Source organism: Anopheles merus, unplaced genomic scaffold, assembly GCF_017562075.2.
Source record: "Anopheles merus strain MAF unplaced genomic scaffold, AmerM5.1 LNR4000011, whole genome shotgun sequence".
In the NCBI taxonomy this organism is placed as follows: Eukaryota; Metazoa; Arthropoda; class Insecta; order Diptera; family Culicidae; genus Anopheles; species Anopheles merus.
Window position 1 is genome coordinate 300003 of NW_024427591.1, and position 123693 is coordinate 423695.

The 123693-nt window shown below is 42.6% G+C and overlaps 4 protein-coding genes, 1 long non-coding RNA gene and 1 pseudogene across 8 annotated transcripts; 4 read left to right on the plus strand and 2 right to left on the minus strand.

Annotated features, from left to right (window-relative positions):
• Window positions 1-11196: 11196 nt before the first annotated feature.
• LOC121600924 lies at window positions 11197-12835 on the minus strand. Its single transcript, XR_006005918.1, has 3 exons — window positions 12365-12835; window positions 11883-12246; window positions 11197-11817 (listed from the first exon to the last, which is right to left on the minus strand). It is a non-coding gene; the product is annotated as an uncharacterized LOC121600924 (long non-coding RNA).
• A 9894-nt stretch (window positions 12836-22729) lies between these two features.
• Window positions 22730-26950, minus strand: LOC121600923 (ER degradation-enhancing alpha-mannosidase-like protein 2). The gene is made up of 3 exons (XM_041929694.1): window positions 26833-26950; window positions 26568-26774; window positions 22730-26492 (listed from the first exon to the last, which is right to left on the minus strand). The coding sequence occupies exons 2-3, from the start codon at window positions 26735-26737 to the stop codon at window positions 24260-24262; spliced, it is 2403 nt and encodes an 800-aa protein (XP_041785628.1). The 5' UTR covers window positions 26738-26774; window positions 26833-26950; the 3' UTR covers window positions 22730-24259.
• A 7772-nt stretch (window positions 26951-34722) lies between these two features.
• On the plus strand, window positions 34723-117187 carry LOC121600920 (protein Malvolio-like). 4 transcript variants are annotated; one of them, XM_041929688.1, is made up of 12 exons: window positions 34724-35355; window positions 60258-60442; window positions 61238-61402; window positions 105866-106004; window positions 106083-106238; window positions 106311-106469; window positions 106600-106812; window positions 106869-107064; window positions 107559-107589; window positions 107661-107776; window positions 107855-107946; window positions 108030-108339. In XM_041929688.1, the coding sequence occupies exons 1-12, from the start codon at window positions 35158-35160 to the stop codon at window positions 108093-108095; spliced, it is 1716 nt and encodes a 571-aa protein (XP_041785622.1). In that variant the 5' UTR covers window positions 34724-35157; the 3' UTR covers window positions 108096-108339. The 4 variants fall into 4 exon arrangements, 3 of the variants coding, with proteins under 3 accessions (XP_041785624.1, XP_041785623.1, XP_041785622.1); XR_006005917.1 differs by lacking the exons at window positions 107559-107589; window positions 107661-107776; window positions 107855-107946; window positions 108030-108339 and adding exons at window positions 116878-117016; window positions 117095-117187 and having other exon boundaries at window positions 34723-35355; window positions 106869-107060; XM_041929690.1 differs by lacking the exons at window positions 107855-107946; window positions 108030-108339 and having other exon boundaries at window positions 34723-35355; window positions 106869-107060; window positions 107661-107732.
• LOC121600918 lies at window positions 76062-79460 on the plus strand (annotated as a pseudogene).
• LOC121600921 lies at window positions 79907-82990 on the plus strand. The gene is made up of 2 exons (XM_041929691.1): window positions 79907-81561; window positions 81657-82990. The coding sequence occupies exons 1-2, from the start codon at window positions 80280-80282 to the stop codon at window positions 81761-81763; spliced, it is 1389 nt and encodes a 462-aa protein (XP_041785625.1). The 5' UTR covers window positions 79907-80279; the 3' UTR covers window positions 81764-82990.
• Window positions 117188-117388: 201 nt separating the features above from the next.
• On the plus strand, window positions 117389-119348 carry LOC121600922 (protein Malvolio-like). The gene is made up of 7 exons (XM_041929693.1): window positions 117389-117480; window positions 117666-117823; window positions 117880-118075; window positions 118570-118600; window positions 118672-118787; window positions 118866-118957; window positions 119040-119348. The coding sequence occupies exons 2-7, from the start codon at window positions 117740-117742 to the stop codon at window positions 119103-119105; spliced, it is 585 nt and encodes a 194-aa protein (XP_041785627.1). The 5' UTR covers window positions 117389-117480; window positions 117666-117739; the 3' UTR covers window positions 119106-119348.
• Window positions 119349-123693: the final 4345 nt, after the last annotated feature.

A 123693-nucleotide genomic window follows, 5' to 3' on the forward strand; every position in this document is an offset into this window, starting at 1 on the left:
TTGTACTTTCGACGAGTGATGACAGTTTCGTCGATTTCCACCGTCATGCCAGGGCACCCTATCTTCTCTCGTGTACGATCGAATGTTTCCCAAAGAAAACTTCGGATCGTATCGTACCACGAGAGAACCGTGTTGTGGGAGAGGTCAGTCTCCAACGCACATCGAGTTGAGTTGGCACCATTGGCCCACTCGTAACAACAACGCACAAGGCTCTTAAGCGAAGCCTTGTGGTTGGCAAATATGGACCTGGCCCGGATGCTGCTGGTCCCGCCGCATTTGTAGTCGGGACATACATAGCTGTAGCCGTCGATGCTTTTGTAGGGAGTTAGCTTCATACCCTTTGGACATCTCGGGCACAATTGAACCGGCTGCAGAAGAGCCCGCTTTTGCATCCAGTCGATCGCTTGTTTACGGTCCTGAAAAATATCAGAAACATATCAGTATTGTAAGCCATTTTTAATTGCCTCTTTGCGCTTTGAAAAATATGCACAAGTGGCGCCAAATATTGTGTATGTGTGCGGTATATCGATGGGGATACAAATCAGGGTTAAGATATGGGTGAACAACGGTAGCACTGCTTAAATTTGCAAATGTATGAGCTGGTTTAAAATAAAATATTTATTGCGGATACACATAGAAAGGGATTAATAATTAATGCAGGAAATAAATTTGTTTACTAAAATATACTTTCGTTATATTTTTATTTATGAGTTTTCAAATATTATCATTTCATGAACACTGTCCGTCCCACAGTTACCTTTGCAATTACCGTTATTTTTAAAAATTCACATACGCACGCAGGCAATCAATGATATCGTAGTGTACGTGGTTAGCTCTCATACTGAAAAGGTAAACAAACCATTTCAGTTTGTTTACCACTAGCAAAAAGGTGTTTTGTGGGATTTGTGCTTTATTTTATTACAATAATCGTTTGGTTTTTTACTATCTCTTGGTATTTTATTACTTGAATCTACTATGACAGTGTGTCCTGTGTGGAATTGAATCGCGTCGACAGTTGTTTGACCTTTTTCCGTTTCGCTTTCCTTGCGTTATCGGAAGAATTAGATTATTACCTTCCGTGTGCCATTAATATAACTTTGGTTTCGTTAAGCTTGCTGAAAATTTATGCGTTCATGTACAATTTCCTATACATTGCGGGTGCATTTTGCGTTTATCCTAAGGATCGCACTATAGCTATAACTTTCGTTTACTTTTCATTTTTAATTTATGTGCACTACGAAGGAGTGCTTTACTGATGAGTGGTACAACTGATCAGATTTGATATGGTTCGTTTTATCTATTTATTTCTTAATTAAGATGATGATAATAATGAGCAGCTGGTGCTTTGCGTACAATGTTGCGGTCTTATTTCTTATTTTCGAAAGATACCTGAGTTTGTTTAAAAAAGTCATTGTTTACATTTATAGTTCATGGCTATTTAAATCGAATCTAATTCATTTTTATCCAATACTACGTAACACTCTTGCTAATAAGATATGTAATAATATACGTAAATATCATGTTATTTACAATGGACTGTGCCCCCATATTTAGGACTGACTATCATGCTATGTGTAATCAGTAAAGCCAGAGTGAACTGGTACGAAGCGGAGTAGTGGATCTTTGTCATCTGAATGTCCAGGCAATCACGAACACCCGGGGGTACATTTGGAACCGTTTGAGCTTAGAAGCCTTACCTAGGGTAGGGGGACGAAACTAAGGTCATGAAATAAGTTGGTTGACAAAGTTTTAGGAAGTTTAACGACCTATGTTGGCAGTTCGAATGAATCTAAATTGCTATGATCGGTGGTGGTTTATTTATACTACGAAAAGTTATTGATTTGGTACAATATTTTGTGGCGTTCTAATTATAATACGTGGTGATTAATTTTCCTATTGATCCGTGTCCTGCAACTGACAGCATCTGAGATCGTGGAAGGCCTTTAAGGGTTTCGGGAGCGATCGGGCTACCGAGAAGGGCACTCGATCATAGACTACGACCCGATACACACAACAGTCCCGATCACGTTTATCTTATTGTATTAGAATATAAGTGTTTGATCCGCGAGTGTCCCTAATCCCTCAATTTTGCACCTTGTCCGAAACACAAAAATAAAAACTCTGGTTTTTGTCAACTAAGTTGTTTTGGGTGCTGGAGTACTAAGTATGTGGTAAAGTGTGAGTTTTGTGTGTGTGGAGACTTACAGAAATATCGCTTTGAGTGTGTTGTGTTATAATGCGTATGCTGTTTCTGCCTAGGCTTAAAGTGTGTCTTTCCTTTCCTTACGCTGCGCTATTGGCTATACGATGTGATGCGTTCTTGGTCTACCTTACTCAATTGCAGTAACGCCTGTTTTGCTTGTATTGTGTGTTTTTGGTTGTTTTTGTATGAACGGTGTGACCTGAACTAGTTTGCTAAAATTATTAAAATGTGTTGCTAAGAGTCTATATTTGGTAGTGTGGTTTATAATGTGTTCTGCATAGCAGATATGCTATGACGTGTACATAGCAGATGGTACATGGTGGTTTCAATCACAGGCAGGTGGGCAATCAAGTGTATACCTTCCTGAAACGCCTACACTCCAAGTATGTCCTTCGTAAACTCCTTAGCAACAGAGCAGCTCTGCTGTGACGTCGGGTGCATAGACGTCGGCATGTTGTTTGGCATGGTGACAACGTGTAACGGCAGCGCAGGAAAGTTCGCCTGAACATTTGACGGTACATCGCGGAAAATGAGCAGCCATAGCTCTTGTGCAGAAGGTCTCAAAGATCTGAAAAGGACCAAACAAAAGCGAGAGAAGCATATTATTAGTAGATAAATGGAATAAATAATGTCAATGTCAAAACGATAACCTTTCCTTTTAGTGATAGTATAAACAATTGTAAATTACGGATTTTAAATTGCTAGAATAGTACTAGCATTTCACTTTCCTTCGAATCAGCACTTCCTTTTCACAGTCCTGCCAGTGTTATAGGTTGCCAAATTTTTCGGATCCTGGCTGCAGCTCCAGCGAAGTATGCATCGTCAAGTTATGCATAACGCAGACAAGTTATGCTACACTTCATCCAGCTAACGTCGTGTCGCACTGATAAATATTGTGGTAACCTTTCTTGCTGGGATATAAGGCCAGCATGCTGTTAATAAGCTAAAGTAATCGTATTCTATTACGACAGCAATCAACAGTCCTCTGTAATCCTCAGCAAGCCATCACACCGCCAAAGATGGTCCGGAGGATCTGCCGGTCGGATACAGCTAAGGCGATTGCAACCGTCGCTGGGATGATCGTGTTCAGGGAAAGAGGTTAACGCTATTAGAAATGGTATTCACACACAACATATATCTGGCTACATACCTCAAGGTAACCGTGTTACGGTGATTGAAAGTTGGCTCATTTTCGGGTTAAGTTCCGGCAGCATCGAACCCCGATATCGAGATCGAGATGAAACGCTGTTTGTGTCTCCTGGGACTTGTAAAGGTTTACGCGAGCAGGATCTAAATGTAGATTTAGCTTTTAAGGGTAATAATACCTAATAACTAGCGATTTGTGGTTTGGACTTTCAACAAAATAATTTAAAAAAATACAAATTACCAAACTACAACATTTTAACCAAGTACGACCGGTCCTATGACAGGTAAAGTGGCTTGCGTACTTATTACTTTGATTAGAGTAATTTCTAAAAGGTAAAGTGGCTTGCGTACTTATTACTTTGATTAGAGTTATTTCTAAGGTTACCACCGTTGCTGATTAGTAAATACAGCTATTGATGCTTATTATAAGAGTGTATAATAATACAATGGAATAGCTTAATTATAACAAATCCCACAAAACACCTTTTTACTAGTGGTAAACAAACTGAAATGGTTTGTTTACCTTTTCAGTATGAGAGCTAACCACGTACACTACGATATCATTGATTGCCTGCGTGCGTATGTGAATTTTTAAAAATAACGGTAATTGCAAAGGTAACTGTGGGACGGACAGTGTTCATGAAATGATAATATTTGAAAACTCATAAATAAAAATATAACGAAAGTATATTTTAGTAAATAAATTTATTTCCTGCATTAATTATTAATCCCTTTCTATGTGTATCCGCAATAAATATTTTATTTTAAACCAGCTCATACATTTGCAAATTTAAGCAGTGCTACCGTTGTTCTTCTTCTTCTTCTTTGGCTCAACAACCGAGATGTCCCGAGATGTCCAAAGGAAATGAAGCTAACTCCCTACAAAAGCATCGACGGCTACAGCTATGTATGTCCCGACTACAAATGCGGCGGGCCAGGTCCATATTTGCCAACCACAAGGCTTCGCTTAAGAGCCTTGTGCGTTGTTGTTACGAGTGGGCCAATGGTGCCAACTCAACTCGTTGTGCGTTGGAGACTGACCTCTCCCACAACACGGTTCTCTCGTGGTACGATACGATCCGAAGTTTTCTTTGGGAAACATTCGATCGTACACGAGAGAAGATAGGGGGCCCTGGCATGACGGTGGAAATCGACGAAACTGTCATCACTCGTCGAAAGTACAACGTCGGCCGGGTCGGTAGTTCCCCAAATAGCCATAATTGCTTAAGCAGCTTATTTTGGCACGCTAAAGATCGCTGCTCTAATTCGCCTTTTGCAGTAGATAAACAGCATCAAAGTTCTATGTGGGTCTTTCAAACAGCGCCTAAGCAGCTTCCTTATGCCACGATGCCAGTGATTATTTTTCTTTGTGGTTTATTTTCAAGCAAGCGTCATCGATGAAATAAACAACAAGATTTGTTTCGTTTAAACACATATGTATATTTTTAAATCCTTTGTATTGATGAATTACACAAATTTTTACACAATTTACTGATAATTCACAATCACTTCACTCAATATTCATTCTTCAATTAACGAATCTAACTTGTGCAGCAGCAATGAGATTATTGCCGGCGTACGTCTTTGACACTTTGACAAGAGCCACCTTGTACCGATGTCATGCATTAAAAAGCTATAAAGTTCAGTACCCTTTCTTAACAAGCCTTAAAGTTACATCATGAACCCTACACATAGTGCTAATCAGCCGCAAAGTTCCAAAGAGTACCATGTGCCTGTTAAAAAGCTCCATAGTTCCGCAAAGTACCGTCTATCTCTTAATAAGCCACAAAGTACGACATCGGAATGATTTTTGGTTAAACAGCCCTAAATCAGCTGTAATGTACGAGCTGGCTATTTGGATCCGGTCCTCAGTGGCTTGTGGGTGGGAAACTAAGGCCATTTTCCTGGAGCGTGTCCCGAAACGCTCGCATGTCGTTTTGAGCGATCTGGTGATACGGCATGTTTAAACCGAAACGAAAATTATGATCGATCTCCGGAAAGGTTATAATGGGCTGGAGGAGCTTGGATATCCCCACGAGTGTGTCAACCACTCCAGAAATGTCCTCAATCCAGATGATAACAATATCAACACACAACGGATTGAGAATGTTTGGAGACGGTTGAAGGCATTTTTGAGAAAACCAGGCACTAATATTAAAAGCAACATGGACAAATATTTTGCTGAGCATATCTTCCGGCAATGCAATGATGATGTGTTTGTCGCCTTGATAGATGCCTTGGGGAACCAAATCGAACATTTTTAATAATTAGTTTTCTTTTTTTTCAGCAGGTACACTCAAAGCAGATTCTCATTTGGTCTAGAGAAGCTTAGCTGCGAAACGGACCCAAGGAGGAGGTTTTGATGGCACCTTGCTAAGGTGCATTCTACATTTCCCCTCCTTGTAAAAAAAGGAATTAAATTTTAAAACAAATCCCTTTCTAAGATTTTGTTTTTTAGGCAGCGCAGTTGAAAACATCGTTTTTTTTTATCGGGGGTTTTCCCCTGCGGTAAGTATTGATACATCATAGCGATCGGTTTGCACGAGACAATGTAGGCAGTTTATTAATTTTTTTTTCTTCCTATTTGCATGCCTCCTGCCGCACGAGCTCGCCGACCTACGCTTCTATCTGGTTTTAAGTGGCAAGCGGGATAAGGGATATATCTAGTAAACCGCATACCATCCGACCAATTTCCCGAAGCGGTAGCACACCTCACTAGTCGAGGGGGTTTCCCCTGCGGTAAGTATTGATACATCATAGCGATCGGTTTGCACAAGACAATGTAGGCAGTTTACTAATATTTTTAATTTTTTATTTTTCTTACTACTTGCATGCCTCTTGCCGCACGAGCTCGCCGACCTACGCGTCGATCCGGATTTAAGTGGCAGCGGGAAAAGGAATCTACAACGCCAACCATCCGACAGTGTTCACGATAAGAAAGGAAACGTCTCTTATCGTGGGCTTTCCCCTGCGGTAAGTTATTTCACATCACCAGTACAAGACGGTAACAAAATTTGTAAACTTAAATGTTTCTTTATTTTATTTTTTGCATGTTCCCTACCGCATGAGTTCGTGCTACATGTTGGAATTGCACGCGAAATGATAGCGAATCGTTTTTCAGTACACATGCCACAACACACTATCGGTGAGTAACCACATGCTCATTTACTTTTTACTGTATCTCTTATGTTTTTTTAAACGTTATATTGTTTATTTTACATTCTATTTCATTTTCTAAGGTATTCGTTTTCCTTCATCTAACTGTAAGAAACAGTCACTGCGCAACATCCTACGATAGCCAAGCATATAGACGAAACATTAATGTTGTATCATGCTAACCCGTGACAGGCAAGTGCTCAGTAAATCACGCACGTCCTTCAACGCACACATCATGAAACATCTGGTGAATGAGATTGCTGAGCAAAACACTCACCAAACGGAATAGAATGGATGAGTTTATTTTATGCATCATGTACCTCCCTTTTCGCCTTATAATGTGACCAGTGCCTTATTTTTTTCTTTTGTTTTACGTTAGCATAGGATTAGTATTAGTATTAGTTTGGTTTAATTAGATATAAGATTTTATTGTGCTTAATATACGCATGGACTATTGAAGCATATAATTATGTGTTTGATGAGCAACACCATTTGGGTAAAAAAAATAATTTACGTATACTCGTGAGGAAGCACACACTTTGAGTAATAATTAACATCAGATTCGCTAATCATAAAACCAAACGTTGTGTTAGAGCGTATGTGAGGCCGTTGTTTGTTACGCTCGTTGTGTTGGCTGCGGTTATCGGGTCGAACAAAATGCTGACAAGACAATTGGTTATAGACAATCGATCCTAGCACTTGCCGCAGGTGCGTAATCCATAGAACAGTATTTCTTCTTGGTCGCGATCGTCCGATGTTCTCCGCTGGTTCAGCGGATCAATGGTCAATTCAAGCGGTGAGGTGAGCCTTGCGTGTCACTATGGTGCACGTAACTATATATTAACAACATCTTGGAACATTATTAACGGTCATGGTTCCGTTATAGTTAAAACCACGCAACAAGCATAAGGAAACTGTAATTGAAATTTGAATCAGTTAACAAATTATCTAATGGAACAGATAATGAAGCTGATTTGAAAATGTGTACACAATCATGCACACCATCGTGACACTATCGCAAGTGTATATTGCACTATAACGTGATTTACATGTTGACAAACACATATATAATTATTGCATCAAATATACTACTGATTTTTTTAAACTGAAATTGTATAAATATATCGCATTACTCACCAATTGATAGCCTATTTGTTTTTCTTTCGTTTGGCATTGGGGTGTAGTAACCACATTTGGGATATGTAATATAATCATATTTTTTATTCTACTGGGTTCGGTCGGTTCGATCGGTAACAAGATAGGAAAAATAAAATAGATGCACATAATAATATGCACGCACCACTAACAAATACTTTTACTAGACCCGTTCCAAACAGAGTCCAGTGTATGTTTAGTACACCTTGTATATTGTTCATTTGAATCTGAAAATTTGAATAAGAAATGTTGTGGGCAGCCGTGCCGACCCCTGGACTTGCCGTGGCAGTTGCGCTGCCACCGGTCAACGTCCAGGAGGACGACAGTGTGTCACACACACTGTCGCACACACTAAGCAGCGCAAGGCTTAGTGTGTGCCGAGCGCACAGTTAGATTGTGTTAGCGAGCCGATCGAGCAGGAGCTCTCGGCAGGGGCGCTCGGTGCGGCTGGTGCGCGGCCACCGTACTATTATATTTTAAAGTGTATTGGTTGTTTCGTTTATGTTTTATTTATTATGTACGTTATAAGTGTTTTAATAAAAGTAAAAGTGCAAAACACAACAAGAAACAAAGATATTAGCATTCTTTATACTTATTAAGCGTGCTGAAACTATATGTATACTTGCCTTGCGTTATACTGCCGTCAAGATATACCGAGCGGGAGACCGTCACTATCCAACCCGAGCAGGATGACGTTGTAAATATTCACGGCTGCGCCATTATGATTTGGTGTGGTATGGATGATACGTGCCTCGCCTCCTCCTGATAAGCTTTAGCGTATTAGCTCCTTGGTGATGTCATCATCTGGTTCCTGCGGACAGTATAATCATTCCTTACAATCCAATATCCCCAGCGACTCGGCACACGTTGCGACCGAAAGAGCAAAATCTTCTAAACATGTTCGTAGATTTGCACTTGAAGAGGCAACCAGATCAACCAAAAGAGAACATGCATGAAAATTATTTAAAATGTGTGAACGATAAAGAGCCTCCACCTAGTCAACAAATAGCCACATGCGGGTCGCGAGCCGTACTATGCCGATCGCTGTCCTAACCAATCCGATCTGTGTCCTGCCAGCCGATTGGAACGCACCTTCCCCTGCGCTAGAGCCACCGACCGTGAGCCGATAGTCATGCCAGTTGTTGATGAAAAGGTGTCTGTGAACAAGAAAGAAACAAACATGAAACTCAATCACACACCCGGAACATACAGCGCATCGCACCACAATAGACGACGCAACGTAGCTTCCGCTATGCTTCTAGTCTCGATGGCCGGACACACTCGGTATCGCTACACAGTTTGATCGTGTGCGTAACGAATATCGAACGAATCGAACGTATGCAGCCAGCTCTTGGCCACCCTCATTCGGCGTAAATGGCTCACCGAGAAACGGCTTCGCTGCCAGCTCGGCCACGTCGATTGCATCCTGCTACTGCCGCTTGTCAATGCGGTGCATCTCGAGTTCATCGACGACCGGTCCGTGTAACAAGGCATTCAAAGACGATCCAGGAAAACCAGCTGAATCCCATCAGCCGGAAACCAGCGACCTAAAAAAGCTGGACAAAAACCTTACCATTTTTTCGATCCTAAAAAAAAGCCCAACAACCGGAATGATATTATCCGCATCCTCACCGTCGATCTCACAGAACGAACGGGACGAGTGCTTTCCTTTGCTTCGGATAGTTGTGAATGTTTTCCACGTACCACTGGTAGGTGATTTTCAGCTTGCTCGAGAACACCTGCACGAACCAGGTCTCGTAGAACCGGCGCAAACACTGCAGCGTGATCAGCGTCATGGCAACCATCGTCTCGGTAGGCGTGGTGCGCACCATACGATTGTTGGTTGCCAACGTATCGAGGAAGGCGATTACGTAGTCCCGCGCTGGCTACATCATGACGGCAAATCCGGCCACCGACCAGAGGGCAGCAAAGACGTAGAAATGTATGAACCACACCTTCAGGATCTCCAACAGGGACACCAAACGGTCCGATGATCCCTTCAGTGCATGCTTGTCCTACCGGAACGTCTGCCGGATGGCAGTGGGCAGATGCTTTTCGATCGTTGCCAACAGTCCACCGAGCACCACGATCGTCACGATGAGGTTGACGAAAAGAAAGCTCGACCGAATATCGAACCACGGGAGTTTATTTTATGCATCATGTACCTCCCTTTTCGCCTTATAATGTGACCAGTGCCTTATTTTTTTCTTTTGTTTTACGTTAGCATAGGATTAGTATTAGTATTAGTTTGGTTTAATTAGATATAAGATTTTATTGTGCTTAATATACGCATGGACTATTGAAGCATATAATTATGTGTTTGATGAGCAACACCATTTGGGTAAAAAAAATAATTTACGTATACTCGTGAGGAAGCACACACTTTGAGTAATAATTAACATCAGATTCGCTAATCATAAAACCAAACGTTGTGTTAGAGCGTATGTGAGGCCGTTGTTTGTTACGCTCGTTGTGTTGGCTGCGGTTATCGGGTCGAACAAAATGCTGACAAGACAATTGGTTATAGACAATCGATCCTAGCACTTGCCGCAGGTGCGTAATCCATAGAACAGTATTTCTTCTTGGTCGCGATCGTCCGATGTTCTCCGCTGGTTCAGCGGATCAATGGTCAATTCAAGCGGTGAGGTGAGCCTTGCGTGTCACTATGGTGCACGTAACTATATATTAACAACATCTTGGAACATTATTAACGGTCATGGTTCCGTTATAGTTAAAACCACGCAACAAGCATAAGGAAACTGTAATTGAAATTTGAATCAGTTAACAAATTATCTAATGGAACAGATAATGAAGCTGATTTGAAAATGTGTACACAATCATGCACACCATCGTGACACTATCGCAAGTGTATATTGCACTATAACGTGATTTACATGTTGACAAACACATATATAATTATTGCATCAAATATACTACTGATTTTTTTAAACTGAAATTGTATAAATATATCGCATTACTCACCAATTGATAGCCTATTTGTTTTTCTTTCGTTTGGCATTGGGGTGTAGTAACCACATTTGGGATATGTAATATAATCATATTTTTTATTCTACTGGGTTCGGTCGGTTCGATCGGTAACAAGATAGGAAAAATAAAATAGATGCACATAATAATATGCACGCACCACTAACAAATACTTTTACTAGACCCGTTCCAAACAGAGTCCAGTGTATGTTTAGTACACCTTGTATATTGTTCATTTGAATCTGAAAATTTGAATAAGAAATGTTGTGGGCAGCCGTGCCGACCCCTGGACTTGCCGTGGCAGTTGCGCTGCCACCGGTCAACGTCCAGGAGGACGACAGTGTGTCACACACACTGTCGCACACACTAAGCAGCGCAAGGCTTAGTGTGTGCCGAGCGCACAGTTAGATTGTGTTAGCGAGCCGATCGAGCAGGAGCTCTCGGCAGGGGCGCTCGGTGCGGCTGGTGCGCGGCCACCGTACTATTATATTTTAAAGTGTATTGGTTGTTTCGTTTATGTTTTATTTATTATGTACGTTATAAGTGTTTTAATAAAAGTAAAAGTGCAAAACACAACAAGAAACAAAGATATTAGCATTCTTTATACTTATTAAGCGTGCTGAAACTATATGTATACTTGCCTTGCGTTATACTGCCGTCAAGATATACCGAGCGGGAGACCGTCACTATCCAACCCGAGCAGGATGACGTTGTAAATATTCACGGCTGCGCCATTATGATTTGGTGTGGTATGGATGATACGTGCCTCGCCTCCTCCTGATAAGCTTTAGCGTATTAGCTCCTTGGTGATGTCATCATCTGGTTCCTGCGGACAGTATAATCATTCCTTACAATCCAATATCCCCAGCGACTCGGCACACGTTGCGACCGAAAGAGCAAAATCTTCTAAACATGTTCGTAGATTTGCACTTGAAGAGGCAACCAGATCAACCAAAAGAGAACATGCATGAAAATTATTTAAAATGTGTGAACGATAAAGAGCCTCCACCTAGTCAACAAATAGCCACATGCGGGTCGCGAGCCGTACTATGCCGATCGCTGTCCTAACCAATCCGATCTGTGTCCTGCCAGCCGATTGGAACGCACCTTCCCCTGCGCTAGAGCCACCGACCGTGAGCCGATAGTCATGCCAGTTGTTGATGAAAAGGTGTCTGTGAACAAGAAAGAAACAAACATGAAACTCAATCACACACCCGGAACATACAGCGCATCGCACCACAATAGACGACGCAACGTAGCTTCCGCTATGCTTCTAGTCTCGATGGCCGGACACACTCGGTATCGCTACACAGTTTGATCGTGTGCGTAACGAATATCGAACGAATCGAACGTATGCAGCCAGCTCTTGGCCACCCTCATTCGGCGTAAATGGCTCACCGAGAAACGGCTTCGCTGCCAGCTCGGCCACGTCGATTGCATCCTGCTACTGCCGCTTGTCAATGCGGTGCATCTCGAGTTCATCGACGACCGGTCCGTGTAACAAGGCATTCAAAGACGATCCAGGAAAACCAGCTGAATCCCATCAGCCGGAAACCAGCGACCTAAAAAAGCTGGACAAAAACCTTACCATTTTTTCGATCCTAAAAAAAAGCCCAACAACCGGAATGATATTATCCGCATCCTCACCGTCGATCTCACAGAACGAACGGGACGAGTGCTTTCCTTTGCTTCGGATAGTTGTGAATGTTTTCCACGTACCACTGGTAGGTGATTTTCAGCTTGCTCGAGAACACCTGCACGAACCAGGTCTCGTAGAACCGGCGCAAACACTGCAGCGTGATCAGCGTCATGGCAACCATCGTCTCGGTAGGCGTGGTGCGCACCATACGATTGTTGGTTGCCAACGTATCGAGGAAGGCGATTACGTAGTCCCGCGCTGGCTACATCATGACGGCAAATCCGGCCACCGACCAGAGGGCAGCAAAGACGTAGAAATGTATGAACCACACCTTCAGGATCTCCAACAGGGACACCAAACGGTCCGATGATCCCTTCAGTGCATGCTTGTCCTACCGGAACGTCTGCCGGATGGCAGTGGGCAGATGCTTTTCGATCGTTGCCAACAGTCCACCGAGCACCACGATCGTCACGATGAGGTTGACGAAAAGAAAGCTCGACCGAATATCGAACCACGGGAACCTGATGATAACCGCCCCGCTGCGCAAAGCGACGGAAGAAATCATGCCGTTCTGAGAATTTTATCATGCCATCTCTTTCCCTCCAACGGCAAATTTGTCAAGCAGCTCGTCGAGCTACCCGTCCCTGGCTCCGCCTCGTACCTCTCGCCTGAGCGCGCTGCCGAGGGTTTGGATGTGTTGGTGCGTCAGACGGCCAATCGCTGTCAGCCGTCGTCCGTGCTTTTTCCCTCCATAGCGCCATCTCTTTCTCGCGTGTGGTCAATGCTCGCGAGCTGTTGTGGCGCCTAAAAATGCCATTAACAAACATTGCGGCGATGAAGTTGCATTTTTACAAATCAAACCAAAAAATCGCAATGAGTTCAAACACTGCAATATAAAAATGACTAAGGAATCGCTAGTTTACGCAGGAGGATTTGCTGTGCAACGTGCAGAACCCTTATTCGCATTAACACGTTCAGCCCGGCGCTGATTTTCATCAACTTTCCTTTCCGCCGGCATCTAGAACGCAAGCTGATTGTGAAACCGGCATACTGGAAAGTCCACTGGCAGTCCCTGGGGCCTGCCATCGAACTGAACGTGCAAAGCATTAAGCGTAACTTTGTTACACTAAGCTTTTGCTTTCGTATGGTTTAGATTACACAGATATGCTGAGCCGTCAGCGCATGGGTGTGTACGTGCGTGTGTATGCACTTTCGCCAAATGTGTTTTCTTCCGGAATATTATGATCCATCGGTCAAAACAGGAAGGTGTTTATGACAGTGGCGAAAGGACGAGTTGAGGTCCATGTAAATGGTAACTGATGACCGGGAGGAGGGGGTACTGGAACACAGCTGTTGGGAGATTGAACAGTATAATTAAATCGGTGGCGCGGGGGGGGGGGTGGCCAAGGGACCCCTACGATCATCGGTCACAGGCCTTAAAATTGTTGCCGGCATGGGGGAGGGGGAGGGCTGTGCAAATGGTTCTCCAGCCACGGGGCCCCAACGACCATCTTTTCGGGGGCCTTGTCGCTAATACTCTGTCCACTTGTAAACATACGGCAAACTACAGACTAGAAATCTTCGGTGACCGCCTAGTCCGTCTACCGTTAGATCCGCCGCTGGTTTATGACGGTGTTTTTTTTTTATCGTGGAGGTGCATCCGCATGCTGCGTATGCACCGGGCAGGAGACAGTGTGGCAGCATGCAAGTTGCACACTGGATAGGAGCGGGCCCGCGGCACCGCCATCATTCCGCACATCTGCATGCACGTCGTGGGTTCTAATCGCGTATGTACCGTCCGCCGTAGCAAGGGGTTAGTCACCGGCTCCGACTACGTGGTACTCAAGTCCTGAAAAGGCCGGCATGATCGCGTTGGCTATTACGCCAATACTAATAATAATAATAATAATAATAATAATAATAATAATAAAAAGAACTTAGCATAGCAGTGCACACTCGGGTAAGAGTTTGTCTTGACTTTGTTGCTGCCGGGCTACCGCTGTGACACGACAAATACACGGAATGCACTCGATCAAAACATGAACCTACCGATCCGAACCCATTCCAAGGCATTGCCGGTCAATCGGCGTCATGATAACTACTCCAAACCAACAAGCCACCAAATTCTGGACGGACAGGTGCAGCACCATACACGCACCGTAATAAACAAATCCAGAATCCTCTTTTGTATGAATTCAATTCAAAATGTTGTTTCCACTTGCGTCCGCTAGCTGAATTAGAAATAAATGTGCAACATATCACACGCACGTTTGCTTAGATCGTGTGTCTTTTTAATACCCCCAACAGCAGAGCCGATCGCAAAGATGCCAATGCCAATGGTTGTATTGTCTCTCAACATCGAAAATGCGTGGTACTTTGTAGCCGCAGCGGATGAAAATGTACACATCAGAATCAAATAATTTTGGGGTTTCCAAACGCACGCACACACACAATGACAAAAACACGCGCGCGCAAACTCACACACAAACACGCACGTGCAAACTCTCTCTCTCTCTCACACACACACACACACACACACACACACACGCGCGCGCGCACACATGCATGAAAGCGCGCACGCCAGCACGCACGCACGCACACACACACGCACGTACGCGCGCCCGCGAGCATGAAAGCGCGCACGCCAGCACGCACCCACGAAAGCGCGCTCGCGAGCACGCACCCCCGAAGTCGCGCAAGCACGCACCCCCCCCCCCCCGCATGATCGATTACGGCTACCTTATCGGTAGAACGGTTGGTTCAGCTTTCTTGTAGCATCCTCAACCCTAGCGCCGGGCGGGGAGGGGGATCGCGACATGATAGAGTGAACGGTCACTTTCCCCGCGCTGTGTGTGTGTGTGTCGTGGCCCCAAAACTCGAGACAGATTTAGGCATATTTTTAAAAAAATATTTTATAGCCACTATACACTGTGCTACATGATGCATAGAAGGTCGTTGAAGCATCAAACATGTTCAAATTAAAAAATATTAGATTAGTGTTAGACGTTCTCCTACGCTTGTTTTAAGTAGGCTTCTTCACCCTCAATTGGCACGGGCATCGAATGGTCTAATCAGCAGCGGCACGAAATAAAATAAACCATCAATACACCGATAACACTTTGAATCCCAATCCAGCTTCTCCCACAGCGTCTCAAGGTCACACACAAATTAATAAATGCTAACACCACCCACCAATAACAATACACAACCGCAATGCTCACATATATGAATCAACGCATACACCACAAACACCCAATCAGCTGGCGGCGGAAGGCACGGGCAGAAGCGCAAGTAAGGCAAGGCAGGGTGGGGGAGGGAGAAGAAGCGGACGAAAAAATGGGCACCAATATTTTTAAATTTTTTCACCGTTTTTTTTTTTTGCTCCGCCGCCATAAATAGTTCGTCCATTTCGCCAACAGATGGCGCTAAACTTGCTCGACCCAGCGCAGGAATCGCTGAAGTCCAGCGCGGGAGACCAGCCAATATCTGCGCTGGCCAGTGCAGATTTTGGTCCTTACTTGCGCTTCTGCCCGTGCCTTCCGCCGCCAGCTGATTGGCTGTTGCGGTGTATGCGTTGATACTCATATGTGCATTGCGGTTGTGTATTGTTATTGGTGGGTGTTAGCATTTACTTATTTGTGTGTGACCTTGAGACGCTGTGGGAGAAGCTGGATTGGGATTCAAAGTGTTATCGGTGTATTGATTGTACATTTTATTTCGCGCCGCTGCTGATGAGACCATTCGATGCCCGTGCCAATTGAGGGTGAAGAAGCCTATTTAAAACAAGCGTAGGAGAACGTCTAACACTAATCTAATATGTTTTTTAATTTGAACATGTTTGATGCTTCAACGATCTTCTAAGCATCATGTAGCACAGTGTATAATGGAAATAAAATAACTTTTTTTAAATGTGCAGAAATCTGTCTCGAGTTTTCGGGTCGCGACACACACACACACAGCGCGGGGAAAGTGACCGTTAACTCTATCATGTCGCGATCCCCCACCCTGCCCGCCCGGCGCTTTGGATGAGGATGCGATACAAGAAAGCTGAACCAGCCGTTCTACTGATACGGTAGCCGTAATCGATCATGCATGAAGGGGGGGCGGTGGTCTGGTGGGGAGGGGGGCGGCGGTGTGCGTGCTTGCGTTCGCGCTTTCGTGGGTGCGTGCTTGCGTTCGCGCTTTCGCGGGTGCGTGCCCGCGTACGTGCATGTGTGCATGTGTGCGTGTGTGTGTGCGTGCATGTGTGCGTGCGTACGTGTGTGCTCGTGTGTGTGTGTGTGTGTGTGTGTGTGTGTGTGTGTGTGTGTGTGTGTGTGTGTGTGTGTGTGTGTGTGTGTGTGTGTGCGTGTGTTTTTGTGTGTGTGTGTGTGCGTGTGGAAACCCCAAAACTATTTGATTCTGATGCGTACATTTTCATCCACTGCGGCTACAAAGTCCATGCATTTTCGATTTCGCTACCTGAGAGACAACACAACTATCGGATTGGCACCACGATCTTTGCGATCGGTTCAGCTGTTGGGGGTGTTAAAAAGACACACGATCGAAGCAATCGTGCATGTGATATGTAGCACATTTCTTTCCAATTCAGCTAGCGGACGCAAGTGGAATCAACACTTGAATTGAACTCATACAAAAGAGGATTATGGATTGGTTTATTACGGTGCGCGTATGGTGCTGCACCTGTCCGTCCAGAATCTCGCGGCTTGTTGACTTAGAGTCGGTATCATGACGCCGTGCGACCGGCACTGCCTTGGAATGGGTAACGCTCGGTAGGTTCATGTCCTTTGTTCAAGTGTATTCCGTGCATTTGTCGCGCCACGGCGGTAGACCCGGCAGCAACAAAGTCATAACAAACTCTTTCCCGGTACGGATGGCGCTTCAAAGTTCTTTTTCTTGTTATTATTCTTGTCATTACGGCCTACGCGATCATGTTGGCCTTTTCAGGACTTGACGTACACGTAGCCGGATAGTTAGTTCTTGCTACGGCGGACGGTTCATACGCGGTTAGAACCCACGACGAGCATGCAGATGTGAGGAATGACGGCGGTGCTGCGGGACCGCTCCTATCCAGCGTGCAACTTGCATACTGCCACACTGTCTCCTGCCCGGTGCATACGCAGCAGGCAGGAGGAAGGATGCACCTCCTCAACAAAAAAACACCGTCATGAACCAGCGGCGGATCTAACAGTAGACGGACTAGGCGGTCGCCGAAGATCTCTAGTCTGTAGTATGGCGTATGTTTACAAGTGGACAGAGTATTAGCGACAAGGGCCCGCGGAAAGATGGTCGTTGGGGCCCTGTGGCTGGAGAACCATTTGCCCTCCCCCCTCGCCCATCATGCCGGCAATAATTGTAGGATCTGTGACTGATGATCGTAAAGGTCCCATGGCCTAAGCCCCATCCCCCCCCCCTCCCTCCGCTGTCAATTTAGATATACAGTTAAATCTCCCAACAGCTGTGTGCTAGTACCCCCTCCCCCGGTCATCAGTTTACATGGGCTTCAACTCGTCTTTCAGCCTTTCTTGAACACCTTCCTTTCCGATGGATCATAACATTCCGGAAGAGCATACATTCCGCGACAGTTTTGCACACACACGCACACTCACACCCTTGCGCAGACGGCTCAGCATATCTGTGTAATCTACACCATACGAAAGCAAAAGCTTATGGTAACAAAGTTATGCTTAATGCTTAACACGTTCAGTTCGATGGCAGGCCCCAGGGCAGTGCCAGTGAACTTTCCAGTATACCGGTTTCACAATCAGCTTGCGTTCTTGAAGCCGGCGGAACAGAATGTTGATGAAAATCAGCGCCGGGTTGAATGTGTTAATGCGAATAAGGGTTCTGCACGTTTCACAGCAAACCCTCCAGCGTGAGCTAGCGATTCCTTAGTCATTTTTACTTGACAGCGTTTGAACTCATTGCGCTTTTTTGGTTTGATTTGTGAAAATTAAACTTCATCGTCGCAATGTTTGTTAACGGCTTTTTTAAGCGCCACAGCAACTCATGACCATTAACCATACGGGAGAAAGAGATAGCGCTATGGAGGGAAAAAGCACGGACGACGGCTGACAGCGATTGGCCGTCTGACGCACCAACACAACCAAACCTTCGACAGCGCGTTCAGGCGAGGGGTATGAGGCGGAGCCAGGGACGGGTAGCTCGACAAGCTGCTTGACAAATTTGCCGTTGGAGGGAAAAAGATGGCATGATAAAATTCTCCGAACGGCATGATTTCTTGCGTCGCTTTGCGCAGCGGGTTGAAACTGACACAAAGAGTTTGGAGCGGCCCACAGTGCCCAGGTCGCATGTTCGAACTGTCACTGGTTTATTTACAGCGCGGAATTGGGTTTTTACCTAATTTTATATGAATTTGACATTTGTTGGCCGATTATCCGTGCAAATCGATTAACCGGCAACCGTCCGGTCCCGAGCTGCCCGGATAATCGACGTTCTACTGTATCCTTCAAACAGGGTTTCACCAAGGACCGTAAAGATATCAGGTCAAGTTATGAGCCCGTTTTGACAGCTAGGTGGAAGAAGAATCGACGAAGAAAACTGACATTTAATTTTCCGCGTTTGGCGAACGCTTCAAGTCCCGAAGGAAAATCTCCATTTTAAATCATGGGCAATTGACATATTCGAGCACGAATAACCGGGAATTCGAGCAAAATTCCTTAAACTGGAGCCTTAAACTTCCTTTAAACTGCACCAGTTAAAGGGAACTTAGAAAAAGGCCTCTAAAATCAACTGTGGAGCGACTTTTTCGTCGATTTCTTGTAGATTCGCCTAGAAATGACGTTTCTTATCGTTGTAAATGTTCATGTAGCCATTTTAGACTATAAAAATACCCATTTTTATAGAATAGCGTCACACAAAATTTTATGTTCTTAAACGCATAAATAAATAAGTCCGAACACCAGGATAAAATACTTAAAACCCTATATTACAATAACGGTTTAACCACGCATTAAAACTTTACAATATAAAACCGATACGCCCGCTAGTCCCTAACGCTCGCGCTCGCACCTGTTAACGCTGATGGCCTGTAGTGAAGTGTCCGTGAACGTTCACCCCAAGGTCGTCGTCCCGACCTCGGTCCTCGGAAAGATCGCGATGGCTGCGCCCTTTAGCTGCACGTGGATGTTGACAGTTTAGCGTCTGGAAGCCATCGCACGTAGCGAGCGGCCCAGAGCACAATGTCGCGCAACGTTGATTCCGTCCACAACACAAAATTAGCTTCTGTGATTCATCAAAAACCATAGCTGTGAATGAAAAATGAGCTCGACGCCATCGTCCATCGATAGAAGAAAGTCTAATTTACGAACATACCAAATCTTAGCGCTTTCAACACACTTGATCACACACAAATCAGTCTTCACCTAACCACCGACGCGTTCGGATGTGTTTCGTTATCAAGTGAAGAGATAAAAAAAGCAAAAAAAATTAAGAAGAAAAGGTTGTCGGCCTTAGCCACTCGGGCTCCAGCAATGGGCCGAGTAAAAACCGGTACGTCCAAACGGACAAGAAGTATTACCATCCCTCTTGAGGAATTCCAACGCTTAAGAGAGTCAGCATCGTCCAATATTCGTACTAACAACGAATTTGATCTCCTTACGGACAACGACGCAGAAATGGATGCTGTATATCCTAAACCGCAACGCAATGCACGATCTACACACACGAGCGAGAACGTTCAGCAAAAGAATACTCGCATACCGCCAATCATCGTAACGGGTACTAGTGTTAGTGATGTACACCGACGTATTGTAGCAGCACATGTAGTAAACTACACAACGAGCCAAACCAGAAAAGGAATTGTGGTAACATTTTCATCAGTCGACGACTTTCGCAAAATAAAAAGTCTATGTGAGGATCAGAAAGTATCCTTCTACACGCATCAACTCACGGATGATAGGACGACAAAAGTCGTAGTATTTGGCCTACCCGTTATGGACTTGCACGATATCAAAAGTGCTCTAGAAGAAAATAACGTCAATCCAATTGCAGTGAAGAGCTTGGCAATCAAAAACAAAAGGTACAGTGACCAAGCAATGTACCTCTTACATTTCACTAAAGGTTCGATAACATTAGCCGAACTAAAAAATGTACGAGCGATAAACCATCATCGTGTTTACTTCGAATACTACAACCAAAAAAACGGGCCAATCCAGTGTTCAAACTGCCAAAAATTTGGCCATGGTAGTGCAAACTGCTTTCTCCCGTCCATATGTGTGAAATGCGCTGGCACGCACACTTCAAAAACCTGCCCTCTATCACAGAGCACATTAAATGCTGATGGCAAAATCGCCACAAATAAACTCTGCTGTGCAAATTGCAACGAACACCACACTGCGAATTACCGTGGTTGCAAATCCCGTCCATCTACCAACACACGGAACAAGAAGCAAAGCGCCCCGACGTTCGCCTTACGACACGAGATGTTCCCACCGCTACATCGACAAAACGCTCCCACCCCAACGATCGCTACACCGAGTAGCAGAACGCCTACCTACGCCGGCTTGTTTAGCGAGCGAAATAGAACACATACACCCGAAGCGGACATGTTAGCGATAGACGAAATAGGCGAAATCATCGAAGATGTGTTCGCTCGCATGAGCTCAGTCCGCTCAAAACAAGATCTCATCACCGTTATCATCAAGGTAACTGCAAAGTATTGCTTCTCCCATGTCTGAATCTCCTAGGACACTTAAAATCATATCATGGAATGCAAATGGTATTCATACAAAAAAAGATGAATTTTTCAATACCTTAATAGAGAGAAAGATAGATATAGCTACAATTAGTGAAACCTTCCTGAAACCCCAAACTCGTTTCTCACACCCAAACTTTATTGTACATAGACTAGATAGAACTACCGGTGAAAAAGGCGGAGTGGCTATTGTTGTAGCAAAAGAAGTACCGCATGAAGTTTTACATGCACTGGATCCCAAAGTTATTGAATGCATAGGAATTAATGTTAAATTAGTATCCGGTCCTTTAGCTATATTATCAATTTATAACCCTGGTTCATATTCCGACCATGTTAGTTTCCATAACGATTTAAGAAAAATAAGTAAGCTTAAAGGAAAATCACTAATTTGCGGAGATTTTAACGCCCGGCACCGCTTGTGGAATTGCATCAAAGGCAATAGTATGGGTACAATCCTATTTGATGTAATTCAAACAGGAACCTTTTCCCTTCATAGCTTCAACGAGCCCACTTATATTCCAAGCTGTCACAGACGATCACCTTCTACACTTGACCTAATTCTTGCAAATGGCCGAATCGATATAACTCCCCCTTGTACACTAAAAATATTTTCATCAGATCACTTACCCATCCTTTTCGAAACTATCGACAGTAAAATTATCAGCAAATCCCCTTATGGGATGCCAAATTATGCCGCAGCAAATTGGCTTCTATTTAAAAACATCATTAACAGCCGTATTAATCTCGCCTCACTAAACCTCCATAACATAATTAACACCTTCCAGATCGATACAATGGTAACGTACTTAACCAAAACAATCACTTTGGCACAAAATAATGCTATACCAGTATTCTACCCAGTAAGATTCACTTTAGTGTTACCTGAAAACATTAAATCCAAAATCAAATTACGAGACTCAGTAAGACGTAGATGGCAAAGAAATAGAAGAAACTTGACACTTAAAGATCAATACAACGAACTAGCAAATCAAATTAAAAATGATATATCTCAATACCGAAATATGTCATGGTATCGAAATTTTACAAAAATTAATACTTCTAAAAACATAAACAATAGTAAACTATGGACATCTATAAAAATAATCAAAGGCTGCTCTACCTCCATTCCTCACCTCAAAACAGACGATAGAATACTTCTCACACCAAAGGAAAAAAGTGAAGTATTAAAATCTCATTTTGCGAATGCCAATAACACCACTTTAAACAGTCCAAGTCCATTAACTGCACAAATTGACCCCTTAATAACCCAGTTTCTTAACTATCATACAGAAAGAGGAAATATAAATCCACCTCATCTTGTGAAGCCAAAGGAAATTTATAAAATTATAAAAACTTTAAAAACGAAAAAGTCGATTGGTACTGACCTTATAAGTAACAACGCACTAAAACATTTACCAAGAAAAGGAATCATTTTGTTATGCTTTATCTTAAATAGCTGCTTAAAATTAAACTACTATCCCGAAAATTGGAAAATAGCGAAAATCATTCCCATAGCAAAACCAAAAAAGGACCCCAAGATTCCGGCAAATTACAGACCGATAAGCATACTAAGCTGCATGGGTAAAATCTTCGAAAAGATCATATTAAAAAAGCTAGATTCTCATACCAAGTCTCATAACGTCATCCCTTCTTTCCAATTTGGATTTCAAGCCTACGCTAACACTATAACATTGAATCGAAATATTAAAAAATACAGGACTAGTTACACTTGATCTCGAAAAGGCATTTGACACAGTATGGCACGATGGACTAATATTCAAATTGATCAGCAACAATTTTCCCCCCAAATTAATTCTGCTCATTAAATCCTTCTTGTCGAATCGATCTGGCTCCGTTCATCTTCATTCTTATCATTCTGAACCCTTTAAACCACTTGCCGGCCTGCCCCAAGGCAGTGTGCTGTCCCCAATACTTTTTAATATATTTACAAGCGATATACCTAAAATGAAAGGAGTTAAGAAATACGTTTTTGCTGATGATTTTGCTATCAGTTCATCTAGTTCCAACCCCGATAGCATATTGTGTAGCCTCAACAAAGGCATACGAAAATATGTGACCTTCTGTGAGCAGTGGAAACTAAAAATTAAATGTGGAAAAACGGAAGCAATATATTTCACGAGGTGCCGAAGCGCAAGAAATCTCCCAAATAGTTCACTTTTGATAAATAATAACGAAATTCCTTGGAATAACACCGTAAAATATTTAGGAGTAGTATTAGATAAAAAGCTTACATTTCAAAAACACATTGAAGAAAAATTAGTTAGCGGCACAAATGCGATTAGAATTCTTTACCCATTTATTAATAGAAACGCTAAATTGAATTAACGAAACAAACTACTTATGTACAAATCGTTAGTAAGACCTATAATTACCTATGCATCACCAATATGGAGAAACAGTGCAAAAACACATATTAAGAAAATGCAGATATTTCAAAACAAATTCTTAAAACGAATACTAAATCTCCCGCCTTGGTACAGTACAAGCATTATCCATAGAAAAGCTAAAATTGACAGGGTTAGCGAGTTTATAGAAAAAATCAATATTAAATATCGATCTAAATGCACAAATAGTGGCATACATACACTACAAAACCTCATCTAAAACGATATTTCTATTTGTAAATATTACCTTTTTTCTCTTTCTCCCTAATTGCAAATCCCAATATGAATTAGTTCCCCTAGTATAGTTTATAAAGAATAAGTTAGTACATAGTTTAGAAAATATAGCCAAATTAAGAGGTTTTTTGTAATTTTTCCTCCATCAATACGTCAAATTCATTTAACATCAGGAATAGTGTCCACAATGCCAAGTGCAAAAAAATCAACGAAATATCGCGTTATGGAAACTCCGGTACCGATGTAAAATACTAAATTGTAATTCAGGATTAATGTACATCTAAGAAATAAATACCAATGAATGAATGATCACACACAAATCAATAATTTTAGGTTTATCGAGTACTTATCGAGCAGATATGGAAAAACTGTTTCGAGCAAATGTGACTTGGAAATACATAAAATACAAAAAATTAATTAGGTGGCTAAGACTACCCGCTACTATGAAATTATACGAAAATTAGTGATATTTTGGCTGGCAATCACAAGATTCGACTTAAGCGTAAATTCGAGATACACGTTATTTTGCGGCCATTTTCGGTCCCCGTTAACCGTTCTTCTCGGGTACCACTCTCATCACTTTATTTCATATCTTAGCTTCGCCTGGTGTGCAATACCCTTCAATAGAATTCTCCGATGAGAGTGAGCCTTTGTAGAAAGGATTGTGATCGACATGTGAGTAATCCGTTAGGTATTTTCTCTTTGTTATAAGATGGTAAAGACATCCCCGAAATGTTAAAATTTCCACATTCTTCATTCAATAAGCGGTTATTCATTACGTGTTGATAGAAATTTTCAAGGTCGAAAACAGATTGTTTTTTGGCATGGTTGGCAGTGCTATGAAACATGCTTTGCACAAGTTTCAGCATCGTTGCCATCGGTGTGTCCTCCTCGTTTCCATTCTTGGCTTTAGTTGAAGCGGAGTATCCTGTGGTACTATAAGATTGTACTGTTACAGTTGTAAATTCTTCCTCAGATTTTTTTATCAACAATATTTCTGACACTTTTTTTGTACTGCTGCTCTTCGCTTTATTCGAACAGGCAGTGTCTACAGGCAAAAACGAAAAGGCGGTTGCATGATTGATTTCGTCTTTGAATGACTGTGAAAATTGTTCTTTGATTGACTTTATATGGTTCGTTTTTGATATAGGTTCGCTTGAGTACATTGTTTTTTTTTTAATTCCTCTCGTAATGCTCTCTATTTTTTCTACTTCTCGATTTATCGTGTTTATAGGTAATTTTGTGGTAGCCATCTTTTCTCCGCCTTTTAATTCAACCTCAACATCAGTTATTTTAGTTGGCTCTTTAGGTTCTGTAATCATCCATTCATTTTTTTTATCTTCTCTTTTCTTTGTGTTGGGCAAGTATTGTTGACCTTTTGCGAAAAGAAGTTTTCCTTTACGCTCTTTTTTATTCATTTGATTTTCGACAAGCGCGTTAGCAAAAATATTGATATGTCTTGCTTCACAACAGCGAAGGGCAGTAGGATCCATTGGATGGGCTTCTGTGTTGAAAATGTATCCCCCGGCACCTACCACACATTTGTGTTCCTTTGTGACGCCATCGTTCAATATTGTTTTTACGACATTACCAATGCTTCCATCATTATGCAAAAAATTATTCGGATCAAATAGTAGGTAAAGATATTTTGTGGTTTCTGCTAAAAAGAATGATTCCATTCGATCCTCCTGTTGATGAGTCAGAACGTTCCGTATAGTCGCATAGCCGCATGGCGTCTTCGCACTATGCTCTATACTTTCCAGTATATTTTCACCTACCTGTAGCAAAAATGGATCGCTAGTTGCGCGATAAAGATACATAACAGATTCGATTAACTCTGGTCTCAAAGGATAATTTTCACGATTTGCACCTGCTTCTCCTGTAGGAATATTGTAAAACTCTGGAAGAAACCCATACTGCCGCCACACAGTTTGGTAGTTGTGTAGTACCTTTAGGGCTTCCTTAGTATTGCCATACAAAGTCAATAACCCTGGCCAGTATGCCTCTAGCGATTGAAACACAGGCAAGGTGAGTTGACCTTTGCTCATACTCACCCAAACATACCAATCCTCTCGTTTAAGGTAACGATCAATCGATGCCTTACTTTCGAAAAAAGTCGCCATCAATGCAGGGTTTTCCAATAAAATTGAGCCTTTTACCAAATATTCGAAATAAGAGTCCACTCCAGCTCCAATACCTGCATCCTGTGCTATCCACCGACCTGTTTGTACATCGATATGATTTCCGTATAGTCCTATCGGTGATCGGTGTTTGTACAATGCAGATAAAGCATTCATAGCCACGTCTTCATAGACAGGATTCCCCGTAAGTCTGCTGAGGGTTCCAAATTCCAGTATAAATGTTCCGATGCCGGCGGTGCATGTAACGGTTGTTTCTCCATACGGTACACCGTGTCGTAGATTTACTGTCCCATACGGCATACCAGTAGCTGTATCAAATGCAGGAAGCAAACGTTGTGCAACTTCCTCAGCGATGTCTAGGAGAGGTCCTTGGCAAGGCCATCCAGGTTCTACGAGCCCCATTGATATTAAATCAGCGTGATAAGAAAGCAGGTGGGCAGAAAGCAGACCTCCAATAATACGAATATTGGTCTCGAACACCGAAACGTTAATATCCGCATCAAATGATCGACCTTGCAGCATCTGTACCACGCGTCCAAATTCAGTGTAATTACCCATGACTGCTAATGTATCCAGAGCATCAATCAATGTCAATGAATAACTACCCCAAGTGTCGATACCATCGCATGATAACGGACGCAATTCGTCGAAAGGGGCAGCGTATTGTAGGTAGCCGTCGTAGGCATGTTGAAACATTTGGCGAACCTTTTCTCTGGAAGAGGATGTAATCATTTCGAGTTTTTTCTCCCAGTAAATTATCCACTTTTTATGACAAGAAAAATCTTACCGCATACGATACATATCCGATGATGAAAACATTCGTAATCCATGTGCTTCGGAGACAAATAGGAAAATTAACCCAGTTGTACAACACCACACTAAAACCACCTGTGCCCACGGAGGACGCTTAGAACAATTTATTTTTCGAGCAAAATGTTTTTCTTCTGGTAGTTGCATTTCATTAAATAATGAGGAAGAACCAATTTACAAGAAGCTGTAAATAAGGTCTAGAATAAAGATCAGCCAATTTAGAAAGCTACCTCCTTGTTTACTTTAATCAGGGCCCTTAGACAGCCTGGTTATACGGATCAAAATATATGGATATTAGGGCGGTAGCAACGCTCATCGGAAGCGATTTTATCGGACGAAATTTATATGGGATTTGACAGATAACGTCGGACGTGCTATTTCGTCGTCCGACGTTATCTGTCAAATCCCATATAAAAATTTGACACCCCGTCCGATAAAATCGCTTCCGATGAGCGTTGCCACCGCCCTTAAGAGGTGAAGTGCTTCAGAGCAAATTGACATTTCGCGACTTGACACAACAATACTGGAAGCGACGCAAGGTGGATTTAAAAATATCGGGTGGTGGAATCTAGTGCATTTTGACAATTCGTCACTTGACGTAAGGTCCCTAGGATTCAAACATTGGGGTCCTTTCCGTTTTAAGTTCGTAGGCTGAAATTTCAGCCTGCCAGCTGTTTGCATTGTATAGCAGTTTTCGAGCAGCTATCTAAGTGAGTATAATATACAGGTGGGCTTATCCCAAGGTGTATGAATTTAGAAAGCAGACTTTTATCGTTTATGTTTCTGAATAAAGATTTTAAGAGTGTTTTGAATATTCGTCAAGCCTCCAGAAAGCTCGTTGGAGCAAAAGTTTTCACTCGTTCTGTCAAAAAGTGATGTTCAAAATTGGTTATGAAAAAAATGCTATGAGACCACCTGGACTACATACACTTTGATTCTAGATTCCACCACGTGATCTCTTTAATGCACCATGGGCTAAATGTAAACAACACCGTGTTTTCGAGCAGGTACTCGAATCTAATTCTAGCTTTGAGCCTAGAATAATCTAGACTGAAAATTGCAGGCTAGTTTTTTGTGTGGTTTTGTATGGAGTGTTTACATGTTTTCAGTCTCCAACTGTCAAACTCCATACAAAAAACTGACTAGAATCGTGAAGGGCGCTTCACACTCTGTATTGTTACCGTAGCAATAGACGATGCGCAATCTCAGATTGCGCATATATTTATCTGTCAAACGGGTCGGTTTGATATATTTATCTGTCAAAAAAAAATTATATAGTTCGGACATATAATCTTGAAAATTTATGCGCAATCTTGGCGCAATCTAAATGTATGGAAATGACGTTTATAGCTCAGAGTTGGCTACGCGAAATGACATATATTTTGATAAAACGAATATATGCGCAATCTGAGATTGCGCATCGTGTATTAATACGTTTATGTCCAGTCGTGAAATGTCAATTTGCTCTGAAGCACTTCACCTACTAATATCCAAACACCTTGCTTTACATAACAAAACCCCCTGTGAAAAGCGACGGAAGAAATCAAGGTGTATTTAATGAGAAGGTGAATTATTAGCGCGTTTGCCGGGTGCCATCATTGAGAATTGTTATGTCAAATCCAAGGTGGATTAAAAATATCGGGTGGTGGATAAGGGCCTTTGGGGGGTCGCCATAGTTGAGGGACTTTACGTCATTTTAAAACCGTTAACCAATGGTTTCAGCACACAAAGCATAGCAAATACAAAAGATTTCTTTGTTACTACGTGCAATTTTGTGTTTCTATTGATTTTATTGAAAAATAGATATATTATTTACAAAAGATTTGATGATTTTTTATGCACGAAATGTAAAATCATGTGAGTAAGAGTTCGAATCTCACGTAAATTGTCCTGGCTGCTCGTATATAATGAGTAATTAACGTGATTATTGCAAAAAAAAATCTTAGTTTTTATCTACAAAAATGTAGAAAAAAACAATAAATTATAGAATAAATTTACGGAATAACAAGGAAGAACACACTTAAATATATGTTTTAATGTTAAATACGAACTCACACAGCCCACAATATATATTAAAACAATATTTAATCGATAAAATGTGGTAGATAAATTAAATGAACCATTTTAAAAAATGTAAACAATGTTTGAATCCTGGGGACGAATTGTCAAAATGCTCTAGATTCCACCACCTGATATTTTTAAATCCACCTTGCTGGGGGCTCCGAAATTAAAATCGGAAAGGGCTGGAGGGGGGTATAGAAAATTGTATGCGATTTGACATAACAATACTCAATGATGGCCCCCGGCAAACGCGCTAATAATTCACCTCCTCAATAAATACACCTTGATGTAAAGTCCTGAAATGTCAATTTGCTATGAAGCACTTCACCTCCTAACCGTATTAACCTTTAAGTTGGCAACCGGACACGCGGGTATTTTTTTCAACTTCGAACTGCAATAACTTTTGATTCATTGCTTTTATTGACCTGAAATTTTCCGTAGCCTCCCAACTTTTAATTTATGATATTTTGGTGCATAAGTTGTAATTTTAAACAGCCTGTAAGTATTTTATTTTGATTTTTTTTAACTTTACCACGTAAGTTGGCAACCAGCATACCCGGGTATTCCATACATTTTGTATGGAGAATGACGTTTCTCATCTTCCTCTTTTCGTATTGTACTTATTTTCGAGTCAAATTCAAGCGATTCCAAATTTAAATTTGACCGTTATTTTTATAATAAAATGAAAAAACTCAATGAATAAATGAAATAGACGAGAATATATGGTCGGCATTACTTGCTTACAGCATAAAAATATAGAAAGCATTGTTAACCAATGAAAATCGTTAATTTTTTGCATCAAAACGTGTGGAATACCCGGGTATGCCGGTTGCCAACTTACGTGTGTAAATCTGGTTGCCAACTCTACGGTTAATACACGATGCGAAAGCTCAGATTGCGCATATATTCGTTTTATCCAAGGACCGTAAAGATATCAGGTCAAGTGATAAGCCCGTTTGGACAGCTTGGTGGAAGAAGAATCGACGAAGAAAACTGACAGTTAGTTTTCCGCGTTTGGCGAACGTTTCAAGTTCTCGAAGGAAAATTTCCATTTTAAATCACGGGCTGTGTTCTAATAAACTAAAATATTCACCCAAATTGATCTCCACCAAATATTCCCAAATAACCAACTCGTCCGTAACCCACTGTAAAACCACTTCAAACCTACGTGGGTTTGTGGTGGTCGATTCAGTCGTCAACCCACTAAATTTTAGAACAATCGGAGCTGCCAGTTCCGACCCGATGTATTTATCTTGCCCACTCTTATCCCACCTTTTCCAAAAATGCTTTGAGGAAAAGTTTGGTAAAGGGTTGGCTAAGGTCAATATGCTGGACAGGATTTTAACTCCTCGGTTGATTAAATTTATTCACTAACATCACTGCACTTCAACTTCAGCAATATTATTAGTCTATAAACTATGCACTGACCAGCGAAATGACAGAGTTCATTCGCAAGTAAACAAACACACATATACACATATTACAAATTATTGTTTTACAATAAACCAACTTAAACACACATGTTTGATTGCTTCCTTTGCACAATTAAATAACATTTTAACACAGGTGAAACATGTTGAGCAAATAAATTGCCCGTGCATAAAAATCTGACTTCAACAACATTGAAGTGGCTGCTTCTGTGGCCGTGTGGCGTAACCCACCAAACTGATAGATTTTTAGCTTTGTTTGATGGAACTGGATTTTTAGTACAAGAAATTGGTGGCGTTTTCGGTATCTTGGTTATATGGGTTGACTATGCAAAACGTAAACAATCCATCAATACATATACAAGCGGAAAACCATCTGTCAAAATCGGAGCCCAAGAGGATGATCGCCAAAAGCGCTATAACTACACCTCATTATACATTCCACCTTGCGTAAGTCGAAAAAGACGTATGTTGAATATTTATGAATAAAAAGTTTATAACCGAAGTTGAAGAATTGGAATCTATGATATCGTGTAATTTATTCAAAATAATGTTCGATGTTGTAATAATTATATTTTAGAAGCCGTACACTATACATATATTCAAGATCGGGTAGTTGTGGAATCTTTGGAAATGTGTGTATAACGTTTATCAGCCCAGAAATTCAAAAAAAAAATACATCAATTTCATGTCAATGTCAACTTGTAACTGCCAAAAACAAAACCGTCGTATCAGCGAATCGTCGCAACCAAGGATAATGTATTTAGAAGGTTGATTTTTATCGCTTTTGCTGGGCGACATTGTGGGGGACATCTGTCACTCTCTGCATACAAATTTCATTACCCCGCACCAGCCCTCCACGATTTTTATACCGGAGCCCCCGGAAGAGAAATGTCAAGTCGAGAAATGTCATTTTGCTTTGAACAACTTCACCTTGTCATTTATAACACCTTGGTCGTAACTCGAGGGGGCCGTAAGGCGGCGCTCTAGCAGCAATCGAATACGACATCCGACACGAACAAACCCATATAATCATATGGAGGTGCACTGTCAGACACAAACAAACAAACAAGACAAACATCGAGTCGAACATGTCAGTTGATTCTGTCTTTGATGTTCGATACCCACCTGTGCTTTGAATACCTTGGCTGTCAAACGCTTCTCAGCTACAGTAGATAGAATTCAATTCGGGACAATTTCAAGTTTGTTTTCGTATTTTGTCTCGTTTTCTTCTTAAAATTCGCCTGCAAAATATTTTAAATATCTATCAATAATATTTGCAATGCTTCACAATAAATTTTAACATCGAATATACAGGTTTGAAACGTATTAAACTATTGCATGTACATAATGCATGTGTATGCACTGTATGTGTTTCGCATGGACGTTTGTTTACATTTTTCAATATTAAATTTGAATGATTTTTATGTAATGATTGATGTGAATAACTAGTAAATTATTTGTTGAATCTTCCCCCTGCAGATGGATATTCATTTTAACTATGAAAATGCTTCATTTTCGAGATAAAAAGATAGGCGTATTGCAGTGCATCATGACAGGTCTGTAAGACATCGAACAGCTGACAGAGTACCTATCGAACATAGTCGTGTTTGTTTGTTTCGTTCGATTGGTCCCAGAGCGCCGCCTAACTCGGGGGACGCCTGTATGTCAATTCGCGTAGCCAACCCTAAGCTATCAACGTCATTTCCCTACAATTTTAGATTGCGCCAAGATTGCTCATAAATTTTCAAGATTACAGGTGGTCCCCGAGATACACGGATAATGCGGACCAAAAACTGCCAGAAAATACCGCGTATCTAAACTAATCTTCGTCTAACATTGCAAGTACGGGGTGGTTTTATCCACCAATTTAGTTATTTGATACGTATCTACTCTATGTTACCATTTTAAACCTTTTGAAATGGTATTTTACACTCGTTTAATACGAAAAATATTTGGTCCCTTCACAATGAATGTATCAAATCAGTACAATTTGCTCTAAGAACTGTCAAATTCGGAAAACCGCGTATCTCACCGTATCAATAAACGATGCGCAATCTCAGATTGCGCATATATTTATCAGTCAATCGGATCGGTTGGATATATTTATCTGTCAACAAAAAAAAAATATAAATCTCGGACATATAATCTTGAAAATTTATGCGCAATCTTGGCACAATCTGAGATTGTATGGAAATGACGTTTATAGCTCAGGGTTGGCTACGCGAAATGCCATGTGTTTTGATAAAACGAATATATGCGCAATCTGAGATTGCGCATCGTGTATTAATACGGTCATATCGCGTATTGTGCATATATTTATCTATCAAACGGATCGGTTTGATATATTTATATGTAAAAATATACAGTAGATGACCGTCAACTGGATGTGCTTTACTGGAGTTTTTTTTAACAGGACGTTCGTTAAATAGAGTGATTCTCAGTAAAAAATCACATAAAGATCGAAATATGAAACATCTGGAATCTTACGAAAGTAAATTCATAGCAAATATGCATTTTTCTCACAAATTTAAACTCTCAGTTAGCGGTATATATATATATCTCGGACATATAACCTTGAAAATTTATGCGCAATCTTGGCGCAATCTGAAATTGTATGGAAATGACGTATATAGCGAATAATCTGAGATTGCGCATCGTCTATTGCTACGGTAAGCCCGTGTCTGTGCTCCATCGGATGCGATTTTATCGGAAGGCCTGTCAAAATTTTATATGGAATTTGACAGATAACGTCGGACGTGCGATTATGCACCAAAAAATCATAAATTAAAAGTTGGGAGGCTACAGAAAATTTCAGGTAAATAAAAGCAATGAATCAAAAGTTATTGCAGTTCGAAGTTGAAAAAAATACAGGCGGTCCCCGAGTAGTGATGGGTCAAGTAGCACAGTGCTACCACGCACGCACAGCACATCAATATGTGCGAGCACACTTGCACACTAATCAAAATTGTGGTACCACTTTTGTGCAACCGCACAATTTTGTGCAACCGCACAATTTTGTGCAACAGCACGATTTTGTGCAACCGCACGATTTTGTGCAACCGCACGATTTTGTGCAACCGCACAATTTTGTGCTATAGCACAATTTTGTGGAACTGCACAATTTTGTGCTGTAGCACAATTTTGTGCTATAGCACAATTTTGTGCTATAGCATAATTTTGTGTGCGCACTATTTTGTACTCTAGCACAATTTTATGCGCGAACTATTTTGTGCTATAGCATAATTTTGTGCGGAAGCAATTTTGCGGTAGAGCACAATTTTGTGGTTGAGCACAATTTTATGATAGAGCACAATTTTGTGGAGGAGGACAATGTTGTGGTAGAGCACAGTTTTGAGCTATAGCACAATTTTTTGTGTGCACAGTTTTGCGCAACTGTAGTAAGTGTGTTACCACATTGAATGTGAGGTTCTACATTCTCGTGCTACGTCGGTTTGGTTCTGCAGACAGTTTTTGTGATGCTCTTTTTTCAATTGAACCCAATTGTTGGGCTAGGTACGAAAAATGTGCTGCACATAAACAGTATACTACGCACAGTTTTGGTTTCTTCTGTTGTTTAGAATTGTTAAAATATTAAGAATTTGAATATAAAATACAACATTTTATGCACTTTGGCTAAATGAAATCACCTCCATCAAATCGATGACATCAAACATCATGTTACTGCTGTTGTTGTATGTTTTATTCTTCTTCTTCTTCTATTTGGCGTAGCGTCCTACGCGGACTTTCCGGCTTATACAGGCTTTCGAGACTTTATTCATTATCACGCAGCTGGATAGTCAGTCCTTGCTACGGGGTAACGGTTCATTTGAAGCTTGAACCCATGACAGGCATTTTATTAAGTCATTCGAGTGAACTACGGGAGCGCCCCTAAGTGATAATCATTTCACTTAGCTATAGCACAAAATAGTGCGCGCACAAAATTATGCTATAGCACAAAATTGTGCTATAGCACAAAATTGTGCTATAGTACAAAATTGTGCTATAGTACAAAATTGTGCGGTACCACAAAATTGTACGGTTGCACAAAATCGTTCGGTTGCACAAAATCGTGCGGTTGCACAAAATTGTGCGGTTGCTCAAAATTGTGCGGTTGCACAAAATTGTGCGATTGCACAAAATCGTGCGGTTGCACAAAATCGAGCGGTTGCACAAAATTGTGCGGTTGCACAAAATTGTGCGGATACACAAAAGTGGTACCACCAAAACACCGCACACTTAATTGTGTGTGGTAGCACCGCACCACACAGTAAAAAGTGATACTTGACCCATCACTATCTCCGAGATACACGGTTAATGGGGACCGAAAACGGCAGCAAAATACCGCGTATCTCGAATTTCCGCGTAAGTCGAATCTCGTGATTTCCAGCCAAAATATCACTAATTTTCGTGCAATTTTGCACGTAGGGGGTGGTTTTCGCCACTAAATTAATTATCTGATATGTTTCTACTTAATTAATCCTTTTTAAATAGTATTTCACATTCGTTTCGGAAATTCGGACATTATTTGGTATTTCACAATGGATGTGTCAATTCAATACAATTTGCTCAAAGAACTGTCAAATTTGGAAAACCGCGTATCTCCGAATCCGCGTATAAGTGGTACCGTGTATCTCGGGGACCGCCTGTACCCGGGTATCCGGTTGCCAACTTAAAGGTTAAGAGCGTCTGTCGGGGAATACCTGTACAGCCGGCCGTTTACGGTCCCCATTAACTGTGTTTCTCGGGGATCGTCTGTATATGTATTTGCCGATCAGCTGTCGTTGGTATTTTGTTTGTTATTAAGTGTTGATAAGTTTAGCGTGTGATTTTTGGATTTTTAATTCGTAGAATATTTCCATTGCTTTGAAGAATAATATAATCGTAAAGCATCAACAAGTGCTCGAAAAATAGCAACTTAGCACGGTATTTAAGTTTGTTTGCTAATGTTATAACAAGTGATAACACTGTGGTGGTTTTCGTTATTGCCGTCGTTGCGTGAATAGTATTTTGCTGATATCAGGGTAGTATAGATAAGGGTAGGATTTCTGTGGTTTGCCGTAGTAGTTGTTTAAAATAATGAGCCTCAACGAGCCCTCTTCGTTTGAATCTGCACGAAATGCTGAAGCAGTGAATAAATCAGCAAGCCAAGCATCCTCGGCAACTACAACTCCGAATTCAAGCAACAGTTTAATAGAACCATCAGAAGATTCTTCCCTGAACAACGCCTCAAATTTATTATACGGAGAAGAGCGTGTTACACTTACAACTGAAACGGTAAGCAGTATGCGAATCGAAATTTACTGTCATAATTTATTATCGTTATGTATCCTCAATTTCAACAAAAATAAAATGTTGGGCAAGAAACAATAATAAATAGACTAACATTTTAGAGTGCGTCCGGAACCCATGCGGAAATTTTAGGATGATAACTCACCTACTTTCTTAGTTTCAAAAGCAGTAATAAATGTATGTTTGTTTCTTTTATTTGCCAATGCGCTCTGCAAGCCCAGAGAATTATTCATTCTTCTTCGTTTCTTAAGGGGGTTGTATCGGGGTTCGTCTTCAGAATCTAGCTTCATGGGCACTCTAAAACTACCCGCTGTGTAAAGCGATGGAAGAAATCATGCCGTTCGGAGAATTTTATCATGCCTTCTTTTTCTCTCCAACGGCAAATTTGTCAAGCAGCTCGTCGAGCTACCCGTCCCTGGCTCCGCCTCGTACCCCTCGCCTGAGCGCGCTGTTGAAGGTTTGGATGTGTTAGTGCGTCAGACGGCCAATCGCTGTCAGCCGTCGTCCGTGCTTTTCCCCTCCATAGCGCCATCTCTTTCTCGCGTGTGGTCAATGCTCGCGAGCTGTTGTGGCGCCTAAAAATGCCGTTAACAAACATTGCGGCGATGAAGTTGCATTTTCACAAATCAAACAAAAAAAGCGCAATAAGTTCAATTGCTGCAATGTAAAAATGACTAAGGAATCGCTAGCTAACGCTGGAGGGTTTGCTGTGAAACGCGCTGAATCCTAATTCGCATTAACACGTTCATCCCGGCGCTGATTTTCATCAACTTTCCTTTCCACCAGCACCTAGAACGCAGGCTGGAAAGTTCACTGGCAGGCAGTGGGGCCTGCCATCGATCTGAACGAGTTAAGCATTAAGCATAACTTTGTTACACTAAGCTTTTGCTTTCGTATGTTGCATATTACACAGATATGCTGAGCCGTCTGCGCAAGGGTATGAGCGTGCGTGTGTGTGCCAAAACTGTCGTCAAATGTGTTTTTTTCCGAAATGTTATGATCCTTCGGTCAAAGAAAGGAAGGTGTTCATGAAAGGCGGAAAGACGAATTGAGGCCCCTGTAAATGGTAACTGATGACAGGGAGGAGGGGGTAGTGGCACACAGCTGTTGGGAGATTGAACAGTATACTTAAATTGCCGCCGGGAAGGCCATGGGACCCCTACGATCATCGGTCACAGGCCCTAAAATTGTAGTCGCCATGGGGGGAAGGGGGGAAAATGGTTCTCCAGCCACGGGGCCCTAACGATCATCTTTCCGGGGGCCCTTGTCGCTAATAATCTGTCCACTTGTAGACATACGGCATACTACAGACTAGAGATCTTCGGCGACCGCCTAGTCCGCCTATCGTTAGGTCCACCGCTGGTACATGGCCGTGTTTTTTTATCGTGGAGGTGCATCCTTCCCCCTGCCTGCAGCGTATGCATCGAGCAGGAGACAGTGTGGCAGTATGCAAGTTGCACGCTGGATAGGAGCGGGCCCGCGACACCGCCATCATTCCGCACATCTGCATGCCCGTCGTGGGTTCTAACCGCGTATGAACCGTCCGCCGTAGCAAGGGCCGACTATCCGGCTACGTGGTACTCAAGTCCTGAAAAGGCCGGCATGATCGCGTAGACTATTACGCCAATAATAATAATAATAAGAACAAGAAGAAGAACTTAGCATAGCAGTCCACACTGGGGGAAGGTTTTTGATTTGACTTTGGTGCTGCCGGGTCTACCGCTGTGGCGCGACAAATGCACGGAATTCACTCGACTAAAACATGAACCTACCGATCCGAACCCATTCCAAGGCAATGCCGGTCAATCGGCGTCATGATAACTTCTCCAAACCAACAAGCCGCCAGATTCTGGACGGGCAGGTGCAGCACCATATGCGCGAAAGAAATGTGCTACATATCACATGCACGTTTGCTTCGATCGTGTGCCTTTTTAACACCCCCAACTGCAGAACCGATCGCAAAGATCGTGGTGCCAATCCGATAGTTGTGTTGTCTCTCAGGTAGCGAAATCGAAAATGCATGGACTTTGTAGCCGCAGCGGATGAAAATGTACGCATCAGAATCAAATAGTTTTGGGGTTTCCACACGCACGCACACACACACACACACAAAATACACACACACGCACGCACGCACACACACACACGCACACATGCACGTACGCGTGTACGCGGGCAGGCACCCGCGAAAGCGCAAACGCAAGCACGCACCCACGAAAGCGCGAACGCAAGCACGCACTCCCCCCCCCACCAGACCCCCCCCCCCCCATCCTTGAATGATCGATTACGGCTACCGTATCGGTAGAACGGCTGGTTCAGCTTTCTTGTATCGCATCCTCATCCAAAGCGGCGGGGTGGGGGATCGCGGCATGATAGAGTGAACGGTCACTTTCCCCGCGCTGTGTGCGTGTGTGTGTGTGTCGAGACCCAAAAACTGGAGACAGATTTCGGCAAATAAAAAAATTATTACCACTATACACTGTGCTACATGATGCATAGAAGGTCGTTGAAGCATCAAACATGTTCTAATAAAAAAATATTAGTTTAGTGTTAGACGTTCTCCTACGCTTGTTTTAAATAGGCTTCTTCACCCTCAATTGCCACGGGCATCGAATGGTCCCGCTGCGCAAATTCGAGCAGTTTCCAGCGCAGGAAATATACCAAAATCTGCGCTGGCCAGCGCAGATTTTGGCTGGTCTCCCGCGCTGGACTTCAGCGATTCCTGCGCTGGGTCGAGCTAGTTTAGCGCCATCTGTTGGCGAAATGGACGAACTATTTGTGGCGGTGGAGCAAAAAAAAACGGTCAAAAAATTTAAAAATATTGGCGCCCATTTTTTCGTCCGCTGCTTCTACCTCCCTCACCCTGCCTTGCCTTACTTGCGCTTCTGCCCGTGCCTTCCTGCCGCCAGCTGATTGGGTGTTTGTGGTGTATGCGTTGATTCTCATATGTGCATTGCGGTTGTGTATTGTTATTGGTGGGTGTTAGCATTTATTAATTTGTGTGTGGCCTTGAGACGCTGTGGGAGAAGCTGGATTGGGATTCAAAGTGTTATCGGTGTATTGATGGTTTATTTTATTTCGTGCCGTTGCTGATGAGACCATTCGATGCCCGTGGCAATCGAGGGTGACGAAGCCTATTTAAAACAAGTATAGGAGAACGTCTAACACTAATCTAATATATTTTTAATTTGAACATGTTTGATGCTTCAACGACCTTCTAAGCATCATGTAGCACAATATATAGTGGCAAAAAAATATTTTTTTTTAAATGTGCCGAAATTTGTCACAAGTTTTCGGGTCTTGACACACACATGCACACAGCGCGGGGAAAGTGACCGTTCACTCTATCATGTCGCGATCCCCCAACCCGCCCGGCGCTTTGAATGAGGATGCGCTACAAGATAGCTGAACCAGCCGTTCTACCGATAAGGTAGCCGTACTCGCTCGTGCGGGAGGGGGGGGGGGGGAGGGTTTGGTGGAGGGTGCGTGATCGCGTGCGCGACTTCGGGGGCGCGTGCTCGTGCGCGAGCTTTCGTGGGTGCGTGCTGGCGTGCGCGCGTACGTGCATGTGTGCGTGCGTGCGTGCGTGTGTGTGTGCGTGCGTGAGTGCGTGCGTGCTGGCGTCCGCGCGTTCATGCATGTGTGCGTGTGTGTGTGTGTGTGTGAGTTTGCGCGCGCATGTTTGTGTGTTTGTGTGTGTGCGTGCGTTTGGATACCCCAAAACTATTTGATTCTTATGGGTACATATTCATCCGCTGCGGCTACAAAGTCCATGCATTTTCGATCTCGCTACCTGAGAGACAACACAACCATTGGCATTGGCATCTTTGTGATCGGCTCTGCTATTGGGGGTATTAAAAAGACACATGATTTAAGCAAACGTGCGTGTCATTTGTTGCACATTTATTTCTAATTCAGCTAGCGGACGCAAGTGGAAACAACATTTTGAATTGAATCCATAGAGGATTCTGGATTTGTTTATTACGGTGCGCGTATGGTGCTGCACCTGTCCGTCCAGAATCTGGTGGCTTGTTGGTTTGGAGTAGTTATCATGACGCCGGTTGACCGGCAATGCCTTGGAATGGGTTCGGATCGGTAGGTTCATGTTTTGGTCGAGTGCATTCCGTGTATTTGTCTCGTCACAGCGGTAGCCCGGCAGCAACAAAGTCAAGACAAACTCTTACCCGAGTGTGGACTGCTATGCTTAGTTCTTTTTATTCTTATTATTATTATTATTATTATTATTATTATTGGCGTAATAGCCAACGCCCGGTCGTCGTAGAGCCGGTCTGGTGGTGCAGTCGTCAACTCGTACGACGTAACAACATGCCCGTCATGGGTTCAAGTCCCGAATAGACCGTGCTCCCATACGCAGAACTGACTATCCTGCTATGGTAACAATAAGTCACTGAAAGCCAAGCTCACTTTACTATTGGGTACTGGCAGGCCTTGACCGACAGCGGTTGTTGCGCCAAAGAAGAAGAAGAAGAATAGCCAACGCGATCATGCCGGCCTTTTCAGGACTTGAGTACCACGTAGCCGGAGCCGGTGACTAATCCCTTGCTATGACGGACGGTTCATACGCGATTAGAACCCACGACGGGCATGCAGATGTGCGGAATGATGGCGGTGCTGCGGGCCCGCTCCTATCCGGTGTGCAACTTTCATACTGCCACACTGTCTCCTGCCCGGTGCATACGCAGCAGGCAGGGGGAAGGATGCACCTCCACAGTAAAAAAAAAACACCGTCATGAACCAGCGGCGGATCTAACGGTAGGCGGACTAGGCGGTCACCGAAGATCTCTAGTCTGTAGTATGCCGTATGTCTACAAGTGGACAGAGTGTTAGCGACAAGGGCCCCCGGAAAGATGGTCATTGGGGCTCCGTGGCAGGAGAACCATTTGCACCCCCCCCCCCCCCCCCCATGGCGACTACAATTTTAGGGCCTGTGACCGATGATCGTAGGGGTTCCATCGCCAATCCCCCCCCCCCCCCACCACGCCAGCAATTTAAGTATAATGTTCAATCTCTTAACAGCTGTATGCCAGTACCCCCTCCTCCCGGTCATCAGCCATCATTTACAGGGGTCTCAATTTGTCTTTCCGCCTTTCATGAACACCTTCCTTTCCGATGGATCATAACATTCCGGAAAAGCATACATTCGGCGACAGTTTTGCACACACACGCACACTCACACCCTTGCGCAGACGGCTCAGCATATCTGTGTAATCTACACCATACGAAAGCAAAAAAGCTTAGTGTAGCAAAGTTATGCTTAATGCTTAACACGTTAAGTTCGATGGCAGGCCCCAGGGACTGCCAGTGAACTTTCCAGTATACCGGTTTCACAATCAGCTTGCGTTCTAGATGCCGGGGAACGGTAAGCTCATGAAATTCAGCGCCGGGCTGAATGTGTTAATGCGAATTAGGGTTCTGCGCGTTGCACAGCAAACCCTCTATCGTGCTAGCGATTCCTTAGTCATTTTTATATTGCAGCAATTGAACTCATTGCGCTTTTTTTGTTTGATTTGTGAAAATGCAACTTCATCGCCGCAATGTTTGTTAACGGCATTTTTAGGCGCCACAACAACTCGCAAGCATTGACCACACGCGAGAAAGAGATGGCGCTATGGAGGGAAAAAGCACGGACGACGGCTGACAGCGATTGGCCGTCTGACGCACCAACACATCCAAACCTTCGGCAGCGTGCTCAGGCGAGGGGTATGAGGCGGAGCCAGGGACGGGTAGCTCGACGAGCTGCTCGACAAATTTGCCGTTGGAGAGAAAAGGAAGGCATGATAAAATTCTCAGAACGCCATAACGCCTTCCGTCGCTTTGCACAGCGGGGTCTCATCAACAGCGGCACGAAATAAAATAATCCATCAATACACCGATAACACTTTAAATCCCAATCCAGCTTCTCCCGCATCGTCCCAAGGTCACACACTAATTAATAAATGCTAACACCCACCAATAACAATACATAACCGCAATGCACATATAAGTATCAACGCATACACCACAACACCCAATCAGCTGGCGGCGGAAGGCACGGGCTGAAGCTCAAGTAAGGCAAGCCAGGGTGAAGGAGGGAGAGGAGAGGAAGAAGCGGACGAAAAAATGGGCGCCATTATTTTTTTTTTAATTTTTTGACCGTTTTTTTTTGCTCCGCCGCCGCCCGAACTTGGCCCGAACTGCCCGAATTGCGCGACCCAGCGCAGGAATCGCTGAAGTCCAGCGCGTGAGACCTGCCAAAATCTGCGCTGGCCAGCGCAGATTTTGGTACATTTTCTGCGCTGGAAACTGCTCGAATTTGCGCAGCGGGAAGGCTCAGCCCTCTACCCCGCTGCGCAAATTCGAGCAGTTTCCAGCGCAGAAAATGTACCAAAATCTGCGCTGGCCAGCGCAGATTTTGGCAGGTCTCACGCGCTGGACTTCAGCGATTCCTGCGCTGGGTCGCGCAATTCGGGCAGTTCGGGCAGTTCGGGCGGCGGCGGAGCAAAAAAAAAAAACGGTCAAAAAATTAAAAAAAAAATAATGGCGCCCATTTTTTCGTCCGCTTCTTCCTCTCCTCTCCCTCCTTCACCCTGGCTTGCCTTACTTGAGCTTCAGCCCGTGCCTTCCGCCGCCAGCTGATTGGGTGTTTGTGGTGTATGCGTTGGTTCATATATGTGCATTGCGGTTGTGTATTGTAATTGGTGGGTGTTAGCATTTATTAATTTGTGTGTGACCTTGAGACTCTGTGGGAGAAGCTGGATTGGGATTTAAAGTGTTATCGGTGTATTGATGGATTATTTTATTTCGTGCCGCTGCTGATGAGACCATTCGATGCCCGTGGCAATTGAGGGTGAAGAAGCCTATTTAAAACAAGCGTAGGAGAACGTCTAACACTAAACTAATATTTTTTTATTAGAACATGTTTGATGCTTCAATGACCTTCTAAGCATCATGTAGCACGGCGTATAGTGGCAATAATTTTTTTTTTTTAATGTGCAGAAATCTGTCTCGAGTTTTGGGTCTCGACACACACATACACGCACACACACAGCGCGGGGAAATTGACCGTCCACTCTATCATGTCGCGATCCCCCACCCCACCCGGCGCTAGGGATGAGGATGCGCTACAAGATAGCTGAACCAGCCTTTCTTCCGAAAAGGTAGCCGTACTCGCTCGTGCGGGAGGGGGGGAGGATTGGTGGTGGGTGCGCGCTCGCCTGCGCGCTTTCGTGGGTGCGTGCTCGCGTGCGCGCATTCGTGGGTGCGCGCGTTCGTGCATGTGTGCGTGCATGCGTGTGTGTGTGTGCGTACGTGCGGAAACCCCACAACTGCTTCATTCTGATGCGTAAATTTTCATCCACTGCGGCAACAGAGTCCGTGCATTTTTGATCTCGCTACCTGAGAGACAATACAACCATTGGATTGACACCACCATCTTTGCGATCGGCTCTGCTGTTGGGGGTATTAAAAAGACACACGATCGAAGCAAACGTGCATGTGATATGTAGCACATTTCTTTCCAAATCAGCTAGCAGATCCAAGTGGAAACAAAATTTGAATTGAATTCATACAAAAGAGGATTCTGGATTTGTTTATTACGGTGCGCGTATGGTGCTGCACCTGTCCGTCCAGAATCTGGTGGCTTGTTGGTTTGTAGTCGTTATCATGACGCCGATTCCCGGCAATGCCTTGGAATGAGTTCGGATCGGTAGGTTCATGTTTTGGTCGAGTGCATTCCGTGTATTTGTCTCGTTACAGCGGTAGCCCGGCAGCAACAAAGTCAAGACAAACTCTTACCCGAGTGTGGACTGCTATGCTAAGTTCTTCTTCTTATTATTATTATTATTGGCGTAATAGTCTACGCGATGCCGGCCTTTTCAGGACTTGAGTACCACGTAGCCGGATAGTCGGCCCTTGCTACGGCGGACGGTTCATACGCGGTTAGAACCCACGACGGGCATGCAGATGTGCGGAATGATGGCGGTGCCGCGGGCCCGCTCCTATCCAGTGTGCAACCTGCATACTGCCACACTGTCTCCTGTCCGGTGCATACGCAGCAGGCAGGGGGAAGGATGCACCTCCACGATAAAAAAAAACACGGCCATGAACCAGCGGCAGACCTAACGATAGGTGGACTAGGCGATCGCCGAAGATCTCTAGTCTGTAGTATGTCGTATGTCTACAAGTGGACAGAGTATTAGCGACAAGGGCTCCCGGAAAGATGGTCGTTGGTGCCCCGTGGCTGGAGAACCATCTGCACTCTCACACCCCCCCCACCCCCACCCCACCCCTCATGCCGGCAACAATTTTAGGGCCTGTGACCGATGATCGTTGGGGTTCCATGGCCACCCCCCCTCCATCCGCCTGCAATTTAAGTATAATGTTCAATCTATCTCCCAACAGCTGTGTGCCAGTACCCCCTCCTCCCGGTAATCAGTTACCATTGACAGGGGCCTCAATTCGTCTTTCCGCCTTTCATTAACACCTTCCTTTCTTTGACCGATGGATCATAACATTTCGGAAGAAAACACATTTGGCGACAGTTTTGCACACACACGCACGCTTATACCCTTGCGCAGACGGCTCAGCATATCTGTGTAATCTACAACATACGAAAGCAAAAGCTTAGTGTAACATAGTTATTCTTAATGCTTAACACGTTCAGATCGAGGGCAGGCCCCACTGCTTGCCAGTGAACTTTCCAGCCTGCGTTCTAGGTGCTGGTGGAAAGGAAAGTTGATGAAAATCAGCGCCGGGATGAACGTGTTAATGCGAATTAGGATTCTGCACGTTGCACAGCAAACCCTCCATCGTGAGCTAGCGTTTCCTTAGTCATTTTTACATTGCAGCGTTTGAACTCATTGCACTTTTTTAGCTTGATTTGTGAAAATGCAACTACATTGCCGCAATGTTTGTTAACAGCTGTTTTAAGCGCCACAGCAACTCATGAGCATTGACCACAAGCGAGAATGAGATAGCGCTATGGAGGGAATGAGCACGGACGACGGCTGACAGCGATTGGCCGTCTGACGCACCAACACATCCAAACCATCGGCAGCGCGCTCAGGCGAGGGGAATGAGGCGGAGCCAGGGACGGGTAGCTCGACGAGCTGCTTGACAAATTTGCTGTTGGAGAGAAAAGGAGGCATGATAAAATTCTCAGAACGCCATAACGCCTTCCGTCGCTTTGCACAGCGGGACGTTACGCTAGCGTTACGCATAACGCCTGTTTATCTCAAACCCAAGCAGCATTTTTTGAACGCCTGTTTTAACCGTCGTGGATGAGCAAATAGATTGATAATCATATCTTAATGTTGATTATGTTTATGTGATGATTAAAAAAGCAACAATTTTTTAATAAATATAAAAGGATACAAGAATCGCTATTAATTTTAAAATTCATTGATAATTCAAGAGTATAACAAAGTTATAATATTATCATTACGCTTTTATTTTTAACAGCAACCAGAGTTGTAACAACTTTCAGAATTACAATCATAACAATTTTAAACATGGAAAAGGGTAAATAATAAAAAAAAATGATTATTTGTTAATGTACCCAGTTGTGGATAAAGCAGGATAATGAAATACATACAAGTATTTATTAACTTCATTAACCTCATTTTAAAAAAGAGCCCTCGCACCTAAAGTAATTGTTATTCAAATTGGCCTGACACATAGATTTAATAGGTAATAATTATATTCAATATATTTTATTTATTCATAAATATTTTTAATATTTTATATTTTATTCTCATAGGAAATGTTACTTCAATTGAAAGCTTTTGGGGTGTTTATGAACTTCATTGTTTCAGACTATCTTTCGTAAACCATAGTGCAAAAATGAAAAATATTAGACCTGTTATTGACTTGTCATTTTAAAATTTAATCTCGTAGAAATCTATTCATCTTAAAGTAATTAACTCTCTTTTCAGCGCAATTTAGAATATTTTTTATTCAAATAATGTACATAGTACAATTGGCCGTTATTAGCATGTATGAGGCTAACATAATTTAATATCAGTACCCAATTGACATTATTGAGCACGAATAATCGGGAATTCGAGCGAATTGCCATAAACTGGAGCCTTAAACTTCTCTTAAACTGCACCAGTTTAAGGGAATTCAGAAAAAGTCCTTTAACATTTTTTATGGGAGTGTTGTAGATGTTGTGGTTTCACGTTATACTTCATTGTTAAGACCACAATTGTCGAGAACTACCGCCAACGGTATCTGAACGCCTGTAGTTGCTATTTTCTCTCGCTGCGAAACCTCTGCTTCATGTCGACTTCGTAGCTGATTACAATGCGATCGAATGAGCTTTCTCGTCGATGGCAACCATACATTGTACACTACCAATTTGCTCAATAACTTGCTCATGAGTCCAATTCTATTTGTTATAGTACACTTTAGCCCACATTAAGTCCTAAGGGGAGTAATGCCGCTTCTTTGCTCCGTGTTTGAGATTGAACTGCTTTTCTTGATGGTTGTCATAGACTTTGTGCGATGAAGAGGGTGGAAGTAATAATTCGAGAGCTGTTAGTACTGGTATTTTATAAATGTGCTCAGCTGGTGATTTTCCTTCAGATGCAATACGACATGTTGTTGAACGATAGCACAGTAGAAAGGTGTCGATTGCTTCTTCTAACGTTCCTCCCCATGCTGTATTTTTTTAAAGGCTCTCTTGAATGTGACCAATGTTTCAGGTTGTCCGTGTCTTGTGAAAATATTGCGGAGCATGCGCAATGTTGCTGTTGTGGTGATGTCTTTAGTGCGCATTACTTCTGGCCACTTAGAGTATGCGTCTACCAGAATCAGAAAGTAGTAACCGTCAACAGGTCTTGCATAATCGATATGTAGCCTTTGCAATGCTTTTTCCGGAACTGGCCAGGATAAAAGATTCGTTTTTCTATCTGTTTTCGCAACATCAGAACATTCGATGCACGATTGTACGATATGTGCAACGTCTTCATCGATGTTTGGCCAGTACACATACTGCCGTGCAATTGATCGCATGCGTTCGATATCAGGGTGTTACTTGTGTAACTACATGAGGACACTTTCCCTGGAACGGGGAGGCACGTTCAATCTCTCTTCATACACAATACAAACTGTTACGACAGACAGTCCATCTCGTCAATTATAGAATTGTAGGATTTTAGGATCGTCTATGATTATTTTAGGTGGCCAACCTTCCTTAATGAACTTGATGATTTTTTGTAAGGTATCATCATTTTTGGTTGGAATGGAATTGTCTTGAACGACTGGTGGAACTTGGAACTGCTTGCGAGTGATTCGTTGAAGATACTACGAATACTTTTTTCAGAAGTGAGATGAACTATGACCATCTCTTCATCTGGCCGCACGTGTCTATTGATAAGGCGTGATAATACGTCGGCGTGACCAAAACTATCTGTAGAGAAATAGTTTATCGGAAAATCGTAGAGATGAAGAGTTAATGCCCATCGTTGTAAACGATGTGCCGTATACGTTGGTATACCCTTCTTTGCAGCAGAAATAGCCAATAAAGGTCGCACGATCTGTTTCCAGAATAAATTGAAGACCATACATCATTCTATGAAAGCGTGTAACAGCAAATATCAAAACCAACGCCTCCTTTTCAATTTGGTTATAGTTAGTTTCAGCTGATGTTAAGCTACGCGACACATGGTAAATGGCTTCAACAGATCCATAAGGAAATTTGTGAGCAATGCGAGCACCTAATCCTACGTTTGAAGCATCTGCAGAGACTATGATCTCCATTTTTGGATTGTAATGCGTTAGCAGTAATGGAGATAGTAAAATTTCTCGAAAACGTTCGAATGATTTCTGGCATGCTATGGACGAATGAAATTTCATACCTGTCTTCAAAAGTTCATCCATGGGCTGACGGAGTGTACGCATTTGTTGGACATATTTGCCATAATAATTTATGGCTCCAAGGTATGATCGCAGCGTTGGAATGTCGTACGGCGGTGGCATGCTCACAATTGGTACTATTTTATCTGGATCTGTCTGGATGCCTTCCCTACAGGTAAAGAGTGGGTAATTTTTAACATAGTGTGCGTAAAAACCTAGAGTTAAGCCGATGGAAGATTTCCTAGGCTTAAAAAAAGGGGAGGGAACGAGCACCACGGTTCTCTCCCACTTCCATACAAAATATACGGTGCGCTCTCTCAATGCTCGCGCCCATGCGCGAGCATCCTTTCGTGTGCTTGAGTTAGTTTCTTTCGTGTTACGCTGTGTGCGTTTTTTTCGTTCAGCGATCGCTCACACTCGCTGCGTATTTTTTTGTTATCTAAAGCTAAACAAAAAAACAAACACTCGTAGATCTTTTTTCATCACTTTATTGAAACATTTACATAACTTTACACGATTTCACAGATTTACATAACTTTATACACAATATTTAACTAAAATAAAATCGATCGCTCCATAAACGCAAATGTTGAAGTGGCCGAATATCTACGTAGATCCTTTTGTACACGTTGATTACTGTAAAAACGGTACGAAATGAAGCTGCGCGATGTACATAACATGCATTACGAATCATTCGCGCAGTTTTATTTGAAGCTGCACAACACTTGAACACTTTACAAAATCATAACACCTAGCATCCAGGACTTAGGCTGACACACGTGCGGCTGCTCGCTGCGGATCCTTGAGCTGTACTGACGATTTCGTGTGGTAGCAAGAACGTGAGCACACAGAGGAACTTTCGGTGCAGCAGTGCAAGCGAGACGCCGATATCAGCACAGCGCTGCGAGCAGATCAAACTGAGCGCACTGGCGGAAAGTAAACGTACACATTTACACATTTGTAACAGTGTTAGTGTCAAAAATGTGTACAAACCAAAACGCGCTCTAGCATCCTTGTATTTCACACCGTTTCTCCGCTTACTTTAGGTTTTTACACACACCATGATAAAATATCCCGCTCTTTATTTGTAGGGTTGTGCATCAAGGATTTGTCCCAGATATTTGACTTGGCGAATATTGAAATTACATTTTTCAATGCGTACAGTGAACCCTTAATCTCGTTAACGGTTTAGCACAAGATGTAACTTTGACTGATGCTCGTCTTCGTTTCGTCTGCCAACTTATATGTCGTCCAGGTACCCTGTGGTACTATTGAGCCCAGTGAACATCGTCTTCATCAACTTTTAAAATGCCCCTGCAGCTGATTTAATGCCGGGTGACAAACGTGTGAATTGAAACAGTCCCTTCCGGGTGTTGATGGTTAGGAATGGTTAGCTTGCTTCGTCTACGGGTACTTGTAGGTAGGTGTCAGACAAATCAATATGGATGAAAATGACGCAGTTAGCCATTTTTACGAAGATATTCTCTGGCAGTGGTAAAGGATAATTATTTAACTCCAGCACGTTGTTCAACCCCGTCGAGAAATCCGCAAAAATACGAACGGTGACGTTCGGTTTTCGTACCACGACGATGTGTGCCGCCCAGTCAGAAAAATCTACTTTTTGATGATGCCAAGACTTCCTTGACAGTGCAGCTCACCTTCAACAACAGTTTCCATCATGTACGCAACGGTTTTCTTTGAACGAAATAGTGGTGTGGGCGTGCCCTTCAACGTAAGTTGTACTGCTGACTTGTTGTACAACCCCATTTTGTCCTTGAATAAGTCTGGATAACGAGGCCGTAGTTCTGCTATGTTTGTCGTCTTCGGAATGCAGATCTGGTTGCAGAAAGCTGTGATTGGCTCGTTCCACAGTCCAAAACGGTCCATCATATCAATCCATAAACGTTAAGATTGACGTTCGAATCAGTTACAAAACACTTACGCTGTTTCGTGATGGTGATGCTGCGCTCCAGCTCCGCCGCTAATTGGAACGGGTCGCCCGACGCTGTGATAGCATTGCAATTGGCTAGTTTTACTGCTTCCTTGCCTGATGTGAGATGATGATGATGTCCGATCCGGTGTCAATTTGCAGTCATTGGGGGACGTTGTTCAGATGAACGGAGACGAACGTCCTTTCTTGAGTGACATGGTTGACTGTCACTATCTTCGAAGTCTGTCCTTGCAGTTGCTTCTGTTTATACTGCTTCTTCCACGGTGCCTTATGCGCTGGAGCACTGGTGGTTGCCTTTGATGTGAAACAGGCGCAGTATCCCTCGGAATATCCAATTTTACTACAATCTTTCCATTTTTGGTTTCTAATCGGACAATCTTTGTGGAAGTTCATTGCACCAAAAGACCAGCAAGGAGTACGAGGATGGTCCTGCTGTTTGTTTCCTCCGCTGGAATCGCGTGGTGGCTGTGATGAACCTTTGTTAGCAACGTACTACACTGACGATGGTCGCTCTACAAGCACAGTGTCCTGCTTGAGGTTTACGAGACTGTTGCACTGTTCGACGATTTTTGGAGCGTGATGTCCTGTGCTTCGTTCTGTTTGTTGATCAGCCTCATACGAATATCTACATCGCTGCTTCACTAAAGTCCACGTAGATCAAGAATTTAAACTATTCCTCTGTTAGCTCGGAAAGTTTAAAATCAACACACAATTTGTTCACCTTACAGTAATATGCCAGATAATCATTTACGTCATCTTTTATTTTATTTTTATTTTATTTTATTTTATTAGTTGCTCGACCACGTTGGGTTACAGCAATAGTGCTTACTGACTATAGTATACAATTATTCGCGAAGGAGTTTATGGTACGGAAAAGGAGCGAAGACGGGATCGGTAGACAGGATAGGATAGGTTGAAATCGAACAGATCTGAAGTACTATTAAAAGACGACATAGCTCTTACAAAAGGCTCATTGCGAGCAAAACGTGTACGACATATAGGTAACTGGAGACGAAAACGATAACGTAAGGTGCGACAAGGTGCATACAAATGTAAGCGCGATAGAAGGGAAGGAGTATCAATCGTATGGAGCAAAATGCCAGCAACGAAAGAAGCCTGAGCAACCGAGAGGTGGTGCTCCAACTTGGTAAGGCCTAATAGGGTGCATCTATCGTCATACGAAGGAAGCGGAATAGAGTGATGACCCAGCGACCTACGAAATACGATCCTTGTAAAACGTCTCTGGATCCTCTCAATCCTTTGGAGCAGAGATAGTTGGACAGGAGATCAGATGACACAGGCATATTCTAGTACGGAACGGACCCAACAACAAAAAGGACTTAAGACAAAAAGGATCACGAATTTCAGTGGACATGCGACAAATATAACCAAGACTTTTGTTGGGCTTGTTGATGACATAGTCCGTGTGCTCTTTGAAAGAGAGACTCGGGTCAAAGAAGACGCCAAGATCCATTAGACAAGGACACACGGGGAATAGGGGCATCACAGACACTTTAAGCATGAGTTATACTTGTAGAGGATCGGAAGAAAGAGAAGACAGAACATTTTTCAGGACACAGAACTAAACCGTTAGAAGCACACCATGTATAGAATTTACAGAGCCAGGATTGAAGGACTAGACAATTTTCTCTAGAAGATACAGGAAGAAAATTTTTAACGTCATCCGCATCTAGCAAGAAGCCGAAAGGAGGAAGGATCGAAGTACAGTCATTGAGGAAGAGAATGAACAGTAAGGGACTAAGGATACTACCTTGTGGGACACCCGAAGAACTAAGAAAACATTCAGAGAAAGAGCCACAGATTTTAACTACATATGAACGATTCTCAAGAACGGAGTTGAACCACGGCAATATAGAGCCACCGAAATCAAGTCTTCGAAGCTTAGCAACAAGTAATGATAGAGGTATACTGCCAAATGCTGCTTTGAAATCGATATAGACAGTGTCTACTTGCTTACCAGTAGACACGTTGTGATATAGAGAAGACAAAAAACACATTAGGTTGGAGGACACTGAGCGATGGGGCATAAAGCCGTGTTGTTCCGTAGAAATATATTTTTTTACACAAGGCATTATAGATAAATGGACAATTGACTCGAGGATTTTAGAACACGCACAAATAATAGAAATGCCTCTGTAGTTAGATGCTAGTGTGCGATCACCTTTCTCATAAATGGGAATAAGCCAAGCTAGTTTCCATTGACTAGGAAAAATCCCGGCACTAAGCGAGCGAGAAAAAAGACGAGTAAAAATAGGAGTGAGGGTATTGCCACATTTTTTCAAAACACAGGCAGGGATGCCATCGGGGCTTGGTGAAAACGAAGTTTTAAGTTTGGATAAAGCGGATTTTACTAGACTTTCGCTTACAACGACTGAATTACATGATATCACATCCGAGGGCGTGTATGACAAGCCTACGTCCAAAGGAACCTTAAAAGAACTGGGATCGACAAATACACTAGAGAAATGTTTGGCAAACAGGTTACATAGATCAGGATTGGACGTAGCAGAGGACAGATCAAGAAACAGGGTGGATGGAAGGCTAGCAGAGCCTCGCCGAGAGTTCGCAAAACGAAAGAATGACCCAGGATCAATAGTGAGGCGCATTTGAAGACGCCGGACGTAGCGACGATACAGATGGCGATTAAGAAGACGATAAGCCTTAGCCGCATATTTATATACACAAAGATTGTGTAAAGTATTATTTAAACGGTAGGCGCGTTGAGCGCGGTTTTTGTCGGATTTTATTAAACGTAAAGCTCTGTTCGACCACTTAGGATTAGGAGCGGGTTTAAGGAGAGGACAGCAGGAAGGGAAGGCGGAAGTGATTACATTAGTAAACGCAGTTACAGCTTGATTTATGTTACAGTCAACATCAATAAAGGACCAATCGGTATCAGCTAAAATACGATGAACCTTTTGGTAGTCCAGCTTCCTAAAATTGAACATACGAGCCGTAAGTATTCGTTGAGAGGATGCAGGGCGAGAGTGCGCAAGGAGCACACTTGTCTCAAGAGCAGGATGATGATTGTCTAGCGCGACGAGTGGAACAGGTGAAACTATGACGGGGGAGCAGCGCTCCAAGAAGGCAGCATTGGCTAATAGAAGGTCCAATTGTCTTCCGCGTATATTTTTTATGCCAGATAATTGCAGCAAACCGTTTACCGACATTCCATCAAGCAGAGAAACATTTTCACGAGATACGCCAGTAGGAATGAAGTGATTAACGCACGATGCCGACGGTGATGGTGAATTAAATTCACCAAGTAACACCATAAGATCATTTGGTTTAAGTTTGCCAGCAACGAAACTAACACTCTCATGCAAATCGTCAAGGACTTTTTCGGAAGAACGCAGATCGGGTGGGATGTAAACGGCGGCGATATAGATTGCAAGGTTTTGAAGCTTAACAATTGTTTAAACAGACTCCAGCGAGTCGAACGGCAGTGTTAAAGTTGACGTGTTCAGCACGGAAGAGCAGGCAATGAGTACACCAACACCACGACAGCGGTTACTGTTGAGAGAATTTCGGTCGCAACGATAGATGACATACGCATCCTCCGAGATAAGAGAGGACGGAATTGAGCCATCGAGCCATGTTTCAGTTAACACCAACACATCCATATCAACCTCAGATGGTGAGAGGCGTAACTCGTCTAGTTTCGTGCGCAATCCTCTTACGTTTTGATAGTAGATGTTAAGTCGATCGATCGAAGGGATGAGAGAGCGAGATGCGCCAAGAGTGCTCTCGCTGCAAGATATTAACGGCGGAAGAGAGTCGGACGGATTGTGTGTAATGGATCAGGGTTAGCTTCCATCAATTCGGGTAAAGTCGGTAGTTCATGAGAATCTTCAGCCGGATCAGCCGGTTTACGCTTGCTGAGAGTACTGCGTATAAGGCAAGCTCATAGGACCATGATCGGGCGAAATAGTGAAATCAGCGTTTCGCAGTTGTGTCGTGTGGTTGATAGAAGGTGGCGATGAAGGATGATCTGATTCACGAGTAATAGGCGCAGAAGGTGCATGGGATGCTGCAGTAGTGGGTCGCCAAACATTGACGGAGCGAGGATTAAGGTCGATGAACTCCTTAAAAGAGATCCCGCGAGGCCAGGTTGAAGCAGCCAAAGCAATAACCCGGTGCTAACCCAGTACACCAATTTTAAAAGATACGTAGGAGAGCGTAGAAATATTCCGGTCTCATCCCGGTATCATTTGAAGCCAATTGTACATGCGGCGAAACGTAGAAATGGTAGCGCCAAACAGGGATTTCACCTTTTGTATTGTTTGTTCTAATGTGAAGTGTAGCTAGTTTTGTTGATATGAAACTATTGTACCGCTCGTGATCTTGTGGGCTCAGTTTGTGCAAATATAACCTCACTTTTCCCGCGTTGTCAAGGTTGCAAGCATCCCGATCGAAAAGTTCGCTGTAACGGGAGTACCAGGCGTCGAGAGTTTATCCGTTTTCCTTGTAGTAAACAAACTTTGACATGTTACTTGATTATGAGTCAAGTGCAACCTCAACATTTGTGAATTTTTATATGGATTGATTCGTCAATTGAAGCTGTTGTGCCATAGAGGATATAATGCTCTGATGGTTGGCGAGAATTATTTGATGGTTCTCCTCCGCCTGCTGCAGAATTGTTTTCTTGAGCACCTTCCATTGTAGATTATAAAACACGGTTCAGGGAAAAATTTCACTGGTTTTGCAAACTTCTACGGGCTCGTCGCCACTGTTAAGTTTTCTTGTACAAAAGACACTAGAGAAACAGTAATATTACAGTAATATAACAGTAACAGTATATGGGTTTGTTCGAGTCGGATGTCGTGTTCGATTGGTGCTAGAGTGCCGGGTAAGACATTTTGTCATAAGCGCCCATAACTTTGTAGATGCCCTAACAAGGCCAACGGTTTTAAACATGAATATTCCTTCTGGATTGTATCAGCCTGCACGACATTTTCGTAATAAAATATAAGATTTTAAGGTTTCCTTAACCTTTGCCTTAACCTTTGAACAAAATGCCAATTCCTAACTGGCGTAAAACCTATCGTTATAAATTTATTACAACCGGTAGCTTTGACGCGGTCTTCTACCATCCCGTTTTGTTGTCTTATCCATTGATTTTGTTCACGTAGTCTTAAGCTCGTTGTCTAAAACATGAATTTTTATGTTGTGTTAACCAACCGCAAAAACGGATGCTTTTGAAGACTTCTCCTCATAGTTGTATCCAAATTTTTCCTTGATATTCATTTGTTTCTCGTCTATCACTTTTATTAATTAAGATATTACGTAGAAAAACTGACAAAATGTTCTCTATAAATTCATTCCTAATACTTTTGAATGATTTCGTTACTTTAAAATTCTGAAAAACAATAGTATCCTCTCCAAATTTATTTGATGTTTAAATTGGATAAGCCGGACCGTAGAGCGCTTGGCCTAGATTATGTAATACTAATATGTAATATTAATTTATGCATGGCGTTAAGAGATTGTAAAAGATATCGATTTGATTTTTTGCTGGGACATAGCTGTAGAGCGTTCTCAACAAAAATGAAAAAAAAAAAACATCCGATAAGTGGTCTGGGGAACTGTCCATGTTGCAGCAAAATCATATAATAGGTGAAAATATGAGGTGTCTTTTTTAAGGCCACCACTGTATGCTAAATTCCAAAGATTCAGTAAGAAATCGGTCTAAACGAACTTCTTTTGCCGATACAGGGCTTCGAATCATATCATGGACTACTTGATCCACTCGGTGTAATGTTTGAAATGGTAAAGGGATGTCTGCATCGTTGCGATGGTAGTTTGCAAGCATAAAGGGGAATACAGTGAACCCTCTCTTATTTGACACCTCTGCAATTTGAGAAACCTCTCTTATTTGAACATTTTTCACAGTCCCTTGATTTCCAGTACATTTTTGTCCCTCTAATTTGGAAAACCTTTGAAATCTGTATCCCTCTTATTTGAGTATGGTGTTGCCATGGTTATTGAAAGATGTATGCTCAAATTAGCGATTCTGTTCGCAGTTTCCTATAGCAACAGTTAAGGCTGCATACTAAATGTTCTGTCTCTTTCTTGTTTGTATGGACCTCTCATTCACTTTAAACCTCTGTAATTTGAAAACCCCTCTTATTCGACAGTCCCATCGCCTCTCAAATAAGAGAGGGTTCACTGTATTTTAAAAGCTCAAGAGAAGTGTGCAAAACAGCTATGGAGTTTTGTATCCAGCTATGGAGCCGCGGTTGTAGCGCTGTAAAAATATTTTTTTTTTTAAAGGACCACATGATGATTCATGAGTTTGGGGTCATTAAATACATGTTTTAGGATCGTTAGTAGAAAATAGTAGTTAATCCGTGATACAATTTATTCGGACTAACTATTCACTATGTAACGAGTATTGCAGACTAATAAAACACTCCTCCTTCACCACATTATTACACAAATGCATACAAAGAAATTAGACTTTTCATCATCAGCTCTATTTTGAATATTTGTGTGAATATTTGTTGCACTACAATAATCACACTAACAGTAACCTACTTTGGCACAGACCACTGTCTACAACGAGGAAGACAAATAACGCATCAATTATCCATACCAAAAGCACAAATAAGATGAGAGCTAAACAACACACACTTCACACTTCAACACACAACAGCATCTTGTTCAGCGAACATTTCCCATTGATTCAATCCAACTCTTCTCGGCTCGCGTTTGAGTCGGGTGTACGCCTCACACACCTTCGCTATTGTCCTGCCAATGATGTCGATGTAATCCGTGAAGCCAAGAAATTGGAGAGACCGGTAGAGGATCGTGCCACGGATGTCGTTGTCTAGCCCCGCGCCTCGAATGATACCTTTCATGTACCAAATCGGGTGTTAAAAATTTCGGGAAAAAATCTAAGGGTATTACCCGGTAAAAACCGTACTGTCCAGGATAGATTGGGTTTTTTTCAATTGCGCAACAGCTAATGGGATTTTTTACATATTGGATGTAATTGGTATCTATGACAAGGCTATGATGGAATGGTATCCAAAGGAAATTTGAAGTAAGAGTGCCAAGCATGGATGAACGAAGTTTAAGTGATTCCAGTATGACATGTTTTAAATGTAGAACATAGAAAACATTAAAGTTACAACTCCTCACATAAGGCGTTTTAGCACTGGTATTAATGATGGGTGGGTCAATTCACACCTACAGGGCCACATTTAACCCAAAGATTCACCAACGATTTCGGATCGGGTCGGGCAAAGGTAGGATCAGTCCGTCCCGTGGGTCCAGCCAGTCCGGGTTGACCCGAATTATAAGTAGGTGCGAGAAGTAGGTTCAATACCCTACCTGAACTCGATGAGAATGAGAACTTTGCTTGCAAACAAATGAAAAGCCAATACAGTTAGCAAAAACCCTACCAGTAAGCGCCCAAAATCTTAAATTAAAAAATCCCTGCTGTCAGACCACATGTCCCTGAAAAGTGACTATGTGTCCAAAAAGTGTGACGCAGTTTTGCGATACAAATCCTCAGATCCAGGTACAGGGGTTTTCAATTGAGTTTAGACTATACATACTATAAGCATACTACAGGGCGTTCGGGATAATTTTGACAGTCACCTTCGGAGAAAGAAAAAAAAATATTGCAAAATTAATCATCATGGAATTTTTTTTTGTTTTAGAAATAGTAGCTTACCATGTATTTTATTCATTTTAATTCAAAATATCCGCCCTCGGCTTCTATTACGGCCTCCACCCGTCTCCGGAACCGGGAACAAGCCCTGGCGACAGTTTGGCGGGGTAAGGCCATCAGCTCCGCCTTGGTGTTGCTGGAGGTTCTGTTGGTGTCCCGTTCCACCGCGTCCCACACGAAATAATCCATTGGATTAAGATCCGGGGAGCTGGGAGGCCACACATTCGGCGCGGTGAAGTCGTTGAAATTGGCCGCCAACCATTTTATCGTTTTGGAGGCTGTATGGCACGGAGCGGAATACTGCCTGAACACGTACGGTCTGCCGTTGGCCACTCTCGTGATCCAAGGCTTCACGACGGTGTCCAGCATGGAAATGTACGCTTCCGCGTTCAGCCTCAGCCCCTGTTCGAAAAAGTGGGGCCGCATCAAGTCCCCTTCCGATGACACGCAGGAAAACACCATCACCGTCTGGGGGAACTTGGTTTGCGGCACCCGTGGTACGTCCGCCGGGCAGTAAGCCAGCCACCGGTTGTTCTGGGTGTTAACCTTCTGGTCCTGGCAGAAGTTTTTCTCATCAGAGCACAGCACAGCGTGCCAGGCTCCACGGGTTGCTTTAGCAAGTTGAGCAGCTTCTTGGCGTTCCCCAACCGACGCTCGCGGCCCTTCTCTGTCAACAACTGACCTCTTCGGCGTTTGTAAGAGAAGTACCGGAGGTCGTCATTCAGGGTCATTTTTATCCTGGATAGTGCCACCTCCATCTCACGTGCCAACGGCCGAATTCCGATCCCCGAATTTTTCATCACGCGCGCCTGGAGGTCAGCCAAGAAAGTGTCGGTCCGCTCGCAATCCCACTGCTGAGAATGTGGTTTTCGTGCTGCCACCGCTTCGTCGTCGTCGCTGTTTTCTCCCAGCTCACTCCGGATCGCCTTGACCGTGTTCAGCGAACACTGCACGCACTGCATGACGTCGCGGTTGTCGCGTCCGGCGCGGATCATCATGATGCATGTGATACGCTTCCACAATGTACTCTTTTTTGGCATTTTTTTATCACGGGATTTTTTCACTGCTTGTTCCGTACACTTTTAGCTGTCGAATGACGTATTGCTTGTTTTCCTATGCCAACTCGATCACGAGTTATAAACAAAAATGTAACTGTTAAAATTATCCCGAATACCCTGTATAAGCATAATTGTTTTGAATATCCTCAATTGATTCTTGACTAGCATCCTCTATTTTTGATTACGTGCAATAGACTTTTGACTAGGAGCAATTGATTTCAGCAAGCCGGTTACTGGCGCGGACTGACTAGATCGGTTTTTTGAATACCGGTAGGAAATCTAAAGAAAATTAAGTAATTTTTCGATAAAAACAGCTTCTTGTCGTGTTATCTGAAACTTTCATCGCCAATTTCAATTATATTCTCTTTTTCCATTTCACTTTTGTTTTATTCTCTTTTCTTTTCCTTATACTGCTATTTCCTGTTTTTCGGGATGCTTGGTGTTTCTATGACCGCTCTCGTCAACATTCGTCCAAAAACTGATCGCTGTGTCGTTCTTTCCCTCCGTCGTCTCCAAAGCTCTTTCCGATTTCGTTCGTCTCTCGTGATCATCGCTCCAATTCGTTTCTCTCCCGCTCTCGTTTCTCTGCACTTTGTGCTTTCTTTCTCTGGCTCCGTCTCTCGTCCTAGGTTGCTTATCATTTGACTATTTGACTTGCCTATACATAAATCTTCTATATTTTTTATTACATCTTTTTCTATTCTCTACACTTCTCATTCTCATTCAGCCGGTCTCATTGTACAGTCGTCAACTCGTACGACTTAACAACATGCCCGTCATGGGTTCAAGCCCCAACTAGACCGTGCCGCCATACGTGGGACTGACTATCCTGCTATGGGGGGGGGGGGGGGGGGGTAATCCAAAAGTCACTGAAAGCCAACCCCACAAGTGGTACAGGCAGGCCTTGACCGACAACGGTTGTTGCGCCAAAAGAAGAAGAAGAAGACACTTCTCATTCACTTATAAAATTCATTGAAGTCCAAATTTATGGTAGAATGATAAATACTTTGTAAACAATTTAAAATTAGGTTACTTATACTTATCTCGGGTGCAATCAGATTTGGGGGTGCAATCTATTTGCTCTCGTTGATTGAAGATGTTGAAAACTTTGTGAAATATTAAGTCGTCCTTTTGAATGTTTTGATCGTTTACAAACCAAGATTTGATCGTACAACATCTTCAATGAAAAAATAGGAATTGAATCATTATCTCGTTAGCAATAAAACAACATTTATTAAATATGTAGGCAAAGAAACCTTGTATTAGCCAAAACTGCATATAAGAATATGGAAAAGTTTATTTTATGTAAAATTATTTTTACATGCAATGGAAATATTTCAATTATAAGTGTTAAAAAGCATTAAAAATTCAATTCAATCGAAAAGACCCAATATTTATCCAAGTAAAAACGAAAAAGGTAAAACCTGGTAAAAAAACCCAAAAAATAATTACCGAGTAAAAAGCCCCACGGTAGCAACCCCCCAGCAGTACCCCACGGTACAACACTGCTTCCAGGGCGATGTTGAAGAGCAGACAGGAGAGTCCGTCACCTTGCCTCAGGCCCCTGTGAGATTCGAACGATTCCGACGTCAAGTTCGATACTCTTACGGAAGAACCGGAAAAGTGCCAAAGACCTAGCCGTTCAATTTCTCTTATGCTGCGTGGTCAACCGCACACTTTAATTAACTGAGTGTGCGGCATAGGATTCGTGATTCGACTTCGGAAATTTGAGATATGCGATTTATTCTCGATTCCCATTTTTATCTTGGGGACAGCCTTTATTTATTGTATTTATTTCAATTAAATTTTCTATTCGTCTTTTAGATAATACGGGAATGTGAAAATATTTAAGTTTAGTACAGTTAACTTTCTTTAATCTGAGAACTCTCCAATTCGAAAAACCGCTCTTAATTCGCATTTTCATTGGTTCTAAAATAAGAGAGGATTGACTGTAAAATATTATGAATTGCTCTCCTTAAATATGTCCAAGAAATAGTTAATTATACAATATATATGCGGAATAACACTGGTTTTATTATGTTGAACTGCAAGTTCCTTGTTCAATGTAAGTTTAACCCTTTGATAGTCCCACGAATCAAAGAAAATTTACAAGCCCATAATGAAATAATGGCAAAAATATAAAAAAAAAAATTTGACCCATTCTGCAAACCGTTGCATGTAACATGAATTTGCAATAAATTGAATACAAAAAAAAATGATCAGCGAAGAAACGATTCTGGGAAATCTAAACGTACGTTAGTATTAAGGAAAGCAAATGTTTAGTTGCGATTTAACAATGTTCGATGTTGTTGATTATTTCCAGACTAATTTCAGCTTTCGAGAATTATGGGCGTTTACAGGCCCCGGGTTCTTGATGTCTATTGCTTATCTGGATCCGGGAAACATCGAGTCAGATTTACAGAGTGGAATTGTGGCGAAATTCAGTTTGCTATGGGTGCTACTTGGAGCTACACTGCTTGGCTTAGCAATGCAACGATTAGCAGTAAAGTGAGTAGACCAGCCTATGCCATACACAGTATGACCTCACTGGCTCCGTTACGATTGCGAGCCAACTAGTGGATTCGCATTCGATAGTTGGGTTGTTTGACATGCCGAGAATGTGATGAATAAATTGAAAACGAAACAAAAAAAAAAAAGGTTCATAAGGCCGCTGGCAGACACACCAAACAGTCATCGTACCGAAAAAGTTTGATAATCGAAATTGTTATTAGAATTAAACAAAATGTGAGTTTTGTTGTCCTTAATTATGTTGAAAATAACAGGAATACTTAAGTTTTATTTGTGTCAAAATGCTGTTTTGTACTGCAGAAGTATACTAACAGCAATTTCAATAGAATTTCGCTCAAGGACGGGTGGACCAAAATCGATCGACTGAAAATACGAGCGTTATAATGCGTTATTTTTAATTTTTCCTTTTTTTCGTTACGATGGTTTTTCGGTGTGTCTGGCAGCGGTCTAAACCTTTGTGAACTAAACTGAAATTCATCGCAACGACTATGCTTCATAACTCCATGACAACCATGCCGATGTTTTTTATTCTGTCAAAGCTACCTCATTGGTGAGATGACTTCAAAGTGGATTAAAAATATCGATATTTTTAAATCCACCTTGGATGATATCAATATTAATGTGCCATCTTGAAAACAACTCAACTGAAAAGTCAGGGAGGTTATACTGCATATATTATTCCTTTTTTTTATTCAGTAGGAACGAGGAGGTCCGAGGAAGGTCATATTGCTTAATATATTAATCCTTTAAAAGCTAAAATATTTTGTTTTTTAGAATTGGTGTTGTAACGGGATTGGACCTAGCTGAGATGTGCTGTAAGCAATACAAAACAGTCCCACGTTTGATACTTTGGCTGATGGTAGAAGTTGCTATTATTGGATCTGATATGCAAGAAGTTATTGGAACTGCAATCGCAATCTACCTTCTCTCGTCTAAACGGTAATAATTTTAATACGATTATGACGCATAGTTTTGCTTATATATATATATATATATATATATATATATATATATATATATATATATATATATATATATATATTATATATATATATATATATATATATATATATATATATATATATATATATATATATATATATATATATATATATATATATATATAATACATATCATATATATATTATATTGTTGAGGACTCGACATCATTCCAATTTTAATACTGGAGCTCAGTATTATTATTATTTTTATTATATTATATTATTATTATATTATTATATTATTCGTATGATTATTATTATTATTATTATTATTGTTATTATTATTATTATTATTATTTATAAGTTAATCTTCAACGGGTTATATGACCTAATTAGGATGGATTACAAAAAAAAACATAGCAAAATTAAGATTATAATCACAGTTCACTGTGGCCACGGCAGAAGCCGGAGACGTTCCTTGAAACACTGAGTTAAGATGTTGAAGACGAAGCAATCCGAAACAGTGTTGAATACAGCCGGCATGCGGAACATTGGATCTGACCAGCAAGCACTGGAGCGAGGCTGAACGGTCTGTAGAGTCACTCTAGACCTAATTGATCGGGACGGTGCGTAGATATCGATGCGATGCAGCAATGGCGGCGAGTCGATAGAGCGATTTGTTCATTGTGCGACATGTGAAGGGTTTAAAACTGAAAGATAACGTTTCTTATTCATGAAGTTGTTATTGTCGAATGGTAATGGTGTTAAGTTTGTACCATGGTCGTCGACCTGAGTTCAATCCTCTTGTTATTGTTTTCATTGATGATTCAAAGTTTTATTTTAATTTTAAAACATCCAGGTCCAGTAACTTCAGACCTCATTACTCATTGTAAGAAATGCTTGTGTTATAATTAATATTTTCTTTTGATTATTTAATTTATTTCTTTTCATTAATTTAATATCAGTACCCCTGCATACAACAAAACCCGCTGCGCAAATTCGAGCAGTTTCCTGCGCAGGAAATGGGGCAAAATCTAGGCTGGCTAGCGCAGCTTTTGGCCCGTTCCCTGTGCGGGACTTCAGCGATTCCTGCGCAGGCCTGCGCAGGTTTGGCGCCTTCTGTTGGGGAAATGGACGAACTATGTTAGGCGGCGGAGCAAAAAGAAAACGGTCAAAAAATTCAAAAATATTGGCGCCCATTTTTTTGTTCGCTTCTTCTCCCTCCCTCACCCTGCCTTACCTTACTTGCGCTTCTGCCCGTGCCTTTCGCCGCAAGTTGATTGGGTGTTGTGGTGTATGTGTTGATTAATATATGTCCATTGCGGTTGTGTTTTGTAATTGGTGGGTGTTAACATTTATTAATTTGTGTGTGACCTACAGACGATGCGGGAGAAGCTGGTTTGGGATTTAACGTGTTATCGGTGTATTGATGGTTTATTTTATTTCGTGCCGCTGCTGATGAGACTATTCGATGCCCGTGCCAATCGAGGGTGAAGAAGCCTATTACAAATAAGAGAAGGATAACGTCCAATACTAATCTATTTTTTTTTTATTTGAACATGTTTGATGCTTCAATTTTTTTCTAAGCATCATGTAGCTCAGTATATAGTGGCAATATTTTTTTTTAATGAGCCGAAATCTGTCTCGGGTTTTTGGGTCTCGACACACATGCACACACACACACATAGCCGTAATCAATCATGGTAGGTGGGGGGTGTGTGCTTGCGTGCGCGCTTTCGTGGGTGCGTGCTCGCATGCACGTGCGTGCGTGCGTGTGTGTGTGTGTGTGTGTGTGTGTGTGTGTGTGTGTGTGTGTGTGTGTGTGTGTGTGTGTGTGTGTGTGTGTGTGTGTGTGTGTGTGTGTGTGTGTGTGTGTGTGTGTGTGTGTGTGTGTGTGTGTGTGTGTGTGTGTGTGTGTGTGTGTGTGTGTGTGTGTGTGTGTGTGTGGTGTGTGTGTGTGTGTGTGTGTGTGTGTGTGTGTGTGTGTGTGTGTGTGTGTGTGTGTGTGTGTGTGTGTGTGTGTGTGTGTGTGTGTGTGTGTGTGTGTGTGTGTGTGTGTGTGTGTGTGTGTGTGTGTGTGTGTATGTGTGTGTGTGTGACCGTTCACTCTATCATGCCGCGATTCCTCACTCCGCCCGGCGCTTTGGATCAGGATGCACGCTATAAGATAGTTGAGCCAGCAATTCCTCCGATAAGGTAGCCATAATCAATCATGGTACAGTATCGGACAGAATGATAGGACCCTAGTGTTTTTCAACGCAGCATGCACCCGTTTGGACAGGTTTGTGTGTGTGTGTGTGTGTGTGTGTGTGTGTGTGTGTGTGTGTGTGTGTGTGTGTGTGTGTGTGTGTGTGTGTGTGTGTGTGTGTGTGTGTGTGTGTGTGTGTGTGCGAGTGCGAGTGCGCGGGTTTTTGTCTGAAGAAACGTAGCTGGACATGGTTTCATATTCCGTTGAAAACATTCTGATTATGTGTGTTATCATTTGAAACAGCGTGCGTTCACACTTGGATAAACGCTTAAGTTTGCATCGATAGCAGCGAATGTTCTTCGGACGAGAACGCAGGTGTGCTGTTTCATGAATGTGATTACGACAGCGGTGCGAAATGGAAACGCGCACAATAGCAATGAACTCGGCATTCCCTCACAGGTGTTTCTCCAGTGCACGACATTGAAAGGCCAGCGTGCATCTCTGCGTTGAAGCTGGTGTGTGCATAGGAAACTTTGTGCGTGCATTGAGCTTGCGCGCAGTTGTTCTTTTCAATGGGCGTTTTGTTTCATGAGCGCGGCAGTATTCTGTTCTCGATTTAAATGGGTTGACGCTCACTCGCTTACTCATAGATAGTTTTTATCCATACACTTTTATCGCTGCTCTACAACGATGTAATTCATCACGTGTAGAAGCAGAACGCAGGCTGAGCACGGTCCGTGTCCAACTTTTTAACCAGCGCGTTCTTGACGGTCCAAGCAAGCAATGTTAGTAACAATGGGTCGAGGTAAACATTGTACCGATTATCAGCACCATATGATAAAGCGACTGGCTGCTGCTGGCATTAAGCGCAAAACGATCGAGTTCATAATGGAACGATCGCGCACTTTTGTGGCAAACGCGCTTCGGACAACCGAAACGTGCTTAGACAACCAAAACGCGCTTGGACAACCGAAACGCGCAAGTCAACCAGACGTCCTCAAAAGACCACGGCGAAAGAAGACCGTAAAATTGTTAATATATCGAAAAAACACTGATCGCGAGGGCGGTGGTCCTGCTTATTACATCAAAAACCTAACCAAAAACACAAAAAAAACTACTAACAAATCTATCCGAAACGACATACTTGTGTGTGTGTGTGTGAGTGTGTGTGTGTGTGTGTGTGTGTGTGTGTGTGTGTGTGTGTGTGTGTGTGTGTGTGTGTGTGTGTGTGTGTGTGTGTGTGTGTGTGTCTGGAAATCCCACAACTGTTTGAATCTGATGCGTACATTTTCATCCACTGCGGCTACAAAGTCCATGCATTTTCGATCTCGCTACCTGAGAGACAACACAACCATTGGATTGGCACCACCATTTTTGCGACCGGCTCTGCTGTTGGGAGTGTTAAAAAGACACACGATTGAAGCAAACATGCATGTGACATGTAGCACATTTCTTTCCAATTCAGCTAGCGGACGCAAGTGGAAACAAAACTTGAATTAAATTCATACAAAAGAGGATTCTGGACTTGTTTTTTACGGTGAGCGTATGGTGCTGCAGCTGTCTGTCCAGAATATGGTGGCTTTTGGGTTTGGAGTTGGTATCATGACGCCGATTGACCGGCACTGCCTTAGAATGGGTTCGGCTCGGTAGGTTAATGTTTTGGTTGATAGCATTCCGTTGATTTGTCGCGCCATAACGATAGATCATGCAGCAACAAAGTCAAGACAAACTCTTCCCCGGGTGTGGACTTTTTTACTATTTATATTCATATTCATATTCATATTTATTTGTCTACCTTTTGGTTACACAAATACTTAAATAATACTTATTACCTATGTTCCTAACCTAACAAAAATGAACACAAAATATGAAAAATTAGAAGAAAAATTAAAAAAATTGGAATTTTAAAATAAAATTAAAAAATAAGGCAGCTCGGGATTATGGAGGGTTCTGATGCGGGATCGGAAAGAGGGCAAGGGAAGGTTGAAATCAAACATAGAATATACACAGTTGAATCGACGAATTGCACGAAGAAGGGGGTCATTATGGCCCACTGAAGCTCGGCGAGAAGGGATCACTAGGGGAGGGCGGTTACGAAGAACACGGTTAGGGGCGTAGAAAGGGATAGAAGAAAGAAGGGAAGGAGAATCAATATTATCAAGGAGTAATGCGGCAATAAAGGTGGATTGGGCATGGGAACGACGGTTTTCCAATAGTTCCGGCTAAGCTACCGACACCTGCCCTCGTAAGGAGGCATTGGGGAGGACAATCTACCCAGGATTTTACATATAGCAAACCTGGTGAACGATCGCTGCACCCGCTCGATACGTTCCACGTGGGTTCGAGCCGTATGGGACCAGCCTACTGAGCAGTACTCCAAAATCGATCTGACCAGAGAGCAGAACAGAGTCTTCAGGCACATTGGATCGGAGAAATCGCAAGCCATTTTCTTTAGGAGACCCAATGTTTTCCGCGCTTGATTGACAACTGAGTCAATGTGGTGGCTGAAGGTGAGGCCTCTGTCAAGCCAGACACCGAGGTCTTTTACGACACAAACATGATTGACTTGCACAGAATTTAGGACGTACGAGTAAGTGATTGGAGACTGCGAATGACTAAACGAAATGACGTTACACTTATCAGGACATAATGTGAGGGAATTTCTAGAACACCAAGACGAAAAACGATCAAGAATATTTTGTAGGGAAATACAATCACTAGGAAACGAAACTGGGAGAATTATTTTGAGGTCGTCTGCGTAGCAGAGGAATCACTCAGGAGGGAGGGCGGTACGGACATCATTAATAAAAATTATGAACAGCAAAGGACTTAGGACACTACTTTGCGGTACGCCTGCACTACATGAAAAGGGAGTAGAAAACATATCATTAAATTTAACACTATAGGAACGATCACATAAAAAAGAACGTAACCAAGGTACACAAAGATTATTGACGTCAAGTTGTGAAATTTTATTTAGAAGTAAGGAATGAGGAATACGATCAAATGCAGATTTGAAGTCAGTATAAATAGTATCAACTTGTTTAACTGACTCTAACTGGGATGATACGAAAGAGGTGAAGGACATAAGGTTAGTTGTTGTAGAACGTGTGATATCCTACCAGTACAGAGTACACACACACAACACCTCGTTCGTTACCAGAACACAACCTTCTTTATTCGCTGCTCAACTCCCACAGATCAACCATCATACTTGACCTTCTTTCTCTTTCTTACTCTAGGATCTCACAGAACGGTTAGTAAAAAAGCCCTGTCCTTGTGGACGGCCTAAAAAGACTTTACGGGCTGGGTCGTCCGTTTCCATGCGTACAACATGGCCAGCCCACCGGAGCCTGGTGAGCTTGATACGCTGTACGACAGTGAGGTTGCCGTACATCTCGTATAGCTCGTCATTATAGCGGCTCCTCCATTATCCTTCCACACATACGGGGCCAAATATCCTTCTGAGCATCTTCCTCTCGAACGCGGCTAAGAGAGATTCGTCATATTTGGACAGTGTCCATGTCTCAGAGGCGCATGTGAGTACTGGTACTATATAGGTACTATATAGTCCCAGCTTCGTCCGTCGCGACAGGTTCTTTGAGGTGAACTGATTTCTCAGGCTGTAGAATGACCGGATGGCAGCCAGCATCCTTGCGCGCAACTCAGCTTCCATGCTATTGTCGTTGCTGACTTTTGACCCAAGATAGGTGAATTCTGGGACGATTTCAAAAGTGCTTTCACCTGTATGTACGTCACGTCTACGTAGGTTCGGAATTTTTATTGGTAGGTCCGCTGATGTTGCCATCATCAGTTTGGTCTTTGCCTCGTTTATCTGCAATCCGAGGCTCTCTGCCGCCTGCTCGATCCCTTGGTAGGCTTCTGCTACATAGGAGAGCCGCAGACCAATGATGTCTATATCATCAGCGTATGCCAGGATCTGGGTTGACTTATAGAATATGGTTTCCGTAGTCTCTACCTTCGATTCGCGGATGGCCCTCTCTAGCGCCAGGTTGAAAAGGAGACAAGCAAGCCCGTCCTCCAGGCGCAGACCTTTGGCGGTAGCAAAGGTCCTGAGAGTTTTCCATCCACCCTCACCTGATAAGTGAATTTAGTCATAGTCATTCTAACTAGCCTTATCAGTTTGCCCGGGGTTCCAAAAGAGCTCATAGCGTCATACAGTTTTGCCCTGGCTATGCTATCATATGCGGCTTTGAAGTCAATGAAGAGATGGTATGTGTCGTGGCTGTATTCAGCCATCTTCTCCAATATCTTCTGCATGGTGAAGATCTGATCAGTGGTTGATTTTCCGTTTCGGTATCCTCTTTGAAAGTTTCCGACTATCTCTTCGACGTGCGGGACAAGGCGATCCTGAAGGATCAGGGAGAATATTTTATAGGCGGTATTCAACACCGTAAAACCCCTGTAGTTGTAGCAGTTCAACCTGTCTCCCTTCTTGTATATGGGATAGATGATGCCGAGATTCCGGTCACAAGGCATCGATTCAATATCCCACACCTCAGTAACAATTTGATGAATCTCGTTTTCTAGTCGTGCACCTCCATTATTGACCAGTTCAGTTGCAATTCCATCGGTTCCGGGTGCCTTGTTATTTTTCAGTCGACGGATAGCCTTTCGTGTTTCTCCTATGCTAGGTGGCAGTAGCATGAAACTAAGCTAATGGCGCTGCTAGCTGGTTACTGACCAGATCTCCATCCTTGTTGCGACAGCAGGTTACCTTAGGTACAACGTTGTTTCGGTGACCTGCTATCGCTTGGTAAATCTTTCGTGTCGGTCCGTACGCCTCTCTGGTTTGCTCGAGTTCCCGCATGTTTTGCTCTTCCAAACCATGCTTTTTGGAGCGGTGAACTCTTTTCTCTTCGCGTCTGAGCCGTGAATATTCCTCTGCGCATGCCCGCGTTCTATGCCGTTGCTGCATTGTTTGGTATGCAGTATTCTTAAATTCGGTCACATATCTGCATGCATCGTCGAACCAGCCAGATTTGGTGTTGCCACGAAGTGGTGGGAGTATATTTCTTGCACAGGTTATTATTTTTGTTTTTAGAGCGTAGTAGTTTAATAACTGTTTTCTGGTAGAAGAGACTCTTCTAAAGCGTGACGGTCGGGGCAGCTGTAGTATATGTGGTAGCAATGCTTACCACGCCTGTTGTGCACATCGTTCCCTAGCCACTGAAACCAGGCTCAACACGGACTCTCTATGGGACATGACTGTCCAACAAGAATTCAAAGCCGCTTTAGAACAGTCTCTACTACCAGAAAGCAGATATGAAACTACGAGTGCGAGGTGGAACGCTCTAAAAAAAATGAATAAACTGTGCAAAAAGTATACTCCCACCACGTCGTGGCAACACCAAATTTGGCTGGTTTGACGATGAATGCAGACAAGTGACCGAACGTAATAATACTGCTTACCGAGCAATGCAGCAACGGCATAGAACGCGGGCATGCGCAGAGGAATCTTCAAGGCTCAGAATCGAAGAGAAACGAGTTCTCCGCTCCAAAAAGCATGGTTTGGAAGAGCAAAACATGCGGGAACTCGAACAAACCAGAGAAGCGTACGGACCGACACGAAAGTTTTACCAAGCGATAGCAGGTCACCGAAACAACGTTGTACCTAAGGTAACCTGCTGTCGCAACAAGGATGGAGATCTGGTCAGTAACCAGCCAGAGGTCCTCTCGCGGTGGGCTTAGTACTTTGATGAATTACTCAACGACCAGTTAAACGAACAGCTAGAAGCGCCACCAGCAGATAGTGTCGTGCTACGGCCACCTAGCATAGAAGAAACACGAAAGGCTATCCGTCGACTGAAAAATAACAAGGCACCCGGAACCGACAGAATTGCAGCTGAACTGGAGACTCATCAACATATTACTGAGATGTGGGATAGCGAATCGATGCCTTGTGATTGGAATCTCGGCATCATCTACCCCATATACAAGAAGGGAGACAGGTTGGACTGGTACAACTACAGGGGTTTTACGGTGTTGAATACCGCCTATAAAATATTCTCCCTGATCCTTCAGGATCGCCTTGTCCCGCACGTCGAAGAGATAGTCGGAAACTATCAAAGAGGATACCGAAACGGAAAATCAACCACTGATCAGATCTTCACCATGCGGCAGATATTGGAGAAGATGCCTGAATACAGCCACGACACATACCATCTCTTCATTTACTTCAAAGCCGCATATGATAGCATAGCCAAGTGTAGCAGATTTACTGCTAACAGTAGACTTAGCATTGCCAAAAGCCAGGTAAAAAGACGTTAACCACTAGAAGCGCAAGCGCATAGCCAACAGCCAGGTAAACCCAGGCATAAACAGGAAAACGTTTGCTACAATGCACTGATAGTTGATAAAACACAGGCACGCTAGGTATAATTTAAGAAACCCCTGTAATAACCCAAACCTGGAAAACCAAACGAAAGCTCACTCTTGACATACATCTGGTTGCCAAATGTGTCACAACTTTCACACCATATAAATGAAGCTCGAACTGATGGCGAAGTCAGTTCACCTTCCACAGACACGTAGATCTCTCGTGTTTTGGTGCATCTCACCAATTTGCATATTTCAACGAAGGCTCTGCCAAATTTGATAACCACTTTTGGTTATCAGCTGTTCAGTCAGTTGACCGATCAGCATTACCCTCATCGAACTAAAGTGCATGTTTGCACTAGTTCCACCCAACTTCTCCCACGGTGTCCGATTCCGCCTCGGTCATCAACTCGGCGAGCAAGGTCGATCCAGTCCGCGATTCCACTGACGTAGCAAGTGCTTCTTTTCGAACTTAGCGTAAGTGTGAATGGGTTGACGTAACCGATACGCGACGAATGTGTATACATTTTGGTGTCGTGTTCCGTACGATCCCCTTCCTCGTTCGACTCCCCTTTCACTGCGCTCCGCGCATTGACTCACCGAAACGGTTTGAGAAGCGCGGCCGAACCTACCACACAAGGTAAAACTATAAGACGCTATGAGCTCTTTTGGAACCCCGGGCAAACTGATAAGGCTAGTTAGAATGACTATGACTAAATTCACTTGCCAGGTGAGGGTGGATGGAAAACTCTCAGGACCTTTGCTACCACCAAGGGTCTGCGCCTGGAGGACGGGCTTGCCTGTCTCCTATTTAACTTGGCGCTAGAGAGGGCTATCCGCGAATCGAAGGTAGAGACTACGGAAACCATCTTCTATAAGTCAACCCAGATCCTGGCATACGCTGACGATATAGACATCATTGGTCTGCGGCTCTCCTATGTAGCAGAAGCCTACCAAGGGATCGAGCAGGCGGCGAGAGCCTCGGATTGCAGATAAACGAGGCAAAGACCAAACTGATGGTGGCAAAATCAGCGGGCCTACCAATAAAAATTCCGAACCTACGTAGGCGTGACGTGCAGATAGGTGAACGCACTTTTCAAGTCGTCCCACAATTCACCTATCTTGGGTCAAAGCAACGACAGCAACGACAATAGCATGGAAGCTGAGTTGCGCGCAAGAATGCTGGCTGCCATCCGGTCATTCTACAGCCTGAAAAATCAGTTCACCTCAAAGAAGCTGTCGTGACGGACGAAGCTGGGACTATATAGTACCTATATAGTACCAGTACTCACATGCGCCTCTGACACATGGACACTGTCCAAATATGACGAATCTCTCTTAGCCGCGTTCGAGAGGAAGATGCTCAGAAGGATATTTGGCCCCGTATGTGTGGAAGGATAATGGAGGAGCCGCTATAATGACGAGCTATACGAGATGTACGGCAACTTCACTGTCGTACAGCGTATCAAGCTCGCCAGGCTCCGGTGGGCTGGCCATGTTGTACGCATGGAAACGGACGACCCAGCCCGTAAAATTATTTTAGGTCGTAGTATAAACGTCCAATTGATGCATTGCTGACTATTCTATGATTGCGCACTCTCCTGCAATTGTATAGACTGAAATAGATCGTGTAGTTTATGAAGTACATTAGCAGCTCGTTGAAAATTTGTTCCATTATCAGAGTTCATGTCTTTTACATATAAGAGGGTTTCTAGCTACAAATCGTCTTAAGACTGCTAAAAATGCTGACGTGCTCAAATCAGAAACTAGCTCGAGATGAATTGCTCGTGTAACAAAACACACAAATACGGCGACAAATGCTTGGTTTGGTAATGTTTGGAACTAAAACCAAGGCGGATTACATTTCTTGCCAAAACGATTTATTGTAATATTACGCGCCAAAAAAATTGTCGGTTTTTCCGCGGTTGGTTTAAAAAAGGGCTCGTTCCTGCCTTGCGGCCTTTTTAAACCTTTTTCTTCGGTTACGCTTGTGCCTTGATTGTTTCACGCCTACGCTCGTTTCAAATGTCCCGTTTATGACAGGTAGTTGGATACCTTTGGTGCGAGGTTCCAACAGTTACTGATTTGTGTTGGTTACTCTTCATAAAATGGATCGCAATAGTCTACACCGGAGATTGCAAATGGCCTAGCCTCTGTCACACGTAATGTTGGTAGATTTGACATTGGTTGTATTACACAAGATGGTGGTTTAGTTCGAAAACACCGCACGCACTGTCTTGTAACCTTTCTTATACTGCAACTAGCCTTAATTAACCAAAATCTTTGCCTTAATGTAGTTGCTAATAATTGAGGCGCCGCATGAAGATATTTTTTATGGAAGCATTCTTCCAATAATGTGGCTAACTGACAACCTCTAGGTATAACAATTGGGTGTGAAGTCTTCTTCTTCTTCTTCTTGTTGGCTCAACAACCGTTGTCGTTCAAGGCCTGCCTGTATCACTTGTGTGGGGTTGGCTTTCAATGACTTTTGGATTACCCCCCATAGCAGGATAGTCAGTCCTGCGTATGGCGGCACGGTCTAGTTGGGGCTTGAACCCATGACGGGCATGTTGTTAAGTCGTACGAGTACCGGGGTGTTAAGTATTGGCCTTAAATGTAGATCGTTTCTGTCTACCACCTACTCGAATCAAACCAGTTTCATCCATATATGGACTAAGTGTGGCTAGTCCCGCACGCCTGGCGACCAATTCGCCTTTCTAACAATTTGATCTCTTTTGGATAGTGCTCGGTTTGTACTACTCGACAAATTGCTCTTTTTCCTCGGTATAGTTCGTCAGTCGTTAACGCACTTCCCTTCTCTTGCTTTAATTGGTTAAGTCGACTTTCAATATAACGCAAACAATATCCGACAACTCTTCGATGCGTTGTATACGATGATGTTCGACTGAACAAATACCTACAGAAGCTTTCTTGCGTTCCAGAAGAAACTAGTGCTACCATCACCCGTTTTTCTTCGCTGGTTGTTTCTCCCTTTGTTGGATCGCCTGGCCACCTCTCCACTCCTTCCTTCAACCACTGCGGCCCCGATCATCATAAGGTATTCTCCGAGAAACCTCGTGAAACGAGGTCTGCCGGATTAATAACGACTGGTATATGTCGCCAGTAACAGCCTTCTGCTAACTCCTGAATTTTTTCTACCCGATTAGCTACGAACGTTTTCCAGTGATTATGTGGTGCGTTTATCCAGTGCCAAACTGTCATGGAATCAGTCCACAAATAGCAAACTTCCTTAGCCATATTTGCTCTCCTCATTGTTTGATAGAATCTACTAGCCAACAATGCTCCACACAATTCCAACCTAGCAATGGTAATCCTCTTGGACAATGACGCCACCTTCGATTTTGACATACGTAGCGATACTTCCGGTCTCATTGTACAGTCGTCAACTCGTACGACTTAACAACATGCCCGTCATGGGTTCAAGCCCCAACTAGACCGTGCCGCGCCGTACGTGGGACTGACTATCCTGCTATGGGGGTAATCCAAAAGTCACTGAAAGCCAACCCCACAAGTGGTACAGGCAGGCCTTGACCGACAACGGTTGTTGAGCCAAAAGAAGAAGCGATACTTCAATCCCTCTCCTTGCCTCCGCATTTCTCACGAACACCTTTGCACTGTAACCAGTGCTGCAAAATGTCACGAGTATCACGAGATTTTCACCAACAAAAACAATGAACAAATCCGTGGTAGCTTGATGCTCATTGCTGATAGTCAATAAAAGTGTGTCATGACATGCTGAACGCGACATGTGAATTTTTGAGTCCAACGCGATACTCTGACTGACAAGCTTAATACCGGCGCAAGCATAATCATGATTTTTTCTGGCTGTGAACAGTGCTGCCAAATGTCACTGTTTCAGTCATCAACACTCATGACTGAAACAAAGCTCAAATCAGATCACGTACACAACTGAGATGATCAGTGACTATACTCAAACAGTTGGAGAATCAATCACATGCTTGGTGATATTTAGTTTAGCACCCAACGTTTGGTCACTCACTTGGTCACGACATTGTTGTCGGCGATAATCGCGACATTCTTGGAGTATACTTGGCGCGTGGGCTCTAGCAACAAAATGAGCATGCTTTCTCCCTCTATTTGTTTTGATTATCTGTCGAGTCAAACAGAGCGAGAAAACATGCTCATTTTGTTTCTAGGAACCACTCGCACGCATCGCATATCTCCCGTGACCATCGCGATGATCACCGACTGAAAATGTCGCGACCAAGTGACTGACCAAGAGTTGGTTGCACACAATGACACCAAGCATGTGATGGTCGCAACAACTGTTTGAGTCTCACCTCTGATCATTACAGTAGAGCTCGTGATGCTGAGATGATTTTGTTTCAACCGGAATTTGTCATGACTATGTCAGTGACATTTTGCAAAACTGATCACAGCAAAAAAAAGTCGTGACATAGTGACTGACCAAGCGATGGTCGCAAACATGTCATGAGCATGTATTAGTCACACCAATCGTTCTGAGTATCACCTCTGATTATCACAATTGAGTACGTGACGCTGATATGGATTTTGTTTCATTCATATTTTTTTATGACATTGATAGTGACATTTTGCAGCACTGACTGTAAACTCTCTCAGGCGCATCACAAAATATGTGATACTGCTATTCGCCATCCATAAATAGCCTTCTTGAAAAACGTTCTGTTCCAATCTATCAAACAGGTTTATGAAAACCTTCCATTCAATTTGCATCGATTATGGCAGCAGTTCATCCCACGATCAATTTTTTCCACTATTATTCTTCACAGCCCAGATCCTTTGTAATAATAGTAGTTTTGATAAAAGTAATAGTTTTAATAAAAGTTATAGTTTTAATTTGACATTTGACGTTTAACTGTTCGGCCGCACTTTCGTCACGCTCCGTGATTTTTCAGTAATTTTCTTGTGTTTTCTGCGTCGCATCGCTTTGTTGCCTATTCTACGGACTATTAAACTGCTTCAAATCATCGTTGCGTGCACATTTTCGTGTTGGCGAATTGTTTAGTTGCACCGCAACTGTGGTTTCCTGCTGTTTTTTCCTGTTCGGCTTAGCAGTGTTGTGCTGTGATTACGCGTGATTTCGCGATGGCGGCTATTTGCTTCTCGTTTGCTGAACCGCTAGAGGCCACTGGCTGCATCATCAGTTGTGCATATTGTGACGCTACGTTCCACCGCGGCTGTTGCAAATTGCCCCCCGAGCTGATTGACGCAGTATTGTCCAATGTCGACCTGCACTGGAGCTGCATTGGCTGCACCAACATTCTTAAAAATCCGCGCTGCCGTTCGGTAAAAGAAATAGGCGCACAGGTCGGTTTCCAAGCCGCCCTCACCTCAGCTGTAGCAGCTATCGGCAAGCTCGTTGAGCCTATTGTCGCCGAAGTTCGCAGTGGTTTTACCCTCCTTCAAACTGCATCCACGCCTCACATTCGGAATCCTGATCCTCGACCGGCTACAGGTAGAAAGCGGAGGCGCGTAATCGAGGATTCGGCATCTCCTGGTGTAAACAGAATTGTAAACAGTCGCGGTAACATCCTTTGTGCCGCGTCATCGCCAAACGCATACACCAATACCACGATTGCCGTCCAGCCGACACCTACACAACCGCATGAACTGGTGGAAACCGATCCGTTATCATCACCGCTTCAGGCTGCACCTCGTGAGCCATTCACAGATAGGATCTGGATCCGCCTATCCCGCTTATCAACGGCCGTCACTGTGGAACAAGTGGTCGCTTCTGTAAAGCGTCGCTTAGCCACCGATGGCGTTATAGCGTATTGCCTGCTGAGAAGAGGGGTTAGTGTGGACAGCATGAATTGGCTTTCATTCAAAGTGAGAGTCCCGGCTATCCATCGAGATGCGGCACTCACACCATCCACTTGGCCCGTCGATATCGGTGTACGTGAGTTTTTTCCATCCCGTCAACACGACCACCAAACCTCATCTCCTATAGCCACCCGAAACCGCTTTACAACACGCACACCAGCTACTAGTACTGATCACTGCTACACCACACGCACACCAACAACGACCCACCGTTTAGCAGCACGCACGTCTACTCCACCTGGTCCTGAAACAACATCATCACAACAGTGTCACCCCCCGGTGAATGATACCTTGGAAGCACCCAACTCAACACTTGTTTCTGGACCGTCCCAAACCACCGCGCTTCATCTCCGCACCTGCACCAGTCTACAATCGATCGCTTTTTTCTCAACTAGATGAAGTTCCGCTCATTGCACGCAACAAACACGCCAAGCCTCATGCTCTGACAACGCAGCTCAATTGACTTACCGTATACCCGCTTTATCCAACCGCCACAATGACAACGCTACTACTGAGTATTTAAGCTGCTATTATCAAAACGTTAGAGGTGTGCGCACTAAAACAAAAGAATTTCACCTAGCTGTATCGGAGGCTGACTTCGACCTCATCGCCCTCACGGAAACTTGGCTTATTGACAACATTCCATCTGCTCTTCTCTTCAACAACAACTTCTCTGTTTACCGCTGTGATCGCTCTCTCAGCGGCTCTAGCTCTCGCGTGGTGTTTTGCTAGCCGTTTTTAACGCATACGAGTCGATAGAATTACCTTCCCGTGAACGTTCTCTCGAGTATATTTGTGTACGCGTCACCTGCAATAACGCACATCTGTACGTCATGGTAGTATACATTCCACCGCAGCTTAGCTCCGAGATATCGACTCTTCGCTCTCTACATGATTGTATCAGCGGCTTCACTCTCACACTGAAGCCTTCGGATCTGCTGTTTGTTATTGGCGATTTCAATCAGCCTAGCATAAGCTGGTCCACAGCTGATCCTTCGTCCTCGCCAGCATACTCATCAATCACGCACTATGAACCAACTGCGCGCTCACTGGCCAATAACACCTTTGTGGATGGATTTAAATTTAACGGATTAGTGCAACTTAATCACATCAATAATTCGCACGGACGCATGCTTGACCTGCTCTACGGTAACAATGCTGCAGCTAAATTGTGTTCGTCTGTCTTTCCAAGTGTTGTTCCGCTTGTACCTCTTGACTCCTACCATTCGGCGTTTGACTTCAATATACGTATTAACTCGTTGACCCGACGCAATTCGACGCCTCGACAAAACTCGACGACAACCGCATTTTATCGTTATAACTTTGCTAAAGCTGACTATGTGAAACTGAACAACATGATATCAATGTTTAAAAATAGCTTTCATTGTTCCAATTTTATTTGACTTGACGAAGCAGTATGTTCATTCTCGTCCTACATGCTGCAAGCCTTTGTTGTATGCGTCCCAGTTCAGCGTCCTACACCTAACACCCCCCCCCCCCCCTGGGCGGACCACACACTCAAACGACTCAAACGTGTAAAAAGAGCTGCTTATCGTCATTACCAAACGCGCCGCTGCCAAAGATCTCGCTCGATCTACTTTGACACGCACTCTTTATACTGCAGCTATAACAGGTTTCGATATGGCAGATATTTGAGTAAAATTCAACGTAACCTCTGCAGGTGGCCTGACTCGTTTTGGTGCTTCTACAACAGCAAAACAAAATCCACGCATACACCGAAATCCATTACGTACAAAGGAGCAACAAGTGCCAACAATTATGAAATGAGCAATCTCTTCGCGGATCGCTTCGCAGATTGCTTTTCACCGGCCATGAATGATACCTATACCATTGATGCTGCTCTCGTCAACACTCCGGCTGAAACGCTGTCAAACAACAGTAGCACCTATCCTTGCAAAATTGTTCAATGCATCGCTAGCAAATGGCTACTTTCCCAAAACATGGAGGAAATCTTGGATGGTTCCTATTTACTAAAAGGGCGACAGGACAGATGCCATCAACTACCGGGGTATTACATCTTTGTGTGCCATTGCCAAGGTGTTCGAACTAGTGATATACAAAAATCTGCTACATGCATGCCGCAGCTAGCTAAGCCCGTATCAACATGGGTTCGTACCAAAAAAGTCGACTACCACGAACCTGGTTGAATTTGTAACCTATTGCACTAGTCAAATTGATGCCGGAGCTCAAGTCGATGCAATTTATTCAGATCTGAAAGCAGCATTCGACTCTCTTCCGCACGCAATTCTTCTCGCTAAACTCGATAAGCTAGGAGTTCCCAGCTCGCTCGTACAGTGGCTTAAGTCTTACCTAATTAATCGCACATACATCGTGAAAATTGATAAGCACATGTCCAAAGAAATAGTCAGCAGCTCGGGTGTGCCACAAGGAAGCAATATTGGCCCGCTTCTCTTCATATTGTTTATCAACGATGTTACCCTCGCTTTACCTCCCGACAGTATCAGTCTGTTAGCCGACGACGCAAAAATTTTTGCGCCTATTCACAACACAGGTGATTGTACATTCCTGCAAGACTGCATCGAAATTTTCTGTTCGTGGTGCAAGCGTAATGGACTGACTATCTGCATCGAGAAATGCTACTGTGTGTCTTTTAGTCGATGCAGGAGCCCAGTGACTGGGACCTACTTCATGGACGGCACTGCAGTTAATCGACAGAATCATGCCAAAGACCTGGGCGTTCTGCTTGACTCTAGTTTGAACTTTAAAGAGCATATCGATGATGTTGTAGCCAAAGGAAATCAATTACTTGGCGTGGTTATCCGGACAACTAATGAATTCCGCAACCCCATGTGCATCAAAGCTTTGTAAAACTGTATCGTTCGTTCGGTTCTGGAATATTCGTGCGTAGTCTGGAGCCTAACTACCGCTTCTTCAATTGCTCGACTTGAGGCGATTCAACGTGAGCTCGCGAGATATGCCTGTCGTGATATCCGTAACTTTCTTCGCCGCTTATAACATTCGCCTTTTTTCATTTTACTTTTTTTATTATCTCTTTTTTTTTACTGCTGTCTCGTGCAGCAACAAAAACTCAAAATCATACAAAAACTGATCGCTGTGTCGTTCTCTCTCTCCGTCGTCCCCAAAGCTCTCTCCGATTTTCGTTCGTCTCTCGTGGTCATCGCTCCAATTCGTTTCTCTCCCGCTCTCGTTTCTCTGCACTTTGTGCTTCCTTTTTCTGGCTCTGTCTCTCGTCCTAGGTTGCTTATCATTTTGACACTTGCCTATACATCGATCTTCTATATTTTTTATTATTTTTTATTCTATTCTCTACAATGCCCTACGCCTACTTCCCTGGCAGGATCGCAATAATCTTCCTCCGTATGCTGCGCGGTGCCGTCTTCTAGGCCTTTAACCTCTTTCGGTTAGAAGACGCAATGCACAGTGCTCTTTCATCGCTGGATTGCTAAATGGCTCTATCGACTCATCGCCCTTGTTGCATCGAGTCGATATCTATGCACCATCCCGAACACTTAGGTCTAGAGAAACTCTACGGCTCGCTCAACCCCGTTCCAGTGCTGGTCGGTCTGACCCTATGTTCCGCATGTCGGCTGTCTTCAACACTGTCTCGGATTGCTTCGACTTCGACATCTCAACTCAGTGCTTCAAGGAACGTCTCCGGCTTTTGCCGTGGCCGCAGTGAATTGCGATGTAAATCTTATTTTTGCTATGTATTTTTTTTTCTCAATCGAACTGTTACATCTTAATAAGGCCATACGGCCCGTTGAAGATTAAATAAATAATAATAATAATGTATATCTTCTTCTTTGGCACAACAATCGATATCGGTCAAGGCCTGCCTGTGCCCACTAGTGAAGTGAGCTTGACTTTTCAGTGACTTATTGTTACCATAGCAGGATAGTCAGTTCTACGTATGGAAGCACGGTTTATTTGGGGCTTGAACCCATGACGGGCTTGTTATTGAGTCGTTCGAGTTGACGACTCCAATACCACCAGACCGACATGTACATATGGTTTATGAATTGCGTAAGGTATTTTCCTCGTTTAAACCGTGAGAACGATTGACTACCTGTTTATGTTTGTTACGTTTTTGTGATGAATTTACTTGAAATTTGTTTTTACTTGAAGTGTTTTTACTTCGCAGTGAGGTCGTACGCAACAATTAGTGCGATATGCGCTCATTTGAGCGTGGTGAGAAGTGTGCGATACACGCTCGATTGAGCGAAGTGTGAAGTTATTATTTTCGACATATTAATTAAGTGTTATGTTTATAAGTTATTATTTCATTACTGACATCTAATTTCATAAATAAGCAGTACGGCAATGCCGTTCCTCTTGAATAAAAACATAATTTCAAACAGTAAAAATCATCTGTAAAACATAGAACGGTGGCGGGGTTCTCATTGCCGTAGCTTCACACCTACGTACAATACTTTGTCCTACACAGGATACCGTTGAGCAACTCTGGGTAAGAGTTTATGGTAATAAACGTACTTTTATCATGGGTGTAGTGTACATTCCTCCAGATTTAGTAAACAACACTACTACCATGCAAACTATCTGCTCCACCATAGATAATATTGCTTGTGCAACCACCGATTCGCTTCTCCTATTCGGGGATTTTAACTTCCCCAATCTTTCTTGGAACACCGATGATTCTAACGTTCTTGCACTTCGAATCAATTATGAGAATTCACGAATTACTGACAACTGCCGCTCTTTGCTTGACTGCATCTATAGTAATGGGCTTTCTCAGATTAACTTTATACCTAATGCATCGAATAACATTCTCGATCTCATAATTGTCTCTGACGAGATCCTACATTATTGTGCCCCACCGGTGGTGTCACCTTTCCCTATGGTTGCCGTTGATGTTCATCATCCTCCTGTTGAACTACACTTAACTGGTGCTGGCAATACAGCTCGTTCCTGGCGTTCCACCTCACCAAACCGTGAGTCCGGCACACGTAACTACAGGCGAACTAACTTTATCCGTCTAGCTGAACTGCTTCAATCTACTGACTGGTCTTTCCTGCAAGGTAATCCGGATGTTAACTCAGCATTGGAACTATTGAACACAACACTACTGGCGCTTATATCTGATTGCTGTCCTCTAATGCCACCGCGTCGCAGTCCACCATGGTCTGATGCACGTTTACGCCGTCTAAAGCAAAACAAAGCGTCATGCTTTCGCTTTTACAGTACAAATGGTACACAACACTCCAAATTAAGGTTCATTGCTGCCCATAATGTATATAGAAGCTATAACAGACAACTTCATACTCGTTATCTCATTCGAGTGAAATTCTCGCTCATCAGACACCCAACACGATTCTGGAGGTATGTTGAATCGAAACGCGGTAACAGCTCGCTCCCCGATGTTCTCACATATAACAACGTCTCCACAAGCAGTAAGGAAGGCATGTGCAACTTATTTGCTAATCGTTTCAAGGACTGCTTTACTACGGATGATGCAAGCTTATCATTAGAAGTAGCTTTAAATAATGTGCCCCGTGATGTTGTTGACATTGACGTACGCGATATTATTATCTCGGTAGATACTGTACTACGTGCTCTGCAGCAGGTCAAAACCTCATACAACCCTGGACCCGATGGTATTCCTACGGCAATCCTTGCCAAATGCCGCGAATTTTTAGCAGAGCCTCTGTCTCAAATCTACCAACTCTCTTTTGCACAAAGTACTGTACCCACGGCCTGGAAATCCTCTGTGATGTTTCCGGTGTACAAAAAAGGGGATAAAAACTCTGCTGAGAACTACCGCGGTATAACCACCTTGCCTTCTTGTGCCAAGGTGTTTGAGATCGTCATACAAAACTCGCTAATGTATCACTGTCGTTCTTATATTTCTACACGCCAGCATGGTTTCTTTCCTCGACGCAGTGTTACCACAAACCTGGTGGAATTCGTCTCCAACTGCCATGCAGCCTTTACTTCCGGAGCTCAGATGGATGCAGTATACACTGATCTTAAGGCTGCGTTTGAACGTGTGAACCATCGCTTGCTGTTGGCTAAGCTCGCCCGGATCGGTCTCTCTACTCCGCTGGTGAATTGGTTCAGGTCCTATATCTCTGAACGTAGCTACTACGTACAAATTGATGGTGTCTCCTCTAACGTTTTCGAGAGTTCATCTGGCGTCCCTCAGGGCAGCAACTTGGGACCACTGCTGTTCTCGCTTTTTATTAACGACGTCACACTGGCCATTACGGAAGCAGATTGTCTGCTTTATGCGGATGATGTTAGGCTGTTTCGTATCGTACGGAACACTTCCGACTCTCTTTCTCTGCAAAGATCGATTGATGTTTTCTCTGACTGGTGTATCAACAACGACCTGCTAATTTCTGTTGATAAGTGTACGTCAATGTCTTTCTTTAGAATAGCTAGTCCGATAAGGTATATCTATAGCATATCAGGGACACAACTACCTTGGTGCAATATGGTCAGGGATTTAGGAGTCACCCTGGATCGCAAACTAGATTTCCGACAACATTACTGTGATATTTTAGACAAAGCTAACAAAATACTAGGATTTATTCGTCGACATTCGAGAGAACTCAATGACCCACACTGCTTGTTAACTCTGTATAAGTCCTATGTTCGTTCCATCCTTGAGTTTAGTTCTACAGTTTGGTGTCCGTTCTCTAGTGTTTGGTCCAATAGAATAGAAGCTGTCCAAAAGAGAGTTACTCGTATTGTCCTACACTTCACTCCGTGGCGTAATGTAACCCCTTGTCCACCGTATCATACTCGTTGTTTGTTGTTTGGTCTGGACACACTTGCTAGGAGACGTGATAATGCCCAATGTACTTTTTTGTCCAAACTTATTGTCGGTGAGATAGATTCGCAAGAACTACTGGCTAGAGTCAACATAAATGTCCTTCCTGGAGTGTTCCGTAACTACAGACTAATAAGAACTGACCTTACAAGTCGTGCATACAGCGAGAACAACCCAATGACTGCGATGGCCCGTAAATTTAATCAGCGTTACATGTTATTTGACTGGCACCTACCTACAAGATTCTGTTGATCCGTCTTGTCATTGTACACTGCGTTAGTTTTTTGAGTTCTAGTTTTAATTCAGTGATAAGGCCGCTTGTTTGGCCAATCACTTAATACAATAAACAATACAACAATACAATAATAGAAAAAAGTTATTTGCGAGATATTTCTACCGGGTATACTGTCAATAAACTCTTTTTGCAATAATTGTGTAATTGCTATTCCGGCTAAGATTGTTTCTGTTCAAAAATAACGCATTCAACACCTTTTAAGCAAACTAATTTAATACATCAATGATATATTTTTCATTCATGCTGAAATATTGTTCAATAGAACTGCAATATAAAAATAGCACCATGAATAATAAATTAGATAAATTTTTGATTGCAAAATATCAAATATATGATTAAGTTATGCACGTCAAGCCTGGCGTATAAACGTGTCACGACGATACGGGATCAACAGACGGTTAAGAAGACGTTAGAAGGCTACGTGCGACCTTGCAACTCTAGAAAGGTCCTCTTTTGATATCTGGTGCTCGATAAATAAAGTCCTTTAATTTTAACTTGTAATTGGCGCAGCCGTCCGGAACAATCCAGCGAAGTAGTTGCATGGTTTGGTGATAAAAATGGTAGTGGCCGATTAATAAATGTCTCAAAAGGAACCCGCCTCCGGTATCCACGGCATTTAGATATTCCCGTCTTGTGAGTTATGGTTCCCCCTGCCTCGCCTGTTTCAGTACCACGCGTATTCTGGCACACGCTTCCCTGCACGACGTACATAAGTAACCTCACTTACAGCAAACCACACATAAATTTTTTTTTCTCGTATTTCAATACTAAAAAATAAGAGAAACAAGTGAAATTGACCTTATTGTGCTGGTTTGCGTGCTCCATGTGGAAAGCTAGAGTTATCAATTCGGATTCAGATACAGATGTACATTCATTATCATCGGAGTCAAACCACGATTGAAACATTGAAACAGATTTGACGAAAGAATTGTCATTAACCTCCTTGACGCTGCAAGAGAATAAAATGGAAGAGATTGTCAAGCAGCTGGCTTCAATGTAAACTACCTTGCAAAATCTTTCTGATCGTCAAAATGCGATTGATAAAGTGCTCAGCCAAAACCACGTGTAAGAAACAAAAGGCCAATTGTCTTCTGTTGACACGTCATACACCATACGAGCAAATGATTTTTTTTTCATCGAACTTCGTATCGAATCTACCCCCCCCCCCCCTGGATGGGACTTTTACCATCTATTTCAAAAAGACTTATTTTTAATTAATTCATTTTTCCCATCGCTTCACTCACTATATTTTGTCGAGGGCCCCGAACTGCAGAAAACCGGGGCCCCATACTACTCAAAGCAGCACATTAAATGTTCTAAGAAATCTGCCGATACTTGCATCAAAGTCGCAAGCGAAGAACGCTGCGACACGCGCGCACAGCTCAAATCAATACCTCATCATCGTTGGCGCAAAGTATTGGGCAGAGCGAGAAACCGTCAATTTTTGCTGGTGTGGGTGGCCTGTGCACGAGACACCCAAACCCAAAACCACGCAGAGCAACTTGCTGCTAAAATGGAATGCACAGAACGCTGCGCTTAACTACCACCGAAAACCCGTTACACAACACAAGCATAAAACACACTCAACAGAAATTTAAAGGCCCCTACACAAAATTTCAATACACCGGCTCGTAGCCGGAGAAATTAGCAGGAAAAATTGACACCAAGCTCGCGTCGCTTTAAAAAGCCTACGAAAGTCGTTTGGTCTACAGTGCTTCAGTGGGTTGAGGTTTCTTTCGAGAAATACCTGGCCTGGTATAGTGGATTGTGTGTGTCTTTTAATGCAAAAATTAAAATTTTCATTCTGATCCTAATCGAACACATCAAGTTTGTGGACCGAAGAGAAGGGGAAATGGGAAAGGTTTCAGTTAGAAGGAAGGGGGGAAGGGTATAAAAATACTCAAGGAACCTATGGACCATGTTCATTTATACAGGCGGTCCCCGAGATACACGGTACCTCTTATACGCGGATTCAGAGATACGCGGTTTCCTAAATTTGACAGTTCTTTGAGCAAATTGTACTGATTTGACACATCTATTGTAAAATGCCAAATAATTTCTGTTTTGATCGGATGTTAAAAACTATTTCAAAAGGTTTGAAACTGTTATTTCATTCAGAATCATATCAAATAATTGATTAAGTGGCTAAAACCACCCCCTAGTTGCAAATTAACACGAAAATTAGTGATATTTTGGCTAGAAATCACGAGATTCGACTTACGCGGAAATTCGAGATACGCGGTTTTTTGCGGCCGTTTTCGGTCCCCATTAACCGTGTATCTCGGGGACCGCCTGTATATGGTTTTTATCGACTATTTCAATTTTTGCGAATACAACAAGACCAAAAACCGTTACAGCTGCATCTACATACAGCCATATACAGCCATAATATGAAGAACAATCTCCATTGCCTCGGCCATTTGGGGGCCCCGTTGATGATCCCGTCGATTGAGGGGCCCCTTCCATTTGGTGTTGTCAACCCAATATACCCCCATTTTCCCTCCGGGTGTTATGTTTACAATCAGATTTACTATTACTACCAGACCTATCAGAAGCATATTTATTTTATTAATCAGAAGCATTTTACTATCAGAAGCAGAAAACATTTGCCTTTTTAACATATGCAATATTTATTTTTACCTTAGTTGGAAGCGCAGAACGTTGCGATACATGCCCACAGCTCAAAACAATATCATCATTTCATCATCGTTGGTCCAAAGCGTTGGATCGAATGCATTGAACGCTACGCACGAGTTGGGTAAAGCGAAAATCCGTTACAACAGCTGCCTCACGCAAACTACATGCACATACGACATTAAAAGGCTCCGAAACCGATCTCAACACAACGGTTCGTAGCCGTAGAAATTAGCAAGAAAAATTGGCTGACACCAAGCACGGGCAGGCACCAACCGCTCTTTTTATCTGTTGATGTTTCATTCATGAATCGATTCCGATGTCGATGTGTGCGCTTTTTAATTTGGCTTGTGTCTATGTTATCTCGCAAAAACTAAGAACTCGTGCCCCGGCTAACCTTTGGGGCCTTAGTCAAAATTGTGGACTGGACGAAGTGATGGTAGAAAGGCAAGCTGTTGAAGGGTTTGGGTCAAAATTGGAAGGGTCGACGGAAAGGAAATATCGATATGAATGGTCGCGTAAAATTTGAACTAATTAAGCTGTCGGCAGCGGTCGGCAAAGTTCGGCCCGCCACAATATGCAGTCAGGTCCGGTCTGAAAATATTGGTGCGATTTTGAAAGATAGGAAGATCCTATTCATTAAAAATTAACTGAACATATTTTAATATGACAATTCATATCGTTGAACTCTTCCAAATTTGATCACCATAACATGGATTGCCGGACCAATCAATATGGTAAAATTTGAGGAGAAATTAGAAAATAGAAACGAATAATTTCATAAAAACCTGACTGTTGATTTTACGAGAACAATTATTACACACTAATGCTTTTTAAGGATGCAACGATTTTCTAGGAGTATTTTTTAAGGAAATGCGCTATCATTTTGTCTGACCTGGCTGAAAAATCTTTACAATCAATTTTAGTAATTGTAAGTTCATAAAACGAATTTGAAACTTGCTTGGATGATATAATAATTTAAGAAAAACAACAATATAACCAATCGCATTGTTTAATATCATAAACCAGTTATTTTGTGTATTAACTGTAATAATATAATAATGTATGTGTAAAAAAAAATGCATTCTCCTGGCCCTCAACGCTCGATCATTTAGAAAGCAGCTTATCTAAAGCAGTGTCCTCCAACCTGAGGTCCGCGGATCAATTTAGACAAACATACTGCAATACAGGGTATTTCCAGTTACTTTCGAATGAAAATATTGTTTTCCCGCGTGCAAGAAGTTATCGCTCTGACCGATTGAAAATGAAGTGGCCGTAATTCGAAGCAAGACGGTACTTCAGTATTCATTGTAAAGGTAAACACCACAGTAAAAGCAAAATTTTGTTTTCATGTTATGCTCACGATCACCATTTTAAATCAAATCGTCAGTACAATGAAACACGAGCTGGAAACTGTAAAGTAGGAAAGAAAATATCGTTTAGAACCATCATTCTTGTCAATAAAAGACAAACGTAACTAGCTTAACGAAAACGATAACTTTCCGACCTTTAACTTCTTTTGAGTATAAATAAAACCAACTCCGATCATGGCAGGTCAGATTTGTTCGGATTGTCAGGATAGGACTAAGCCCATCCATCATCTATCGACTTCTCATTTAAGGAGTTTACTTATGTCCTCCTACCCAAGGTAAGCCCTCTAAACTCCAACGTCCTAAAGGTTTATATGATCGCCTAGACGATCAAGTGTCGAAAGTCCGCTTCGAAACAGTATCCACAGTACCCAAAATTTGAACATACCACAAAGCCTTTCTGATATTACTGATTGTTTAGTCATTGATATCGATTAAAAATTGGCGAAAAAAAGTATAGAAATTGGGGTTTTTATTGATGCGCAGGATGGCAGTCCATTCTGCTCATATTCATTTCTGTTTCATAAAGTTTTATACAGATGTGAACTGTATTTTGTCGAAACAAGTTTGTTGATTTGGTATGCACTCACGGTAATCATGAAATTTCAGCAAGAACAGCAAAGTGGTGTGAAGATTTTTCTCAACCAAAACGTTAATTCCGCAAGCCGAATATGCACCTAAAATTTTATCGGCGTGTCTGTAAGTAACCGCTTACCCAAATCAAATTTTTGTCCATCACGAGCAAGCGGGCATCGCATTATATTTTCTTTTGAGGCTCAAACTGACTCACATGTCGTTTTGACAAAATAAATAAATGCATTTTCAGTAATTTGTTTTACAAATATTCAGTGAAACGACAAAACCATGTATTACTCAATAACTTTCAGTAAAAAATGTTACTGCAGCAAACTTAGAAATTTGCTGTGCATGATTCGTACACCATTTAACAACCACCCCCCCCCCCTTGATGGATTTGGTAAAGGGGCCCGTCTATCATAACGCCTAGGGCCTCGGAGAGGCTAGACCCGCCACTGTTCCCGACCCAATCAAAGAGCTACCATCCTATGATGGTAATAAGAACAACTCTTTGGATGGATATCGAAAGTTGAAACCACTTTGAACATTTTTCGACTAATAGTAACCGGCGAAATATTTAATCTCTTTGAAGTGTCTGTTAGCAGCCAATTAATGAGAAAGGCCACCGACGTTTTGTGCCAAGAAGGTAACCCTCATAAGTTTGAAGCAATAAAGGAAATTTTGTTGAGTGCTTTCGGCGATAGGCAGGAAATTTAAACGTATAAATGCCAATTATGGCAGTTGAAACTAACTGCAACGATGTCGATCCACAAATATTACAATACAGGGTTTTCCAATTGAGTTTAGACTAGCAGCATACTTTTTTTGAATAGTCGCAATAGATTCTTGACTAGCATCCTCTATTTTTGATTACGATCAATGGATTTTTGACTAGGAGCAATTGATTTCAGCAGGCCGGTTGCTGGTGCGGAGTGACCAGATTGTTTTTAGAGGTTATCGGTAGGAAATTTAAAGCAAATTCGGTAATTTTCGGTAAAAACAACTTTTTATTCACTCACAAAATTTATTAAATTCCAATTTTATTGTTAAACGGTGAATACTTAGAAAAATATTTGATTTTCGGTCCGAAAAATTGAGTTTTAGTGTGCTCAATTGTAAACCGATATTCGATCGAAAATCGATAGAACTACATATGGTTACTCTGAAAAACTTGTGCAATCTAGCTTTTGGTTAGGTTATGCCTGTGGGTCCACTACTGCATATTTCAATTCAGCCGTTAAGTGCTTTTGTGTTGTATTGTGCATTCATAAATTCAAAACAATAGCATCGAAAACCTATCAGATAAAATATATCTTTCTTTGTGAATGATATATAACAGTAAAACAAATGATTTAAACAAATGAGCGGATGAAATTAAATATTATCCACAGATTATTATCCAAGTCGATCTGTCACACCGGATGTTATAAACGCGTCGCTCTTAGGCTGTCATGCAGGGACCTGCTGAAATCAATTGCTCCTAGTCAATAATCCATTGCTCGCAATCAAAAATAGAGGATGCTAGTCAAGAATCTATTGCGACTATTCAAAAAAAGTATGCTGCTTGTCTAAACTCAATTGGAAAACCCTGTATTCACAAAGAAATAGTGGAAAAAATAAAAAAAATATAACAAAGCAAAACCCACTTTACCAAAATAATTGGGAAGCTATAAATTGTTTCATCATGGAAGATGCTTTGGCCGCTTTCATAGCAGGGCTTAACTTAGATTATTACGGCCACGTACAAGCTGCAAGCCCAAAAGATGTTGGGGATACTTACAGATTTGTGTGCAACCTACAAATAAAAAAGACTACACTGCAAACCGTGATACAAGCCAAAAACCAAACAGCTACACAAAAAGATTCGATCAGCGACACAACCAACACTCATACACAGGTAGCCAAACGAGGAATAGTAAATACCACCAAGCAAGAATGTCCGAACCCATGGATGCTTCCACTACTAGAAGCAAATTAACCCGTAATAACTCAATCAATAATCAAGAAGTGCACGATACCGAAAATAGCAAAAAATTTCACTTCGGAGCCGAAGTTTCCGGATAAGAAAAAAATAAACACAATTGAGAATTAAAGATAATTGTCGAAATAATATTATTAATATACTAATAGATTCAGGGGCTAATAAAAACATTTTGCGACCTGGAATATTGAAACAAATCCAGCAATGCGATAACTTTTATAAAAACCATGTATGGCAACATAAGAGTGATGTCGAAAGGCAAATCCAAATTGCTAGGTACACACCTGCCACAAAATGAACTTTATGAAGACAATTTTCATAAATTTTTCGATGGCCTTATTGGCACTGAAACATTTTCATCACTTGAATCAATGTTGAATTATAGGGATGAAACAATTACAATAGCAAATCAGACAATAAAGTTTCATAAATATCATCTAAAACACGGATCAAAAGAGTTTAACATCTTAAATGCATAAAAAATCGAAACTACTTCATCTATGAATTGATCATTTGAGCATTCAAGAAACAGAAAAGTTTATAAACACTAGGGTAAACGCATCTATAGTGGTGCTAGTATCAATAGTGGTGGTATTGCACTAAAATGCGTCTCATACGATAACAAACAGTAGTTAAGTTATCTACGTTAGTGTGAAATGTTATCTAGCCTTTTACAAAGAATTAAAAAATGAAATGGGGCCATTCCGTTTCTAAGTAATTGAAAAATGTGAAAAGTATCAACATTTTTCCAAAATCCTTAGGATTTCATAACGATACTCATATTTTTGTTAACGTTCTAAATGACCACGCAATTATAAGTTTTTTAACATAATTGTTATCAAATGATATTGTTCTATTCAAATTCATTGGCTTTTGACCATATTTACGTATTTTAAGTGAAGAAGAAGAAGAACTTAGCATAACATTCCACACCCGGGGAAGAGTTTGTCTTGACTTTGTTGCTGCCGGGTCTGCCGCGGTGGCGCGACAAATCAACGGAATGCATTCGACCAAAACATGAACCTACCGAGTCGAAGTCATTCCAAGGCATTGCCGGCAATCGGTGTTATGATAACGACTGCAAACCAGATTCTGGACGGACAGATGCAGCACCATACGCGCACCGTAAAAAACAAATCCAGAATCCTCTTTTGTATGAATTCAATTCAAGTTTTGTTTCCACTTGCGTCCGCTAGCTTAATTGGAAAGAAATGTGCTACATATCACACGCACGTTTGCTTCGATCGAGTTTCTTTTTAATACCCCCAACAGCAGAACTGATCGCAAAGATCGTGGTGCCAATCCGATTGTTGTGTTGTCTCTTAGGTAGCGAAATCGAAAATGCATGGACTCTGTAGCTGCAGCGGATGAAAATGTACAAATCAGAATCAAATAGTTTTGGGGTTTCCACACACACACACACACACACACACACACACACACACACACACACACACACACACACACACACACACACACACACACACACACACACACACACACACACACACACACACACACACACACACACACACACACACACACACACACACCACACACACACACACAAACACACACACACACACACACAAACACACATACACACACGCACGCGAGCACGCACGCACACACACGCACACATGCACGTACGCGTGATCGATTACGGCTACCGTATCGGTAGAACAGCTGGTTCGGCTTTCTTGTATAGCATCCTCATCCAAAGCGCCGGGCGGGGTGGGGGATCGCGACATGATAGAAAGAACGGTCACTTTCCCCGCGCTGTGTGTGTGTGTGTGTCGCGACCCGAAAACTCGAGACAGATTTCGGCACTTTTCAAAAAAAATATTTTATTGTCACCACACATTGTGCTACATGATGCTTAGAAGGTAGTTGAAGCATCTAACATGTTCAAATTAAAAAATATTAGATTAGTGTTAGACGTTCTCCTACGCTTGCTTTAAATAGGCTTTTTCACCCTCGATTGACAGGGGCATCGAATGGTCTCAACAGCAGCGGCACGAAATAAAATAAACCATCAATACACCGATAACACTTCGAATCCCAATCCAGCTTCTCCCGCATCGTCTGTAGGTCACACACAAATTTATAAATGCTAACACCCACCAATTACAATACACAACCGCAATGCACATATATGAATCAACGCATACACCACAACACCCAATCAGCTGGCGGCGGAAGGCACGGGCAGAAGCGCAAGTAAGGCAAGGCATGGTGAGGGAGGGAGAAGAAGCGGACGAAAAAATGGGCGCCAAATATTTTGAATTTTTTGACCATTTTTGTTTGCTCGGCCTCCATAAATAGTTCGTCCGTTTCGCCAACAGATGGCGCTAACCTTGCGCAGGCCTGCGCAGAAATCGCTGAAGTCCCAGGCAAATATGTGCACAGAATCATATTAGAAGCGGGTTCCCGCGACAACCTTCACGTGCGGTGTCGTATTGATCGGATGGTCCGTCCGATATGCAGATGACATCATACACAAGGGACGAACATGATCACGTTAGATGGTTGGCAACATAACGGGCAGGCGGAGAACACCAAGCAGCACCGAAACATCAAATCTAGCAAAGTAGTCTAAGTTAAGCCGGTCTCGTGGTACAGTCGTCAACTGTAGTCAAATGAAACGTACCCAAAAGAACCGTAAGACTGACTATCCTGCTATGAGGAGTAATCCATAAGTCATTGCAAGCCAACCCCGTAAACAGTACATGCAGGCCTTGACCGAAAACGGTTGTATACGGGCAAAGAAACGTGTTCAAAGGCAAAAATTGTGTTATTGAATTGGACAAAGTAGCTTACACCATCTGACGTGTGAGCAAGTGGTAGACAGCGGAGTCTATTCAAAACGACTCTTGTTGTAAACAAGTGGACAGTTGATTATTGGACTGGTAAACCCTGTAATAATTTGTTTATAATACCACCCACCTCGCTCACTGAAGCAAATTTCATACACTACACAGTTACACCTCGCTCAGTGCGGAGCCACCTCGCGCTCATCGCTCACCTTGGTGAGCGCGAGCGTTTAGCTCCGCTTCTTGAAAAGAGCTACTTGACCCTACACTAGCCACAACCGAACTGTACGAAATGCACTTACTAGAAAAAAACAACAAGATGTAAAGAATGAGTGCGGTTATTATTTTTATTTCCTTTATTAATTTTATTTATAAAGCTATGCTCGAAACGAGCGCTATAGGGGGGGGGGGGGGGGGGGTAGATCAATCATCTACCTCACCTCTCAATTTATCCATGCAACCCATCCGCCCAAGGGCTTGTGTTTCCCCGTATACTCAAGATTGGATAATTGAGAGACATAATACTGTTCTGTACGACGGGGTCGTATTGAGTAGGAGAGGGGATGGAGAGCCTATGTTAACCTTCTAAAGCAGCGGTCGGCAAAGTCCGGCCCGCGGGCCAAATGCGGCCCGCCGCAATATTCAATCCGGCCCGCGAAAGGTTTTGAGTGATTTTGAAAGATGTGAAGAAACCATTCGTATACAAATTACTGAATATCTTTTAGAATAACATTTTATACCATCGTACTCTTTTCACTTTAATTAAAATACTATGGAATGACGGATCGTTCGGTATGTTCGAACTCGAAGAAAAATGCTTTTTTTTCGGCTGGCTGTGAAAAAAAATAGAAGAGATAATTTCTTAACACGTACAAAATTTGAAAGGTAATTATTTAAGCTTCCTTCGACAAATAAATCTAAGACTTTGGGAGTTGCCTTTCATCAGTTATCCGGAATTTTCGCCATTATGGAGGAAGACATGTCTGTAGGCATCCTAAGTTTTCGCGACAAAATTGTTAGAGTAGAGCTTTTGCATCATGTTGGGCCTGAAAAATTCGATGGAACACATGTGACGGATGTTGTACCAGTTTGCGGACTAGGGTGTCATGTCGAAATTCTACCGAAATTCACCTAATATGAACGCATTGAGTTTTGGCGTCATTGTTTGCCATTTCGAAGTCAGCGGACGCGATTTATCCTTCCTGATATGTATGTTAATTTCCCATATTATTTCACAGTTTTTCGGGTTGCATCGATCTCCCGGCCCAGACAACACAGTAATGTAGCCACTTGTGCCTCTGTCTTCATTTTTAGCTTTTTTGGAACCTCAAAAATGTACCTGGGCTCTCCAGCGATGCTTTGATTGTTGCCTAATAGTGCCAAGATGTTGGTGATCAATACGCACAAATGTTCTTATGCGACGTCAGACGTTCTGTACGCAGTCCATTTAAGACGCTACGGGGTGTCATTCGTTGATCGCGCACGCTTATAAGTTGGTTGGTTCACTTTTTTGGTCATCATGTTTAGAGTTCGACTGACAGAGGTGTCAACTACAACTTTTCAACAAAATGGTCCATTGTAAGTTGTTTTTTAACGGTCTTTTTTTCATTATATATATTTTTGTATACTTCTATTTCCTTCCTTACTTGATTTATAACATTTTTGGACCTATCTTCATCTTCATCCATTGCTTCAAATTCTGAAAGCGCTCTTTCTATGTTTTCAAAGGCAGCCTCCAACCTTTTGCAGCTGAAAATGTTCGTGTGTGTTTCCAAATTTTCCTCATCATACTCGTCATTGTATTCATCCAAGACCTCCAAGGTCTGCATTTGAATGAGTTCATTGTTTGTCAAAGGTTCTCCTTGGTTAAAAATGAGGGTGCTGATCTCTTGAGTATCTAATTCTATCTGTAATATATCAGCTAAAGACGTGCATTCTTCTATTACATTTGTTATTTTATCATGGGTATTATCTGGTTCCTCATCGTACATAAAAAAAGTAGGGCATACTTTTTCCAACACGCGTTAATAGTATCTGATTTCACTTGATTCCAAGCAGTTGAAATGTTATGTATAGCAGCAAGAATATTGTAATTTTTCCAGAAATTTTGAATAGTAGTGTTAGGATTTTCCTCTATCGTTTTGATAATGCGGGTGATTGTTTGTCGTATGTAGTATGACTTAAATGTAGCAATTACTCCTTGGTCCATCGGTTGCAAAAGTGATGTAGTCCTAGGTGGCAGGAAAACTACTTCGATATTAGGGTTAAGTTCGTTAAGCTCAGTGGGATGTCCAGGAGCATTGTCCAATAACAGAAGAACTCTAAATGGAATGTTTTTATCTTTGCAATATGTTTTTACCTCTGGCACAAAGTTATGATGGAACCATTCATTAAAAATAGAACGAGTAACCCATGCCTTCTTGTTCGATTTCCATACAACTGGTAATGATTGAATATCAATATTTTTGAAAGCTCGTGGTTTCTGGGAATGGTAAACTGCTAATGGTTTCAATTTTAAATCACCCGTCATATTACTACCTAACATAATGGTAATTCTTTCCTTTTGTGCCTTAAATCCAGACGCACGTATTCCATCATTAAAGACATAGCTTCTTGTGGGCATCTTTTTCCAAAATAATGCTGTTTCATCCACGTTGATGATTTGTTCGGGAAGATACCCTTTTTCCAAAATATGCCTCTCTAGAAACTCAGGAAAGCTTTCCGCCTCAATTTCATCTGCACTAGCTGCCTCTCCATATATTTTTACAGTTTTTAGATTTGCGCGTTTTTTAAATCGGTTGAACCAACCTAAACTGGCATTGAAACTACATACCGATTTTTTCGTCGTTGAGTTATCTAAATCCTCATATAAGGATTTTGCTTTCGATTGAATTAATCCCAAACTAAGGGGAATCCGCTTCGATATCATGTCTTCGATCCAAACAACCAATAAACTTTCCATTTTTTCTACCACCTCATTGCGTTTCAGTGTTGCCATTGATGTTCCTTTCGCAGAATTCAGCAGAGTTTCTTTTGATTGTATGATGGTCCGTATTGTTGATTGTGGTCGTTTGGTTTGTCTGGCTATTGATGCGTAACTTTGTCCTTTTTCTAACATTCTGACTATCTCTATCTTATCTGCCATTGTTATCGCACACTTCTTTCGAGCGTTTTTAATAATTGATGCCATTTTTTGTTTCGCAATGCTGCTGCAACTTTAAGACGCACATGAAGTTAGGATGATTGTGAATGTTTACCGATATTTTCTGTGAATTTCATTTCGTTTCAAGCTTGTCTGGTTAAAACTGTAGGTTGAATACTTCATTCAACATAAACAAATACAAAATGGACCTAGAAGAACTCAATCAGCTATAGTAAACGCAAAGAACTGTCACTTTTGAAGAAAATCGCGTACTGCGGAATCGCGTATATCGAGTATCGCGTACTGCGGATAATTGCTGTATTCTGATTCTGATTCCGTGCTTTGACGAGCCGTCTGTGTATGTGTGTGTGTTTTCTTCCAGCGAGCTCAACAACTTGGAGCTGCTCGTCACATCGTGTTGTCTCGCTTACACTACAGCATCGAACCATCGCTCTGTATGTCCCCCCTCCTACGCGTACAAAACCACCAGTACAGCGCGACGCTTTGCCGGAGATGGTTGTGTGCGTTTTGTTCTAAGTCCCGCGCGCAGTGTTTGTGTGCTTGTGCGCATTTCGTTCAAAGTCTCGTGCGCCGGTGTGTTTTGGTAAAGTGTGAAGTGAATAAACAATGTTCACAGACGCACATGCAGTGCGTGCATCAACAGGCAAGAATTTGCTGAACAGAGGCAACGCAGATTGTCGACAAGTTTCCCGCAGCCTGGCTCGACCCGGTACTTTACAGTATGACGCCATTCGTGAGTATGAAGGATTCTAAATGTGTTGTGAAAGTGTACTTTATGTTTCAATAAAGTGTTTAATGAAATAAAAAATGACCGTGTTTGTGTTTGTTGTTAGAATAAGTGCGTATTTGCGATCGTGGCAATGTATGAAAGAAAACGAGAAACGAAAGAAACAAATATCTTTGGATGTGTTGGTAGCATGGCTCGAAAGAACACAAACACATTGAGAACTGCAGAGCGCACCGTGCGTTACGGGTGGGGAGGGGGAGGGCTCACGGGAGGGTGTAAATCATTGGTCGAAGAGACAGTGTATTTCGCTAGCGTCACTCAAATCACTCAAAAAATATACTCATTTTGCCGGACGGGGTCCACGCAAACAATGAGGCAAAATGAGTGTAGTTTTTGAGTGATTTGAGTACCGTCCCCCGTTAGCAGTTACTCTTGGAGGAATGAGTTACACCCTCGCGCGAGCCCTCCCCCTCCCCACCCGTAACGCACGGTGCGCTCTGCAGTTCTCAAAGTGTTCGTGTTCTTTCCAGTCATGCTACCAACACATCCAAAGATATTTGTTTCTTTCGTTTCTCGTTTTCTTTCATGCATAGACACGATCGCAAATACGCACTTATTCAAATAACAAACACAAACACGGTCATTTTTTATTTCATTAAACACTTTATTGAAACATAAAGTACACTTTCACAACACATTTAGAATCCTTCATACTCACGAATGGCGTCATACTGTAAAGTACCGGGTCGAGCCAGGCTGCGGGAAACTTGTCGACAATCTGCGTTGCCTCTGTTCAGCAAATTCTTGCCTGTTGATGCACGCACTGCATGTGCGTCTGTGAACATTGTTTATTCACTTCACACTTTACCAAAACACACCGGCGCACGAGACTTTGAACGAAATGCGCACAAGCACACAAACACTGCGCGCGGGACTTAGAACAAAACGCACACAACCATCTCCGGCAAAGCGTCGCGCTGTACTGGTGGTTTTGTACGCGTAGGAGGGGGGACATACGGCGCGATGGTTCGATGCTGTAGTGTAAGCGAGACAACACGATGTGACGAGCAGCTCCAAGTTGTTGAGCTCGCTGAAAGAAGACACACACATTCACAGACGGCTCGTCAAAGCATGGTTTTTGTATTGGTGTTAGTGAAGCGCGCGTGTAAAACAGAATGCGAACTCTCATCGCAGCGCGTTTCTCCTAGCTTCCTCAAGCTTCCTCATACAGTAACGGACAATAAGATAGGACCCTGTTTTTTCATCGCACCGTGCACTTGTTTGACCACGTTACTTGTGTGTGTGTGTGTGTGTGTGTGTGTGTGTGTGTGTGTGTGTGTGTGTGTGTGTGTGTGTGTGTGTGTGTGTGTGTGTGTGTGTGTGTGTGTGTGAGCGCGCGGGTTTGTGTCTGAAAAACGTAGCTTGCCATGATGTCATATTGCGTTGAAAGTATTCTGATAATGTGTGTTATCATGTGAAACAGCGTGCGTACACACTTAGATAAAAGCTAAAGTTTGCATCGGCAGCAGCGCTTGTTCTACGGATGAGAACGCAGGTGTGCTGATTGATGAATGTGCATGCGACAGCGATGCGAAATGGACACGCGCACAATAGCAAAGAACTCGGCATTCCCTCACAGGTGTTTCTCCAGTGCACGCCATTGAAAGGCCTGAGTGCATCTCTGCGTTGAAGCTCGTGTGTGCATAGGAAACTTTTTGCGTGCATTGAGTAAGCGCGCAGTTGTTCTTTTCAATGAGCGTTTTGTTTCATGAGCGCGGCAGTATTCTGTTCTCGATTTAAATGGGTAAACGCTCACTCGCTTACTCATAGATAGTTTTTATCTTTACAGGTGTCCCCCGAGATACGTCTGTATTTGGGACCGAACAAATGTCCCAAAGCAAGGCGTAAGTTGAAAAAGTCGTATGTCGAATATCTCTGAATATAAAGTTTATAACTGAAGTTGAAGAGTTGAAATTTATGATATCGTGTATTTTATTTAAAATAATGTTCGATAATGTAATAATTATATTTTAAAACCGTACACAATAAAGATATTCAAGATCGGGCAGTTTTGGAATCTTTGGAAATGTGTGTATAACGTTTATCAGCCCAGATATTCAAAAAAATACATCAATTTCTTGTCAATGACAACTTTTAACTGTCAAAATCAAAATCGTCGTATCTGCGAATCGTCGTAACTCGAGGGGGTCGTAACTCGAGGGACGCCTGTACACTGTTTTTGCTGCTCTACAACGATGTAATTCATCACGTGTAGAAGCAGAACGCAGGCTGAGCAAGGGATCAGCCGTGTCCAACTTTTTAACCAGCGCGTTCTTGACGGTCCAAGCAAGCAATGTTAGTAACAATGGGTCGAGGTAAACATTGTACCGATAATCAGCACCATATGATAAAGCGAATGGCTGCTGCTGGCATTAAGCGCAAAACGATCAAGTTCATAATGGAACGATCGCGCACTTTTGTGGCAACCGCGCTTCGGACAACCGAAACGTGCTTGGACAACCGAAACGCGCAAGTCAACCGGACGTCCTCAGAAGACCACGGCGAAAGAAGACCGTAAAATTGTTAATATATCGAAAATACACTGATCACGAGAGCGGTGGTCCTGCTTATTACATCAAAAACCTAACCCAAAACACAAAAAAAACTACTAACAAATCTATCCGAAACGACATACTTGTGAAACAAACACACACACCAATACACATTCAAACATACATACACACATGTACACACACACACACACACACACACATACACATACACACACACACACACACACACACACACACACACACACACACACACACACACACACACAAACACATACAAACCACACATAAACCTGGCCCAACGGGTGCATGCTGCGTTGAAAAAACCAGCAGAGATAGGACTTTCTGTCCGATACTGTACCCCGCGGCCTGAATCACTCAAAATTTGGGGTCTCATTGTATGCGTGGCAGTGTCTCTTCGACCAATGAGTTACACCCTTAGTTAGTTAGTTAGTTAAACGTTTATTTGTACTTTGATTTCCTTTACAGTTGATTTTTCAAGTTTTACAAGATGCAGCACGTATGCTTTACAGGTTATGTTTCATATACATCCTTATTTTAGGGCTTCACTTTCTTGCTGTATTCTGATAAACTTGAGTAGCTTGTTCTATTAAAAGAAGAGAGAGTTTGACCTTAACCTAATTATCCTATCTTAACCTAATTTTAAACCTAATTTAACCTAAACCTAAAAAAATTCAAATAGAGGCGATTTCACGTACTGCCCTGTGTGTAGAATCTCTACATTTTTCAATTAGTTTGGTCGTTTGCTGTTGTATGTAGCTATCGAGTGGAGCTACTTCGCATGTTTCATAGAGATTTGAATTCCTAGTATATCGATCGCAATTTGCTATCATTCTTAGCATTTTGTTTAGCATTACCTGTATTTTTTGGCGATGTACCCTGGCACATGTTCCCCAAACCTGGCAACCATAGAGTACCGCTGGTTGAATGATTTGTTTAAAGACAGCTAGTTTGTTCACAAAGGAAAGTCTGGACCTGCGCGATATCAGTGGGTATAAGCTCATTAAGAGAGTTTGACCCTGTCGTAAGATACTCTCAACCTGTCCGTGGGAAAGCATCTTACTATCCAACGTGAGGCCCAAATATTTTACCTTGTTAGTCCATTCGACCAGAACGCCGTTAACCTCAACCCTGTTGTGCATAGTTGGGATCAAAGACCGTTTGCGTCGATGTGGGACAATCATGACCTGACTCTTGGCCACGTTGACACGGGTTTTCCAGCTTGAAACATATTGTATAAAAGTATCGAGGCAGCGCTGAGCACGACGGCTCACCTCTGTCAGAGATCTACCCTTCACCGCAATGGCAGTGTCATCTGCGAATAAGAAAATTTGGCCATCACAAGGTAGTGCTGGAATATCCGCAGTGTATAGGATGTACAATAGTGGACCCAGCAAACTACCCTGTGGCACCCCGGCCGGAAGTAATTGTACGTCAGAGAGCGTCGTACCTAGGGCTACCCTGAACGTCTTTTGTTGTAGATAGTTTGAAATTATCTTTGTAAGGTACATTGGTATGCCAAACGTGAGAAGTTTATGAATAAGTCCACCATGCCAGACATTGTCAAATGCCTTTTCGACATCTAACATTGCGACTACCGTGGACCTGGCCTCTCTCTTGTTCTTTTCGAAAAGTTGTTTTAACCTATATAGCTGGTGAGTATTAGAATGTCCAGGACGGAAGCCAAATTGCTCCTCAGGGATAAGATTAAGTGTCTCCACAGTTTCCTGAAGGGACTCAAGAATCACTCTTTCAAACAACTTTCCTAGCGAGGAAAGGAGGCTGATTGGGCGATAGCTTCCGGGATTCGTGGAGTCTTTGCAGGGTTTGAGAATGGGCACTACTCTTGCGCATTTCCATGCCTCAGGAAAGTAGCCCAACTCAAGACACCTGTGAAAGATATTACTTATCAAGCAAATGGCCTTCTCTTGGAGGTGCTTTAATAGGATGTTGAGGACCCCATCGAACCCCGGAGCCTTCAAGTTCTTCAACCGCCTCAGCGCTGTTCTGATCCGCCCAGTTGTTACTCTACCTTCTGGGGGTACCGTGGACTGCGCCTCATCGACTAGGGATAAGCTAGCTGCTACTTCTGCCTCATATGGGCTAGGCATATTTGCGCCTAGAGTGTGCGCACTGGCAAATTGCCATGCAAGAGCATTTGATTTGGCTTCAGGTGTAACGGCCATTAGGTTGTCAACAGTATTGACTAAGGGAGGGACAGGCTTAGGCCGTTTCCTCAAGACCTTGGTCACTTTCCAAAATGCCGGGGCCCTTGTGTCCATTCTTGCCGTAGAGTGTCCAAAATTTTCATTTCGAATCACTTCCAGACGAGCGGCAAATGATCGCAAGGCAAATGATAGCCGCAGCTAAACTTTTAAAGGTCACATCTCCAGTGTTATGATACTGGCGCCGATTACTGAACTCGATTACGTTCCACGATAAGCGCACGTGTATGGGGATCTAGTTCAATGTACTTACCTCGTACAGGATATTCTTTAACGCAAGCTGCTTCTGCTTTTTTAATGGCACGATCAAATTCATTAATTGCCCTGTCTATGTCTTCCACAGTACGAACGTTTGTGTCCGTAACGTCGTTATCAACAAGCCTACCAAATCGCACCCATTTAACGTTATGGTAATTTTTCCGAAAGACGAGAGGAGCTTTAGATATGGAGCAAACAACCTCTGTCACAATCGGAAAATGGTCTAAGATTAACTCATCTAGAGTTGTCGGTTTGTCAAGATTAACGTTTGACAGGAAAAAATCAATATTAGACCCGCTCCTCGGAAACGTTGGCGTATCAGGGAAATGAACAGCGTAGTGCCCTTCTTGCGCATGCTCGAAGAGAGCCATACCATTCATGTTGCTTCTGTTGTTGATCCACGCCGGGTGACGTGTATTTAAGTCGCCTCCAACGATGAATCTCGATCTAGATCTCGTGATGGTGATGAGACTTCTTTTCAATGCAGCTGCAAGTCCATTTCTGCGGTTGCACTGTATCGGACAGTACGCCGCAACAAGGATAATGCCGCCACTCGATGTTTGTAGTTCTATGCCGATCGCCTCAATGATACCCGTCCGGTAATACGGCAATTGCCGGAATATGATCCCACGGCGAATGATGATGGCCACTCCTCCTCCTCTTACAGGGTGTCCAGTTGTACGATCCAATCGAATTAGATGATAGTTGGCGATGGTAAGATTGTCCTCGGAGCGGAGGAATGTTTCAGATATCATTATTACGTCGATAGCCCGTCGTTGAAGAAAATCCAATAACGGGATTTTCTTACCTTTCACCGAACAGGCATTCCATGTTGCTATTTTATTTAGCGGAATTTAGCATCCATAGCGAATTATGAGCTCTCCGATAACGGCGACTTGTTCTCGACGGGAGCGACAGCTATTGAGCCGTTCCACCATCGTGGAGAAAATCTGCGTAAGAGTTGCAGCATCATATAGTGCTGTTTCCTCGGACGATACATTTGGCTGTGAGACAGTTTGGTCAGTTCCTGCCATTCTAAGCGCTGTCGAATATTGAAAACCCGGAGGAATTCTGGGAACGATTGCTGGAGTCTTGTCGCGAACAGGAGCACGTACACCGGTAGCGGGTACTGCTGGAGCGGCTGAGGCGACATTCGAACCATTTCGTCCGATGGGCGGGTAGGAAGATAGTGGTGGGGGGGGGGCACCATGTTCCTTCCGTGTCGTGATGTTTTAGGACGACGTTGCGTCGCCTGTTGCTGAATCGTACGGAAACTCACCCTTTGAGGACACTCCGGATCGTTTGCTTTGTGATATCCATCACAATTCGCACATTTTGGTACTGCTGGGGAGACCACAGTGCAATCCGCGACGTTGTGGTTTTGTGCGCAGTTTAAGCATCGTTGACGCATGCCGCAGTGCCGCGAGCCGTGGCCAAAGCTCAAGCACCGTAAACATTGGATCACACCTCGTCGTCCACCTCGGAATGCCTCCCAGTGGATACGGATAGATAGGAGGATACGAATTTCTTTTAGGGCAGCCAGCGTTGTGGTACCCTTCTTGAGATGAACGAGGTATAGACAGCTTCCACTATCTCCGTTTCCCTCGTGACGTCGTTTGATGCGGTAGACTGCATCTACTTGAAATTTTTCGGCTTCCAGGGCATCTCGAATGTCCTTCTCGTCGTAAAGGGGGAGCCCTCGCACTACCACTTTGAACAGACGATCTCGGGGCAGATCATTAGTATAAAACTCACAATCGGCAGTTTGCAGGAACATGAGAATGACCTTGTAGTCTTCCTCATTTCGTGCCCAAACTTTTGTGCCTACACCATCAATTTGGTACTCAACCTTTGCGATGTGGGCAAGCATTTTTTGCAACTCTTGGAAACGTGGGTTGCTTACTACGATGGGTGGTAGCCGCTGTGACAGCTTGTGTGAGCCTGCTGCTGGTGATGGAGCAGTTGAAGGTGGTGGGGAGACATTCCGTCCCTTTCTACGTTCCTAACAGACGAAACCATCGTTATCTTCCATTTCATTCTCTGCATCGGTGTATTCACCATCAATTTTGGCGCGTTTGTCCGGCGCGTGTTTCGCCGAATTAACGCCTTCATCGGAGACGGTTGGGCTGGTACCTTCTCTCTTCTTCTTCTTCGCCTTCGTCATGGCACGCTTTTCCTTTGCTTTTCACTTGATCGCACGACCCGTCCGGCAAAATGAGTGTATTTTTTGAGTGTTTTGAGTACCGCCATCCGTTAGCAGTTACTCTTAGAGGAATGAGTTACACCCTCGCGCGAGCCCTCCCCCTCCCCACCCGGAACGCACGGTGCGCTCTGCAGTTCTCAATGTGTTCGTGTTCTTTCCAGTCATGCTACGAACACATCCAAAGATATTTGTTTCTTTCGTTTCTCGTTTTCTTTCATGCATAGACACGATCGCAAATACGCACTTATTCTAACAACAAACACAAACATGGTCATTTTTTATTACATATAACACTTTATTCCAACATAAAGTACACTTTCACAACACATTTAGAATCCTTCATACTCACCAATGGCGTCATACTGTGCAGTACCGGGTCGAGCCAGGCTGCGGGAAACTCGTCGACAATCTGCATTGCCTCTGTTCAGCAAATTCTTACCTGTAGATCCACGCACTGCATGTGCGTCTGTGCACATTGTTTGTTCACTTCACACTTTACCAAAACACTTTACCAGAACAAAACGCACACAACCATCTCCGGCAAAGCGTCGCGCTGTACTGGTGGTTTTGTACGCGTAGGAGGGGGGACATACAGAGCGATGGTTCGATGCTGTAGTGTAAGCGAGACAACACGATGTGACGAGCAGCTCCAAGTTGTTGAGCTCGCTGAAAGCAGACACACACATTCACAGACGGCTCGTCAAAGCACGGTATTTGTATTGGTGTTAGTGAAGCGCGCGTATAAAACAGAATGCGAACTCTCATCGCAGCGCGTTTCTCCTTGCTTCCTCAAGCTTCCTCATACCCCTCGGCGTGAATCACTCAAAATTTGGGGACTCATTGTTTGCGTGGGACGATTGTCACAAGCGAACTCCCTGAGTTACACCCTCGCGCGAGCCCTCCCCCTCCCCAACCGTAACGCACGGTGCGCTCTGCAGTTCTCAATGTGTTCGTGTTCTTTCCAGTCATGCTACCAACACATCCAAAGATATTTGTTTCTTTTGTTTCTCGTTTTCTTTCATGCATAGACACGATCGCAAATACGCACTTATTCAAACAACAAACACAAACACGGTCATTTTTTTATTTCATTAAACACTTTATTGAAACATAAAGTACACTTTCACAACACATTTAGAATCCTTCATACTCACGAATGGCGTCATACTGTAAAGTACTGGGTCGAGCCAGGCTGCGGGAAACTTGTCGACAATCTGCGTTGCCTCTGTTCAGCAAATTCTTGCCTGTTGATGCACGCACTGCATGTGCGTCTGTGAACATTGTTTATTCACTTCACACTTTACCAAAACACACCGGCGCACGAGACTTTGAACGAAATGCGCACAAGCACACAAACACTGCGCGCGGGACTTAGAACAAAACGCGCACAACCATCTCCGGCAAAGCGTCGCGCTGTACTGGTGGTTTTGTACGTGTAAGAGGGGTGATATACGGAGCGATGGTTCGATGCTGTAGTGTAAGCGAGACAACACGATGTGACGAGCAGCTCCAAGTTGTTGAGCTCGCTGGAAGAAAACACACACATTCACAGACGGCTCGTCAAAGCACGGTATTTGTATTGGTGTTAGTGAAGCGCGCGTGTAAAACAGAATGCGAGCTCTCATCGCAGCGCGTTTCTCCTAGCTTCCTCAAGCTTCGTCATACCCCTTGGCCTGAATCACTCAGAATTTGGGGTCTCATTGTTTGCGTGGTGGTATATTCGAGCGCTTGCGCATGAGTGCAAGCAAGCGCGGTATAAAGGATAGAGGGAGAAAAACGATTATTTTGCTCCAAGCTTTCCACTTTTGTTCCGCTGGGTATTTACGCTATAAACCCCTTCTTAGCATTTCGCATTGTACATTATACGGTCAGATTGATCCATTTTTAGGAGCACTGTCATCGATTTACCTAACCTTACCAATTATTCGACATCAATCTCTCATTCTTCCAAATTTTTTCCCGTCTACACAATTCCTCATTCTATTATTTGTTTTAATTGTAAGAACAACATGCCCGTCATGAGTTCAAGCCCCGAATAGACCGTACCCCCATACGTAGGACTGACTATTCTGCTATGGTAACAAAAAGTCACTGAAAGCCAAGCCCACTTCACTTGTGGGCACAGGCAGGCCTTGACCGGCAACAATTATAGTGCCGAAGAAGAAGAGAAGAACAACAATTATAAACTTCTAACGATAAACTAATGATACTAATAAAATTAATGACGCTTTCTCAATCGTTGTAAATAAGGTTGTTATCTCGCCGAGGTTTGAAGTGCTATTGTTTATTCCCTTTCAAATTCACTGCTCTTCTAATTCTTCTTATTTATAATTACGATCTAATCCTTTCTGTACTAATTATCCTAGTTGTCCTAATTCTAATTGTGCCATGCACATTGCCTACCGTAAGGCGTCAACAAAAATAAAATAATAATAACAAACTACTTTTGTTTTTTTAGAATACCATTGTACATCGGGGTTTTGATAACTGTATTAGATACACTTTCCTTCTTGTTTTTGGATAAGTACAAACTGAGACGTCTGGAACTATTTTTTGGATTTTTGATCACTACAATGGCCGTATCGTTTGGTTATCAGGTAATCATTTTTCAATACGTATAAAAGAAAATGAAACAGGCGTAAAACGTAAATCACATTATTTTTTTTGTGCCATAGTACATCGTTACTGATATACCGCAAATCAGTGTAATTGAAGGAATGTTCCTACCTTGGTCTTCTGATTACCGTCCCGGTACACTGCTGCAGGCTGTGGGTATAATCGGTGCCGTTATCATGCCGCACAACTTATATTTACATTCAGCGCTTGTAAAGGTAAAAAATATACATTCAATGCAGCCCGACCAAAGATTTGAAATAATTGTAGAGTTTTTTTTTTCTTTTAAGTCTCGTGCGATCAATCGAAACGATGTTAAGGAAGTGAAAAAAGCAAATCGTTATTACTTTATAGAAGCATCGATTGCCCTTGCGGTATCCTTTGTCATTAACGTGTTTGTAGTGTCCGTTTTCGCTCATGATGTGTATGGAAAGACTAATCAAGACGTGGTAAGTAGACTGCAACTAAACTTCCGTAAAGCGAGTGCTTTAAAACTTCGTAAAAAATAAAAGCAGTAGCTGATAATTTAGTACACACCACATGATGCAGTTCCAAAATGTTTTCAAATAACTTTTATAGATTGACGCTTGCAGTAATTCATCATTTGGGGATGACATTATATCTGCATTTATAGCAAATAATTATACAGCCGATATCAACATTTATAAAGGCGGATTAGTACTTGGATGTTTTTATGGTGGACTATCGATGTACGTGTGGGCTATTGGTATACTAGCAGCCGGACAAAGTTCTACCATGACTGGCACATACGCAGGACAATTTGCTATGGAGGTAAACTTGGTGATCGTTCAAAGAATTTATTAATCTAACACAACATTATCTTACAGGGTTTTCTTAACCTGCAATGGGCACGTTGGAAACGTGTATTGTTCACCAGAACAGTGGCAATTATGCCTGCGTTTTATGTTGCTTTCTTCAGTAGATTGGAAGATTTAACTAAAATGAACGATATATTGAATGCCGTGATGGCTTTACAGCTTCCATTCGCTGCGATACCTACAGTCGCCTTTTCTTCAAGTGTAGGTATGTTGTTTTATGAATAATATTTCCAAATATGTAATAATTATGGGTCAGTTTTTTTAAGAGTCGGATTGATCCAATTCCGAGCTTAGTCGGATTGATCCAATTCGAAGTGACTCTAACAATTAAGTGGGGAGAGGGTTGGGCATGCATCACAGAAGGATTTGATTCCGGAATGGGATGTACTCGTCTGGAATCGGTCGGAATTGGCCGGAATCGTTCGGACTCATCGAGTCCACGATAAAACGTCGATTGAGCACGTACGAGAATTTTTTTATGACATAAATATTGGGGGAGGGAGAGACTGGTCACGGAAGAGTCTAGATCGGACCCAATCGGACACAATCGTACTCTGTATCTTCGTTGCAGAATCAAATTCGATTTTAATACGGAGTCGTACTTTGTTTTTTTCCGCTATTTCACTACGGATTATCCGTCACGACCATGTAATATATCTGTACTTCATGATTGCTATCTCTTTTCTATATATTAAATAGCATTGATGAAAGAAGACTTTGTGAATGGCAGGTAAGCTTATATATTACACCTTATGTTGTTAAATATGATTTAAAATATTGTTATACCTTTCCGTTTTGCAGACTTGAAAAAAATATTTCTATCACACTCAGTTTTACTGTTATTGGTATAAACCTTTATTTTATTGTGGCCAATTTAGAGCAAGTAAATTTAACGCCTTTGATGATCTTTAGCGTTGGTAAGTTAATCAATGCTTTACTGATTTAACTTTAACACAGACATATTGACACAGATAAATTTCTTGCGTTTTTTCCAGTTTTTTTCGGTATGTTTTACATAGCTTTTAATTTGTATCTTCTATTGCATATGATGGTAAATTTAGGAAATAAAGCAGTAGCTTCAAATTGGGTAAGTTTCATTATTTCGTGATATATTATATAAGATATACTTCCTCCTGAACAAAAAAAGAAAAACATTTTTTTCTCTTTTAGGTTATAAAGCGGTTTGTTTTGGATAATAGCCATTTGTTTTCAAATCTGAATGGCAATGGAATGTAAAGCGTAATAATAAAGGAATGTTTTTTTGCAATACAGAGAATGTACTAGATGTGACTAGAAATCGTACTGATATGAGATGTTGCGACTAAGTAGTTACAATTATGATAATGTTTCTTCTTTTTTCGTGGATTCATAACGGATGTACAGCAACTGAAAGTAAAACGTATTGGGCTATTCATTGAAATAAATTAATTTTGAATTATAAACTGTTAATAAAATAAAACATACTTTTACGTTACCATCATTCATCCAGTGTAGTTTTTCTTTACCCAATCAACAAAAAGGAAGTTATTGGAAAACTTTCGTGTGTGCCAAAACGAGAGAGCATGTTTTTTTTCAACTACATTTTCGACGATGGCAAAACGCTACTTGTGTAGCCTGACAAAAAATGAATGCATAACGAAATACAGGTGAAGAGGAAACCTGTATCTTTCAACACGCTCACATGCATCTTCATGTGGATTCCGCTGGTCCAACTACCCATCGATCTCGATCTACCCTATTTTTTCTGTTATCCTGCTCATCCAGGGTGTTAGGCATCGTCAGTTAGTCCAGAACTTTCTCTACTAAAAGTTTATTGTTTATTGTTTATTGTTTATTGTTTATTGTTTATTGTTTATTGTTTATTGTTTATTGTTTATTGTTTATTGTTTATTGTTTATTGTTTATTGTTTATTGTTTATTGTTTATTGTTTATTGTTTATTGTTTATTGTTTATTGTTTATTGTTTATTGTTTATTGTTTATTGTTTATTGTTTATTGTTTATTGTTTATTGTTTATTGTTTATTGTTTATTGTTTATTGTTTATTGTTTATTGTTTATTGTTTATTGTTTATTGTTTATTGTTTATTGTTTATTGTTTATTGTTTATTGTTTATTGTTTATTGTTTATTGTTTATTGTTTATTGTTTATTGTTTATTGTTTATTGTTTATTGTTTATTGTTTATTGTTTATTGTTTATTGTTTATTGTTTATTGTTTATTGTTTATTGTTTATTGTTTATTGTTTATTGTTTATTGTTTATTGTTTATTGTTTATGTTAAAATAGGGTTGTTAAAATTGTTCTTATCTATCCTAACTTGATGCAAATATCACTCATTAATACGGTTACGGAAAATTACGGAACAATTTATTTTGTACAATTTATTAATATACTAAACCACACAATCCTCACAGAGTCTGGATGCGGATTCTCGATATTGGTTTCGTTAACATGTCAGCAAGCATTTCTTCAGTCGGACAATACACAAATTTCACTATCCCGAGTTTCTTCAAATGTTTCGCAAAGTGGTACCTAGTATCAATGTGTTTCGTCCGATTGCTATATTTCTCTGATTCTAACATCTGCTAACAGCTTTGATTATCTTCATACATGATAATTTTTAAATGTTCTTCTCCAAGATTTTTCAACAAATTTTGTAGCCAAATTTCATTTTGTGACGCTTCAGATAACGAAATAAATTCTGCTTCTTATCAACCGCAACACAGGTCTGTTTTCTACAACTCCAAGATATTGTTCCACCACAAAATTTAAATATGTATCCGCTGTTTGATTTCCGATCAACTCTGCATTCCGCCCAATCTGCATCTGCGTAGCCAAAAAGTCCAGAATCTGTATTGCAATCGGAAAGACGAAACTTTAGATCTGTTTGAATTTCTATGTTTATATTTATTTGAATTAAATTTTATTATGGCATGAATTATGGGATTATGATAACGGGATTAGAAACAGACAACACTTGAAGGCTACAATATAACCAGGGAAATAGATGAGGATGAGATGAACCATGTAATGAATTAGAGCATGTACAAATGAACTCAAATGGACAAGTGAATACACATTAGCAAAGTGAAAGTTCAACCGCTTACACGTTATTTTCTAATTCCCAAAATATCACAAGTTTTCCTCTAATTTCACACCCGGTGTAATTTTCTACATTTGGTCCTTCGAACCGGATCGTGAAAGGAAGCACTACGTGCAGTGAAAATTTGTGTACGGGCACTACGTGGCCTTAATTTTTGGAAAAACGGCACTCCGTGACCGTTGGTGTGAACCAAAGCGTGGACTAATTCGTTTGCTATCCGTTGTGTTGCGCAAACCACAACGTGGGTTGCCCCGCTATCACGGGAAAATCTGACTTTAGTGTGCTGTGATTCTTGTTTCGTTTTTTCCGTGTGGATGAAACATTTCGTGCGTGCGTATTCTAGTTCGTGAGAAAAGTGACGCCGACCGTTGGAACCATTGCGAAAACCGCCATCCTTGTAAGCAACCATCAGCGCATCAAGCTCGCGCCAATCGTGATCGTCGTTGCGTACAACTTTCGTGCAAGCTGTGCGAAGTCAGTGAACTTTCGCGCCAATTTTTAAAATAAAAATGAAGAAGAAGTTGAAATCGGTGCAACTGAAAAGGCATCAAGCGGTCGAATTGGTGAAAAGTATCGAACAGTCTACGATCGGCTACATCGAGGAAAATGCCAGTGAAATACCAGTGTGTGAAATACCAGGCAAATGCAAAAGTGATGGAACTCGATGAGGAGGCCACAGATGCGAGTGTAAGTGAGCGGTGTGATATGGATACACGGTATCGTCGCGTTAAGGGCTTTCTTCTACGAAAGCAACCACCTCCTACGGCCGCGCAAATATGTCGAATGAGTCGATGCTATTAGCGAGCTCGACACTCAATAGTTCAGTGCTCAATAGTTCAATAGGTGCAGTGAATTTGCGGCTTCCAAAAATCGAATTGCCTACGTTCGATGGCGATTCCACCAAGTGGTTAACGTTCCGTGACCGATTTGTGGCGATGATCGACAGTGCCAGTGAGATACCGAACATAATGAAGCTGCAATATCTGCTGTCCTCGTTGAAGGGCGAGGTTGGTTTGCTTTTTTGAGCACACCACGTTGACAGCAGACAATTACGAGGTGACGTGGGCTGCCTTGCTGAAGCGGTACGACAATCCGCGTACGCTGATCCGGGAGTACTATCGGAAGATTCATCACCTGCCAGCAGTGAGCTGTGACAACGTGGACGATTTGGCGCTGCTCGTCGATGAATTCACGCGGCATGTGAACGGTCTGAAGAAGCTCGACGAACCGGTGGACACCTGGGACATGCCACTCGCCAACCTGCTTCTGATGAAGCTGGATTCGTCGACCATTCTGGCATGGGAGAACCACTCAGCGCAACATAAAAAAGATAAGTACAAGGAATTAGTACACTTTTTGCAAGATCGTGTACGAATATTAAAATCATCGCGCGAGTTTTCCAATAACAGTGACGGCAGTTTGAGAATGGTGGCCGGCAACAGAAGGGTATCCGACCATAGGCCGAGAATTGTGGGCAATGCTGCAACTGCAAGGAGAGCTTCGCCGAATGTTTCAGCTCAACAGTGTGTTTTGGGTTGTGCAGAGCTTCACAATCTGCGCAATTGTCCTGCATTCTTGCGAAAGGACGTACAGCAACGCCGTGAAGTAGCCACCCGTGAGCGACTATGTTGGAACTGCCTCAATCGCAGTCACCATGTGAGGGATTGTCGTTCCGCGTTTAAATGCACTACGTGCAACGCACGCCATCACTCCTTGCTGCACGTAACGCCAATTGTCACAATGGCTGCGCAGTCGGATGATGAAGTGGTTCTGCTGGAAACAGTCCAACTACAACTGGTCGATGATCACGGCAATAAACATACAGCACGAGCACTATTAGATTCCGGATCAATGTGCAACTTTATCTCCGAATCTATGGCCCATCGACTGTTGACACCGCTTCCCAAAGTAAGCATTGCTGTATCGGGTATAGGGCAAATCAAACAGCACGTGAAGGGTTCCATCACAGCGACCGTTCGATCGCTAGGAGAAGACTTTCATTCGTCAATGGAATTTCTAGTGCTCAAGACTCCGTCGGCTGAAATTCCAACAATTCCCTTAAATATTGCGAAATGGAACATCCCGAACGTACAGTTGGCAGACTCGTCTTTCCACGTTCCGGGAAAGGTCGATGTTGTAATCGGTGGAAACACGTTCTGGAAGATACACACAGGAAGGAAACAGTCACTGGGTAACGGAAGGCCATGGCTGATAGAAACTGCGTTTGGATGGGCGGTCTCGGGGAATACTTCCCAACTTGCTGGCTCCAATCTACGATTGTGTCACACGGCCGCCAACGAAGGTGCCATCGAAAGCTTGCTCCAGCGGTTTTGGGAGGCTGAGAGTATCATGGAGAATCCTGCCTTGTCAATTGAGGAGGACATGTGCGAAAAACATTACGTAGCTACCACGAGCCGTAATGCACAAGGTCGCTACATTGTGTCCTTGCCGCGAAGCCCCAAACCAGAAAGAACGCTGGGTTTGTCAAGAGAGATAGCAGATCGTCGTTTACTGGGTGTAGAACGTCGACTGAAGGCCAATCCTGAAATGGAAAGGGAATATATTAAATTTATGAGAGAGTATGAGTCGTTGGGACACATGGTCAAACTCACGGAACCCGTTGATGACAACAAACCACATTGCTACATTCCACATCACGCGGTAGTCAAAGAGACCAGTACAACAACCAAGGTGCGTGTTGTTTTTGATGCATCCTGCAAAACAACATCTGGCTACTCGCTAAACGATACTCTGCTGATTGGTCCAACAGTGCAGGATGATCTGCTTACAATCATCCTACGCTTTCGAAAACACGCTGTCGCAATAGTGGCAGACGTAGAGAAAATGTACCGGCAGATTCGTCATTGTGAAAACGATCTAAATCTATTGCGCATACGCTTCTGTGAATGTCCCTCCGATCCCATTTCCACGTATGAGTTGCAAACGGTGACCTACGGTACCGCAACAGCACCATTTCTAGCCACTCGAACGCTACAACAAATTGCGCACGACCACAAACAACAATACCCTTTGGCAGTCGACCCAGTGCTACATGATTTTTATGTGGATGATTTGTTGACAGGAGCAGATGATGTAGTAGAGGCCGTTGGAATGCGAACGCAAATTTCGCAAATGCTTGAATCGGCAGGTTTCCTCTTGAAGAAGTGGGCATCGAATGTCTCCGAAGCGCTTGAAGGAGTTCCGAGCGACGATCTAGCGATCAAACCACTTCTACACTGGCAAGAAGATCAAGCGATTTCAACATTGGGCTGGGTTTGGGAACCGTCTAACGACATGCTACGATTCAGAGTCGACCTTCCACCACCAGCTCGAGAGCTTACGCGAAGTTTGGTCTTGTCTTACACGGCCAGAATCTTCGATCCCCTAGGCCTACTAGGGCCAACGGTAATACTTGCCAAAATGTTTCTGCAGCGATTATGGGGGTTGAAGCAAGACGGTAAAACGCTAGATTGGGATCGATCACTACCAATTGACCTTCAAGAGGAATGGAGAAAGCTGCACAATACATTGTACTCGCTACGCGAATTATGAGTGCCTCGGTTTGTTTCACAATCCGGCACAGAAGACCTGCAGCTACATGCATTCGCTGATGCTTCACAAGGAGCATATGGAGCATGCTGTTATGTACGAGCAGTATCCGCAAGAGGCATCCAGGTCAGATTACTAGCTGCCAAGTCCAAGGTGGTAGCGTTAGCAAATACGAACTCAATCGCCCGGTTGGAGTTGTGTGCAGCACGGCTAGCAGTACACCTTTTTCAGAAGGTGGTTTCTGCACTCAAGGTGTCAGCTACGGCTATCTGTTGGACAGATTCGATGACAGTAATGCACTGGCTGAACTCATCACCGCGTCGCTGGAAACCATTTGTGGCCAACAGGGTGGCACAAATAAAGGAAGAAACGCGTATCTCCAGCTGGCGTCATGTTCCTGGAGTTGATAACCCAGCGGATGACATCTCGCGCGGGCTGAATCCGGAAGAATTGGTGCAGTGTTCACGTTGGTGGCATGGGCCGAGTTGGTTGTCCTACGGACAAGAGAAGTGGCCCCATGATCAACCGGCGATGAAGGAAGGCGAGGTTGACATCGAAGAGCGACTGGCAGTCTCCCACATTGTCACTACATCTACGATGTGTGATTTTAGCACTGTGATACTGTTCGCCAAATACTCAAGGTATGGCAAGTTACGGAGAGTCGTGGGTTTCTGCTTGCGGTTCATCACAACGCTTAGGGCAACCAAGGCATCATCGTGCAAGCGCGTTAAGACAAAGGCGGACATCAAGACGTTGCTGCACTCCGTTCCACCGCTTACAGCAGTGGAGCTACAGCAAGCCGAGCTGCGTTTGTGGCAGGTAGCACAACAGGAGTCGTTCGCGGAAGAGCTGGTCGACCTACAACGAGGGAAGCAGGTTAGTGCGAGATCGAAGCTGAAGTGGTTGTCCCGATACATCGACGCACAGGGTGTGTTACGTGTCGGTGGCCGGCTAGGTAATGCCAACATCCCGGAGGCAACGAAGCATCCGACAGTCCTTGCAGCATCACATCGTCTGTCAGTGCTATTGGCAGAAAGGGTCCATCAGCAGGAGATGCACGCCGGACCACAAGCAATGTTAACCATACTGCGGCAGAAGTTTTGGTTGATGGGGCCGAACTGGTGAGTGATCTCACATCGACTGCATTTTGGCTGCATTACGTCGTTTTGTCGCGCGAAGAGGGAAGGTTGCTGAACTGCATTCAGATAATGCAACAACATTCAAGGGGGCAGCGCATGAACTGCATCGTATATATAAGATGCTGAAAATCGATGAGGCTGATAGGAGAGGGATTTTGGGAAGCGGCGGTAAAATCGGCCAAAAAGCACCTTCAAAAAACAATAGGAGTTAGTAGCATTACACAGGAGCATATGCTTACCATTTTAGCTCAAGTCAAGCAATGTCTTAATTCTCGCCCGTTGGTACCGTTATGCGACGAAACAACTGATTTGGAAGCATTAACCCCGGCTCATTTTCTGATAGGTTGTAGTATGCAGGCAGTACCGGAGGTTGATTTAAGTAAGCTTTCTTCCAAACGGTTAAAAGAGTACCAATTAGTGCAAAAGCATTTACAAGGAATTTGGTCCCGGTGGTACCCGGAATATTTGCAGCAGCTGCAAGCCAGAGCAAGGCACGCAAACAATGCGCCGGTCAAGCTAGAAATAAATCAGCTAGTTATAGTAAAGGAAGATAACGTTCCACCTACCGTTTGGCCGAAGGGGCGTATAACTGCTTTACATCCGGGTAAAGACGGTGTAGTTAGAGTAGTTACACTACGAACAGGCACGGGAAAGGAAATAGTCAGAGCAGTAAATAGGATCGCATTGCTACCTAATCCCATTGAGCAGTTCTCAAAGTGTTCGTGTTCTTTCCAATCATGCTACCAACACATCCAAAGATATTTGTTTCTTTCGTTTCTCGTTTTCTTTCATGCATAGACACGATCGCAAATACGCACTTATTCAAACAACAAACACAAACACGGTCATTTTTTATTTCATTAAACACTTTATTGAAACATAAAGTACACTTTCACAACACATTTAGAATCCTTCATACTCACGAATGGCGTCATACTGTAAAGTACCGGGTCGAGCCAGGCTGCGGGAAACTTGTCGACAATCTGCGTTGCCTCTGTTCAGCAAATTCTTGCCTGTTGATGCACGCACTGCATGTGCGTCTGTGAACATTGTTTATTCACTTCACACTTTACCAAAACACACCGGCGCACGAGACTTTGAACGAAATGCGCACAAGCACACAAACACTGCGCGCGGGACTTAGAACAAAACGCGCACAACCATCTCCGGCAAAGCGTCGCGCTGTACTGGTGGTTTTGTACGTGTAAGAGGGGTGATATACGGAGCGATGGTTCGATGCTGTAGTGTAAGCGAGACAACACGATGTGACGAGCAGCTCCAAGTTGTTGAGCTCGCTGGAAGAAAACACACACATTCACAGACGGCTCGTCAAAGCACGGTATTTGTATTGGTGTTAGTGAAGCGCGCGTGTAAAACAGAATGCGAGCTCTCATCGCAGCGCGTTTCTCCTAGCTTCCTCAAGCTTCGTCATACCCCTTGGCCTGAATCACTCAGAATTTGGGGTCTCATTTTTTGCGTGGTGGTATATTCGAGCGCTTGCGCATGAGTGCAAGCAAGCGCGGTATAAAGGATAGAGGGAGAAAAACGATTATTTTGCTCCAAGCTTTCCACTTTTGTTCCGCTGGGTATTTACGCTATAAACCCCTTCTTAGCATTTCGCATTGTACATTATACGGTCAGATTGATCCATTTTTAGGAGCACTGTCATCGATTTACCTAACCTTACCAATTATTCGACATCAATCTCTCATTCTTCCAAATTTTTTCCCGTCTACACAATTCCTCATTCTATTATTTGTTTTAATTGTAAGAACAACATGCCCGTCATGAGTTCAAGCCCCGAATAGACCGTACCCCCATACGTAGGACTGACTATTCTGCTATGGTAACAAAAAGTCACTGAAAGCCAAGCCCACTTCACTTGTGGGCACAGGCAGGCCTTGACCGGCAACAATTATAGTGCCGAAGAAGAAGAGAAGAACAACAATTATAAACTTCTAACGATAAACTAATGATACTAATAAAATTAATGACGCTTTCTCAATCGTTGTAAATAAGGTTGTTATCTCGCCGAGGTTTGAAGTGCTATTGTTTATTCCCTTTCAAATTCACTGCTCTTCTAATTCTTCTTATTTATAATTACGATCTAATCCTTTCTGTACTAATTATCCTAGTTGTCCTAATTCTAATTGTGCCATGCACATTGCCTACCGTAAGGCGTCAACAAAAATAAAATAATAATAACAAACTACTTTTGTTTTTTTAGAATACCATTGTACATAGGGGTTTTGATAACTGTATTAGATACACTTTCCTTCTTGTTTTTGGATAAGTACAAACTGAGACGTCTGGAACTATTTTTTGGATTTTTGATCACTACAATGGCCGTATCGTTTGGTTATCAGGTAATCATTTTTCAATACGTATAAAAGAAAATGAAACAGGCGTAAAACGTAAATCACATTATTTTTTTTGTGCCATAGTACATCGTTACTGATATACCGCAAATCAGTGTAATTGAAGGAATGTTCCTACCTTGGTCTTCTGATTACCGTCCCGGTACACTGCTGCAGGCTGTGGGTATAATCGGTGCCGTTATCATGCCGCACAACTTATATTTACATTCAGCGCTTGTAAAGGTAAAAAATATACATTCAATGCAGCCCGACCAAAGATTTGAAATAATTGTAGAGTTTTTTTTTCTTTTAAGTCTCGTGCGATCAATCGAAACGATGTTAAGGAAGTGAAAAAAGCAAATCGTTATTACTTTATAGAAGCATCGATTGCCCTTGCGGTATCCTTTGTCATTAACGTGTTTGTAGTGTCCGTTTTCGCTCATGATGTGTATGGAAAGACTAATCAAGACGTGGTAAGTAGACTGCAACTAAACTTCCGTAAAGCGAGTGCTTTAAAACTTCGTAAAAAATAAAAGCAGTAGCTGATAATTTAGTACACACCACATGATGCAGTTCCAAAATGTTTTCAAATAACTTTTATAGATTGACGCTTGCAGTAATTCATCATTTGGGGATGACATTATATCTGCATTTATAGCAAATAATTATACAGCCGATATCAACATTTATAAAGGCGGATTAGTACTTGGATGTTTTTATGGTGGACTATCGATGTACGTGTGGGCTATTGGTATACTAGCAGCCGGACAAAGTTCTACCATGACTGGCACATACGCAGGACAATTTGCTATGGAGGTAAACTTGGTGATCGTTCAAAGAATTTATTAATCTAACACAACATTATCTTACAGGGTTTTCTTAACCTGCAATGGGCACGTTGGAAACGTGTATTGTTCACCAGAACAGTGGCAATTATGCCTGCGTTTTATGTTGCTTTCTTCAGTAGATTGGAAGATTTAACTAAAATGAACGATATATTGAATGCCGTGATGGCTTTACAGCTTCCATTCGCTGCGATACCTACAGTCGCCTTTTCTTCAAGTGTAGGTATGTTGTTTTATGAATAATATTTCCAAATATGTAATAATTATGGGTCAGTTTTTTTAAGAGTCGGATTGATCCGATTCCGAGCTTAGTCGGATTGATCCAATTCGAAGTGACTCTAACAATTAAGTGGGGAGAGGGTTGGGCATGCATCACAGAAGGATTTGATTCCGGAATGGGATGTACTCGTCTGGAATCGGTCGGAATTGGCCGGAATCGTTCGGACTCATCGAGTCCACGATAAAACGTCGATTGAGCACGTACGAGAATTTTTTTATGACATAAATATTGGGGGAGGGAGAGACTGGTCACGGAAGAGTCTAGATCGGACCCAATCGGACACAATCGTACTCTGTATCTTCGTTGCAGAATCAAATTCGATTTTAATACGGAGTCGTACTTTGTTTTTTTCCGCTATTTCACTACGGATTATCCGTCACGACCATGTAATATATCTGTACTTCATGATTGCTATCTCTTTTCTATATATTAAATAGCATTGATGAAAGAAGACTTTGTGAATGGCAGGTAAGCTTATATATTACACCTTATGTTGTTAATTATGATTTAAAATATTGTTATACCTTTCCGTTTTGCAGACTTGAAAAAAATATTTCTATCACACTCAGTTTTACTGTTATTGGTATAAACCTTTATTTTATTGTGGCCAATTTAGAGCAAGTAAATTTAACGCCTTTGATGATCTTTAGCGTTGGTAAGTTAATCAATGCTTTACTGATTTAACTTTAACACAGACATATTGACACAGATAAATTTCTTGCGTTTTTTTCAGTTTTTTTCGGTATGTTTTACATAGCTTTTAATTTGTATCTTCTATTGCATATGATGGTAAATTTAGGAAATAAAGCAGTAGCTTCAAATTGGGTAAGTTTCATTATTTCGTGATATATTATATAAGATATACTTCCTCCTGAACAAAAAAAGAAAAACTTTTTTTTCTTTTTAGGTTATAAAGCGGTTTGTTTTGGATAATAGCCATTTGTTTTCAAATCTGAATGGCAATGGAATGTAAAGCGTAATAATAAAGGAATGTTTTTTGCAATACAGAGAATGTACTAGATGTGACTAGAAATCGTACTGATATGAGATGTTGCGACTAAGTAGTTACAATTATGATAATGTTTCTTCTTTTTTCGTGGATTCATAACGGATGTACAGCAACTGAAAGTAAAACGTATTGGGCTATTCATTGAAATAAATTAATTTTGAATTATAAACTGTTAATAAAATAAAACATACTTTTACGTTACCATCATTCATCCAGTGTAGTTTTTCTTTACCCAATCAACAAAAAGGAAGTTATTGGAAAACTTTCGTGTGTGCCAAAACGAGAGAGCATGTTTTTTTTTCAACTACATTTTCGACGATGGCAAAACGCTACTTGTGTAGCCTGACAAAAAATGAATGCATAACGAAATACAGGTGAAGAGGAAACCTGTATCTTTCAACACGCTCACATGCATCTTCATGTGGATTCCGCTGGGTCCAACTACCATCGATCTCGATCTACCCTATTTTTCTGTTATCCTGCTCATCCAGGGTGTTAGGCATCGTCAGTTAGTCAGAACTTTCTCTACTAAAAGTTTATGGTTTATTGGTTATTGTTTATATTGTTTATTGTTTATGGTTTATGGTTTATTGTTTATTGTTTATTGTTTATTGTGTGTTTATTGTTTATTGGGTTATTGTTTATTGTTTATTGTTGTTATGTGTTTATTGTTTATTGTTTATTGTTTATTGGTTTATTGTTTATTGTTTATTGTGGTTTATTGTGTTTATTGTTTATTGTTTATTGTTTATTGTGTTATTGTTTATTGTTTATTGTTTATTGTTTATTGTTTATTGTTTATTGTTTATTGTTTATTGTGTTTATGGTTTATTGGTTATTGTTTATTGTTTATTGTTTATTGTTTATTGTTATTGTGTTTATTGTTTATTGTTTATTGTTTAAAATAGGGTTGTTTAAAATTGTTCTTATCTATCCTAACTTGATGCAAATATCACTCATTAATACGGTTACGGAAAATTACGGAACAATTTATTTTGTACAATTTATTAATATACTAAACCACACAATCCTCACAGAGTCTGGATGCGGATTCTCGATATTGGTTTCGTTAACATGTCAGCAAGCATTTCTTCAGTCGGACAATACACAAATTTCACTATCCCGAGTTTCTTCAAATGTTTCGCAAAGTGGTACCTAGTATCAATGTGTTTCGTCCGATTGCTATATTTCTCTGATTCTAACATCTGCTAACAGCTTTGATTATCTTCATACATGATAATTTTTAAATGTTCTTCTCCAAGATTTTTCAACAAATTTTGTAGCCAAATTTCATTTTGTGACGCTTCAGATAACGAAATAAATTCTGCTTCTTATCAACCGCAACACAGGTCTGTTTTCTACAACTCCAAGATATTGTTCCACCACAAAATTTAAATATGTATCCGCTGTTTGATTTCCGATCAACTCTGCATTCCGCCCAATCTGCATCTGCGTAGCCAAAAAGTCCAGAATCTGTATTGCAATCGGAAAGACGAAACTTTAGATCTGTTTGAATTTCTATGTTTATATTATTTGAATTAAATTTTATTATGGCATGAATTATGGGATTATGATAACGGGATTAGAAACAGACAACACTTGAAGGCTACAATATAACCAGGGAAATAGATGAGGATGAGATGAACCATGTAATGAATTAGAGCATGTACAAATGAACTCAAACGGACAAGTGAATACACATTAGCAAAGTGAAAGTTCAACCGCTTACACGTTATTTTCTAATTCCCAAAATATCACAAGTTTTCCTCTAATTTCACACCCGGTGTAATTTTCTACATTTGGTCCTTCGAACCGGATCGTGAAAGGAAGCACTACGTGCAGTGAAAATTGTGTACGGGCACTACGTGGCCTTAATTTTTGGAAAAACGGCACTCCGTGACCGTTGGTGTGAACCAAAGCGTGGACTAATTCGTTTGCTATCCGTTGTGTTGCGCAAACCACAACGTGGGTTGCCCCGCTATCACGGGAAAATCTGACTTTAGTGTGCTGTGATTCTTGTTTCGTTTTTTCCGTGTGGATGAAACATTTCGTGCGTGCGCGTATTCTAGTTCGTGAGAAAAGTGACGCCGACCGTTGGAACCATTGCGAAAACCGCCATCCTTGTAAGCAACCATCAGCGCATCAAGCTCGCGCCAATCGTGATCGTCGTTGCGTACAACTTTCGTGCAAGCTGTGCGAAGTCAGTGAACTTTCGCGCCAATTTTTAAAATAAAAATGGAGAAGAAGTTGAAATCGGTGCAACTGAAAAGGCATCAAGCGGTCGAATTGGTGAAAAGTATCGAACAGTCTACGATCGCTACATCGAGGAAAATGCCAGTGAAATACCAGTGTGTGAAATACCAGGCAAATGCAAAAGTGATGGAACTCGATGAGGAGGCCACAGATGCGAGTGTAAGTGAGCGGTGTGATATGGATACACGGTATCGTCGCGTTAAGGGCTTTCTTCTACGAAAGCAACCACCTCCTACGGCCCGCGCAAAATATGTCGAATGAGTCGATGCTATTAGCGAGCTCGACACTCAATAGTTCAGTGCTCAATAGTTCAATAGGTGCAGTGAATTTGCGGCTTCCAAAAATCGAATTGCCTACGTTCGATGGCGATTCCACCAAGTGGTTAACGTTCCGTGACCGATTTGTGGCGATGATCGACAGTGCCAGTGAGATACCGAACATAATGAAGCTGCATATCTGCTGTCCTCGTTGAAGGGCGAGGTTGGTTTGCTTTTTTGAGCACACCACGTTGACAGCAGACAATTACGAGGTGACGTGGGCTGCCTTGCTGAAGCGGTACGACAATCCGCGTACGCTGATCCGGGAGTACTATCGGAAGATTCATCACCTGCCAGCAGTGAGCTGTGACAACGTGGACGATTTGGCGCTGCTCGTCGATGAATTCACGCGGCACGTGAACGGTCTGAAGAAGCTCGACGAACCGGTGGACACCTGGGACATGCCACTCGCCAACCTGCTTCTGATGAAGCTGGATTCGTCGACCATTCTGGCATGGGAGAACCACTCAGCGCAACATAAAAAAGATAAGTACAAGGAATTAGTACACTTTTTGCAAGATCGTGTACGAATATTAAAATCATCGCGCGAGTTTTCCAATAACAGTGACGGCAGTTGAGAATGGTGGCCGGCAACAGAAGGGTATCCGACCATAGGCCGAGAATTGTGGGCAATGCTGCAACTGCAAGGAGAGCTTCGCCGAATGTTTCAGCTCAACAGTGTGTTTTGGGTTGTGCAGAGCTTCACAATCTGCGCAATTGTCCTGCATTCTTGCGAAAGGACGTACAGCAACGCCGTGAAGTAGCCACCCGTGAGCGACTATGTTGGAACTGCCTCAATCGCAGTCACCATGTGAGGGATTGTCGTTCCGCGTTTAAATGCACTACGTGCAACGCACGCCATCACTCCTTGCTGCACGTAACGCCAATTGTCACAATGGCTGCGCAGTCGGATGATGAAGTGGTTCTGCTGGAAACAGTCCAACTACAACTGGTCGATGATCACGGCAATAAACATACAGCACGAGCACTATTAGATTCCGGATCAATGTGCAACTTTATCTCCGAATCTATGGCCCATCGACTGTTGACACCGCTTCCCAAAGTAAGCATTGCTGTATCGGGTATAGGGCAAATCAAACAGCACGTGAAGGGTTCCATCACAGCGACCGTTCGATCGCTAGGAGAAGACTTTCATTCGTCAATGGAATTCTCTAGTGCTCAAGACTCCGTCGGCTGAAATTCCAACAATTCCCTTAAATATTGCGAAATGGAACATCCCGAACGTACAGTTGGCAGACTCGTCTTTCCACGTTCCGGGAAAGGTCGATGTTGTAATCGGTGGAAACACGTTCTGGAAGATACACACAGGAAGGAAACAGTCACTGGGTAACGGAAGGCCATGGCTGATAGAAACTGCGTTTGGATGGGCGGTCTCGGGGAATACTTCCCAACTTGCTGGCTCCAATCTACGATTGTGTCACACGGCCGCCAACGAAGGTGCCATCGAAAGCTTGCTCCAGCGGTTTTGGGAGGCTGAGAGTATCATGGAGAATCCTGCCTTGTCAATTGAGGAGGACATGTGCGAAAAACATTACGTAGCTACCACGAGCCGTAATGCACAAGGTCGCTACATTGTGTCCTTGCCGCGAAGCCCCAAACCAGAAAAGAACGCTGGGTTTGTCAAGAGAGATAGCAGATCGTCGTTTACTGGGGTGTAGAACGTCGACTGAAGGCCAATCCTGAAATGGAAAGGGAATATATTAAATTTATGAGAGAGTATGAGTCGTTGGGACACATGGTCAAACTCACGGAACCGTTGATGACAACAAACCACATTGCTACATTCCACATCACGCGGTAGTCAAAGAGACCAGTACAACAACCAAGGTGCGTGTTGTTTTTGATGCATCCTGCAAAACAACATCTGGCTACTCGCTAAACGATACTCTGCTGATTGGTCCAACAGTGCAGGATGATCTGCTTACAATCATCCTACGCTTTCGAAAACACGCTGTCGCAAT

Bases quoted from the DNA above. Each gene is read 5' to 3' on its own strand.
- LOC121600923 (XM_041929694.1), bottom strand. From the start codon at position 26,737: ATGCAACTACCAGAAGAAAAACATTTTGCTCGAAAAATAAATTGTTCT. The intron at 26,493-26,567 runs GTAAGATTTTTC...ATCCTCTTCCAG, and splicing joins TCGGATATGTATCGTATGCG to AGAAAAGGTTCGCCAAATGT.
- LOC121600922 (XM_041929693.1), top strand. From the start codon at position 117,740: ATGTACGTGTGGGCTATTGGTATACTAGCAGCCGGACAAAGTTCTACC. The intron at 117,824-117,879 runs GTAAACTTGGTG...ATTATCTTACAG, and splicing joins CAGGACAATTTGCTATGGAG to GGTTTTCTTAACCTGCAATG. The intron at 118,958-119,039 runs GTAAGTTTCATT...TTTTCTTTTTAG, and splicing joins AAGCAGTAGCTTCAAATTGG to GTTATAAAGCGGTTTGTTTT.
- LOC121600920 (XM_041929688.1), top strand. From the start codon at position 35,158: ATGAGCCTCAACGAGCCCTCTTCGTTTGAATCTGCACGAAATGCTGAA. The intron at 61,403-105,865 runs GTAATAATTTTA...TTGTTTTTTTAG, and splicing joins TACCTTCTCTCGTCTAAACG to AATACCATTGTACATCGGGG. The intron at 107,947-108,029 runs GTAAGTTTCATT...TTTCTCTTTTAG, and splicing joins AAGCAGTAGCTTCAAATTGG to GTTATAAAGCGGTTTGTTTT.
- LOC121600921 (XM_041929691.1), top strand. From the start codon at position 80,280: ATGGGTGTAGTGTACATTCCTCCAGATTTAGTAAACAACACTACTACC. The intron at 81,562-81,656 runs GTATAACCACCT...TCTACACGCCAG, and splicing joins CTCTGCTGAGAACTACCGCG to CATGGTTTCTTTCCTCGACG.